Genomic DNA, 123,046 nt, shown 5'->3' with positions numbered 1-123,046 from the left:
CTGCAGCCAGGGCTAATGCTGTCATGATGCTGCAATCACACAGAGTCAGCTGTGCATGTGCAAAGATGGATGTGTTGCTCCATACTCAGATACTAAATGCAGAGCTGCTTTTAGATGTGTTTTACACATCTTTACAACAGAGATCTTTACAAACAGAACAGTTTGGATGCTTCAGTGATATTAGTTTAATATAAAATAACACCAAAGAAGTACTTACAGCAGTTTGGTTTATTTTGGCTGATGCTGTCTTGTGTTCTATAATAAATTGATTTTAACTAATCCGTCTTCTGATTTATGAAAAAGCAGCTATTACAGCTTAGGGAAGCAAATTAAATGGCACCAACCCTATTGGATGGTATAAAGCTGAGCTTCTTTACAAAGAAATATAATCGGTGCCCAGTGACTGTGGTAATAATACCTAATATCCATCTGGTGTTGTCCATAAACATCTATTTTTAGGGCTGCTACCCAAAATGCGAGAAGCTTGCTGCATTTTAAGTACAGTAGAGTGTGACTCCTTGCTGTGCTTAGCATCAGAAATCATGTTTATGGAGGCAAGCTCTGTGTTTACGGTGGTGGCGTGTGGGAGTCCCACTTTAGAGGAAAAAGGAAACGAAGATTGCTCAGCTATCTGGTGCACAGCTTTGGCAAGAACATCCTCTATTCATGGAATAGCCTTCATTAAAAAGTCCCAGGGTGGTTTTTGGCATTCAAAACCAGTTAAAAGCAGAATCAACCATTAACCGCTACGTTTTTAGTTTAAAGTACTTCCAGATTTTGACGAGAAGCTGCAGACTAATTATTTATCAAATAAAATGGCACCAGTCAGTGCAGAAAGCTGGTGACACTCTCTGTCGGCTGCACTTTGTAAAGGACTGATGCAAAATAGGGTGAAGAGAGCGGAAAGACTCCCCTCAGCTTTAGTGGGTTTTGGGCCAGGCCTCAGGAGCGCAAGATGAAGGAAATGAGAAATGTACGTTACAAACAGAGCTATAAATGACAAGGCACTAATCTGCTTCTCCATCTGTGTCTTGCTCAGCTGAGGATTAGAAACCTTTGAATTTGACAGTTTGCCTTTTCAAGGTGCTTTCGGTCTGGTATATAACTTAAACTCAGCAACTGCCTACAGTAGTGGATACTACTGTATTTTAAGACTTTTACACAGAAATTGAATCCAAATTCAAGAACGAAGATTATGGTTGTCTCTCAACAGGGAGCTTTAGGGCTGGAGGGAGGTTAGAGAGGCAGTTTTGCCTTGCACCAGTGTTAATTGGTACTTCAGCTCACAGTTTTTGCTAACTATATTGCGTGTGTAGAAATTTGCTGCTGATGCCAAGAGCGGCATCATTAACGCAGGGCAGAAAATGGGATTTGTCTGAATCAGAATATTAGAAGTCGGGGCTGAAACGCAGCAGGAGACGGACAGTGAAAAGGGCCTGGAGAACTTCTGAGTTGTTGCACGCACATCCGTGGGGGCTCGCGGGAGACGCTGATAGCCACTTCCAGCTCCCAGGTCAGCGCGGCCACGGAAAAGACCAGCGCGATGCTGTGACACACTAGGTCAAGTATTTCCTGTGCAGCGGCGGAGGGCCTGCCCGGCCCAGGGGACATCCCCGCGGGGCTGCGCCGCCCCCGTCCCGGCAAGGTGAACCGGGAGCGGCGCGGATGGAAACATGGGCCGTGGCTGCCGCGGCCGGGCGGAGCGGGACGAAGGAGCCGCGGTACTGCGAGGTACAGCGGGCAGGGCTGGGGGCTGCCCAAACCCGCGGCCGGCGCTGGCAAGGCAGCCGACGGCTGCGAGCTGGCGCGGACCCAGGCTTTGGCACGGCTGGAGAGGCGAGGCGAGGCCAGGGCGGCGGCGGGGCGGCAGCTGCAGCTCGGAACGCAGGGCCCCGCAGCCGGGGCCGTCCCGTCGCATCCCATCCCGTCCCGTCCCGTCCCGTCCCGCTGTAGCGGCTCGGGGCAGCGCCCGCCACGGCCAAGGAAAACTAACGGAAACTCTTTCAGTGAGCCCTGCGCCTGCGCCGCCCGCGCGCTGAGCCCCCCGCCCGCGCGGGGCACGTCGGGGCTCGTGGTTCGCACGGGCCGGGCGGCTCGCGGCAGAACGCGGTCGCGGGACTACAGCTCCCGGCAGCCCCCGCGGCGCAGCCCCGTCCCGTCCCGGGCGGCTCTGATGTGTGTGCGGGGAGCCGCGGGGCTGGAGATGCGCGAGCGGCCGCTCCGGCCCGGGGCAGCGGGGCTGCAGGTGAGCGCGGCGGGACCGGGGGCACCGCCGCCGCCGCTGTGGGCGGGAGCCGCCGTGGGGTCGCGGTGTGTGGGTGTGGGTGTGTACGGGGGTCGGGGCCGCCGCCGCCGCGCCGGGGAAGGGCGGGGGCGGACTCGAAAAGTTCCTGCCGCGGCGGCGGGAGCGGCCGCCGAGCCCGGCACGGGCCGTGCCCCGGGGGAGCGCGCACCGGCCCCCGCGGGGGGAAAGCGCCGCGGCGGCAGCTCCGCCCTGGGTGCCCCGGGGTGGGGGTGACGGGCCGAGGCCACATCATCTCCGGAGATGGTGCCGCGGGGGCGGGTCGCGCAGCGGGGATTTAAACCTGGGAGGGACGGGCGGGTGCCAGCGCCAGCCCGGACGGGGCTGCGTGACCCGCGGCAGGCAGGACGCGTCCCGCCGGTCCCGCCCGGCATCCGTGGCGGGGAGCTGCCGTGCCTCCCGGTGGGAACGGCCCATGCGGGGGTAAGAGCTGCGAGTGGGGCCGCCTGGACCGGGGCTCGACGTCCGCGGCTCGCCTCGCAGCGGGACGGAAGGGCGGGTTAAGGGCCAGGTGCTGGAGAAGCTGCCCGAGAGACGCTTGGTTTGGGGGCAGCAGGAACGGGAGGGACAGCGCTCCTGGGAGAGCGCAGGCTGCGAGCTGGGCAGCAGGGGAAGGAGATGGGGAGGGCCTTCATAGCCCCTGTTCCTCTCTGCTTTTTGAGGTGTAGGTTTTTCTTTGCATAAATAAAAACGCAGAATTGTAGACTGCATGTCAGTTTCAACATACACTTATTTGATTTGATGTTTGGAAGAACTCTATACTCACTACAAACGGAGCAGTTTCTATGGCTTTCCTTCTATAGAAAGATTCATTCTTTCCTACCGAGTAACAAAAATAAACTTCTTCAAAGGCATGTATGCAAATACACATGGTATCAAAAGGCTTTGTCAATGCAAATGCATCGTGCTTTTGATAAATATAATTAACGTTCTAATTAGGCAGTTGTAGGTGAGCTTTCACAGGGTATTTTCACTGTCTGAATTAAAGTTGCCTGGCAGACTCATTAATTCTTTCACATCATAAGGCTTTTCTGTTTTCTATTATGTTGGGTTTTTTTTTGTAATTCAAATCCACCCCTAAGGCTTCATATTTGTTGTCTCTGGTATCTGTGAAAGGTGAGGGTGAGGAAAGCAGTCTGTAGAAAATAAGAACAAGTCATCTTCAAGCAAACTTGAAGGCACTGTGAAGGTGCTTTCTTGAGAAAGGTCCTTAAATATTGCTGTTGCTTACTCTTCCTATTTATTACTTTCATCTGTATCGTGTTTAGAGTATTCTTTAAGGCAGAGCTTTCTTTTCAGGTGTCCTTGCTAAATGTCCAACAAGTCTTCTGTATTTGAAATCAAAAGTTTCTAGATACCTGTGCTGAAAATCCAGAAGTATCAATCTGTTCTCTCTTCCAGAGCCCCTGTTACAAATTTTTATCATAGTACCAAGAGCTTATTTTCCTTCCAGTATTGCAAATTGTGTACCTCTCTTTCCTTATCTACCTTTCAGAATGCAGTGGCAGTGGAGTTTTAAGCTATTACACTGGTAAATACCAGGAGTGCGTAGTGTATTAAGTGGGCTGTTTTAGCAATTCCCAGCCTTATTTCTGAGAAGGACAGCTTCTACTGTGTGCAATAAGATGTGGCATTTCTCTTCCGGAATTTCACTGTAAGAGTGATTCACTTTCTGAAATATTTTTTTTTTTTTTTTAATGTAAGAGGAAGAAAAAATACATGAACCTACTGATTTTGGTATCCTGTATGGATCAATGCTCCTTAAAAACTGTTAGCAATATGTAGTATTTAGACTACTTTTGTGTCCATGGAAAACTTTTCCTGTGGAAGGTGTTGCATGGGGAATATTGAAATTATTATTTTCAAACATTTCAGCTGCTCATGAAATGCTTGAAATATTTAATCAGGTAGCGTACCATCTTGTAACAAGTATCTCAAGCCCATGCGCATGAAATTACTTATTTTCAAAGGTTGTAGCAGACTTGCTTTTCTAATCAGATGTGTGAGTATTATTAAATGATTTAATTTTTTTAAAAAAAAGCTCAGTTGTATGCTCTACATATCTTCCTATAGTTGGAGTTTGTGCAAGTCATTCTTCAGTTTTCTTGAATAACAGTATTAAAATGATACCCTGAATACATGCTGCTGCATAGAGTTTGGGTTTCTATCTTGTATTTTTTTTTTTGACATTTCTATGCATTTAATGAATTCCCTTCCCTATCCACCAGCTTCTCAATATTGATGTACAGAGCAGAGCTGTGTTCTACTGCTCCCTTCCCCTACCTTTTTTTGTTGTTTTCCTTGTAAGTGCTAAGTGCTTTGCTCTGCTGAACTATCATTAATTAGAAGTTGTGGTAATATATATTGGTCAGTGCTAGATCTGATTTTTCTTCTGTATCGTACAGGGGGAAAACAGTTAAACTTAACTCAAAAGTACGAAGTGCTTCCAATGCAACACACTTGAATAAAAGAAGCTGGTATCCTGCTGTGTAAAAGTAGACTGGTTATGACATGGGTATGTGACTTCATGCATTTCATGTGAAATAACAACTTTATCTTTTCCCATACAGGCAGAGTACAACGTTTCAAAATGCTGGAGATTATCTGGGCGATGCTAGAGATTACATTTAATGTGATTGTGTCTTCAGACATTCTGCTCCTCCATTTCATGAGCTAAAATATTTTATAAAAATGAAATTAGATATCTTCATTGATCTTCAAGTTCACCGTGTCCTGTGAATTCAGAGAAGACTTTCTGAACGAGGAATAGATTCATCACATACGTGGACTTCTGTTGTTGCTCACGGATACACTTTTTTTTTCGTTGTAAAATGCTATCTGCATGAAGATGAGTCTTCATTTAAGATGTCATCTGTGTAATTAGGTGAACAAGGATACTTTTAATGAATTATCAACTTCTATTTCCATCTGTTTCTCCAGCTTTTTTAATAAAAATGAAGTACAAGTATAAAACAGCAGAGCTGATGTGTTTCTGCGAGGCCTTTATGTAAGCCTCTGTGTCTGGATGTGGTGCTAAAGGACGGGCAATCTGCTTTTGATCAGCTGATTGTAACTGCAGAAAAGAACCTTTAATTTAAAGTAACTTGCAGCTGTAATTATTTTACTTTTTGGCTTGCACCGAATGAAAGGGAAATTTAAGTTTTACTGGTCAGGAGCGTTTTACTGAAGTAAGAAAGGGAAACTTACATTATCCTTGTTTTCATTTCAAACCAAGGACTGATAACATATTTTACTTAAGAGTTTGACTACTAGGGAGATCTTGGCAGAGCAAAGCAAGTCAGATGTCAGCAAACGACTCTTCTCCCCCATCCTTTCAGAAGTTTTCCCCACCTACGTGTCATGCTGCTGCACCACAGACCCCAACTTTGTCTTCAAGTCCCCAGTCGGGGCTGTCCAGTCGACTCTCCAATGGCAGTTTCAGTACCCAGAGCCTCACCAACTCCCGAGGCTCTATGCATGGGATCTCCTTCCTTCTGCAGATTGGTCTCACTCGAGAGACTGTCACCATTGAAGCTCAGGACCTGTCCCTCTCTGCTGTTAAGGACCTCGTGTGCTCAATAGTTTACCAGAAGGTATGGTATGATGCTACCATGTTCTGCTGATGGCAACAGTTGTTTGCTAACAGGTTGTTTAGTAATAGCAGGTGAGATATGCCAAGAGTTTGGTACAGTGACAAAGATCTATATTAGGTATTTGCAATTACACCGAAGCTTTTCCCTTGAGAGTTACCAAAATTTCTAATTCAAATGGAGTAAACTGTCCTCTTGCTTTTTTGCTTGTGAAATCTAGTCAAAGAAGATGTAGTTCTAAATTTTTTTTCTGCAATAATGACTTTTTCACAATATGGACAGTTTTTTCCTTTCAGCAATTGTCACTGACAGTTTACTAGCTTATGCTTACTACTGTTGAGGAATATTCTTGGACTTGTATAGCCAGCCACAATGACAGGACCAGTTGTGTCTACAGACATGTGTTGCAGGCCACAGACTTGATACTAGCTGTTCTTTTTGTTTCTAGTTGATAATTAAAGGTCCCACCAAACAGCTAATAATGTCCTAGTATTGTTTTTCTGTATGCTGAATACATGTGTTACTTTTATATATCAATATAATTTCTGTTAGGGGAGGGTTGACCAAGAAATGAAGGAACCTTAGCACACTTTTCCCTTGTGTCTTGGCTACCCTGTTGCAAAATCTGTCTCTCTAGGAAGGAGGTAACACTGATCATGCTGGCTTCACATCCAAGTTTTACCTTTAGGTTAGGAAGGTTACATCCCAGGAAGCAGCCTGAGAAGAAGTTAACGCTATTTCATAAAATAAGAAATAATTGCTATTTTCCATGAAGGTGAGGGAATTATCTCTATGTCTTTCATTGTTGTGACAATTACGATATTTATTGTCAATTTGTTTTATTATATAATTCTTTTTCACCTTATAGCCTGGAAAAACATAAGCACATTATATATTATTTGCATATGCTTGTGTATTTTTCTCCCATCTCATAACTTACTGCATCTTTCATATTTTTATGAACTAGTTGTCAAACAAGTCAGTTTCATAATAGTTTCCAAAATATAATTCAACATGTTAGCTCCTTTCTGAAGAGATGAGTCATTTGGGTGAACTTTTTTTTTCATGTACTGTGTATGTTAGGTGTACCTTTTTGCAGCCATTTTAGGGGCTGCTTTTTCTTTCTATATCAGCTTCTTCTCTTTACAGCTGCATATTTCCTGTCTTCTGTCTTAAAGAAAGATGAAAACAAGTGCATTCACACTTACTTTTCTTTTTTCCTGTCTGTTTTTTTGGCAGGCTCAGCTAAAAGTTTAACCTGAGATCTTGTTATAGCTCAAACTTTTTACATGCTAAGCCTAATCTACTGCAAAACTGATGAGGATTTCATGATCAGTTTTCCTTTTTGTCTGGCTTCGCTGCAGTTTCTGCTCTTCTGCAGCTGACGCTACCAGAAAGTGACTGCCCAGTGAAAACATGTTGCAGGCAGCAAACTGATCAGGAAACAACCTCATGTGTGGTGGATTCATCTTTCATAAGTTGTTTTGCAGCTAGTGCACAAGTGGCAATATTCTCTCTGTACTCTATTTGACAGCAATATGTCCTGCCTTGGCTTTTTTTCTCTTCGATCTGGTGACTGTTGGAAGACTGTTCAATGTTCTAGGGTTAGTATATACCTAATGTGAAAATTGCAAACTGTGTTCTTATCGGTAGTCATGTGAATGGTTGCTGTTTTTTTCCAGTTAAAAGCTTTGAAGCTGCTGAGTATGGTGTTGAGATTCATCAGTGTTAAAGCTTCCCTTTCCTCTGGTATTCCGCATTTCTTTAATGAATAAGGAGAAATACCTTTATTTTACTTGGAATAATAATAGATAACTTTTCTTCTTGAGTGTTATCTATACTAGGGTTACATGGACATTTCCTTACTTCGCAGTCACATTTCAGGCTTGTATTCCTCTATGTAATCTGGAACAAAATAAAACTGAGGAGTCCTCCTTCACTTACTTGGGAACTTGAACCACCTGCCTAGCTGTATTTGAAGCTACAATTACAGTATCAGAAATGTTGATTAGGACACTGCTTTTCTGTGTTTCCTGGTTCAGACACTGGTGTTCAGGGTAGCTTGTTCAGGTTTTGCAGAAGGCTAATTAGAAGCAGCATCAGCAGAACTGAAACTAAGGAGGCATGTGTCTGCAAGGAGAGTGAGATGAGTAATGCAAATATTTGGTGTGTCTCTTAGTTCTATTACAGATGTTCTAAACATCAGGAGATGTTTTTTCTTTTTTCTGCAATTTTTTTCAAGTTCAAAGTTAAGTTTGTGGGGCGCTGTGTTGGGGTTGTTGTATACTGGAATGGTTAATAGAAGTCCTCAGAAAATCCAAACTTTAGACTTTATAGAGATGCTTCAAAAAAATTCTTGGTTATGGTCTCCAGTACGTTCATGGTCTTCTCTGTTCATTCCTTATGTAGGTTGCTGTGTATTAAAGTATCAGACAGTTCTCAGGGGCAATCTGAAGAGGAACCTAAGCTGGACACATATGGCTGCTGGGACAGAGGGATAGTGTTTAGAAGCAGAAAAACTTGTAGCAGGTAGACACTGTGTGTCCTTGCACAATGATCAGATATTACAGAGGCAAGTTCTTAATCCTGTTCTGTGTTGGAATACTGTTTCTTCTTTCCTCACATGAAGTAGAACAAAGGGATTACTGACTTAAAACTAGAAACTTGCATGTGGTGATGTTGCACTGCCTGCAAACTGAGAATTATGTTGGACAGCATGCTCTAAGTGCTGTATTGTAGCTTTCCTAATTTTATTCTGATTAGAGCTATAAATGAAAAACATTTTATTACCATAGTACTACTTGTGCTATTACTTGTGTAGTATCAGAACCTACAAGATTTGTTGTAACTTTTTCATTAAACTTATGAATCTTTACTTTCATATTTCTGCAATTTCTCTCTTTTGGTCCACAGACGTGTCCATCATTTTCACTTTCAGTCATACTCAGCATTTTCCTTCTCTGTATATATTTCCTTTGATGGCTTTGTTATATTTTGCTCCAAAACAGACCAATTTCTCCCCTACCTTAGAATGTTTCTCAGAAATTCTCATGATCCTTGCATTCTTTTTGTTTGAGTTGATACTTTTTTGTTGATACTTCACCTGTGCAATCTGTTTCTTACTCTTCCCGCCTAGTTTTTCTAGAACAGTTTTTTTGACTGAACCCACCCAAAGTCATCATTTAGCTAAGTCAAAGGGACATTTCTTATGTCTTGCTAATTAGATTCTGCTCTTGTATTCTCATAGGATTAGAAGAATCATACTGCAATCCGTCCATATTACAAATGGATCTCTACAACTCTTGCAGTAACAACTTGAGTCTAGTAAATAAATAACAATACTGCAACCAGTGTTCTGGATTTTTCTCCAGGTTAAGCTTGTAATAGTTCCTAGTGTTTGTTTTTGAAAGGCTCTAAAATGAATGCAAATCATCTCTTCTGTTCAGATGTGCTCAGATCTATTTTCCTCCTATTGCTCTGCCTTCTTGACTTGTCAACTATTTTCTTCATATGAGCTAAGTAATGCAGAGACTTAGCAAGAGTTGAGGCATGAGAAGCAAGCACACTTGCGAGAAGATGGGAGCTGGGGAGCTACTGGGGGTACAAAGGTGTTACATGGGGGGCAAATAAGCATTTCCAGCACGGTAATAGGTTTGTATGCTGGAAAACCTAGCCAAGCAGTAGTCCAAGTATGTCTTTACTGAGGCATCTGGTGAGGGAAAGATCTTCTGCAACATGTTTGAAGCTCATTGTCTGTGTGATAATGTGATTTGGCACATGATTCTAAAGAGTGGGAGTGAATAGCTGGGTAGGGATGCAGGATAATAGAAGGGATGACTTCAGTGAACGAAGAGACTTTCCAATGGTGTTTTGGACCATTAGACTTTGGAATTAACTTTCAGTGGTTTGAAGCATTTGTTTTGAGTTATGACGGGTCATGAGATATTGGACCTTGAAACAATATCCGCCTACACTTTTCCCTAGTGTGAATTTTTGGCGACTAGTCCAGAACTTTGTAAAGTAACTCCTGGAACTTGAAGTAAAGGGATTTTTCAGTTACTGCCAAGATAGAAAGAAGCCTCAGTTGTGTTTTGCTCAGCAATACTGACTGCTGTATGTTGGTTGAGTTCTTCTGGATAAAAAAGACAATGTAATGCACTCTCAACTAAAGCTAGATATGCGTAATACTTACAGTATGAGCATGCTATCTAACACCAATGATTTTTCCTCAGTGTAACTGCAGTCATGCACTAGTTGTATTATTTGTGCTAGTACCACCCAAGTATTAAGAATTACATATATTCTTGATATAAATTGGTGATACTGGTGTACCAGAGATTAATTTTGGTACAGTCTAGTGCATACATAGACTTCCCACAAGTGATTTCCTGTAATTAGATGCTCTTTTGGAACTGTTAAGACTGGGAACAGTCATGTTTTTGCTTTTAGGAAACTTAGTAATACTGGGATTAGCAGTTTATATGTTCTGAGTAACCGTGCAGATACATTAGGCTTTTATGCAGGAAAGTAATAGCTGTATAATCCTGTAAGATAAAACAGGCTTAAAAAATTCTGCTTTGAGTTTTGTTTTCAAGTTTACATTATGAGCTCTTAACACTTCAAAGAAACTGGATAATGTTCTTCCTTAACAGCTTCATGTAACTGAACATAAGGAAAGCTATAAAAGCTGTACTTTGCTGCAGTACAAGGGAGAAGAATTTGGTAGTGTACAACTTGAATATAGTTCAACTATTGAACATAGTTTAAGCTTTGCGTAAAAATTCAGTTAAAATATACCACTTGAAATAAACCCCCTGTTAATCGATGAGGTTATTCTTGGCCAGCATTCTGCACATAGCCTTCTGGCCAAGGTGCTAGCAAGGAATGCTATATTCCCGAATGGACTGGGGAGCGGAAGGGAGAGCAGGGCGCTGCATGCCTGTAAGGAGCCAAGCTGCTTGGTTGGAACTGATTGCTCCCTGCATCGAGGCCCAGTCAAGTGCCTTAGACAGGGCCGTGCTGGGCCACCTGCTGCTCATCAGAGCTGGCCGTGGGGAGGGCAGCCAGCCAGCGCTTCCATGGCTTGGGTGCACAGGGCTGGAGTTGGGGCAGAGGAGAGGAATCTGAGCCAGAGTGTGTGGAAAGGAGTTGGGAGGCAGACACCTTCCCAGTAGGATCTGTTCTTTTGCAACTGGGAAATGTTTTTTTGGTGAGGGTTGGGGATTATGCAAGGGAAGAGCAGGATTAGTTCATATAACTTGAAAAATTTTATTAGGTATGATTGAATTTGGAGGCTGCTGCAGCTCTGTCCCTATGTGCAGCCACAAACAGCAAGACTGACCACATATACCTGATAGACACTAGCATTTGGCTACAGGTGTGCAACATGTGCATGTATACACATAGATCCAAACAGATCAACAGTATGTCTGTCTGCGAGCACTTTGTGAACACAAACAGCACCAGTGGTCCCATGCTGTATCATTATCTGGTGGTTCAGGATGGAGGTCTGGTACTGGGGAAAGAACTGTACAGATGCATACCCACACACCCACCAGTAAAAAAATAGCAACAAAAAGAAAGTGGGTGTCTCCAGCAGCCAGCTTCAAGCACTCTCTGCCCAGTAGCAGTTGCTGGATCTTGGTCTTTCCAGTTTCTGACACCTGGATATTCAAGCTCTTGATTTCACTTGCTCTGACCTTTCCAGTCACTGACATTACAGGGCCCTCTTGCTCTGATTGCTGGCAATCAGACCCCGCCATACACACACATGGGCTCAGAATGAGAGAAAATCATTCAGGAAAATAGCTAGAAATTGAATTTAATGATAATAGACAATGGGTGGTGCTGCTGATGCACAGGGCAGGATCAGACAATTGTTCTGACCAACCCCTGTTTACAGGTGACCAGCCTCTTTTATCTTCTTATCCCTCATTTTTTTCCCACGTTTATTCCTCCCTGAATCACCTCTTTCCTTGCCTTTGTTTCCTTCTGTAAGCATTCCATAGGTATTGTACAACTTACAATCTGTACCATACCGTTGGACTGCGACCACTCTCAGGCCAGAAGGTGTTCTAGCGTTGACTTACCTGCTCAGTGTATGTGTGGAAACTAGGTCTGAGGATGTCCTGTGAAGGCCAGAATATCTTTTCCCTGGAGTTCTTAATTCAGGTTCCTGCCTGCCCTTCATTCTCTGTGCTCCCCTGGCTTGTGGAGATGGGCCTTTGGTGACCTGATGGCTCCTGTGAAGGGCCTGGGAGGTCCTGGGCAGGGTGTTGGTGGGCTGCCCCCTCTGCTGCTTTGTGGATGTGCAGAGAAGCACCTCACAGGCAGGATAGGTAAAGGAACTACTGCGAGGTCCCTCAGCTACTGCCTGTCCCTCATAATAGATTCAGGAAAACCTCCTAGCAGCTGGAGCTCTCCATACTAATGAGCAGGCTATCTCTTTTCTCATCCTTTTAGTTTTTGTAATTATTATTTCAGAAATGGAGATCAGGCATGCACAATGCCTAGAAAAATATGTCCTGGTACAGTTTTGTCACATACTATAGAAACTGTATACAGAGTCTGTGTTCAGTGAGAGAACTCTTGGACTTCATACTGGTATAGATTATTCCCTTGTTAGTTGTGAGCTTGTGATTCTGCATCTTAGTCTAGAAGTCACTGATGAAGCTCAAGTTTGTAAATAGAAGAAACACCATTTAAGGAGGTTAAATGTTAGAGTTACAAAACCAGACAATCTTTCACAGTCACTTCTTTTATGTGTATGTATATTTGTTTTGGAAGAGCAGGGTGGGAAATCATATTATGACAATATGAGAAGCATTCATGATACACAGCTTAAAAGGTCAATTTAATTAATGGAGAACCAAATGTGATGTTGATATCAACAGTTCTAACAATTTGTATTAGACGATTTTACTTTTTTCAGAATATTTCTACTCCATAGAAATTAATTTTGCCTTTGTCTGGAATTTATTTGAAACACAAAATCTTAATTATAGGTACTGTAATGATATTTACAAACTTTGGATTAATGTTGATGCTTCTTTCTAAGGAATGTGATGTCTCATTTTTAATGATTGCACTTGCTATCACAAAGAGGACTTGAGTGATCATCTGTAACTTTGTCAGCTAATGCTTCTTAGTAATAAAATTAATGTAGTATGTTTAAAACATTTTAATAAATCCAAAATTTGTACATGAGAATGGGTAAATGGTGCATAGGCAGAATATATTTTGTCATAGCAATTAAGATAAGTGCTGCTTGGCAGGTGATTATGTGACCTCTGGTTACTGAGGTGGGGGATTATGTGTAGGGATGTTCTGGCAGCTGCATAACAGGGTTATGGTCTTAAAGAGTGAAAAGAAAAGTAAAAGAGAAAGACATATCTTTCTCAAAAGAAGGAGACTCAAACCTGTGAAATATCTTAGAGGCTTCCTTAGAATCTGCAGTTCATAGGTGCTTCTGTGAACTTAATACAAACAGACAATAGTTCATGTGATGCCCTGAGTGAAGAGTTGTCCCTCCTAGCACCTGAAATTAATATTGGTGTTATTAAAAAGTGTCATGTGTATCTGCAGGCAGATATATACTGTTGTAATGTTGATTTTATATCCCTTTTGTTAGCATTAAGTTCTTTACCAGTATAATGCAATTAACAGAAGTTAACAGTGTATCAAGGAATAACACCTCACAGCACTTATTTTAATAATGTAAATATATCTTGTTTTTTTGTCAATCAAGGCACAGTGGGATTTTGGGTTAGAGCTTAAAGTAAGTTTATGACATGGTTTCATGAAAAAAATTTCAGTTCCCTTGGAAGAATTACTTGTGGCTGTATCTTTGTGTGCTCTGAATATAAAGTTAAGTCCTGTACATACTTGCGGAGATACTGAGACACATATTTAGGCAGCACAGCTAATTCTTAAGCTTTATATTTTCTTTCTATTACAGATGATCTTTGGGCAGTTGGAAAAATTTAATTTTCATAATATTCTTGGCTATTTGCTATTTCATGTAGGAAACCTGGGAGTGAGTTGAGAGACAGAGGAGGCAGCCGGCTGCTTTGGCATTGGCCGAGTAAATCAGTTTCTTGCTGTTAACTAAATATCTGTGTAAGAATAAATTTGTCAGCTCTGTCTTTTGCTTTTGCAAGGGTTAAATTGTACAAATTCTGCCTCTCTTTATGACTGTCCAAGGTAGATAGCATGCTTTCTGGAGCATGGACACAGTATTATGTGTCATGTAATTACATAGTGTGTACACACCAAAACAGAGAAGAGCAGCTTGATATCTCAGATAAAATTGCTGTTGTAAACAGAACATTATTTGTTCTCTGAATTGGAAGAAAGTGTAAAAACAATGGGCATGAGGGATGAGATACCTTTATTATGTTTTTGATTTTGTAGAACAAATCTTTGATGATTTTAGTTAAGAACAATTAATGTACCGCAAGCTTCATGCAGTTTAGATACTTACTGTGTAAAATGTAATTTACTAACTTGTTAACTCTTTAATTAAAAGTTTCTTTTGAGCTTTTCCATATTTTTTCCCCACATTTTCCCCGTTTTGTTCTGCATGTGTGTTCCCACCTCAAGTTTAAATTCTGGTTTAAACCAAAAGGTCAAAGGAGCTGCTTGAGTGCTGCTCATTTCTCTCTGGGATCTGTTCCTGCTCGTTTTCCCCATGAACTGTTTACTTTTAAGCTTTTCATTTTAAGAAGTTTTACTCATACTTGACAGTATTTTGAAGAGTGGGGAAAATGCAGAATGAGAAAGCTTTTTTTTTTTCAGTGAGGTGTCATGGAAAAGTGGCATGTTATGTAGTGTATCTGTTTCCTGAATGGATTTTTTTTCTGTCCATGTGGAGATTTTTTCTTTTCACAGAATCATAGAAAATAGGTAATGTTGGAAGGGATCACTGGAGGTCATAGAGTCTAACTTGCCTGCTGAAGCAGCATCCTTTGGAGCTTGTTACTCAGGATTTCTCATATCTGTAGATCTAAACTGTTGCAGAACAATGGTACGGAGCCTCTTAACTGGCTTGCTTCTCAAGAAAAGTGTGGCAGGTGCTGCTGGAGTGTCTTGAGCTAAATACCTGCCTGACTAGAGTACCCATGAAATAAGGGTTATAGTGGTGGTATCCAAGTTGGAGGCCTGCATTGTCTTTTAGTTGCCAGACTGATTATGCAGGTCTGAGAGATTAAAAGCCCAAAGAAACAAAAACCTTAACACTTCTTTTTTCAGGTTAAAAAAAAAAAAAAAAAATTTCAGAAAATGAATTGTTTCCTCAAAATAAGCAGTTTCATTTTCCTACCATGAAGCATTTGCAGCTCTTGACGTTTTGTAGCCGTTATTAAAAACATTGATGGCATTGATGTATGGGATTATCAAAGAACATGTATTAATTTAGAATTTGATTTCTGTTGCAGTTCCCAGAGTGTGGTTTCTTTGGCATGTATGACAAAATTCTCCTGTTCCGCCATGACCTAAACTCGGATAATATTTTGCAACGAATTACATCAGCAGAAGAGATACATGAGGGAGATCTTGTTGAGGTTGTACTCTCTGGTAGGTATTATTGTAACAGTGGAACAACTCTTTATTCAGTAGCTTAAAAGAAAATAGGACTTCATGGAGCATTATTTGCATGCTTGCCTTGAGCTTTTTCATTTAAATCTCGCATACTTTGGGGTAGAGGTTTCCAAGAAAGTCCAAGTGTCACGCTTCAGTACTCAGTTTTGTTATTTTTTTGATTGTTATTCAGGTTTATTTTTATATCTGAATTATACAAATGGGGAATTCATAAGTATAATAATATTAGTTTGTATTTTTTATAATTGTTTAAGATGAAATGCAGGTAGGGTTCAGAATTTGTTCTTCTAACTGTTGTGGGTTTTCTTTTGCTTATATCTCTTTTTGTTCTGTAGCTTTTGCTATTGATGGCTTATGCTGTCATAATGCTTCATATAATTGTTGTTGCTGAATCATACCTATAAAAACAGACGCTTACGGGTTATTGTAGTTCTTAAAAACAGTTTCTTTGAACAATATAGTTCTCAGAGTGGTGGTTATTAACCAATAACAAGGACAAAATAATCCCAACCCTGATTGTCATTGTATGTGTTTGATCAATAATTCAATCAAAAGTCATCTGTAGTTAAACTGCAAATAAAAGCTGGATTAGTATTGAGCACTTTTTAAAGTCTTTGAGGATAAAGTGACAAACTGAGACTACACATTAGGAAAAGAGACCTCTTAACTGTCATGAGCTTAGATTTGTAAACTTGGTCAATAAAGTATGAATTTGATAGCTATAAGGCTGAATCCTTGGCTGCATTTCAGGGCATGTCTAAGATGTTCAGTAATTGATCATCTTATTTTGAGCTTTTCATTGCTTCTGGTGAATAGCATATTTGGAAAATTTGTTGTGTGTCTCTTGGCAGTCTTTGACAGTTTCCTTACAGACAGACCACCCGAAACTGAGGCATTTTGAAGACATGTAAATGTCTTTCAGTAGAATTTTTAAAATAACAATCTGAATAGGAAGTGTTAGTACATATCTGATAAAAAAATTACATAGCCATCAGGGCAAGGTAATGTTGCTGTAAAATACCTTTTTTTTTCTCTTTTCCTCAAAGAAACAGGACAAAAATAATTTAAATATATCTATGCTTGTTTAAGGAAAAGAATATTTTAATGTTCTGTAGAAACTTTATCCACAGTTCTATTTTGATACACCAAGTTTAGTCTAATAAGCTTTTACTACAAAAGTCCTTTAGAAGATAAAAATCTGTCTTGTAGAACTGTCTTTTTTTGAAAATTTTGTAGGTTACAAAACAGCTTGAAAATTAAGTTGTTCTTTCAAACGTTTACTGTTGCTTTTAGCAAAGCTTGTTTACCTGCCTTCAGCTTAGTGAGGTCTTCAACAGAATGATTCATACTGTTGATTAGCTGGGGCCATTAGCCTACAGAGTTCAATGGATATTTTTTCTCAATAAAAATGTTTACTGAAAACTGTGTAGTCTCCTAAATGCATATTTAAATGGCATACAGTAAAATGCTGATTTCTAAATAGCTTGTTAGCATTCTTTAAATTAGCCATTTTTAAAACATGTTCTTTCCATAAATCCTTGTTGATCCTGTGGCAAGAGCCATAACTTACTGCAATTTTTTAAAAGCTTTGGCTACAGTTGAAGATTTCCAGATTCGACCTCATGCACTTTATGTGCATTCCTACAAGGCTCCTACTTTTTGTGACTACTGCGGAGAGATGCTTTGGGGTTTGGTACGACAAGGATTAAAATGTGAAGGTAAGTCTATGATATTTAGTGTATTTGTGTGTGGGGGTACATAAGATGAGGAAGAAGTTGTACTGTGTTTGGTATGTTAGCAAGTGATAAATATATTATTTCATAGCTGGAAGGGTTTGTATATTGGAAAACCCAAGTTCTGATCTTGGCATTTATGCAAACTGTGCGTAACCTTGGGCTAATGACTTAAGAAGTGTTGTTGTTCCCCACTTTGAAAAAAATAGCTAGCTTACAGCCTTGTGTTCTTTGCACAAGGAGCACATAGTTTGGAGAGACTCCCAAAGGGGAATCCCTTTCCTTACGGCTTTCTTCCAGCTGGCTGTGGATCACTGCAGCCTGCTGTCAGGTACTGATGCTGCGTTCTTACTGAATTCTTCTTGGTTCTTGTGCTCCAAGGTGAGGGAGTGATGAAAACCTCCTGGTAGTGGGAGATCAGTTGCTTACAAGTCGTAGACCTTGTTACTAGAACCGGGTTTACTGGAGAAAAAGCTGTTTCTGTGAATTGTATTAAGAAGACTGAAACAAGAGAATTTGATACAACAGTCTGTTTCTGCCTTTAACATTTTCCTGGGCCATCTTTTTAAAACTGCTTTATCAAAATATTAGTACTGATTTTGTTACTTTGAACGTTGGGAGGTTTTTTGAATAAAAAAACTCCTCTTCCAGGTTGTGGATTAAACTACCATAAACGATGTGCCTTCAAGATTCCAAACAACTGCAGTGGAGTGAGAAAGAGGCGCCTGTCCAACGTGTCTTTACCAGGAGCAGGGCTTTCAGTTCCAAGACCAGCACAAGCTGAACACACATCCTCTGCCTCTGAAGAAGTATGTAATGTGAAAGAAGGAACAATTTTTGTTTTAAATTCTTTAACCTCTGGACAACTAGATAGTGTTTTAAGTGGCTCATGATGAGTATGAGGGATTCAAGCTTAACCATTATGATTGGTATTACTGAATTTTAAAAATGGTGATTCTTAGACTGTGACACTTATTGCTTATTATTACTGTGAGAGATGAAAAAGGAAATAAATTATAAGTTTTATATATAATTTTGTTATTAGCATTCCACTCATGGTTATATGAAATCTTGAGAACCTTGGCTTCAGAATGAAGCCAAAGAACATCTTGCCTTCTTAGTAATACAGATTCATTCTGTAATTATTGTATCAGCATAGATTAGTTACTTGGCCAAAGCAGTACAAATTGTAAGCTTTAAAACTGGGGAAGAGTGTTCCTGATCTGCTGTTAAGTTTTTTACAGAGTTAATCCAAAAAACCCCAAACCCTGTCAAGGAGGGCGTAGGGAATGAAAGGCTTACAGTAAATACAGATATCCATAGTAGTTCCTTTTTATGATGATTGCTGAGAGGTTATCAATTACATAACAAATATCAATTATCAGTGTATAGCCCAATATTGGGATCATAAGAAAGGTTGGGCGTTGATTAGATCCAGTTGTTTATGCCTTAGTCTTTTCTAATCATGTTACTTTACACTATAACTATTCTTATCACAGTTTAAAATACAAATCATATAGTCTAGTTCAAGAGCATAATTTTTTTAACTAGACTCTATAAAAGCCTAGTCTTGAGTAGTGAAAAATATTTATTTTGATATTTATGCCTACTGGTAAGATTTATTCAGTTGTTGCAATCCTCTCTCGGGGGGACCCCTCTGTCCCACCCCCTGCGGTGGGAGCCCCGCTCTTCACGGAGCACGGGCGTGGGGGAGGTCCTGGAGTGGATACAACACGGACTCAAAGTATCTAGACACAGGAGGCCCAAACTTGCTTGGAATAATCCCGGTTTTATTGTATGTCGTCCATCCCGGGCAAGAAAGAGACTGAAATGCCCTGGGTCTTATCTCTTATACCAGGGGGCGGAGGTGATCGGGGGACACGGGGGAGTTACAGCCAATGGGACTGGGGGAAGGGAAAAAGGTTCTCAGATAGGAACTAACATTACACAGACTGAGGGTGAGTTTTACCCTTGGGATATACCAAGATTTTTTGATGAGCTACAACATTCAGTGAACACAGAATTGTAACCATTTATCACAGAATTTAGCTTTATGATTTGTATGTGCATTTTTGATACCTCTTTGTTTTACTGAATCCCTTTTCTGTTTTAATTGCTGATGTTTTTCTTGTAATTTCATTTCAAAGATTTTTTTCGAGGGAATTTAATTTTCAAAGTAATTTTTGAATTTTCAAAATATTTTTGCCTAATTTAGTAAGGTATCCAGCATGCTATACCTTGCTTTTAAAAACTGATAGTTTGAGGTGGTGTTTGGAATTTTGTTTGTCTGCCTCCGGTGTTTTCCGTTTTATCCTCTCTATGGAGGTTTGCATGTGATGTCTGAACCTTGTCAGGTTGATTAAAGAATAAATGTCATGAATGAATTTCTATCTTCTGTGGAAATAAAGGTTCATACATAACTTCCTGCTTTCTGTCAGGCTTTTCCATCTGGTGCTTTCATGGTTAGGTTTTATAATACCAGAATGTCCTCTTAAAGTTTCTTGGCCAGGTTGCTTTCTTGTCTGGTCACTTTAAGAGCCCTTACAGCCCCACTGACATTTTTTTTCATCCACCAGGATGCCCAAACCCTTTCCAGCAGGGCTCACACCAATCCCCAGCCTGTGTTCATACAGGGAGGTGCCCCAACCCAGGTGCAGTGCCAGCGCTTGGCCTCGTTGAGCTGCATAAGTTTCACATGGACCCACTTCTCAAGCTTATCCAGGTCCCTCTGGGTGGCATCATGTCTCTCCAGTGTGACAGCTGCACCACTCAGCTGGGTGACATCCATAAACTTGCTGAGGGTGCACTCTCTCCCACTGTCTGTCATTAGTAGAGACATTTAATAGCTCTAGTCCCGGTATCAACCCTGAGGGACACCACTTGTCACTGATGTCTATCAGGGCACTGAGCCATTGATCACTACCTTCTGGATGTGACCAGCCAGTTCCTTATCCTCCTAAAAGTCTGCCCATTGAATCCACCTCTCCACTTTGGAGTGAAGGATGTTATAGCAACCATGTCAAAGGCTTTACAGAATTCCAGATAAATGACATCCATAGCCCTTTTCTTGTCCACTGATGGAGTCACTCCATCACGGAAGGCTACTAGCTGTCCTGCATCACCTCCCTGTCCTTCATGTGCTTTAGCAGAGCTTCCAGTAGGATCTCTGTGGTCTTCCCAGGGACAGAGGGGGAGGCTTGGAAGGTCAGTGGTTCCCAGGGTTGTCCATTCTGTCCTTTTTAAAAATGGGTGCAGTTTTTGCCTTTTTCCAGTTCACCTGAATGCTGTGACTTTTCAAAGCAGTCATGGCAGCAGAACTGTTCTGGTGCAAATTATGTATTCCTTCTTTATTCCAGCGTTGCTGCCCAGAACCTAGTAAGAGGATTCCCTCTTGGAGTGGCCGCCCCATCTGGATGGATAAGATGGTGCTTTGCAGAGTGAAGGTCCCACACACCTTTGCTGTTCACTCTTACACTCGACCCACCATCTGCCAGTATTGCAAACGGCTGCTTAAGGGCCTTTTTCGCCAAGGAATGCAGTGTAAAGGTAAACATTAAATTTTTGCTGTAGCAGTAAATTTCAGCAAAGGTCTTGTACTTAAAACTGATTGCAACTGAGGTGGCTGTATGCTGCAAAATAGGGAACTGTAATTTTTGAAAAATTGAATAATTTTCAGAAGATCACAGCAGCCCTCATTTTCCTTGTGGTAAGCTGTGCATTGTACATTTTTCTGAAAAATAATATTTAATTGTGTAGATTGAAAACATTGTCATTCTAGAAGGATAATTATGAATTAATAAAAATGGGAAATACTTCCTTTTGTTCAGTATCTGTATTCTAGACTTACCACTAAAAAATATGTGAATTTTCGTTGTATTATTCTGGTATAGGATACTGATTATTACCTTTTGGTGCCTATGCTGAACTTGCATGGTTTTTATGTAGCTTACATTAACATGCATGGCTTCAGTTCTCAGGCCTTTCCATGTGGTTCCTAGGGCATAACTAGTGTGATCTCCTTCTGGCTTTTTTAATTAATTTATTAGTGCAGATCTGTCAGCTTTGTTGCAGGAAACAAAAGTCTAGTGATGAACCATAAACATTAATATGGAAGCGAGTTTACATTTCTCATGTGAGTTTGTCAAACAGGAGTATCAAAGGTCAGCTTTGTGAGAGAGGTCACAATACATTTTCAGTTTTCTTTATTATGGGGGAGAAAAGATGGTAAGCTTACAGCTGTGTTATCTTTTTTTTTGACTAGTAATAACTGCTGTCTCATGTAAGCAAGGAAGTAGTTTTATCTTTCATTTCTGTTGTTATTTGCAGTCTTTGTAGTCCGTTTGAAGTCTGCAACCTCAACTGGTTTTGATACTATTTCCAGTCAGTGCGTATCTTGGATACATATGATACAAAAATAATGAAACCTGAAAAAGATGCCTTGCGGTTTTAATATATAGATGTTGCTGGCCATATACAGTCGCTGTGTCTGTATCCAGTTGAACAAATGGGGCTACCACATCAGTTTCAGGGAACTGAATGACGCTGGATAAAAATATTATTTGTATGCATATTGTAAGCTTTTATGCATAGAAAACAAGCCTAGAGAAATGCTATGTCTATGTGCAGGACAGAAATAAGTGTCTTAATAGGCTTCCATTTATGCAGTAAAATCCTATACTTATTTTTAATATATCAGGAATTGATATCAAGCAGTTCAAATATTTTCATACTTCCTTCTCCTACAGATTCTTAAGGTTCCCCACTGACTTCCTTGAGCACATTCACAAATCTTGGGGTCTTTTAGTAGTTTTATGTTTCTGATTACCCATAAGAACCCTTGATTTCTTGATTTAATTCAGATTGCTGTTCAGGCTCTGAGGATGATGCTTGAGATGCTAAGGCTATATTTGTGGTAATAAATTAAATGTGCCTAGAAACATTCCTGGACACTGAGGTCAGCAGGGACAGAATGACCCGTGTTCATGAACAGATTTTCTTAGCATTCCGGCCTGGGTGGCTCTATGCAGACTGCCTGTTTGGAGCAATTTCATAGGATGCTCTGGTTTATGAGCTAGACCTTGGAACTGTTTGGGATTATACTAGTGCTGTGGGCCAAAAGCATGCTAAGGGATGTTTAGCTATTTACTAGACTAGAGAATTGCATTTCAGTATCCAGGAATGTTTCTTAATGTAGTTTATTAGGATAGACTCAGCCTTCTAGTTTCCTGACAGGATTTGAAATGTCTCTGTTTCTTCCAGCCTCCTTTAAAGGAGTGAAGTAATTGTATTCCATAATATGGACTGAAGCCAGAGCTGTAAAAAAGACTGTTCATGAGTCTCCTAGGATGCATCCTTTTAGGCGCTCAGAAGCTGAGCAGTGTTGTATTCAGATCCAGAATTTGGCTCTTCTGCTACTAAGAATGGAGAGATAATGGTTTTTCTCTTGTCTGATCTTAAAAGAAAAACACATCGAGCTTGCTTTGGACAGCAAAAAGAGGCTAAATTATCAATATGAGAACAGTTGTGGTGGCAGTAGGAAGTTTTGAAATTCATGGTGGTGATGGAGAAAATTACGGGAATGCTACTAATAAAGGAAATTCCTGTTAATACCAGTAATGTTGTATGCTGGACTTTATTCAGTAGGCTGCATCTGATTCCTCGGGTGCTGAAATGGCACACATCCAGGTGAGATTCCATCCCTACATCAGGCCAAATCTGGACATAATGTTCTGTCTGCCCTGTGTCAGCAGGAAATGGAGCTTGAGTAGTCAGGCAAATCTGTAATCTGAATGAGAGGGGAACTGGACTTTGGGATTTACTGCAGAACACATTTGCTCTGATGTAGCTGTGTGATCGTAGAGGCCTCTGATGTCTGCAAGTCTTAGTTGGCAGGTGGAGAAAAATGTTAGAGATGAGACAGTTAAATCATATAGCAATTGAAAAAAGGACGTGGAACAAATGAAAGAATGGGAGAAATTGCATCATGAGGGGAAAAAATAGCTGCAGAAAAAGCTACAGAAGTAGCAAACCATTTTGTACTGGAAGGGGAAGTACTGACATAATAAATAGTGGTGGGACAAATCAACATGTGACATAAGGACAAGATTGTTAATTTCCTCCTGGAGGTGACCTCATTGGTGCTGTCTTCAGTTACATGCAAATGTATGATTCTGAAGTCTGTGTTGGAAGAAGTGAGTAATAAATGTTAGTGTCTGGGTGGGAGTGAGGTTCTGGTATCATGGGCTTATTTATCTGCTGTTTTAGATTGCAGATTCAACTGTCACAAACGCTGTGCACCTAAAGTACCTCGAGACTGTCTTGGAGAGGTTATTTTCAATGGAGGTAAGATGAGAAACATCCTTTCAAATGATGAGAGATCTTCGGAGGCTGAATGAGATGCATTAGTGTTTAGTTCCCTCATCTCTGAATATATGACATCTTTTCATTTATCTTGAAGTTTTTTCACTGAGGTCAGTGAAAACGAAAAAGATTCACTGTAAAACTTACACTCTGGTGACTTAAATTTTACTTAATCAGTCCTGACAAGTTCACTATGCTTTGCTTGGGATTGCTCAATGGAAATGAAAAATCTAGAAGTCACCCCACTGTACAAAATCTGAAGATCTGTTGTGATCAGACTGCTTATTGTTCACCATGAAATATATACTTTAAAACGTTAGTATCTGAAGACGTGTACCATTTTTTACGACTTTGTCATATTCACGATTTTTACTGGCCAGAGTTAGCTAAGGTGATTGAGATAAAAGAGAAAGGAGAAAAACTCCAAGGCAAACCAAAATGAAGAACTCTACTTTAACTTCTGGAAACCTCAATGAAGTGGGGCTGCTTTCTGAATAGACCTTGCAGAATTGAAAGAGTGTGGAACACTATGTTGAAGAATATTTTTAGAGTATTTTTATAAGTTTTAGACCAGTTTTAAGCTGATGAAATAGGAGATAAATGAGCAGATAGGGATTAAAAACTGATTGAATAGGTGAGCGTAGAGAATGGTTATCAATGGCAAGTAACTCGTGGGTACCCCAGGGGCCAGCAAAGGGTCCAGTCCCACTCAACATCTTCATTAATGTTTTGTGGGGCAAAGTGTACCCTCAACAGGATTGCAGGTGACTGGGAGGACTGGCTGATACGACAGAGGGTTTGTGCTGCTATCCAGAGGGACTTCAACAGACTGAAGAAATGAACTCAGGGGTTTATTGGACCAGGTGACCTTCAAAAATCTCCAACTTCAGCCATTCTGTGTCTGTGTTGCCTTGTCACACATTTTTAGTGAAACAAAATTGGTGACATGAAGCAGATCTCATCAAACTGTACAACTTAATTCAGAGGCTTGGGCAACAGCTGTGTTAGCTAGCGGGTCTGTTGCCATTGCATAATACTGTTCATGCCAACCTTCTCCAGCTCCCAGGCTCTTTCCTAGACTTGAGTTTGGTGGCTGTGAACAGCAATGTGCAACATGATGTTACTGCAACCTGGTTTTACTGCCCTTGTGATGCTAAGGTGCTTTGACGTAATTTTTCTGAAGATGTAGGGAACAATTTATTTTTGTTCTTTCTCCTACTCTTAATTGAACTCACCCCAGGTAAAAAAAAAAAAAACGTACAAACAACCCCCCACAAACAAAAACACAACCATAAAAAGGCTACAGATGAAGATATTTTTATGTCTTAATTCTTAGTTTTTCACAGTACCAGTTGTACTGCTTTTGAAAACACTAAATTTCTGCCTGCAGAAAATCAGAGGTAAATAAGATCTGTTCTGCTTTTCTCTTTTCCTGCAATTCCACAGCCCCTCTTTTCTTTCTTACTATTCTTATTATGGACTACAAGAGCAGGGAGAGCAGAGTTAGTTTTCTGTTAATGGAGAATTTCATTTTCACAAGAATAATTCTCTGGGTCATCTCTAGCGATGGAAAGGTTACTTTGTCCTGATTACTTGTGGAACAGAATTACTTAATGAGATTTAGGTTTAGACTTTAAGCTTTTCACTCTGTTTCTTTCAGTATGGTTCATGTTTTAGTTGAGTCTGTCTTGCCTTGGCATCTAGCAAAATGAAATTGATAATGTTCATTACCATACTCTCTGTCTTACAGCAAAAATGTGAAGATTTTGTGTATTGTGATTGTAGTTTTATGTTTTTTTCTGTAAGTCTGAACTGAAAAAAAGGTGGGTCTTGGAGGATTTAATTTTATTTTTCTTTAAGTTGTGTGTTTGAAATAATGTCTGACTTGTGTTGTTTCCAGAACCTGCTAGCCCAGGCCAGGACTTGGATATGCCAATGGAAGTTGATAGCAGTGAAATGAACAGTGATGGTAGTCGAGTTCTAGATGATGCTGAAGAGCCCTCTCCTCCAGAGGACAAAATCTTTTTTATGGATCCATCTGACCTTGATGCAGACAAAGATGAGGAAGCTGTCAAAACAATCAGGTAAGTTATAGCATGGATTTCTTTGCTCAGGATGAGCATTGCTCAATATTGTGAGCAAAATGTTTCCAAGCAGCCCAGTTTTATTGCTGAAAGTGTTTTTTCCCTTTGTGTGGGATTTCTTTTTACTTTTAGCTTGAAAATGCTTTGTAAAATTCTCCTGTCTCGAGAAAATCTGGAACAGACTAAGAGTCTAGTCTCTTCTGGAAATTGGAAAAAGTGTTATGCTATGACAGTTATTGATGAAATACACCAGATTATCAAATCAGGATAAAATTTACAGCTTTACAAGGCTAATGTGTGGTTAAGGTCTCTGTGACTTGAGCCTAATTTAGCTACTATTTTATATGTGTGGATTTAAAAGGCATTAGTTGGGGTATTTTAATATTGGCATCATAGTCTATGCATGTTACACAGTAGTTTGCTTTATGTATCTTGTTTTTTCTGAAGTCTTTTATCCAGTAACTGTTAACATAGTTCATTAAATCAAATTTGATCTTTTTATTTCTCTATTGTTCTGAGTAGTGTCATCCTGATTTTCTTAGTCATTCTTAATAAGATGAGCCCAGTTGTATTTGGTCTAACTAAACATCACTGTAGCTCAGGGCTGAGCAGTAAATTTGTGAGGGATAGCATATAATGATACCTCTCAGCTTTCAATGATTTATAGCTCAAGGATCTCCTGAGTGGGAAGCAACATCTACCTCTAAGTAGGACTTTTCTATTTATTTCTAATCGGATTTGAAGCAATTTTTTGGCATGACAGCATCCTGTAACCAATTCTGTAGTGTAACAGCATGCTGTGTTAAAGCATCCTTACATTTTTTGATTTGAACCTACCTCACAAGGAGTATTTACAGATGTATCTGTTAATACCACACGTAGAGCTCTGATGTTAGTCAGGCACCTTGGTGGTTGGCTTAATTTTCAGTGCTGTTAAAACCTGTATGTTTAGTTAATGGCTGTCTCAGAATATTAGAGATTATCAAACCCTTGTTTGTTAATATACCTTAGTATTGACAGAATTTTCTAGTGCAGTTGTGATTTGACCCTGGTTTATGTTTTGTAAGTTGAAAGTTTGCTTTGACAGGGACCTTCATTAACAACAATATTATGAAGCAGCACAATTAACTTACATAGACAAGAAGAACTGATAGTTATGCTGATGTTAATTATATTTCTGTGGTGTAAAATAGCATAAAAGACCAGCAGATTTTGAGGGAAAATTATATCTGTAGGTGTCTTCACTCCAGTGTGTTTCTTCTCTGTTCCTTAAGTACTACAATACTTGTCCTAGAAGAGCTAGTAGGAGCTCAGATGCCTTATCAAATTCATCCTTCAAACTGAATTTGTATGGGAAGAAAAGGTGTCTGTTCCTGAACATTATGGACTAAATGTGTAAAATGAGTATAACTGCAGTACTGTTGTATTTTAATTTGTTACGTATTAAACTGTTGTATCTTCTTTTTAGTCCTTCAACAAGCAATAATATTCCTCTCATGCGAGTTGTACAGTCAATCAAACACACAAAGAGGAAGAGCAGTACAATGGTGAAAGAAGGATGGATGGTCCACTATACTAGTAGAGACAACCTGGTCAGTTACTTTAGTTTCTTCCTAAATGAAGTTATTTCTCAAGTTATTTCACTAAACTAGTGTATTTTATTTCTGATTTAGAGCATCATTTGAAAGAACTTAATTGTGATGTTCATTATAAAGAAATCTGGTTCAAGGGAGGAACTGTAATTTATTCTAAATTCTTCATGTGGTGATTGAACAGTACTTTTCCTTCTCCCCTTTAAGAAGGAAAAGCATCTCTACATTGTCTCAAATGAATTGCATGTGTAGTATTTCAGCTTTCCTGAGAAGGTAACTTGGAATAATTTGCTTGTGTCTTTGCTCTCTTTAGTAGTTGAACTAAATGCTTATGTCTTTTTTTCTATTCTACTATGTGAAAAGGTGGAAGTCATAAGAATATTATGTGTACTGAAATGGTTGAGAGTATTATCCTAATGATCTAGGTGTTTGTAAATAGTTATGTGTAGGTATGGGGTCCCTTAATTCCTCTAGCAATTGACCCTAAGAGTTGTGGCTTGACTGTGTGTCCTTGGGTATGCAAGCACCCTCCAAAAAGACTCTGCTGTTTGGTGCCGGTGCTACCAGTAATGAGCTCTTAACTGAATAGGCAGACTGCTTGGTTTTTTTGTATTGAGGAGGAAGACAAGGCAAAATAATAGGGTTCCTTAGTATTGTCTGATGGGAGGAAGTGAATCCTTTTGTTCTTTGGTAGATGAATGAAAAGGATGAATTTAAGAAGTTCCCAGATCTCACTGAGAACATTATGGCATATTGAGACTGTCCATGAAAGGCAGCACAAATACCTTTGCATTCTTTATCTCCGTGGCATCTGACTGAAGGAGACTAATTAAGTTGAAGGAGACTCAGCGAATTTAGAGAAGCAAAGTTAATTAAGTTCTGATGAAATCAAGTTGAGTGGTGATAATAGGCAGCTCAGGTTACTGTAATGTTTTCACTTTTTGTGACTGTCAGCTAAATTGACTTCTATAAATGGTCTTTGTGAAATTACCTTAAAAACCATTTCTTTAAGGTACAGTTTTTTAATACCTAGATGTATTTATCACAATTCAAAGTAAGTATCTAGTGTATTTTAGATATGGTTACAGCCAAGACTACATAAAAGTCATAATTATCATCAGCTGGCTCTGAAAAAAATAAGGCCAGATAGCAGACAAAGGTGAATAGCTCTAGCAGAACTGTTCAGGACAGACCTGGTATTCAGCTCTGATTTAAACTTTCAGTACAACCAGTATGTTTTTCCATGGACTTTTTTTTTTAACCTCCCCTTAGAACAGTGATCTGATGAAACACCTTAGCTTAGTTTGGTTTTCTTCATCTGTTAGTCTGGCTGCTACCTCGATGACATCAACTGAAAAAAGCCAGTCACATGGAGTATCCTGACCCAAAGCAGGGTACCTCCAGCCAAACAAGATCTCACAGAGCTTCCTAATGGGAGGAGGCTTCCGTATTGGCCATTACAACATCGCTATTTCCCTTGATGGTTCCATTCTCATCAATGTCAATGTTTCCTATTCCTGAAACAACTGAGCTTCCTATCAGTTCTAGACAGGTTGATTTTAACAGCAGGATCTACGTGCTTCTTGTGCTCTCTGGATAACAAGATGTTTCACTCTCTAAAATGAGAAGTTTCTATGTCATCATCTTTACTCTGTTTCTGACCCTGGTCCTGTCCTTTCTCAGAGTAGAGTCTCGGGCAGATTTTTAATCCCTGAGTAAGTTACCAGCCTTTTCCTTAATTCCTCTGCTCCGAAGTCTTTCCTGCTCTATGATTTAATAAAGAGCATATATGTTGCAAGGAGGGGTTTACCCTTTTGGTTTCACCCACTGTCCTGGTGCTGTCTGGGAATTTGTTTTAGTTAAATCCATTTTTGATAAAGTTTTCTTTGTCTAATTCCCATAGGTAGACTTCTCTCTGACTGAAGTGATTTATGCTCTGCTTAAATATGGCCAAAAAAAAACAACCCAAAAACTTTGCTTTTAATATGACAAACTTTATACAATATAAATATAATAGAATAGCATTTCAAACTTTGTCATCCTTAGTTAGAGTTAAGGGTGTTGGATTTTTATCCCAGATAAATGGAAGTGTTTTTTTCACTATATAAGTGTGGTGCAAGCAAAGTATCTTAGATTCATACAGCCATATTAGCTTTCTAAAAGCTTCTTTGTTTTGAGGAATATTCTTCTGCTTAAATTACAAGTTGTATACAGCAGTTAATCTATGTTACTTTTTGGTGGGGGAGATTTCTTGTTGATGGATACTTCCAGCAAATGGCTATTTAGTCTGTTTTGGTGGTTTTCCCCCTCCCCCCCCCCAGGTTATTTTTTCATTTGAATCTCATAGTGTCTCTGTTTTGTCACTGTATTGACAAAATAATTAAGAACTTCTTAGGCTTGCTCAGTGCTTGAACCCTTGCAATGTTCATATTAGGGCATAGAGGGAGAAAGCAGGACTCCCACAGTTGTCACTAAATTTATATGATTCAGATTTTATGAGAATATGCACCTGGAGTAAAACCTGTCCAGTAATTGTTTTTTCTTATATGATGTAACTCCTGTTGCCATTGCTTTTGTTGTAAGGTAAGTGATGTTTTTTTCTAGTTTGTGGAAATAATTTTTGAGCTGCTTCTTCAATTTAAACGAAGTTTTATTCCCAAAGTTTATCTTTTTCATTTCTGTAGTCTAAGATTAAACTGTAGATTAATTTTGAATAATTATTACAGTAATTTAAAGCATTTAGAAAATTTAAAAAATGAGATAGCAAAAGCCATATGAGAGGTTTATTTCTTATGTAATTGTACTGTGCATTTTGTAGAGAAAAAGACATTACTGGAGACTGGACAGCAAATGCCTCACACTATTTCAAAATGAATCTGGAACAAAATATTACAAGGTAATTAATGATGAGTAATAATTATGTTTCACTTGATTTATTCAGTGATTTATAGATATGAAATCTACTTGTAAGCAGTTTACGTATTATCTCCATTTTCCCATCTCTTTTTGAATCAAAACTGTGACCAGGTTAATTGTTGCCCAAAGCCTGTAAGTGAGAAGGACCAAGACTAACTCTGAGAAGTTGCTTGCAGCTCCTGCTCTAATTCCCTTGAGTATGTCTCTCCTTACATTTTTGCATGTACTGTTCTCCTGAATTACCTGGCGTATTAAGTTTTCCTCACAATTGCCAGAGAATTTCTTTGGCCAGCAGTTGAATGAAGGCTTGGATTTTTGTGTTCTCTGAGTAGTGACTGAAATTTTGCATGCTTATGTGTTTTATTTCAACATTCCTCAAATTCAGTTACTCCCTACTGTACAACTGAAAGTTTCAAGCAGGATTTACAGGAAAATTTACTGTATAGCATTATGTTTATATAAATGAAGCCTAGTGTATTGTCAATGTAGGATTGTGTTTGGTGGTGGAATATTCAGAAAATGCATTTGAATGTGTAAACAGGACTTTTCCCTTTCTTGTCTTATACCTTTAGGTGGGGGTCCAAATCTTGCAGCTTCTTCCTTTATAACACCTCTAAGATCAAGCCTTTTCTCTGTACACCCAGCTAAACTTGCCCAGATCCTTTTCATCCTTATCTTGACCAATGCAGTCTCTTCTCAGACCTCTCTGATACTTGTATTGCCCTGTGCATTCAAAACACAGCTGGTAAAATATGTTCCTTGCTTGTTGCTCCGTTATGTGACTGCTTTTAGTCCTTTCACTCGCCCCTTTGCATCCCTTGTTTAACTGCTAAGATCTGATTGTTTGTCTTTGCTGTTAGAGTAATTCACTTTACATTCACTTGCTCTTCATCTCAACCAGCTGCTGTCTCTTATCCTCCTAATGTCTGCCTAGTGTTCACCTGCTTGTTCACTCCTCTTGCAAGTGACATGCACCTGTACCTTCCCTGGATGCGGAATGTCCTCCTCCAGCTAGTGTGAACTTGAAACCATTTCTTCCTTCAGATCTGTTCTATAATACTCTTGTTCCATGATCTTAAACTGACCAGGTAGAGGATAATATCTGTATGCAGATAATATCTGCTAATATCTGTATGAAAGAGAATCTTTACCCAGAACGATTCTGACGCGCAAAGCCGTGCTTATTAATTAGCAAGTATAACTGCATCTTCTCCTTAATGTCTCACTTTTCCCCCATCATGCCTAAGCTGTATAAACTGCAAGGGGAAAGTGGTCATTCTCTAGTTGTGCATCACTTACCCGTGCAATGGGAGTGTGTTTCATGATGAATATAAATGTAGTTTGAGTAGAAAATAGTAGTTGTGTGGTGGGTCTGAAAATCTGTCTAGGCTTGTATATAGGAATTCAGAAAGCTGGGTGGGCAATGGTCATGCTCAGTTTGAATTTATTTATGAAGCTTGGTGTTTCAGTTTTGGATTTTAGATATATTTGTTTTGGTTTCTTTGCAACGCTTGAAGTTATGAGTGTTAGTATATTAAAATATTATGTACATTTTCATTTTTTAATTTTTAATATCTTTCTTCAGGAGATTCCACTTTCAGAAATTCTCCAGGTGACTCAGCCTCGAGATTTTTCACACGTGGTGCAGGGCAGCAACCCCTACTGTTTTGAGATCATCACTGACACGATGGTGTACTTTGTTGGCGAGAACAATGGCAGCACTCATCACAGTCCAGTTCTTGCTGCCTCCGGAGTTGGACTTGACGTAGCTCAGGGCTGGGAGAAAGCCATTCGCCAGGCCTTGATGCCAGTCACTCCTCAACCTAGCGTTTGCACTACTGCAGGACAAGGAAAAGATCACAGTAAGCAGGCAGACAAGGCGCTGTTGTTCGTACGCTGAAGCTGCTGATGCTAGTGATTCCTTTGGGGAAAGTGCTTATTTAGAGTGAAGTATTGTCTGTTGATTATATACTGAATTTGGTCCATCACTTTCCATGAGTCTCTAAAAAGTGACCCTCAGGTTTGAGGAGGGTGGGCAAATCCTTTAATATGTTGTAGCAGAAAGTAGTAAAGAATCAGATTTACAATGTGGATTGAGGATGCAGAGTTTTATTGTGGGACCACTAAGAATACACACACAGATGTAAAAAGGGAGCACAGATTAGATACTTTTAGTATAAATAACTAAATAAATATATTCAGATTATATGCATACACTTTGAAAGAAGTAAATTTGGATGTTTTTTGATGTAAGCACCTACATATATGTGTATTTTTAAAATACTGTGAGATGTCAGTAGCTAAGAAGAAGAAAAGGAGTTAGTATTGCAATGTAAATACCATCAGTGATGTAAAAACTTTTTCTGAGCTGTGAGTAGTTATAAAAAGTACCCTGATTTCTTTTTATGCACCTTCCCTCCCTTTTTCCTCTGGTATAGGATTATATTCATTATCAAGGCTCCACTAAACTTATATATTGTTTTCTTTCTTTTAAGACATCTCCTTATTCCATGCAACAGCATTCATTCTCATTCTGTACTGAGATTTATGCTTTCCCATTTTAGTTTCCTTTTGAATTCCAGCTACTTTTAATCTCCTTGCAGTAAAATTTTCTTTTGCAGGAGATTCTGAGATCAGTTTCTCTGTCTCTGATATCTGGCTACTCTGCATCAGCAGCAGTTAAGAACATGTAAATGCTAGTCTGAGGTAAAGGCACTTTCTGTAAATGCAGCAGTGGTCTAAAATACTAAACTATGAAATGCCAGTACTGGCACTAGTATTTAATTACAGTGAAGAAACATACTTGTGAAATGGTACCTTGTACCTGGCTTTATGCAAACATAAAATGCCACTTTTGATATGGAATTTTTAGTTTCAAATATATGTATATCTCTCTATATATACACCAAAACGCTTTTTGTTTTCTAGCACCTAAGGCTTACTGTTGCTGTCAGATTTGCAAAGACACTTGATTTTTCCAAAACAAATAAGTTTTCAGATAATGATAATAGTAACATTTAATTGACATTGGTAGGGAATAGAACTACAGTGGTATTTGCTGAGAGGAGATATTTTAGTATGTGTAGGATTGTAGGAGTATAAGAAACTACCGTGAGTCCGGGAGTGGCATTGACATATTTTTAGATGACTCAGGTTGGTTTTTTAAACTCTCAGAAGGCCACAAAATTTCTGTTCTTCCGTCTTCTTCCTACGCTTTGTGAATCATGAAATGTGTCTCAAGAGCCTTTAAGGTAATTATATTTTAGTTAAAAAAAGAGTCTCAAATACATGCTTTGAAATTAAAAGACCAGATGGTCTTTTAAAAGGAGGGAGACATTGCTAGTGCCTGAAATGTGCCTTGCAGCAGCAGGGAATTTGTAGTGTCACAATGTCCACAAGGCACTATCTAGTTATTTTATACCACGTTGTGGCCAGAGGTAGTTTAGAAATGAGGATGTTCTTCCAGTCTGACCCATGGCAGAGAATCCTTTGTAACCATGTACCTGGTGTTTGGGCTGGGGTGTTTCTTTGTGAGGTGATTCTGAGCTAAAACAAGAGAGAAAGTAAGCTGTTTACCTGCTGTAGATTACATATTGAATTGTGGAATTACTAATTTCTTTACAAGTGACTACTTCTTAACCTTTACTCTTGCACATTTCAGACACTAGAAAGATGGATTTATTTGGAAGGAATAATTCATAATTTACCTCTGAGTTATTTTGTATTCTGTAGCCATCTGTGGACAAGTTCACTGTGTTCTATTAAACACTTTCAAAAACTGTATCTTTATTTTTTAGTTACTTTGCAGCAGATTTTTTGACCTTAGGAATTTTTTTGTCTGATCTCTTTATTGTTTTCCATAGTGTTCTGTATGGTTACTTCAGTACTGACTTGACTATAGTCAGTAATCAGTAGGCATTTGCAAGACTCAGAGTTCATATTTCAGAGCAGAATTCAGGGTGTCTTTGAGAATTAGTATTTGTTCCTGTCTTCTCTCTGTAAATTTCTTCTTTGAGATAAAGCACAGGTGGCAAAAGTCAGACATCTTTTTTTCTCTAAATTCTCTTCAGGGTGATAAAGGCTCTTTTCAAAGTGCTAGCAAGTCTGTAGTGTGTTTTCTATATACCTTGTAGATGAATTAATTGTTTTTTTTCTCCTTTAAGTTAACATAATATCACAGAATTGTTAGGGTTGCAAGGGACCTCTGGAGATCATCCAGTCCAGCCCCACTGACAAGGCAGGGTCCAGGTTACACAGGTACACATCCAGTTGGGTCTGGAATACCTTCAGAGGGACAAACTCCAAGTGATAGATGTCTTTTAGTCTGAAATGCTTTACTTAAGCCCTTGGAAGTCAAAAGAGTAGGGTATTTCCTTATATATATATATGATATATACCTTCTTTGGTATATATCTTCTTGCCTGTGCATCAGTGTTATTCCTGTAATGAAAAATTCATGTCAATGTCCGCTGCAGATTGAAGAATTCTTTATTTGATATGTTTACTTGGAAATTGTACTTCATGAATGTGCCCTTATATTCCAAGGATTGATGTGCTTCTGTAGTTTATCCATGAAACAAAGATTTATTTTTTTTTTTTAATTATAGGCTTTATTGCTTTTTTAATTATCGATTATTTTGTTACTTGGCTTCTTTGATTTGTTTCCTTTTCTTATGAATTAATTCTGTGTCTTGGTGCTACAGAAGATAAGAAGCCACATTCATTTGACTGAGGGAGCTACCTGCTTCTCTTGCCTGTATTTTTCTATATTGCTACCAGAAATTGTTAGTAGTTTAATGAACTATGATACAATTGCTATTGCTTTTGCTTCTCCAGTTGTCTGTTGTGTACACACTTGTATTGTTCTACTATCTTTGTAATCAGGAATAGGACAAAAAAAGACAATCCCAGCAAAACTTCCAGGGTTATTTATCTAATGAGTTCCAGAGTATGAAGTTTCTGTAGAACAACACTAAAAATCATTTCACCAATACTGGGTTAGAAGTCAGTAAAGGGCTTTTGTTGATTTTCATTTTCACTCTTTTTAGAAAAAGTCTTCCCTTTTTATTTACTTACTTGCTTTTATCTTCTTTATTGCAGAAGAGTTGTCTCTAAGCATCTCTGTTTCAAATTGCCAGGTCCAGGAGAATGTGGTGAGTCATGTGCATTGTATTATAGTGGTATTTATTTATCTGAGTATTACAAAGGATTTGGTAGTAGCAGTGTCTGGATGAGAAAGCACTGTAGGTAAAGAAGTCCAGGTTATAAGCAGGAAGTGACTGACTTACTTGCCATGGTTTTTATGAACGTATATCCCTGCTTTTGGTGCATCTCGGTGCATCCTCTTCAGGAAAAGTTTGTTGTGTTTTCCCACTCCATACAGTGTAATGATGGTACCTTTTACAGAGTTTGATTAATGACAAATATAATTACAGTCTAGCCAGTAATAACTAATATGGTCATGAACATTTTAATGACTCCTGATATTTGTGATTTCTTTTTTTCATGCATCAGGATATCAGCTCTGTGTACCAAATATTTGCTGATGAAGTGCTGGGTTCTGGTCAGTTTGGTATTGTATATGGAGGTAAATTGCATTACGTTCCATTATCCATTTATTAAGGTAGAATGTCTGCTTGATAAAATTATCCTTTTCATACTTAGCTGTATCTAGAATGTCTAGGTGAAGTTAATCTTGGTAAAAGTTGTGTTTGGATTACTTTGTTGCGTGTCTCTGCAGTTTCATGTACAGTATTTCTTACAATTAAATTTTTGCATTTACATTTTGTATTGGCATCCTAATCAGTTTAGAATATTTTGTCCACAGTTAAATACAAAGGAATCCAATTTGCCCACGTTTAATGATTTTTTTTTTAATTGCAAATTCTAACACTGTTGTTTGTGTTTTACAATATTAGAAGTCATATATCTGTTGTCAGTTATACAGTTTTGAATGACACCTGAGAGATGTGGCCAAAAGCAATTAGAAAAACACATAGTGTGTTTATGGTTTGACAGTATGGATGCAAACATGTTATTGACATACTTGATGTGAACAAATTTCTGTCATCAGGGTAAAGCAGAAAGAGGTATTCTTTGCCATGAGTGTTAGGCCTGGGTTTCAAGTCTAGTATTGTCACCTAGTTTTTAAAATCTTCTGTTGCAGCATATGACTTGTTTTTAGTATGTAATCACAAAGAAGAAATACTAGCCATGCATATGAACTCTGTTTCTGTCTCTCTCTTCTTTTTTTTAATCTCATTTTATATCTCAAGTATTGAGAAAACCACAGACCATAAATCTGGAAAGAGAGAACAAGTCATAAGTAATGATTTACAAGTGGTAATCTTTCTGCTTCTGTCACATTTTCTTTCTAATCAGGAAGTATTGTGGCTATGATTTTTCTGTGTGCCAATTGTGTAGTTAGATACCTTATTACTTCTAAACTGCTTGGTGGAAATACAGTTTGGTCTGGTTTTACATCACTCTTGAAAGAGGTCAAGTTTTTTGCCCCCTTTATATTTCTTATAGTGTAGTATGGATCAAAATGTCCTCCCTCTCTTATGAATAGAAATTAACAAAAGCAGACACTTACTTTAATGATTGGATTGTATTTTTCCTAAATTGCCTTGTAGATAAATCTCAGCTTGGTATTTTTCATGATTCAATGCTTACAAGTTCTTTTAAGTATAATAAACTTATAATAAGCTTATAAAATATAATAACTTATAAAAGCTTATAATAACTTAAAAAAAGCTTTCATTAAATTCTTTCTTTTACTGAATGAGAACTTAAAATATATAGGATATGCTTACTTCTTAATATAAAATCAGAAGCTGAAAGAGTATGAAAAGTCTTTTATATATAAAAGACTATGGTTTTGCTGGCTCTATACACTGCTTAATTGTTACTGATATTTGGGGAGGCTAGATCTGGTAACTTCTGATACTGGCTTATCTGCATCTGTGTAGTCATACTGAAATAATGGTAACAATGGAAAAATTAAGTTGCTTTCACTGTTGTGGGGCTTGGATTGGGTTTTTCTTCTTTGTTGTATTTTTTGTGTCTTATATTCTTGACAAATATTTCCAAAATTGTAAATCAAAAGCTACAGGATATAGATACCCAACTCCTGCATCAGTGAGAAGACTTTCCCTCTGCTTTTCCTATTTTGATTAGTTTGAAAGATCTGAAAAAGGGAGATAGAAAAAAACTACTCTTGACATTTTCTTACTGATGTAAAACTTGCACTGAAAACTGGCTGGTTGTGTTTTGTTTAACAAAAGGAACTTTCAAGCTGCTTTTCTGTTATGCTTCATGGGCAATTTCTAGCTGCAGTCTAGCTTGTGTAGTTAGGTGTTTTGTTAGATGGATTGGTTTGCTTTACATTCCTTAGTGATCTAGCATTTACATTCTGTATTTTGCATCTAGTTTGGAATTGATTGTATTTGTGCTACATTTCAATATAATTTCCTTCATCTGGTGGAGATAGCCTCTTTATTCATGATGATATTAAAGGCAGGTGCAGTAGTTGCTTGGCAGAGCAGCCTGTGGAGCAGTTCCTGTGCCCTGCCTAAGCCCTGGCCACCAGTGCTGACCAGGGAGCATCAGGGGAGGCTGGCTGGTGGCTGCTGAGGTGTAGCTGGGCTCCCCACAGCAGTGCTGGTAGAACCTTCTGTGCCACTTGCACTGCAGCTGTGTGTCATCCCTTCTCCTAAAATGGCTTCCAAACCCTTCACTGAGCGGATAGTGACACCTTTCTTTGGTGCAGGCTTACAGTTCTGTCATCGTTTAGCGTTAAATGTCTCGGATTTCCAAGCTCTTGCAGTGTGTGATCCCATTAACCTCTCTCATGTGTCTGAAAGAAACCAGTTCAGTAGCTGTGAAGAAGCTGGGGGAAGCATTAACAGCTCTTCACTTAGCCCTGGACACAGCCTCCCTGGTATTGCAGAATGCTTCTCATGTAGCTGATGCAGTTTGCAGCAAGGAATGATACGTGGTGTTGTCAGCATGGTGTTTTTATTACCACCTTTTCTTACCACAACCTTTAAGAGCTTTTTGATCACAGCAGACTGCCCCGGGTATTAAATGCATTGCTGTTCTTTGGGGCACCTAGTTAATATCACGTTTCTGTAGAGTATTAGGTGTGTAATTTCCTGTGCATGTAGAGCCCATGAAAGTATGAAACCACTGGAGCGGGTTTGTAGATGTGTCTTCACTTTGGCCTTGAATTGTTGTTGTTGTTTTTACAGGAGAGGCAATATTTTGTGGAGCAGTTATTACTTACTCATGTGCAAGTCCCTTGCACAAGCAAAAACTTCACCCAATATATCCAGTGTCAGTCTGTGTGCACCTGACAACAGAGTGGTAACTGGTTTAAGTTTGAACTACAGAATTCCTATGGAGGCTAATCACTGCTATTACTCTTGCACCATTTGCAATTCTAAATATAAATATGGTAATATTGTGCACTTGACAGAATATACTGATTTCCCCAAAAAGGAATTTCTGCTGTAAGTTTTTATAGCTGTGAATTGCTTCTGCCTCTTGACGGCTGACACTGACTTTCTGTTTAGGAAAACATAGGAAGACTGGAAGAGATGTGGCTATCAAAGTCATTGACAAGATGAGATTTCCAACTAAACAGGAAAGTCAGCTTCGTAATGAAGTAGCCATTCTCCAGGTATGGAAGTGTTTTGGGATCATGTTGGAGTTTTGTCTGAAATAGACCATTAATGAGATTTTGTATTGTGTGTAAGTGTTCTGAATTGATTTTTAAATTTACATCTGTGAGTACTTTTGGAAGAGGGAATCCTATAAAAGCAGAAACTCCTGAGTACTTGGTAGAGTTGATAACTTGGGGATGATATCTGCCCCACTGTAGGGGATCCCACTAAAGGTATGTACTTTGGCTTCATGTTTTCTCCCTCAGTATTATTTTCTGTATTGTTTTCCACTACTGGCTTCTCAATCTTTGAGTATTATTCTTATACTCAGTAACTTGAGTGCAGAACATGCATCAATGGTAAAATTAATTGTTGCAGCTAATTTGTGTTAAACAAGTTATCCTTAGTAGTTGACATGTATGGATGCTGGTTTCAAGCTAGTTTCTTTCCTCAGATTTTTTTTTCACCTCTGCCTATTTAACTGTTTTTTTGATTTGTGGTCAGCATTTCTGTGTAATTCAGGATATTTCGTACTGTTCTATTTTAGTGATGTGCCTATACTGCTTTGTTTTAGAATTTGCACCACCCTGGGATTGTGAACCTGGAATGTATGTTTGAAACCCCAGAACGTGTTTTTGTTGTGATGGAAAAACTGCATGGGGATATGCTAGAGATGATTCTTTCCAGCGAGAAAAGTCGTCTTCCAGAACGAATAACTAAGTTCATGGTCACTCAGGTGCGCAGTCAGTTCCTCTGCTTTGAGAGGAAAGGCTAGGTTTGGGTTTTGTAATTACAAAACGAGATTTTGGAGAAGGGGTTTTCTGTATTGCTATTTGAAAGAGACAGCATAGAGAGCTCCACATCTAATAAAAATTGAATAAACAAGAAAAGAAGTTTGAATGTTAATTATGTTAACTTTTTTGGCCCTTCTTTCCCAAGACATAATATTATAGACATGTAAAGATGAATGTCAGAACAGTAAGCATTCAAAAAGACAGAGGAGGAGGGGGAAAAAAGGTTGGGGAGAAGAAACCCCCTTGTTTTCAAGTCTTGGTAGGCTTGGTAGACTTGAAAAAACAGTACTTGCACAGTATATATGGTTAGTTCTTGAGGAGTCTGTTGATAAAAATTGCTGTATTGGTTAGAGTGTGTGTTTTTTGACACTTCTCATCTGCTTGATTGTTCTGAAAGTGTTCATTCATTTTGTAGATCCTTGTTGCTTTGAGGAATTTACACTTCAAGAATATTGTGCACTGTGATTTAAAACCAGAAAATGTACTACTAGCATCAGCAGAACCATTCCCTCAAGTAAGTGAAGATTAAACAATACTTTTCATTACTATTCATTGGGTTTTTTTAAAGCAGTATCGACACTGCTGCTTAAAAAGCAACCTCTTGGGGGATTTTCAAGTGACTTCTAGAATTACTTGAACTGCATTATTGTATTGTAGTTGTCTCTTTTTTTTTTTCTCATCTCACTAAGTGCTTTTAGTGCATTGTTCTTTCTTATTCTCTGAGGAGGGCTTATTGACTTGGGGTTACATGATGGACTTGATCTGGATCCTTTTATCTCCACAAGTGCCTGCTGTGTTCAAGTTAAGGAACTGTTGCATGATCATGAGGATTTGAGCATTGGTGCATATGCCAGCTGTTAATGCATTTTACTGGGATGTTATGTCAAGAGCTGGCTGGGTCTGAGTTCAAGCTAAAACTCATTGTTTGATTTCAATGTAGCCGAAGCCTCCAGCTTCTGGAATAAGATTAAGAGGAATATGATTTGGTTGGGATTCATTTGTGTTTTAAACTTTGGTTCTGTGCTTTTCGAAAGGGAGGATTCACCTCTGAAAATGAGCTGGATGAGATGGAATCAACATATTTTTTCCTTATTCGCACACTTGCGGCCATGTAATACACCAACAACCTCAGACACGAGTCTATGCAGGGCCAGTTCAGATCTTGATCTGAAGTGTGGCTGATCTGCATGCTGCAAACCCAGCAACCTAAAACCTTAATGGACTGGTTTACATGGGGTTTTGTGTCTGTTTGCCTAACATACCATGTTTAAGTGATGGCAGAAAGGGAGTGAAGTCAAGCAGAGATTTCTCAGTTTAAAATGTGCTGCTTTTGCAGGTGAAGCTGTGTGATTTTGGCTTTGCACGCATCATTGGTGAGAAGTCTTTCCGGCGCTCTGTGGTGGGCACTCCTGCGTACCTTGCCCCTGAAGTGCTCAGGAGCAAAGGCTACAACCGCTCCCTAGACATGTGGTCAGTAGGAGTTATTGTCTATGTGAGCCTCAGTGGTACATTCCCATTTAATGAAGATGAGGATATCAATGATCAGATTCAAAATGCAGCATTTATGTACCCACCAAATCCTTGGAAGGAAATTTCTAGTGAAGGTAAAGAATGAATTTTCTCTATTAGAATGTTTGTGTGTGTAGGTAACACATTCAAATGCTTAAACATCAAGGATCATTTAGGAAGGAGTGTGAAAATTGTCGATAGTTGGAGTTCAGTAGACTATGCCAAAGTGGATAAATATGAGGTAAATGCATTTTTGAAAGATAAATCGTGAAATATAATGCTTTAGATCATCTTCGGGGCAGGGGAGTCAGGAGAATTAGCAAGAAAAATTAATTTCATGCATGATGAGTGGGATGAGTAGTCTGACACTTCCCAGAAGTCCCAAAGGAAAGTTAATTCATTTGTGGGTATTTGCTGAATGCTGGCATATTTTATCTGAACTACAATCACAGAAATGGTTCAAAGTTGAATCTGGAATTCTGGTTTGTACATTAGGAAGTACAGATTTAAGGGTCAGGTCTGAGCAACCTAGAGGTTTACAAGGCTGGTCTCTAGAGCTCTCCAGTGCCAGCTTTGGTTATATGTTGTTACCATATTTGATTAATACACAGGTAGATGTGGAAGGATATATACAAAAGTACACAATAGTGGAAGTACTTGTTTCGTTGTGGAACATGAGATTATGTTCTTATTGGAAAATCACTAAAATTAGTAGGGGAAAAAGATTAACCAATAACATAGTAAAGCTTTTAGTATTTCCATCAAAAGTAGAGGGAACTTATTCCATCCCTATTTTTTAGCCTTATTTAACATAAAGCTGAACATGAAATTCAAGAGCTTGGTTAAATTTAAAGGAGTTCACTGGAGGATACACTCACACATAAAAAATTAATTTCTACTGCAGCATGTGAAAGATGAGAGAAGTGATTAGTATTTAAATGTTGTAATTTTTGTTGTTGTCAGCCATCGATTTAATAAACAATTTGCTTCAAGTGAAGATGAGAAAACGTTTCAGTGTCGACAAGTCCCTTAGTCACCCGTGGTTACAGGTAAGCTCACCTGCCTTTTTTGCTGTGTTTATAATGGGTGAATAATTTTTTGTCTGAAATCCTTCAGAGGCTTATGAAAACTGCAGCTGTCACATGCTGCTAACAAGCATTCATGAAGGCTGGAGTATTTCTGGTTTTAGCTTTGCATTTGATGTGCCTCCAGGGTTCTGTCCATCTGTGAATGGCTCTTTCCTCAAGGAAAATTTGTCTTACTGTCCCTCCCACCTTTTCCTTTCTGTCTGACAACAACATGGGTTTACTCTTCTGGCTTCCCCCCAACTGTGGGCAGTGCTGAGTGCATGGAGCCCTGTGAAATCAGCATGGAGGCAAACACTGTTCAGTGCTGAAGTGGACACACAGCCTGGTGTGTGCCATAACTTGTAGTCTGTTTATAACAGGTTTGTTTGGAATGGATTTTATCTGGTGCTTTGACAACCACAGATACTAGCCTGTTTAGTTTTGAACTATACTTTGTGGACAGTGTTGGGGGATCTTGTGGGAGGGTGTTTGGTTTTGGTTTTATTTTATTTATTTTTTTTTAGCAGATCTTGTTGTTATATCTTGCGGCTATTTACCCTAGAGACGAACTGCAGAATTTATCTGTGGGAATGTAGTGCAGGTGTTTCTTAAAACTGCTTCCTTAAATCTCCTTTACTCCTTAGGATTATCAGACTTGGCTTGACCTCAGAGAATTTGAAACACGCATTGGAGAGCGTTACATTACCCACGAGAGCGATGATGCACGCTGGAAAGAACACGCTTACGAACACAACCTTGAGTACCCCCAGCACTTCATTATGGCTCCTAATCCAGATGACATGGAAGAAGACCCTTGAACTGTTCATTATGCTAAATTGCAGTAAAGAAGGATACTCCAGGCAGAAACTGAAGCTAAGTTTTGGAACAGCTATTGCTCTTTCCAAATGCTGTACACACAGTTTGCTGTGTAAAGCCCCAGAGGATCCTGCATTGCCATGGGAATAGACTGTCATCTGCTTTTCTCCATCCCTGACTTGAACTCTGAGTGGTTACTGGACAGTGGGATAAAAAGCCCTGTTGGGTAACGTTTCATTGAGCTGGGTGACTACAAAGCCATTACTGAGGAGCAGCGTGTACAGACTGAATGGTTTGTTTTTTTCATAGCCTATGCAGTAAGAGTTTTGTAATAGTTTTCTAATCCCTATTTACTAGGCCATAGAGGACTGTTTTCTGTTGCTTAGATACATCTCCTGTTTCTCAAATTGTGGATGGTGAAGAGACTCCATAAAGAAATCAGTACAGAATACCTTGGCTAAAGCAAAACTGGGTGGTTTAGTTAAATACAGGTTCATAGATGAAGGAATGATTTGCTGCTGTTTAGACAGTTAAATATGTGTGTCTTGGCCCTAATTGAACTTTTTACAGATAGCAACAAAAAACACAAAAAAAAGCCAAAAAAACCCCCTGTAACTTCTTACATTCCTCTTGAAATGCTGGCTGGCAGTCTGAGATGACAATCAAAGCCGTGCTAGGCTTTTATTTTGTCTGTTAAAAAAAGCAATAAGCCACAATAGTGTGCTGCTGGGCAAGGCTGGCACGTCATTGATACACACCTAAGGCATTTTGCCTTAAAACTACACAAGTAATGCAGAGAGAGCACACAAGACTTGATGTAGCATATTCTTTCACTCTGGAAGATCAGCTTCTAGCAGAAGGATGTGGAAAAATAGGGAAAAATACATGCAGCTTTCTTCTGTTGTTTTGAGTAATAAGATTTTAAAATTTTTCTAATTTTTTAAGGTCCCCTGGACTTACATCAGGAGTAGTTTGTAGCCTGCTAGCTTGTTATGTTAACTCTGCTCAAAACCTGGAAGGAACAGTGGATACCACATTGCCTGTTGCTTCTGCCAGGGCAGCTGGATTGTAGGAGAAAGGACTTTGCCTTCCCACCTTAACCTGCAGCCCCTCCCATCCTCTTTACTGTGCTCAGAACTGTTTGAGCTGAATGAACAGTCCAAAAGCAACTTCTCAGTTTTTTCTGTGCACATGCCTCAATTGAAGGATTCCCAAACACTGACTGGACTTGTGGCACAATAGAGGGGTAACAGCAGTGTTCTTTGGAAATTATTCCCTTGGAAAGTTCAAGTTAATGGTATTTCAAAGAAGTTTGAGGCAAATTTAAATTGTTTAAATGCAAATGGAAGAGAGTTTTTTGTTTTAAAAACCAAAAAGGGTGAAATCCTTTTTTTGTGGGATAACAGTGTTGAGGTGCTGGATGGCTGTATTGCATCCCTGATGTGCCAAGCTGCTTAACTAGAGCTTAGTTGGAAGTATTTCCAAAATACTGATGCAGGCTTGAACTGCAAAGGCAGTGAGAGGCTTTTGGGTAGCTCCTCTCTCCTACAAAGATTTTTCTTTTTTTGTTTGTGTATAGATAAGTAATTTTTTTTTCTACTGTTGTTATTCAGGTAAGGAAACAGGCGAGATTTTTAAGTTGTTAGATATACCTAAAATGTTACATGGTTAGTTCACAGCTGGCAGCTACTTGAAGTAGCAGTGGTCAGTGGCAGCTGCAGAAGGATGTGCCCACAGGTAGGTTTGGGTCTCTAACTCACTCTTCATTTTTCTATTGCCCTTTTTCTATCTGCCACTGCATTTTGTAGGTGTCTGTGTTGGCAAAGGCTGAGATCTGGATTCTTAACCCTGTTTAGAGAGGGTTTCAGGACTGATTGTTCAAAGAGGCACTGCTTTTCACATCTGTAACCAGAGCAATCACCTCTGACATTGGTAGTTTGGTATTTGCCTGCTCTTGGCAAGGAAAGCAGTGCTATTTTTCAACTTCTAGTGCTCAAGTGACCAAATTTCAGTGAAGTCATTGCTATATTCCATCCTAACTGTAATAACGTAGATACAGTTTGGTTTTAAACTTCAGGGTTTTTTTGCTTGAGCTGTTACTGTGTTATTTTAAGGGAGGAAATAAAGCAGCTCAGTCACTTGAAAAAGCACAACAGGAATAGAGGAAGGAGGGGAAAATACTGAAGTAGAAGGACTGGCTTTTGTCTCTCCCCATTAAGTCTGCTCTGCTTCAAAATATTATATGAGCTATTTATTCTTCAGGTTGTATTAAAAATAATGCTATTGGCCTTTGGAGGAGATTGCCTGATCATATGCAGACTTATGGGGCCAGACAATAGAAGCCACAAGCAGCTAGTAGTCAAGAAACCAAAAAAATCAGACTTACATTATGAGTAAAATTCCTAGAGTAGTAGAAATAGCTGAGTTTTTTATTCCCTTTTTTCTACCTTTACTGCAGACTTTGACAGCAGTAGGTTACAGTGTTTAATACCCTTACCCCTAGAAGAATTAAGTTGCATTCATTCAAGCAATAGTGCTATGGTGATGCTAGAAAAAGCTCATGTAAAATTTATAGCCTCAAAATGACACTGTCAAGTACTTTTATATTTTTATACACCCCATTGTTTGTAAATATCCTCTGGTAAGCTTGAAAATAAAATTTATTTCCCTATCAGACTCCTTCTTTTTATTGATGTGAATTATCTCTCCTATCAAATGTTCTTGGGAGTAAATGGTTCTATACTTTCTTGTTTGTGGATTAGTTATTAGATATGTCCTGCTGCGGAAATTCTGCTGGCAGGAACTCCTTTTATGTGCATCCTGTCACTATTTTCTTTATAAAAATATCTTCAAAGGTGTCAAGGCATCTTGATTTTATTTAAGTACCAAAGCTTGAACATATTTAAAGACTCCTTATGGTATTGACAAGTTTTGATTCCACTAGTAAATATTTCACTCAGTTCTATCATAAGACCCCCAAAGCATTGTTCATTCTCTGCTCTGTTGTGTGCTGGTTTCTTTATCTGCAGTGTTTTATTTCCACTCATACTGCTTTGAGTAGGTCAGTCAAGAGGTTTGGTGTGCTGAAACAGCCATCACACATTTTGCAGCAATATTTGAAATTACTTTAGTAACAGTTCATTAAATCCAGCAACAGGTGGTAGGGGAGACTTTGATTCTGGCTTATCTTTCTTGTCAGGATGTACAAGTCTGTGGTGAGGCAGCAGGGCAAAAAAATTAAAACAGTCCCCCATCTTCTCGGGATTCATCAGCATATCATAGCTGTGAAGTAACTGCTCACGAGTTGCTGTGTCACCTGAATTCTGCAAGAGCACCTGGAAAAAAAAAAAAAGCAGGTTAGAGCCCTTCCTGTATACCTGCAATCGCTTCTTGCATCCTTTTCACTTAACAGTGCTGTGATGGTTGGCAGAACTGGTGAGATCAGAGGTGGTGGTCCACAGCCCATACACTGATGCAAGTTTTGCATTAACTGCTCCCAAATATAAAAAGATCATTTTACTTTCAGGGAGCTGGAGTAACTAACATGTAGCAGAAGCAACTTTCTGATCTCATACCTACATGTTATTTTGAACAACTTCATTTTAAACCCAAAGATTTTTACTAAAGCTCTCATGCCTGCTCAAGAGTATTGGCTGTGGACTGGGAGAGTTCTGTAGCTGTGAGCAGTCTCGTACCTGCAGTCGGAGGTCAATGCCCATGTTCTTTAGAAACTCCCGCTGCTTTATGGGGCCTAACGTGGCCGTTTTTCCCTGTGCCATCTTTCGAAGGTAGCTGAAATCAACATCTGCTGTCAGGTCTGCTGTGCCTGGAGCACTCAGCACATCATGAAGTTTGTGATTCCTGAAACCCTGAAAATGAAATTGGAACATTACACTCAGCTGTAGTCCAATCATCATAGCCAGCAAAAATTAAGCTGTGCCTTTGAGGGGTGACAACAGCAAATTATACATGGAAAATTTGAGATAAATGGAGCAAGAGCTCAGATTACCCTTTCCATCTGACAGAAACCCTTCTGGGTGCTGATTAAATAGGAATTACTCAGTTTTAAGCAGTTTTTGCTATTATGCTCACCTACAAACTGTATCTTACAAGAACCTAACGACAAAAGATAACAAGAGTCTTTTGGCTTATTGCTGCAGGGCAAATGCCTTACCCTGAAAGTGTCTGTTTTGGTTCCATCGTGGCCATAATCTGCAACCAGAGCAGCCCCCCCATCCTTCTCTATCCGGCAGGCAAGCCTCTGCACAATGGCACCAGCCTCAGGACACACTTCCACGTGGTCTCTTGTTTCTTCTGGCTAGTGCAGAGTTCAAAGACCAGAACACCTGTATTAGCAGACAAGCACAAACCAAGTATCCCTCACACTTGGTGCCTTGGGGCTGCTGCTTTGCTGGGACACGCAGGTACAGGAGGTGATTTGTAGGCTACCTATACTAGCTTGAGCTAGTTTTTGCTATCACTCATTCTTAATTAGTATTTTCTGAGTGCTGGATTTCAGTCACCTCTTTAATAACCTATAGTCAAATGAAAATTTTTCTACCAAGAGTATCTGTATCGGGTGAAACTTCCTTACTGTGGTACTTCAGGAAGATCATGCTGTGTGAGACTTAGTAGCTCATTAAATTTCTGGTACTTAATTACTCAGCTTTGAGTATCCAGTGCACTTCAGGAAGAAACCACAGCCACTTCCTCTTAAAGGTCAGCTTGGCACAGAAACAGGCAGCTGCCCTGAGTACCCTGCTGAGAGCCTGGCTGGGGCAGGGCCACTCTTGAGATGGTGATGCCACACACACAATGCAGAACTCTGCCTGTCACTTGCTGCCTTGGTTTGCTCTCTGATACATTTTGTGTGTTCAAGCTCCTATTTTGCAAAGTTTGATACTCTTGGTAATTTCTGTGCTGTAGTTTCCCAGCACACAAAGCTAAATGCTTGTGGAAATTTTAAGCTCTATTTATAGACTGAGAGCCTCTTGCTGTCAGAGTAACTGAGAAGCACTAAATGTACTTGAAAGAGTCAATAAAGGTGTAAGGATGAGCTCTGGTAGGCAGAACCTCACCTGAATAAAGTTTTGTGTTGCAGGGGTCCTGGATGGTGACAGAACAAACCGCAGCTGGTCAGGAACCTCTGGATCAATATCCACCAACACCTCACGCCAGCCTTTCTCTGTTCGCTGTTCAATGAGCCCAAAGTACTCATTTTACACTCCAACAGGTACCACAGTATCCTGTTCATTTGATTGAACTAATATGTCAAGCCTTTTCACAAAGGGTTTAGGAAGAATACATTATTAACAACTATTACTCATTCCTATTTAATTCCAATAACTGCCTTAGAAAAAGCTTGTGGTGGAGTCTCATTTGCAGAGCCAACAAATACAGGTTTAATTATACTTAAAAGGAGTGAATGATGCTCCAAAAAAAGAGGCTGCTTCTCCTATTGACAGTGCAACATTTAACTTATCAAAATAAATTATTTCATTCTACTGGTGATTTCCATAAAGTATCTACTTCTGAATCATAACTAGGCTCTATTTTGCTGCTCTCATTACTATTCAAATGAAAGCCCTTCAGTTTTTTGTTAGTAGTATTACATAAAATCATGTAGAAATTAAAAGCTGCATTAATGTAGCATAAGAAATAAAAAAAAAACCCCAAACCCTAAAGAGTTATCTCAGCAGAAAGAAATCCTATCTTTCTTCAAGTTATATTCAATTCTATTCTGTTTTTAATATATATATGCTCAATTCAGTTATATTTCTTCAAGTTATACTCAATAATAATTACTAATTTTACTGTTATCAGCTGAATTAAGCATTATTTGTCCAAATTCACTTAGAATTATTTCATCATCAGCGACAGGGCATGTGTCTGGTCTGGTACCTTAATTCTGTTCTTCCTCAAAGAGAAAAGGTGGTCACAATTGTGGTCACAATTACAATAATAATCTTGCTATACCTGAAACTTATGTATTGGCAGGGCATCAAAGAACTCATGTGCTAGGTAAAAGCTGTAACCTGTGGGAAGGTAAAAAAAGAATGCATTAAATTATTAATGCTTCCAGAGCAGCTTCCAGTTTAAAGAATTTTTGATTTTTAATGAATTAAGCTAGTTAATGTGGTTATGAAATAATTATAATTACTTCCACTTGCACACATTAAAGATACCATTTCTACAGCTAGCTCTAGCATCCAGTCCATGAATTTTAGATCACTATCTTGTGAAAGGAGATTCAGGCAAAGACAGTAAAGGTTTGGGGCTTTTTTTTTTCCCATTAAAAGTCAGAATATAGGAAATTGGGTAGCTATCCCCAAATGAAGGTAGACAGAACAGATAGCAGTGATGAAAATGAACCAAGATCCTGCCTCAGACTCATACAAGTGAGAACAAATATGTATATAACTACTTTTCTGTCCAATGTGAAGGCTAGCAGAGATGCCCTCTGCTATCAAAAGCTGTCAATGGAGGACAGGCACCATCCCTTCAACAAGGCATTCAAGCTCCTTACCTGGTGGCACATCTTGAATGTCTCTGTACCAAAAAATGGGAATTCCAGTCTTGCTAATGCCTTTCATGTAAGCAGACTCATCCTCAGGGTTTGGCTGCACCATCCCTCCTGTCAGCATCACTGCTTGGATCTCACTGAGTTTGGGGCTCACTTCTACCAGATGAACAGAGACATCACATTTACTAAGAACAGAGGCAAGTTGCTTGAAGACCTATAAAGGCAGATGAATTCTATTAGCCACAGTCTTCTGCTGAGTACATTAAAGGTTTAAGTATTAACCTTTCTTCTCACTATTTACTATTCACTATTAATTATTCAAGATAAAAGATTTTAGTTGGCTTTCACTAACAAAACAATCTCAGTGAGAGAGACCGTATTTTTCTCCTTCAGTGGGAAGTGTTTCTTCATAAGTCTTAATAAAAGCTGCTACAATTAAAAAAAAATGGCTACACATTACAGGGCTGTAAGGTCAGCAACATGAACTGATAATTAGGAAGAGTTGTAGCAGCTCCTCTAAGACCTATAGAAGGTCTAGCATTAGGAGAGAAATGGTTCTGTTTTCCCTGCCGCCTTAAACAAGTGTTTGATATCCCACATTTCACTGTTTTCATTAACATATGTAAATAGAATAGAAGTTCTTATGTGGTGCTAAATTCTATTGGCAATCTGTTTATTAATCAGCAGCATTTTAATTATGACAGCCATGCTTTGAACACAAAGCATTAATTCAAAAGAAATAAGGCCCTGAAATGCCCAAACACAATTTCATTCTGTGTTACTGTACTCCCCTATTCTGCTCCCTGCACTAAGGTTTCCATCCCAGTTACACATAGCAACACCTTCCTAGATGGTTTTCAGTTCGGATAATGTTTCTCTACGCAAAAATAATTTCCAATGTAATATTCCTGCCTTCCCCTTTTGTCCAGTTGTGTTTGGAAGGTCACAGGTGTGTCTGTGCAGAGTAAACACGCTGGCCCCTGTTCTGCTTCCACCTGAGAGTCCTGAGTCCCAGAAACTCATCTATTCTAATTAGAATCTGAGCTGCCAACCTGACTGATCTGGCTACTAGGGCAAAACAGGCTACTACTGACAGCAAAACATCTTCCCTTCAGATTTCTTAGCTATGGAACAGAGCCAGAAACAAACAACATGAACAGTTTTCACCTACCCGCAATATATCCTCAGTGAGAGTGCCCCTCCCTGGGCCCAGCTCCACCAGCTGGAAGGTGCTCGGTTTGCCCATGGCCATCCATTCACTAATGTACCATATTCCTATTAACTGTCAGTGAGAAACAACACACAGGTTACAGTAATAACTTCAGCACTTGTGGGAAATCATGCCTGATAATAATTAAGACATGGCAACATTCTGTCTTTTAAAGTGAAAAATAATTTTTAAGTTAGGAGGAATTATGATACATAACTTCACATTCTTGTCTTTAAGTATTAAAATTGGTCATGGACTGCTATCAGCCCAGCAGAAGCAACTCTCCATCAGTAAATGTGGAGTTTGTTCTGGCTGGAGCAAGAACTTGGTTCAAATGCAAGTCACTGCCCAGGTGCCTTTGTACAACTCTTCTTCCTGACAATGCATTTACCAAAGCGTCACTGAGAACAGGATTTAGCTCCTCTTCACCTCTGGAAACAAAGTGTGAGCTAGACCAAACTCTGGAGATTATTTTTGAAGGGAGTTTCACACTGGAAAATCACCATAACCCTTTTTAAGCAAGTTCTGTATTAAAGTGTTACTAAGCACAGATGGTGTTTCAGACAAAGGACTTTCTGAAAAACAAAACCCCCCTTCCTCCCTTAAAACAGATTTTTTCTCTTGGGAAATAACCTGAACCTTGTCATTGCTACTCCAGTATTTTGACACTGGTAAGACATTTGAACACTGTCTTAGAAATCAGTTGGGATGGAAATTGGAAGGGACCACAGTGGGCCATCTGGACCATCCCCCCTGCTCAAGCAGGGTCATCCTGGAGCACACAGCACAGGACTGTGTCCAGATGGCTCCTGAATGTCTACAGTGAGGGAAACTCCACAACCTCTCTGAGCAATCTGAGTGCCAATGCACAGTAAAGGTCTTTGAGTTCAGGTGGAGCTTTCTGTGCATCACTTTCTGCACGTTGCCTCCTGTCCTACTGCTCAGGCTCAGTGAGCAGAGCCTGGCTGCATCCTCCTGGCACCTCCCTTCACACACTCACAGCCATTGATGAGGTCCCCTCTCAGTGCCTCTTCTCGGGGCTGAACAGGCCCAGCTCCCTCTGCCTTTCCTCCTAAGAGATGCTCCAGTGCCTCAATCCCCTTTGTTACCCTCCACTGGAGCCACTCCAGGAGCTCCATGTCTCTCTTGTCCTGAGGGGCCCAGGACTGGACACAGCAGTCCAGATGTGCCTCAGCAGGGCTGGGCAGAGGGGCAGGATCACCTCCCCTGGCCTGCTGGCAATGCCCTTCCTAATGCACCCCAGGATTCCATGGCCTTCTTGGCCACAAGGACACTGCTGGCTCATGGCTTGTTGTCTACCAGGATTCCAGCCAGGCCCGCGTGGGTAAAGTAAAACAAACAAGACACAAGGAACCGCGTTACCTCTCCGAACACCTGACTGATTTCAGGCGAGGTGATGAAGTCCCCGCTCTCGCCGACGCCGCCGCGGCGCGTGTAGTAACCCTGCGAGGGGGAAGCGGCACAGGGATCGGGGCCGCGGTGAGCGGGGGCCGAGCCACGGCCCCCCCGGCCCGGCCCGGCCCCGCCGCACCTGGCCGGGGTTGGTGAGCGCCTCCCGCATGTACTCGGCCACCGTGACCGGCCCGCTGGCCCGCAGCTTGCGCGCCAGGTGCCGCAGCAGCGCCCCGTCCCCGCCGGCCGCCTCCGCCGCGCCCCCCGCGCCCGAGCAGAGCCGCGCAGCCGCCGCCGGAGCTGCGGGGAGAGCAGGGGAGAGGCGGCGGTCACCGTGCGGAGCGGCGGCGGCACCGGGGAGCCACCGGCGGCCCGCCAGGAGCGCGCGGCACACGAGCGGCAGCACCATGGCAGCTCCTGCTCCTCCCGCTCCTCCTCCTCCTCGGCCGTCTTCTTCCTCCTCCCGCTCCTCCTCCTCCTCCTGCTGCTCTCCGCGCGGTCCCGGCCGCCGGCGAGAGCCCGCGGCACGGCCCGGACGCGCGTCACGCGTGTGCGCGGCAGCTTTTCCGGCGGGCGGCGATGGCGGCGGCGCTCTGGGACTTCGGCGTGGGGGACCGGAGGAAGGCGGGCGGCGACAGCGGCGAGGAGGAGAGCGACGATGACGGTGATGAAGAAGCAGAAGGCGGAGATGCGGGAGAGTTCACGCTGGACGAGGTGCTGCGCCTCGGCGGCACCAAGGTAAGGGAGCGGGCGGGGGGGAGCGGAGCACGTGGCGGCCGGGACCCCCATCCCGGGACGGGCCCTTACGGGGCGCCCGGTACGCGGGGTCCCACGCTGATGGTGGGAACAAGTTCTTTGCTCGGGGATGGTGAGGCACTGGGACAGGTTGCCCAGAGAACTTGTGGATGTCGCACCCCTGGAGGTGCCTAAGGCCAGGCTGCGTGGGGCTCTGAGCAATCTGGTCTAGGGCAAGGTGTCCCTGAACACGTCAGGGGGGTTGGAGCTAGATGGTCTTTAAGGTCCCTCCCCACCCAAACCATTCAGGGATTCTGTGGAGAACCCTTGGGAGTTTTGGCAAACTTCGCACCAGATCTGCTCGTGACAGCTGTGCCCTGTCTCCGCAGCAAGATTATCTCATGCTGTGTGCCCTGGACGCGGAGGCCGAGATGGTGGACGGCGGCAAGAAGGACACGATCGATGACCTGAAGGAAGGGGAGCTGGAGGCGTTCATCAGCTCCCTGGGGCTCAACAAGTATGCAAAGAGTTGCCTGGTGGTGGAGGGGGATGAGGATGATGATGGCAGCAAGGAGAAGGAGAAGCCTCCAAAGAAAGAGAAAAGCAAGAAGGAAACAAATCGTACTTCACTAGAGGGGAAAACAGAAAAAAAAGGAAAGGAAAAGGCGAGCAGTGTGAAAGACGGCAAGAAGAAGCAGGCGGGCAGTGATCAGGGCCAACAGCCTTCCGCAAAGAAAGAAAGGCTGGAAGAAGATTTTGAATTTCATGCGAGGCAAGCAATCCTGATCAAACCGGGGGGCAAGTGGTATGATCTAGAATACACCAGTGAATTCTCTCCAGAGCCACAGAATCAGAAGCTTTTGTCCAAGTATAAGGCCCTGGCGCAAAAGCTGTATGAACATGAGACAGACCTGTTTAAGAATAAGACAGACTATCAGAAGGGGGCCTCTTCAGCATGGATTAAAACTGTTGTGTCCTCGGGTACCTTGGCCGACAGGATGGCAGCCATGACCCTTCTCATCCAGGACAGTGCTGTCCACAGTCTCCAATTCGTTGAGAACTTGATAAACCTCATAAAGAAAAAGGGCAGCAGGCAGCAGAGCCTTATGGCTTTAGATACTTTCAAGGAGCTTCTCATTACAGATATCTTACCAGACAATCGGAAATTGTGGTCTTTCTCGCAGCGACCACTTAACAACATAGTGCAGATGTCGAGCGGCAACAAGGATTCAAGAGACAGGCGGTTGATACTTTGGTACTTTGAGCATCACCTGAAGCTGCAGATAGCAGAGTTTGTGCAGGCCTTGGAAACACTGAGCCATGATTGTCTGACAGCCACGAAATCCCGAGCGCTGGCGGTTTCCCATGAGCTGCTCTGTAACAAGCCTGAGCAGGAGAAAGCTCTGCTGGTTCTGCTGGTGAATAAACTGGGTGACCCTCAGAACAAGATCGCCACCAAAGCCTCTTATCTTTTAGAGACGTTGCTTCACAAGCATCCAAATATGAAGGGAGTAGTGTGCAGTGAGGTGGAGAGGCTTTTGTACCGCTCAAACATCAATGTGAAAACTCAATATTATGCTATCTGCTTTCTAAATCAGATAGTCCTCAGTCATGAGGAAAGTGCATTGGCTAACAAGCTGATAACTTTGTACTTTTGCTTTTTCCGGAACTGTATTAAGAAAAAAGATGTTGAATCCAAAATGCTCAGTGCTCTTCTTTGTGGGGTAAACAGAGCTTACCCTTACGCTGAGACTGGTGATGAGAAAGTGAAAGAGCAAATGAACACCTTGTTCAAAGTTCTGCATCTTGCGAACTTCAGTACCAGTGTCCAGGCCCTGATGTTGCTGTTTCAGGTGATGGACTCTCAGCAGACTGTATCAGACAGGTACTATGCAGCGCTGTACAAGTAAGTGGCAGGTTTGCATTTTTATATAAATGTCATTTTAAGAGGTAGTCACCATTAATTTAAAGGTGTAGAAATGCTTTGCTTTTAAGATCTTGTTAGTTTTGTTTTTTGTTGCCTAAAATTTCTGATGTTTTGTAGGAGCTGGAAGAAAATGCATGTGATTTCTTTGGCTTAATATGGGGATAAAAACAAAAGGTAGTGATAGGCCCTGAGAACACAGATGCATTTCATCCTTTGCCTCTCTTCTGGTGGCTTGCTTTACTTCCAGATGTTATTTGAAACTAATTGATAGCTATTTCTTCTGAAATCACTTTTACAGGTAAAAGTAATTGTAAATTAGGCCTGTAAATAGCCTAAAATCTTGTTTCCTTTTTTTTTCCCCTTATTTCGAGGAGGAGGAATATTATCTTAAATTTTTTAGATGATTTAATTTGTGTAGCTGGAAAGTCTTGTGTTATAAAAATACTGCTTTTTTCTTGTCCCAGCTGATTTAGACTCTTCATAGGATGCTTACAGGTTTCTGTTTCGATGACCAAAGGGAAGTTACTGAATTTTTAAAAAGGGAATTCAGGTTCTTGGAGAATGTGCAGTGTATTCAAGGGCCTTACTGTGCCTGGCAGCCTGGAGAAAAACTGGAGCAGAAAATCAACTTGCCTGTACAAATGTCTGATCTGATTGTGAAGTGTGCTGATTTTTAACCATTTGCTGTCTATTTTTTTAAACATATGAACAAATCAGGTTAACATTGAATAACTCAAATTTCGTGACTGTTTTCAGTTGAGCTCAGTTTCTTGTTATTTTCTTGCAATATTTTGTTTACTGAGGCCAGTTTTTTTTTTGGTTTGTTTTTGAATCTTCAGTGTCTCATGACAGCTCTTGACAGCTCAGGATTGATCTTAATCGTTTTGAGTACTGAGCAGCAAACTGTCACTAGTGTTTTAGATGGCACTCTGAAAAATGTAGATAATTGTTGTTAATAGCAGTTGTTCTCTTGTGTCCATTGTGACAATCTGCAAAATTTCTCCTGTGTGTCCTACAGGAAGCTTCTAGATCCTGCTTTAGCAACCTGCTCCAAGCCATCCATGTTTCTAAATCTTGTCTATAAGTCTCTGAAGGCAGATGTCGTGTTGCGGCGTGTGAAGGCCTTTGTGAAGAGGCTACTTCAAGTCACTTGTGGACAAATGCCACCCTTCATTTGTGGAACCCTCTACCTTCTGTCTGAGCTTCTGAAAGTGAAGCCAGAATTAAGGGTCCAGTTACAGGATCATGTGGTATAAGATGATTTCTTTATCTCATTGCTTTTTCATTAAGAGCTGTTTCCATAAGCACCTTTTCCTAACCTGTTTATTAGTAACCATTTGCTAAGATGTTTCTTGAGGTGGGGAGGGACCATTGTAGTTGTGTGTTCTAAGGAGTAAAGTTCAATTTTAAGTGCTCTGTCAAGGACAAAAATCTGTATTTCTTAAACATCAACCATCATTTGTTTAGATTTTATAAGTAGCTCAAGAACTTTATGTGCATTTTTCTAAAAAATCAGTAAATTTGGGAAGGTAAAGCTGTTTGCTAACATTTTTTGTTTTTTAGGAGTCAGATGATGAAGAGTGCTTTAAGGATCAAGAAGAGGCTGAAGAGGATGAGGAAAAATTTGCAGATGCTGACAAAGAAGTAGAAGATGGAAAGAGAAGTACAATAGAAAGTTCTGCTAAAACAAGCAATTCAAATTCATCAGCCTCGTGGGTGCATCATCTGAATATGGGAGGTAAATCAGCAAGAAAATATATAATTTAGCAGCTAAGAGTCCATAACAGTGACATGTTGGTCAAGAGTTGTTGTATTAAATTAAGTGATTTAAACGTTATTTAAGTTTTTAAATTGAAGTTTGGTTGAAAGCAGCCAGTCAGAGCAATTTATCTGTTACCTCAGCAATGATGAAAAGACTCTATGACTAGTGTATTTCATTTGATGCAGTTTGTAATACACACATTATTTGTGCCTTAGCTGTTAATAGGCTTGGAATTCTTTGCTTCCATGTTCAAGCACCTTCCAAGCAGTGTAGCCAAGGTTAGGATGTGTAGCTCCCCCCTGGCTTGTGAAGCCTGCTAGAACAGTTTGTCCAGCTTTGAACTTGTGCCCAGTTTTACTCCTCCCAGAAGGCTTCTGGAACAGGCCAGGGCTTTTCAGGGCCTTCCTTGGAAGCAGGCAGGAATTCAGCCTGTGCACCTGATCTTACACTCTGAAGTGCAGCTGAATGCAGCCTTTTCCTGCTTCCAGATGAACCCCTGGCCTGTCCAGCTGGGAGTGATGGGCAGCATTACTCTTGTGGGGAAATGAGAATAGTATTCTTGTAAAGTTACCTGAGAAACTTTGTTTTGCTTCCCTCCACCCTTCAGGCAGGAAGAGTGGAGCTTCCTATGATCCTATGCACCGAAGTCCTTTATACTGTGGTGCTGAAAGTACAAGCCTATGGGAATTGAAGAAGGTAGGACATTCTTGCATTACTGTTTATGTGTTTATGAGTGTGGCCCTTGTACCGAGAGAGTAAAAAGAACTTGGTTATTCTTGAAGTAGCTACTTGAGTAACAACAGAAACGTTAGAGCTGACACACTGTTCAGCTCTTAGCTTGTGTATGTTCCATACTACTGATATTCTTGAGTAGGGAATAGGAATTTTTTAAGTGGAGATTTGGACAACAATAAAATTTTTTGACTACTGGATCTTAGCTTTGATAATTAAAGCTTTTTAGTGTTGACTTAAATAAAATTGTAGGTGAAAATTTATTTAATGCAGATAAAAGATCAGAACTTAAAGTTCTTCAGTAGCTAAAGTGCTTCATCAACCTTGCACTACTACGTGTATGTTAGTTATTTGGTAAATCAGAGTGGTCTTACAACATATTTTGTAATTAGAAATAAATGACTGACTCATGTTTTTCAGCTTTCTGAACATTTTCATCCATCTGTGGCCCTGTTTGCAAAAACAATTCTAGAAGTAAGTGCTTTTGCTAGCTTGTTGCTTTGAAGTTTGATACTTTATGTTAGGTGTTTTTTTTGTGTCTTATTTGAAAAAATATGTTATAAAGTCTCCTTTGCACTTTGTGGGTAGCTGGAAGCTCTGTGGAACTCTATCATACTCTCAAATGCCAAGCTTTTAATGGAATTACAATGTTATATGTGAAGGAGATTGCTCACAAAAGTTGTAATTTAACTTAATTTAATTTAATTTCATGTAGGTATTATATGATTCTTAAAACTCGATTCGAGTTTTTTTGTGCCTTTTTATTTAATTTTTTTTAAATATGAGGAACCCTACTACAGTAACAAATTCTTTTTTAAATACTGTTGTGGTGCCATGCCAAAACCACTCAAACTTTCACAAATATGTATTTAAAATATTTCTTTTTCATTTGACTATATGGTATTGAAATGATGTTGAGTATTAACTGCTGTTAGCACAGTACATTGCAAGGCAGTTTATCACTGAAACAAAGCAAAGGAGGTGTGATTTTGTTAAGAAAATAGTGAAATTGCACAAAGAAGAACCTGGTCAGGGTTATGTAGTATAGTATCCCCAAGTCTTTATCTTTTTAAAGTATGTTTTCATGTTGTTGAACTGATTGAGTCCTCTGTGTTTAGATGGTGTCTTTCTAAAATGAAGACTTCAATTTTTTTGGGGGGTTTTTCTTTCTTTCAGGGAAATCATATTCAATACTCCGGTGACCCTTTGCAGGATTTCACATTAATGAGATTCTTGGATCGCTTTGTGTACAGAAATCCCAAACTCAGCAAAGGCAAAGGTAGGCACTTCTCCGTGCCATATGATCTTAGTTATAGCTGCTGTCCAAATTCTCATTCTCTCAGATTGGCCTTGTCAAGTGTTTGAGGTGCATGTGGTGGAAGAGAGGAGTGGGATCAGCCTTCAGGGTTGTGAGAGAGATGTCTGCAACCCAGAACCAGCTGACAGTCACGTCCTGCTGCCCCTCACACCACAGTGCAGAACTGCTTATTGGCAGGAATAAGCAAGACACAGGGAGATGTAAACACTACAGAATGGTTGAGCCTAGAAGGGACCTCTGAATTCATGGGCTCAAGCGGAGACACTAGAGCAGACTTTCCCGGTGACTTCTGAATGTCTCCATGAGTGGAGACCACTCTGCCTCTCCATGCAACTTGTGCCAGTGCACAATTGACCTCACAGTGAAAAAGTGTTTCCAGGTTTTCAGGTGGAGTCTCCTTCATCAACTTAGGGATCCATCATATGATTCTCTCCAGTGTTCCCATGTCTGCCTTGAACTGGAGACCCCTGACCTGGGCATGGGGCTCCAAGTGTGGTCTGACAAGTGCCAGGAAAACCATCAGCCTTCTTTGCTGCAGGGACTCAGTGTTGGCTCATGGTCAAGTGTGTGTCCACCAGGACTACCAGGGTGTTCTTAGCCAAGGTGCTTTCCAGCTGGGCAGCTCCCAGTGTATACTGGTACCTGGGGTTGTTCCTCCTTCAGTGAGGAAGGTTGTTAAATTCTTCCCCTTGTTAAATTGCAGGAGGTTTCTGTCAGCCCATTTCTCCATCCTCTTGAGGTCATTATGGATGGCAGCACAGCCCACTGGTCTGTCAGCTGCTCAGTTCTGTATCAGTAGAATAATAAAATAACAATAAAATAAACATTCCTTTCTGATTTATATTCTGATGCAGAAAACACCAGCAGCGTGGTAATGCAGCCGAAGAAGAAGCAGTTTATGAAGGATATGCAAAATCTTGCAGGTAAGTCAGCCCCTTAAGTTAGTTAAGATTATGATGACTAAAAAATCCTTGGTTGGTTGATGTAGATGTGTCATCTGCACTGTCTGTGCTGTTTGTCTTTGCAATAAAAGAAGGTGCCGTCCATCAGGAGTGCAGTGGTCATGCCTGATGTTCAGGATCAGACCTCGTCTTCTTGTAAAGATGTATAGAATCTTCACAGATGGAACATTGGATCTGTTGAATCATTTGAAGAAAAAATGATGTAGAGAAAGCCAATTATTTTATAGCCATTTTTATTCTGTTTATTATGATAGAAAAATGGTTAAAATACCAGAAAAATGGATCTATATAATTAGTTAAATCACATTAAGTTCTTTCATTAAATGATACAGATATTACTTCATACAATGCCACAGCTGCAGCTGTTAGGATGAGTGTAAGGTATCTTTGGCACTGTTATTTTGCTAAGAGTCTTCCTGCCTCCAGAAATAAACTGCCTTTTATCCAATCCCACTGTTTCCAACAATCAAGAGTAGGATTTGGTGTAAGAGCCAGCAGTTAAAAAGACAGAGCAAACTATCAGTAAAACATGATGCTTGAGGAAGAAGAGGTACCATCTTCTGTGGTAGAGTCTCTGTAGCATTCCCAGGGATGTGCTTTTCCACCAGCTTTGGGTCCGTTGCGTTGCAAAGAGGTTGTAGTTATGGAGATTAGTAAGCACTTTTATGGCTGGTTTTATGGCTGGTAAAGCTTAGTAGAAATTTTAGCCTATGCACTCTATCACATTCTTTAGTTTATTCTGAGTTGAAGGAGCAGACTAAGGATTTAGGACAGAATTTGGGGAATTTAAGTGTTTTACAAATGAAACATGATACAAAAATAGGGATATATTAATATGGCTACAGAAGTCTGCAGTTGTTGCATATAGCTGACCTCTGCTGAGGTGTAGGGAGCTGAGATTGAAAATCCTCTGGTACCTTGTACTGTTAATTTGAAGAGTCCTTCTGTGAGCGTGCTGATCTGGCTTCAGAAACTTGGACCCGTGTCACTTAGAAATTATTGTAATCTGTGCCCACTGAGATAATCCATAGCCTTTCTTCTTTTGATTTACTTTTGAGCAGGTGGGAAGGGGAATGTGAGAGGGTAAAAAGCTCCTCCACAGGATTCCTGGTCATTACCCTAGTTGATCTGGCTTTGCATTGTCATATTTTGCCTCAGTTCCTCAGAAATGGAGGCAAGTTGAGGCTTGATCCCTTCCTCAGTGTGTTCAGCTGGTGCATGCTCTGCAGCTCCTGACAAGCACTTCTGCTGCCAGGGAACTGTAATTCAGTGTTCTAGGGCATGGCAGCAAGTTCATCTTACTCCCCACTTTATTTCCCGTTATTGTTTTAAATGTATTCCTGCTGTAGGTGATTGTGTCCCCCTGCCTTGCTGATACATAACTGAGAACCTGGTTAGGGCTGTGCCACTGGAGTTTTTCCAGAGGGTCTTTTCCATACTTCACAGTGCAGTGCAGTACAGGCACTGTGTTAGTTGGAAGAGGTTTTCAGAAAAGCTCCCCATTATTGAATGAATGACACTGTGTGTCTGCTTCTGTCTGTGTGTGCTGCTTAGCCTCTGGAAAGAATAACCAGCATTTCAACTTGGGGTAAAATCAGTTATTTTGTTTTTGCAGTCAACAGTAAGGAATTCCGGGCCAAAGACGAAAGCAAAATCCCAGTAGATGAAGTGTTCTTTCACAGGTAATGGAATACTTGTGAATGTTCATTTTAAGTGTTGTTTTTTTGATGCAATGCCATTAAAGCCCACTGCATTTTGTAAGTATTCTCTGGTATTTAAAGTATTTGCAAGTTTTGGTTGATTTGAGTGACTTAAGATGATAGTGCTTTTCTTAGACATAATTTAAACATTTGTCAAAAGTGCTTAGGAAAGAATATCACCTACGAACAAGGGCAATTTGGGCTTGTAGTTTAAGTAAATTAAGTAAGCTGACATTATAATAGAGAAGCCTTAAGTAATGGGTAATAATGAATATTTTGTGGGTTGTAATTCTTATGCATTAGAGCTATATATAATGAAAGCTGGAATATAGCTTATGTTATTAGCATCAAAGCTTATTAGAATGGAACAAAGCAAAAGAAAGTCAGAGGAGCTACTTTTCAGAGTATTTAGTTTTTTATTACTTACAGTTCTTTCTGTTTCTTTGAATTTCCTTTGAGATTATGACATTAAAATGCACTTGTAGTACTAAAATCGAAGTGATATGCGTTTGGCAAAGATCTGTTTTTATTAGATGAAAATACTGATTACCTGTGTCTCCTTAGGAAATTATTATTTGAATTAACTTCATTTATTATAAATTATTGATACTATAATTGAGGAATATACTACTAATAAATAAATAAATAAAATAGTGGTGTTAGTTTTGAGATTAAAGAGATTAAAAACATGCCCCTGTCTGAAAAGTTAACAGTATTGCTACATTGAAGATGGCTGAAACTGAGATGGTACATTTAAAGTCTTACGTCAAAAATACTCTTTTGTATATGGTCAAAATTGCCTTCTGTGTTTGGTGGTTCTTTAACATGAAATGACGGTGAATAAAGCTGACAGAAGATAAAACTAAGACCCAAAAGAAGTGGGCTATGTGAGAAAAATTAATAAAACTTGATTGGTGAATGTCTTCTTTATTTTTCCCAATTATAATCAAATTTAATTTGATCCTTTCTTCCTTCTCAGTCTAAGGTGGATTTTTACATCTTTGTGGTGCACTTTTATAAATTCATTATGTTAAAAATAACTTCTGCCACCTTTGGCCAGTGAAATTTCATTGCTTTAAATATTACAGTAGTGAATGATTTTTTGAAAAACAATGGAAGTATAAATCTCTTGATTTTAGATGTGTTTGAAACCATCACAGTTTTCAACTGGCAACATACATGGAAAACGATTTGCAGGTTTTTTTAATTAAAAAAGTCATAAAGATCATCTGTAGTTTTGTATCTGAGATCAATATATTATTTTAGATTTTATTCAAAGTTCGATACGAAGAGAGAGAAACAGAAGCGTCTGGATGATGAAGAAAGTGTGGAAGATGTGGATGATGATGAATTTGAAAGAGCATTGGGTAAGGCTGTGTTCTTCCTTGCAGTAACTACCCCAGCGTTCCCAGATTTTTCAAATTATTAGTTTATCCTTTTTATAGTTCATGTTGTGTAAAAGAACCAGGTAGAGGAATGTGGGAGTGGGAGAAAATTTGCTCTCCAGTTGCTCTTTGTGCTACTGCAGACAGCAGTTCCTGTTATCTGCTGTGTGAGCCAGCTGGGTGGTCATTTGTAAAAGTGGCCTTGCTCCCACCACTGCAATAGTCAGCTTGTTTGAGGGGCTGGAAATTGTCTGATTTTGAACTTACACTTACGAGTAGCAGTTCATGCCCTTTTGTTCTTTTCCTAATGTAGTCTGAGTAACCTCTTCTAACAGCATGTAACATTTACCTCTAATTTTTCTTTACTGCTTGGCCTTTTTCAGTCTTGATTACAGTTTCTCTCATCATTTCTAATGTCTTTGATGAGGTTATAAGTTCACTAAGGTCACTGGCAAACTTCTGCAGTAGCCTTAGCTATTCCTGTAGTACATACTTTGCTTTGGAATTAGTGTATGATTTCTTCCAGAATGTAAATTTCTTAGTGTACCAGAAAATGTCCATTATTTTAAATTTTACTTATATGTATTTAAAAAAACAATACGGTTAACTCTCTGTAACTGTTTTATACATATTTTGAGAGAAAGCTACATTATTTTATCAGGGTTCTTAGTGACTCACTTAATGTGGTCTTATTTGTGACAAGAATCTGTTACTAATTTCATTTGTCTTCTATTAGTACTTCTAATGATAATTTGCTTCATAAATTCAGAAGCTTAAAATAATGACCCTATATCTGAAAACTGGATATTTTGCAATGCTAGAATCATAGAATAGTTTGGGTTGGAAGGACCTTAAAGATAATCTCATTCTATTCCTCCTGTCATGGGCAGAGACACCTCCCACAAGACCAGGTTGCTCAGAGCTCCGTCCAACCTGACCTTAAACACTTTCAGGGATGGGGCATCCACAGCTTCTCTGGTCAACTGTTCTACTGCCTTACTACCCTCACAGTAAAGAATTTTTTCCTGATACCTAATCTAAACTCTGTTCAGTTTGAAGCCATTCCCCCTTGTCCTGTCACTACATGCCCTTGGAAGAAGGCCCTCCATCTCCCTTGTAGCATCCTTTAGGTACTGGAAGGCCTCAATAAGATCACCCTGAAGTCTCCTCTTCTCCAGGCTGGACAACTTCTGTGCTAGGAGAAGTGCTCCAGCTCTCTGGCTGTCTTTGTGGCCCTCCTCTGGACTTGGTCCCAACAGGTCTATGTACTTGCTGGATGCAATGACTTGCATATTTCTTTGTCGTAATAACATTTTTCTTTCTCCCCAGATACTTTTGAAGCTGCTGATAATGCTGTTGTTGGCCAGGATGACCTTGATTTCGCTGGGTAAGACTTCAGATTAGTTCTTACTCCTCTTGTCTAATACCTACATCGAGTTTTACTCTGTGAAACTACATAGACCTTTTTCAGAACGACTCAGACTATTACCTTGGAAAAAAGGCAGTATCAATTTTACACTGAGTAATGCAGATTTTCTGCATGTCCCATAATAGTTCATGATGACCTTGGGATGCCTATAGTCCTTAAATGAGACCTGTAGTATTTGATTATCTTAATTAATTAATTAATTATTTTGTACAATGGAGTGACCCAGTAAGCAGTGTAAAATTTTATTTTTCATTGTCTCAGGTCTCAATCTATTTTGTACCGAGTACAAAAGGAAGTAGAATGAGGCATAGTGGCACTGCTGCCATGAGGACTGGTTGTAACTGGACCTAACAATTAATAAGCTTTGTGAGATCCACAGTCACAGAGTTCAATTCTCCTGAAGTCAGCACTTTGATTAATCATAGCATCATCTAGGTGGGAAAGGACCTTTAGGTTCATCAAGTCCAGTTGTAAATGATTAAGTAGCTTCTATTTTACTCAAAGTATATATAACGCAGTGTTTGAATTTGTACAGAGACTTTTTTCCCTTGAGGTGACAGCAGAATTCAAGTCTAAACTACTTGTGAAACCTGAAACATTTTTGTGATCTTGACTGGTGTTCAGTAGAGCAGTCTATGTGTTTGGCAGAAAAGACTTTCTGAAAAGGAGCAAACACACAGAGGAGATAAAACACTGAAGCTGTCATTTCTACTTATTTCAGAACAGGATTCTCTCCAGAACGTCTTCAAATGGTTGACTTTTATAATACAACTGCCTATACTAATGTTGAAAACATACCTGAGTGTATAATATGTATATTTTAGGTCGCAGCCTACATTTGCAGTAGTTTGCAATGATGTTGAACTTTCCCAACATAGTGTTTCCCAGTAGATAGATGTGATCTAGATGCAAACAGTATTTTTCCAGATGAAACGCTAAGCTTGTTACATCTTCTTTTAGTAATATAAAAAAAAATCCCAAAGGAGGCAAGAAAGGCCAAGGTGGTAAGGGGTCTGATGCTGACTGGGAGGATTCTGATGATGAAGATGACTTCAGTGATCTGGATGATGAGGAAGTCTCCTTAGGAAGTATGGAGGAAGACTTTGATGAGGATATGGATGAAGAGGGAGGTGTATTTATGGATGTGTCTGAAGATGATAACGACCTAGGTAAAGTGCAATTTGTTACCAAAAAACAAGAAGAAAAAGCTTTAAAAATAGGTTATCTAATATGCAACTAGATATGCAAATTCCAGTTTAGTTACCTAGGTGGGAAGTTTGGCTTTTAAGCAAAGAAATGGCAAGTCTTTCTCTGTACAGTGAAGTCTTAAGAGAAGCATTTCCTGGCACAATCTCCTAGGCGAGAGTGGGAATTAGGCATCTGCGTATAAAAACTTCCAAATGAGATATGTTTCCTTCGTTTTGAAAATTGGCATAACAGCAGTAGCTTTATACACAAATAACTGGCTTCAGTAGGCAGAAATGTTAGAAGAGCTCAAGAAGAAAAATAGAAACTCTGGTAATTGGTAATTTTTGTATTTCTTTAGACATAGTTAATGCTGATTTTCTTTTTAGATGAACTTTTATAGAAATGTCTGTCTTACAAATAACAGCTTACTCTTGTAATACAGCTGTGCACTCAAGTTTTTACTACCACTGTAGTAGTAACTGATTCTTGTACCTGCATGCTTTTATTTTTTCACCTGAAAAGCACAGTTAACACAGAATAGAGTGCATGTGCCTGGAGAAGCATAGATTAATGGAGTATTTCAATGAATAACTAAAGGTCACAGGAAGATGACTGAGGGTAGAGGAGGTAAACTGTTTGTACAGTTGTTAATGCAGTCTTTAATGAGATTATTATTTCACCAAACTTACCATGCAGACATTTGAGGTTAACTTAATGCCTGCTTTTAGCTTTTCTGTTTTATGTATCATAATGTCATTCCCTTCTAGTGCTGTGGAAAAGACATAAAGAACAGCACACCACAGACCAATTTTTAATTGTCCAGCTTGAGGAAATACTAAATTGGCTTGTGTACACTGCCTTTTAAAGATTTGAACCATTATGACCAATATGCCTAAAAAGGAATTTTAGTCTCTGCTGCACTTTATATACATGTACATGGTGTGAAAATTGGAGACTGATGTATTTGGATTTTTTTCCTATCAGACTCAAACAATGACGTGCAACTGAAATCCATTAGTAAAAAGGGCAAGAAAAAGAAAGATACGAATTTTTCAGGATCACTAGAAGGTAAGAAAACACTGACATGAAACCTTAACACAAATAAAATAGTCCAAAACTTTTGGAATGGAGGGATTTACTACAGTGGATTGTCACATTTTGGATCTAGGTGCAGATTTGAATAAACCATAAATGAAAAGGAGGTTGTCCCCCAACCAGCATAATTCAGAGTAACAATCTTCTGTTGAAGACTTGAGAATTGAAGGAGGAATTGTGAAGAAGGATGGAGTTGTACTCATGATTTGTGCATCTCTTACTCCTGATGCACAGATTTGTGCTATTTAATTCTTGTTTGGAAACTTTTTTCCCTTTTCTTTTAAGGGAGGTGGGGAACAAAGATTTCCAGCATTGCTAATTCAGATGATCTCATTAAAAATTCTAAAAATTTGAAATGTGGTAGAACTTTATTTTAGTGTCTTTGGGAACTTGAAGTTGTGTCTCATAAGAATAATACCTTTTGTTTGAAGGACCAAGACGAGGAAAGAAGAGAAAACTCCAAGATGCTGGTATACTGGCATCTGCAGAAGAGGTGAGTTTGATCAGTGCTTAACAGAAAGTGATCAAGCATTTTACCTGTTGCTTTGTAACAGAATACTAAAATTTCTCTCTTTAAAGTTTGGCTATCTGCTGGATGAAAATGCTGGGTCTAAGTTTGACAATATCGGAATGAACGCCATGGCCAACAGAGATAATGCGAGTAAGTACACGCTGCAAGTAGCAGGCAGCTGTAATGCTGAGACCCACTTCTTTCCCTTCAGGTCCTGTATGTGAAAAGATGAACCACCTTTAACTGGAATACAGGGTCAGGAACCACACAGCAGGGACAGTAGCTCAACATCAGTAAGATGTGATATTCTTCTCCAGTGATGAGATTCCCAGCACTAAATATTAACTGGGAGTAGTGGAGTGAATAAAGCTTCAGAAAAGAGGGAGAGGCTGTCATTGGCCCTTTCACACCGTAAATAGGGACAGTCAGGACGCTCTTTTGTCAAGCATCTGTGTGAATTCTGCTCAGGTAAAGCGTCCTTGATTCCTTGGGAAGGGAAGGCATAAGGTCTTGCTGTCTTTCCCTACCTCTTGGACTGTCTCCTTGCAGTATCAGTGAAGCAGAAAGTAGTTTTCCCAAAATAATTCTAATGAATTACATGTGTACATGTTGGTTGAATAAAGCTTTGTAAAGCTTTTACAGGTCTTGCTGGTGTCACCTGAAAAACGTTAGGAGCACTCAAATACTACTCCTGACGCAAATGTGTCTAGCATTAGTAAAATACAAAGCAATGTCTAAAACTCTAAGATGGTAGGGTTTGTTTTGTGAAATGAAAAAACCCACAGCTTTCTCAAAAAAAAAAGAGGCAGTCTGGACTTTATTAACTTTTATAAATACAGTAGTCAAGTTTTAACTTTTACATGATTCATCTGTATGCCGTATCATGGTCAGAGGTATCCATTGGCTCCTTATTTCTCACCTTGCCTCCTACAGATGTCAAACAGATCCAGTGGGAAATAGAGCGTGACAAGTGGCTTCACAACAGGGATGTGAAAAGCATCATCAAAAAGAAGAAACAGTTCAGGCACAGAGGGCTGAAAAACAAGTACAAAGGCAAGAAATCAAGACGATGAACTGGATGTCTTGATGTGGACATTTTAAAAATAATTATTCTTAAATATTTTTTTTTTATTTAATCACACATCTTTCTTACTTCAGTTCTTGCTGCTTAACCATGTCATCTGGTCATTCTCCCTTATGCCATGAATTCCAGACCACTCATTGGATTTGTAATAAACTGAAAAACAGGAAAATCCATGTCAGCTCTAAGTTAGACATATCTGACAAGCAGCCTCTTTGTGGCTAGTTTTATTCAGTGTATAACCCTCCAGCTCTGAGATCTCCATCCAACAGTCTGACACTCCAGCCATGCCGTAACAATAAAAACTTCAGCAGTGTCTCCTGGGCAAAGTTTTAAGCCAGTTTTATATATTAAGATGCAACATAAGCTTCAGCCATCCTTCTGAAGCCAACAACTACAAACTCACCTTCCAGAATTGATGGAAACCTCTTCTGCATTGTGTATCTGAAATCTGACAAGAAAGATAAATTACTCTCTCAGCATATATTAACATGAATAATTAAACACACTATTTTTCGTACTTGATTTGTTTTATCAAAATTTGTTTGAGCTCTTTAGTTACAGCCACCATTAAATAATGTGGTAGGAATTTATTTATTTAAAATAATTCTAGAGACTTTATTCAGGTTACTCATACGTGCAGCCCCATCATCACAGCGTTTTCTGAGCTTCCTCACAGGTGCGATAGCCCAGTCCAAGCTACAGATTCTCAGGAAGCTGCATGCCTCTCATAGACTGACATGCACATAAAACCAGGGAAAATTGCTTTGTTTCCTTGTGTAGATTTAGATGTTCACCGACTCATTCCGTGGGCCGCTCTGGCAACTCAGTAGAAAATCACAACAGGTTTATGCAATTTTAATTATTTACAGCAGCTCATAAAAGGATGTTATTCTAGTACTAACATAAAGCAAGAAGAGCCTCACTCTGAGTTCACTGAGCTGTTTGATTAGCTCACTGCACCATACAGAACTGCAGTTGAAGAAAATATGCAAATACATTTAAGAACTAGGACTTAGAACTGAAAAAGATGAGAAAAAAACCCCAAAGATGGACGCCAAGCACCAAGTTGCAACAGGCTGAAAACATCTCCATGTTTTTGTTATATGTATTTTCTAACAAAAATGCAAAGATGGCTGAAATTTAACAGCCTGACATTATCTGGGTCTTGGAAAACAAATGCAAACTGATGTGTAGGTGAAGCTCAGCTTGCACTTGGCATGAAGACCACACCACTGCTGAAATTAGTGTATTCCTGCCCTCCCAGCCAAAGCAGCAGCTGCGTTGTGGCTCGCCCTGACCCTGCAGGTTGCAGGACAGGCTCTTTTCCTGCAGGGACACGGATCTGTCTAACCAGTGCTGCACCCTGCAGAGCCCTGCATGCAAAGTAAGGCCGCTGCTCTGCAGGGCAAACCTTGTAGTAACCAAACCGGTGCTTTGCTTATTTTCTCTCTGTTAGCTGGGCAAGGAGTCCGAAGTCTAAGAGACCGGAGGGACTGAAGCTAAATAATCCGGGAGACGAGGCTGGCCACCTCTTGCCAGCCGGGTCTGTCCTCAGCCTGGCAAATGTCAAATCGCAGAGGCTGCGAGACCCAGACACAGCCGGGGCATTCCTCCAAGGGCTCAACACCAGATGCCTGAAACAGGACTGACCAATTCCTGCCTCATTTGCAGACAGCCTCTCTCCCTTTTAAATCCTTATCTGGCCCGGTGCCGTCACTGTAAAACCGCGCAGGATTCCTCATTTTTCCTGGTGTGGTCGCGTGCTGCCTCCCAAAGGATTGCTCGCGGGCTCGGGTTTGTAAAACTACAACAGCAGCTCGTTCTCCGGAGGTAAATCCTAGAGGGTCCGCCCAACGAGCCACCCCCGTGTGCCTGCACTCACCCAAGCCGAACTCCTGACCCCACGCGGCAGCATTTCCTTACAGAGCCCGGCCTTATGCGGTGCTCCCCACACGGAGGAGCCTCCCCTGCCTGCCCACCCCCCGTCCCCGTCGGGGCGCGGCCCCCGCCCGCCCCGCCGCACCTTGGCTGCGGTCCATGGCGCGGTAGAGTAAGAGGGCGCCGAGCAGCCCCGCCGCCTCCAGCAGCAGCAGCCCCCTCAGGGCGCGCCGCGCCATGGCCGGGGCTCGGCGCCTTCCGCCGCCCGCAGCGCTGCGCAGGCGCCGCCGCCCCTCGGCCTCACGGCCCCGTCATGGCCGCCCGGCAGCGAGTGTTGCAGAACAGGAGCTGTGTGAAAATCTTCTCTAGAAAGGGTGGGCTTCGTTGAGTATCCGGCCGAATCAAAGAGAAAAGAGATTGATCCGTGAGGCAGATAGCGGGTGACAGGCGAGCGCTAAGCCATGGCCAGGTGTTCGAAATACAAATCACTTGTCGGTAGAATTGCCTTGTTAAAGTCTTGGGCCCGATAGGCTTCAGTAATCTCAGGCCTAAGGAAAGGTTAATAATGCCGGGTGAGAAGGATAGACAACTGATAGTGGACACAGAGACATCCAGCAGAACCCCCAAGATACGGAAGAAGCTGATAAAGCAAACTCTGCTTCGACTGGGTAATTTATGGCAGGGGCAGATTGTTACCACTGACTCATGGCCACGGACCCTAGAAAACCACCTACCCAAAAGAAGAGAAAGACTGAGCGTGTTGACTGATTGGCATGAGAAGGAAGGCAAGCATTAACTAATTAACTAATAGAAGGTGGAAGACTGATTAATAAGGGAACTATGTCACTTGCAGCCAATGAACACTAAGCCTGCTAAATTGTTTAAATAGTAAAAGCTTTTGATAGTTGGTGTGCTTGATCTGTGGAATACATTGGAGCACTCAGGTTTGTGCAATTCTGAAATAAATAATCAGTGTGTCTCCCAAGTGTAAGGAAAATTAATCCACAATGCCAGAGGTTTATGTCCAAAAAGGAGACAATGGACTCCTGTAACGTTATTAGAATAAAGACCATGGGCATTTCCCATGAGGTCTCTCAAACTGTTGGGGGATGCAGCCCCCTTTTTATTGTAATTTTCTGACTGCATCTCCCTCTTCCTTTTTCCTATTGGCTGAGGTACTTGGAAGATACAGACTTCCCCAAATCGCTTTATGCTCCCTTCTAATATACATCCCCCCTTTGGTTATATAAATGAAAGAAAATCCTATTAATTATTCTATTAAGTCTTTGTTCTTTTTCTCTAGGATCAGGAATTTAACGTGGCCTTGGCTGAGCAACAGTCTGTGTTGATAGTAACATTTTTCTAGAATAAGGGTTTCTTCTGTTACTTCCATATCTGTAAGTTCCTAGTCCTATCTACAAGCAGATCTACATGGTCTATTTGTAAAGACACATTCAGCTTACTATTTTCATTTTAATTGTCTTCTATTATTCATATTGCTCTTAACTCATATTATGGGACTGACTATTGCCAAAATAAAAGCTCTTCAGATTTTCCTTAATAAGGACCTTTTTCTTTGTAAGATGCTTTTTTTGCCCCTCTGCTAGTGTTTTGTAAGATTAGGTACAGTATTTTTGCTGCTCATTCTTACGGGGTGATTAATTTTCCAATTCTCTTTTCCCTGGTGGCTGCCTTTGCATGTATTGCTCGTACTCAGTGCGATTTCTTAGTAAAGTAATTCCTGCTTTGAGGATTTTAAGTGAACAGGATCAGTCCAAGGTGCAGAAGCTTAGGGTTGTTGGAGAAAACATGGAAGAAAAGGAATTCACTACATTGTCATTGTAGCAGTTGCGGCTCTAACCAGAGAGGGTCCTAGGTCAGGGTCTCATTTAGCATATAGAATTTGCATTGGTTGGCAAGTTCTGAGCTGGAAAGAAGTAGTATTAGTAGTGTATTTAGGGGCTTAGAAAGTATGCCTGTATTGTTTAGGGTGAATTTATAGCAGCTGTGAGACAGATCACTGAACTGTAAGAGGCCAAATAAAAATAGGAAGGACCAGGTACAAAATGTGAAATACGCATTTTTGTTTTAAGGAGCCCATAATCCCTTTGGGTCCAGAGTTCTGCTGGACCCTACACAGAGGTTGTTTGTCATATCTTGGCACTGGCTTTTATTTCTCACAGAGTTGGGAAGAGTTCAGGTGTGGAGACATAATATGGGTTGTCACTGAGGTTTAGTAAGTCAGTAATCCTCTCCTGCTCAGGGCAGAGGATGAGTAGAGAGAGAGAGAAAAAAAAAAAAAAGATCTCACATTGTTAAGGTTGGACAGTTGGTGATAGCTCAGCAGGGGAATATTTTACTCAAGACCACTGCCAGTTGTTCAGTAGGAAAGGAGGTACACAGCTCCCCATGGTTTGCTGAGGAATGCAGCACCTTGTCACCTGGTAGGCACTCTGGTGGAAAAGCCTGTATGGAAGATTTCACAGAAGAAATGGGAGAGAAGAAATGGGAAAGCAGGGGGGAGAGAAGATGATGCTTTGTGCAGTGCAGCATGGTTTCAATCTTCAGGTAAATATTTTGTCTTTTTTCGCATTTGGATATTCACTTCTACAGTTTAAAACCGTGTTAAATAGATTTTGTGCCCTAATGTCCTATAGCTTGCAAACCATGTTGAAAAAAGGCAAGACTAGAGTAAAAAGAATGAAAAGGAAAGATTACCTGCCCCAGTTTGAAACTAGAAATTGCTGGGCTCTCTCTTGCCCCTTGATGAGACACTGGGACCCACCAAATCATAGTGTCACCAGGCAGAAATAAAAATGTCCTTACAGGTCTCTTTCCTTCTTGAGCCAAGGGGCCCTGATGTCTGGCTTCCTCTTCCAGCTTCTTCAGTGTTTTCCATGCTGGGCTCAAACTCTTTGGCATTTGCCATACTTAGATGGTCATGAACATGTGAAGGAATTTGCATTGAGGCCATTCAAAAGCTTTGCTTCTTAAAGCAGTAATATTACAGCTTTCATTCCTTTTACTTGTTAAGTATTATGAAGGTTAAATTACAGCAAATTCTCGCTGTACTAAAGGTTTTCCCCAGCTCAGGTGTATGTAGTAGAGAGAGAAACTGATGCAAAGGACTTGATGAAGTAGGGATTAAAGACAGTGGATCTTCAGGAATCAGTAGTTCCTAGGGATGGCTCATATGGTTGAGAAACCAGTAAGGAATTTAGAGATTGGGAATTTTAGGCTTATCAATTGCAGCTTTTTGTTAAAATAAAATTTGCTTTTGTGCTTATCTTGGCAGATGTGGGCATGGATTTGTACGTAAATGGGAGAGTGATATAAATGATATCCATCATACAATGTCTTATATAAAAGCATGATGTTAGGTGGTATATAAATTACAAATGTATTATAAGACATTGTGTAATGTGTGTTACATATACATTACTGTATAAATGAAATGTATCAGCTGCTTTCACTCAAGCATCTGATGCCCTTTATGTAAGGGTGGGATTTATTCCTTTCTGGGAATAACTTTCTGCAAAGCATGAGCTGTTTGCGCTGTGTTTTCCATGTTAGTGCATCTGGCAGCTGGATTCACTTGGGACTCACCGCAGGAGGCAGTGATAACTCCACAGCTCCATTGCGGGGGGCCCGTGGGAAGCCTTCCAAGCACTTCCCCACAGGGACACGGGGAGGGTGCTGTGGGTCGAGGTGAGTGCACTCTTCCCTTGCTCTGTCCTGCCAGCAATTGGCAGAGCAGCACTGGGGCAAACGGGAGTCGTGGCAGCCTTGGGGAAGCTGACTCTGCGGCACAGGTCCAGGAACTGGCCACAGGCTCATGCTGGAATGGAATGCAGTATGGGGGAGGCTTTACTGCAAGATGACTTCCAAAGGGTAAGGGATAGGGAGGGATGCAGGTGTCTGGGGGAACAGCTCTTCTAGCACTTGTTCTGGCACGTGCATTACTGACACAGCTACAGGCACAGCTGAGGACTTGCACTGGCAGTGACTTTGAATAGGTGACTCCCCTTCACCTTTGACCTAGGACAGCAGTGAGAGGCAGACGCTTCCCTCAGCAGAATGAGCGGAGCTTCTTGCTAATTCCTTCCTTCTCCTACTCAGAATCTTCCCATGTGTCTCTCTGTAAAAGACAGGAAAGCTCCCATAATTTCCTATCACTTGACTATGTTATGAATATATGAAAAAAATATTAAGTGCATTGTTGAGTCAGTTCTGCCTCCAGTTATTAGTGAGTCAGGAAGGTCACAGTTACAACAACACAGTTGTTGAGGATCTCATTAGTGGAAAACATTACTTTGTCAATAATTATTTGAGTGCATTGGTGTTATTATTTGATGACTATTATGCTGAATTAAGCTTTGTAATGAGAAGGCTCTGACGTCTTATTTAATCCTCTGACATGTTTTATTTTGTTCTCTGGGTTTCTTGGTGCAGGTATGAAATGGCTTATCTAGATTTTAAACAATTTGATATTTACACCTGTCCAGGGTATACATGTAAGCACAGAATGAATTTTATTAAATGTGGAGATCCAGGTAAATATCAGGTTAGTGAAAGCAAATTGCCAAGCCATTTAAAACTCTTTTTTTCTCTCTCCTGCACTCCTGCACAAAAGTTATTAAAATGAAGTAATGAAGCAAGTAAAGCTATTTCTCCTGAGATAGGAAAGAAGATAATTTTTGATGACTAATGCCTTCTAATTAAGGGCTCTTTCACACAGGCAACTCTTACAAATCATTGCTGCACCTGTGTAAAAAAACATGTTCTCTCTTCTGGTTCTGTTTAATTCTGAAGAGGATAAAATAGATTCCATTTCTAAGCATTTTGATAACACATCTGAATTATAATTGCCTCCCCAATTCTATTTTCAAGGAAGAAGGTACAGTTGGTTTTTTTATTTTTCCAAGAACAAGCGTCATCTCTCTGACAGTATCAGTGTGCAAGACTAACTCTGGGGCCATATCCTGTTTTTGTACCCAAGCAAGTGGCACTGAGGGAAAACAACTTGGAGACAGTGGGAGTCTCATGATACTTTGGCTCTCTTAGCACCCCCTAAAATTTACAGTAGCCTCAGGGGTGTTGGAGTTGACACAAGCAAGGACATATGTAGAGCTGTTGCAGTGGTCTGAAATTGCTGGAGTGTCACGATTTCCTTTTTTATGCAACTCTTTTCTATGCACAGTCACGACGGGAATGAATGTGGCAGCAGTGTCTCTGGGATATTGGCTGTCTCCTTGCAAAGAGTCATGGGGTTCAAACACCAGTGTTTCTGGTACTTGGTCACTGAACAGTGGCAGATACTTAGCACTTCCAAGATGCACTACAGAGGAAACAAATAATTGGTTAAGGGATAGAAATTTTTTCAAGGTATTATTGTTATTTTTTCCTGCATAAGGCAGGAAAAAATAAAACGTATCTGGCAAAAATATTTAATGTGTCTAATGGGTTTCAGAAGTGTTTGTGCTTCTCTTAAGGTTATAGTCTCTTAAGGATTTCAAGAAAATTATTGAGAAATGGGAGATGATTTTAACAGCTGTGGTTTTCTAAAGGAGTTTTTCCTGACAGGAGGTTGGCAAATGGTTCTTTGCTATTTCCCAGGTCCCAGGTAGTTATGGGATAGTATTCATGACAGTATTATAGTCTTTCCAGTTACTTCTTTCTACACTTTCTTCATGACATAAACAAATCTTAGAAGTAGTGATAAGGTCCTTATTATGATTATGTTATAATTTTGTTCTGCATGTCTTTAATAATAAAATATTTTATAGCTCCCAGTATGTCGCTGGTTGCAAAATGTTTGGTTATACTCTAACATTGGTTGCCAGGGTAAATGAGCGATCTAAAGTTGTTGACCTCTTTCTCCCACTCCAGATAGTGTTGTTTTGAAACCCTAAAGATACAGCTGTTTCATTTTGCCATTTCCATAACAATATGCCAAGTGTCCCCAGTTACAGCTCCAGGGATGAGTTCTTTTCAGGATTCATGATAGATCTGCACTTTTACAGATACTGATTGTATCTGAAAAAGCAACAGAAAAAAATATTTTACAAACAACTCAGTGGGGCCAGTGGGAAAACAGCTCTGCCATAATTAATTTCCTGATGGCCTTATGTCATGATAAAGGAGGCAGCTGAATGCCAGAAGGGGAGAATGTCCAAAAGATGCTTTGCTTCTGGGTGTTTGCTCTTCCAGCAAAGGTTGAGGGAATTGCATGGCAGCTGGACAATGGCATTGGGTCAACATTTTGCCACTTAGTGTTGGAGGAAATCCTGCAGGTTCAAAGTATTAATGAAATGGAAGTTTGTTTCTTTACTGTTTCTCCACGTTAGGCCAAATCCCTCATTAACAACCCATATTTTAGATTTAGGCTGATGTCAGGCTTTGTCCGTTAAAAGATGTTTACGTGACAGTATAGTCACAGAAGGGAAGCACACAGTGAGATTCATGTTTATGTGCGGAGACTTTTTACCTATAAAAGTTCAGAGGAAGCCTCTGTCATTGTCTTGTACATACAGTACCACAGAAAGGACAGGCTGTTCTTTTTGTCTGTATTCAGGTAACCAACAGGCAACAGAAGGCAATTCTTCAGTTGTACAGAACAAAGTACCCAGTTAGAAAGAAAGGTCACACCAATGCTTTCTTCTCTTCTTTAGTCAGCTGGGATCCTGTTTTGATCCTGCAGTCACCTGGAACAAACATGTTGGAGATAAGAGTTCTGTGATCATAGTATATGAAGACGTGAAAGGGGTAAAGCAGATGCTGTTTACTGACAGCCAAGCCACATCTGAGCCCATTCCTTGGAATCTGCTGAAATTAAGAGGAAATGGTACAGGTTTCTGAAAGAGCAAAATCAAGTTGATTTTAGCAACGGGTTGAGTCTGGCTCGACAGAAGCAGAGCTCTAGAAAACAGAAATGCAACGCAAGAAAACAGTGAATGAAGTTAGTAGATGATGGTGATGCACATCCCAAGTGGGTAACTCCCTTTTTTAGAGGAGCATATTGCGCATCTCGCTTTTGCTGTACTGCTTTCAGAACCTGCCGGTGTAAAGCAGATAGCTGCATCCTTTGGATTCTCACCAACAGCTGAGCAGATCCAGGCCATTGCAGGAAGGCACACTTTTCAGCCAGTGAGTGTTAAAGCTCAGGAGACTTGTGGTGCTGTTGGCTTGATTCTTTTCCATAAAGGTAAATTCGTTTGTGTTTTGCCAGAGCAGTGAATGGTAGCTCTTTGTCTCGGGCAGACAGGAATTTGGATCAATAGATGGTTAATATTTATGTATCATTTTCAAGGCTGGCTGTTGTTTAAGAAACAGCAGTTGCACTTCAGAAATCTCAATTGATTTTACCCCAAGAGCCAGTACCATTCAGTAAAGCCCAGTATAATATGATTAGCCGAAGTGCCCTACAAGTAGTGCACCTGCTATTGTGGTGTGTACTAAGCATCAACTAAAATAAACAAGAGTTTTATCTTGGCTTCTGTGACTACTGGGGATGGCCAGTAGATGGAGTGCCTCCACAGATCTTTCTTGGGTTTTCTAAATAACTCTCAGGATTGTGTATGGATCACAGTCAACTCACAGAATCCAGATGCTCTACAGACTGATCGACGTTTTTTAGCCATGGATCAGGCTAGAATCTCAGACAACCCCCTGCTGTGGGCTCTCCAAAATCTAGATTAAAAGTGGACTGCAGCTTAGAGCAGTGCCTGGTTGCAACAAAGCTCTTGCAGTTAAAAGCCACACTTTTTTGTTTTCTGGGCTGGTGTCACAGCTGCTGGTCACCTTTTCTAGTCTTCTACAGCTGTACAAAGTGTATGCCAGCGCTATGAGGGCAGACCAGTAACTTCCCGTGGTTGCTTTATGTTCACATTCTATTGAAGACATCAAGCATAATGTAAATGTGTGTATTCTTCTGTCAGATATTTTTGACATATGATAAGAGAGAAAAATTAGTCTTTTGTTTTAAATTATACTCTTTGGTTGTTAGTCAAGGGTAATAATTTCCTTTGTATTCAAGGTGTTTTTGGAGACTGGAAGAATGTTTTCACTGAAGCTCAGAACCAGAAATTGGTTACCAAATTCACAGTGCCTAGAAGTAGCTAAGTTGGGAGTGAGGTTGAATATGATGTGTATTGCAAGGCCTGAACATCCTTTGCAGAAAAAACCCAGTAATGTTCAGGCTGTTTTTCATTCACTTTTATGAAATAAAACAGAAACCAGGACAACATCCAGTTTAAAAATTTTGAATATCTGTGCAATTTGCAAAACTGTTTCTGCTGTTATTAATTATTAATTAACTGTTATTTATACCAGCAGTCCTTGCTTATGCAGTTAGTATCACTGAAGGGCACTGGGCACTCTTGAACAACCTGTAGAGCTGTGGCCTCCTGTGGTTTTAACACTGATTTTCAGCTTTGATTTCTTGTTTCTGGTAGAATCCTGTATGGAATATATATGCTGTAATTCAACCTGCTGAAATCATTGGAAATATATTCAGTAGGTTGGAAGTGATTTCCCAAGAGGTGTTTTAAAGCAATCACGAAATGTCATTTTGATTCTTAGTTTCTAAGTTTGTGGGATTAATATATAATTTTAATTTCTATGTTCATAGAAGTTTCAGAAAGTCTTGTAGCTGCATTTTGCTCCTTTATGTGTGCTGATCAATGTAAAAAAAAAAGTAAAGGAACTCAGTGGTGAAAACTTTCTCTCCCTTTCAGCAACTTTGGTTTTCTTTCCTTTGATAGTTTGAGATCACTGGAAATGGAGCCTTGCCTAGGTTGTCTGTGTTTACCTGGTTTTGCTTGGGTTGCTGTATGATTAAGAGACAAACATAATGATCTTAGAGCCAGGATGTGGACTTTTCCTGGATGTCTGTCTGAGAGCTTTGAGCTGGTGCTGTCCAGAGCAGAATGACTGTACTTTGGTGGAGCCAGAAGACCAATGTGCACAAGATGGTATAACACTGAATGGCCTTATAAGAGGGTCTCAGTTTTCCCTTAAGAGACTGGTTAAGCACCAGTCTTTGGCAGCTGCTGTCTGTTTTTCTCACCAGAGACATTTCTTTATCTCTGAAGAAAAGGATTCCCAGGGAAAAAGTGCTCAGAGAAAGAATATGTGGATAATGGGCACACAGTTGCTAATTTAGCCAGTACAGAAGTTCTCATAGTTTTTCAGCTTCTGTCTGATAAATAATTGCTTGTGGTAGATGTACACAACAAACTCCCAGCCATTCAATGCCAAGGAGAATCCCCTTCTAAAAGTCTGCCAGTGACAGGGGAATGATTAAGACAGCTTAATGTCAGTGCACAGTTAGGAGCATCTTGTCATTTTGTAATCAGGTCTCCACAAAATTTTGTTTATCTGTCTTTCCTAACATATTACCCTTTATTTTTCTTCTCCTGTTCTAGCCATGTTTACTGCAGCAATGACACCTGTGCACTGCTCACTGATGGTGCAAAGCTCTCCAGCTGTTTGTCCTTTAGGCTGACTAGCTAAGATGCCAGTTTCCTGAAGACTGGTATTCACATGGTGGGAAGAGAGGACGAATGCAGGTGTGAATTTTCTTTCAAAATGAAATGCTGTAATAATGGTAATATAAAATAAGTAAACCAAAAGTGAGGTACCAGCGAGGACAGAATGCAAAATAGAAATCACAGAATCAAGCCATATCAGGATGAAATGGGTTAATACCAAACAAACGAAAGTTTCTGATCACTAAAATGATCTTAAACAAGTCTGAGGTTCCCTATAACCTTTAGGTAGGCACTGGAAAAAGCAGCAGCATTCAGTGGCTATTTGCTGCAGTTGTACCTGCTGCAGCAGTGGGTCAAGATCACCGCTAAGCAATTAATAAAAGTCAGTTCAAAAAGCTTTGGTCAAGGATGATGTTGAAGCAGGAGCACTACTTCCTGTTAAAATAGGTCGCCTGAATTACTCATAGATCAGTAGCAGCTAGCCTGTGCACTTGAAGTTCAGTGAAGTATTCCAAAACAGTTCAAGAGGAAATCCTGTCTCAAGATGCTAAATAGGCTGCTCTTTAACATATTCTTAAAAATAGACCTTTTGACCAGCAGTTTTATTTAAAATGAAGCTGTTTATCTGTCTGAGGGAATATTTTATAGGTGATGTTCTAGAATTCCTTCTGTCTGATCTGCACATTCTTGCCAGGGCATATTCACATACTTAGTAATTGCCAGCTAGTGATGGACATTAAAGAATGAATATAAGATTTGTGAGTGTGAGGGTCAACTGATTTTTTTAGCAGCTTTCCGTGTGCTACAGGTTCAGTTCTGTTAAGAATGATGTGGCGGGCAACAAAGAAGAAAGCTAGACCTAATATCACTGTAGAAAGGGAGAATTTGTACCTTCATCAAGCACTTTAGCACATTCAGGATGAAAAAGAACTGTGAGATGCTTTGAGATGGTGGCATTATCCACCCGGTCAAATCCAGTAGCTCACAAAGATTGCGGCTATTGACAGCAGCTAAACCAAACAGTAAAATGAAGTTCCTCATTGTGGAAACTCACCATATATGCTTTCCATCATAAATGCAGAAAGCAATATTGCATGTTTATTTTCCATTTCTATATGTTATACTCTATATATTTTAGCTTCTATGTTTTTTATTATGGTACTCAGCAGTAAAACTTTGAATGGTATTTTTGACACACAACATTTAAGGAATATGTTGGATAATTTACCTGCTAAATAAGAGAGTGTTTTCCAGTCTTTGACCACAGTTTTGATATCACCTTTTTTCTGTATTTGTAATCTGCTTCACACTTACCATTTTCCAGCAGTTGTAGGTATTTATGATGCCTACATTTATGGTAACTGGTAAATGATGTTCTATTAGTACTTCTGTTACCTCAATTTTCCTTATGAGCTATTCAGTAAAGATCATAAGGCAGGAAAGTATAACTCAATGCTATTGAAAAAGAAAAATTGGAGGTCTGGTCTTGGAAAAGAATAAATGTATCCTTTCTGTGCAGAAGATAATTCTCTTGTGTGTGTTCAAGGTGTCAATAATCCAGCCAAGAAGGAGAAGGATTCTGATGTTGAATTATAATAAAAGTAAAATGGGATCAAAGTAGACAGAGCTGAGCTTGATTTTCTCATTTGCAAAATGTGAGCATTTCATATTGCAGCATTATGCAGTACATAATAAATTGGAATTACATTAATTGGAAATACATTAATTGGAAAGATAATTAATGTTGAATTACAATAGAAGTGCTGTAAAAGCACAGGGCACATATGACATCTACAGGAACATCAAATAATTTTTCTGAGGCTGGGCTGTTATAAAGGGTGCCAAATGGATTTATAATGAAGAGGCACATGAAATACAGCAATCACAATCTTTTTGTGACAACAGATGCCTGGACTTCTAATATGTTGGTTTTTTGTTTTTTTTGTTAAAGTCCAAACATTGATCTGAATATTGGCTGAAGGACCTTTGGTGGGGATTAGCACCTTCTGTTTTACTTGTAACACCCTGCAGAGCTTGGCAGTGTACACTGGAAGTGTCAAAATGAGAGTGGTTAGTGATTGTTACAGATGTTAATATTGTCAGGATTGATGTAGAGGAGAGAAACAAAGAACAGCAACATTCTGAATGAGAGCACGCTGTATCAGTGCTGTGTCTGAGGGCATTGCTAGAGCACTCTGGTAAAATGTCATTTATGTTTGGTTGTTTATGGTCTTAGGTACAATTGTCCTGTATTGCTATTGCATTTTGCAATGCATGTCATTGGATATATGAAATATTATTATACTTCATATATTGGATATATGAAGTCTTATTAGCCAATAAGATACTCTGGTTTTATCTGATTTAAATGTTTTTCATATGATTATTTGGCTTCTGTAAAAACTTTATGGCTTGAGGAAGACAGAAAATTAGTCTTTGACTTTGTTCAAAATGTGAGGCAGTCAGGAACAGTCAGGAAATGAAAGGAAGCTGGTATCCTGGGAGGCTTGTGTACTTGTGAATAATTTAAGTTTATTGACATATGCTTGTGGGGTCTCCAGTGAGTTCCCTGCTGTTTTATATTTTACAAGCCAGTAAAGCCATTTTCATTGCTAGAATACTCATTAGCATTGCCCCAGCAGGTAAATAACTCATAGTTGCATTATTGTGTATTTCTGATATATCCGTAGGCAATGTATTTATAGTCAGGGGAAAAAAATGAAATACTAATCTTCGGCATTAGACATACATCCCAATGAATGTTTAAAAAGCCAAAAAAACCAACAAACAACCAAAAATAGAACACTTATAATCTTCTGTCTTTCTCATTTATTTCTCACAGACAGCTATTGGAACAACTTCTGCAGATGTGGTGAGACCTTATGGAGGTTGGGCTTCTGTGCACCTCGATCCCTGCAAAACCAGGTGGGTGTGCCTGGCGATGTCGTGCCAGGTGTGAGCCCAGGGCCCTCACCATGCTGACAGGAGGCTGCAGTGGGAAACCCCCACTCCCCTTGCCTTGGGAGCAGTGGGAAAACCTCATGGCTGCCACAGCCCAGTGCCTTGGGGCTCTCCTGCTGCCTGAAGCTTTTTCTCTTGGGCTGTCTGGTGCTACATAGCTGGATTTTAAAGGGGAGAGAAGTTGTTCTCCATGTTTGAAAAATGCAGCTTAGCTCTTGCAGCTAGGGCAAACACAGCTGGGAGTCTATTTCCCTCCTGGTGACCGAGGGTGCCAGCCTGCCTGGGGGGAGCAATGGTCACTTGGTGGTGAAAAGCACAGTAGGTTCCCTTTTTTGTCTGAATCCCAAACTCCTGGGGGTTTTTCTAGCAGTAAAACCTGACTGTGTTCTTGCCAGAGAGAGAAAAAACATGGCATGGGGGCATGTGGGGGAACAGGACAACATAAAAACAAGAGGGTACAGAGCGAGATCAGCTCTAAAGGGTGTAGGTGTTTGATGAGTGTGTTCCCCATATGGCTGGAGATCATAATTTGGAGCAGAAAGCCTCAGGAAAGCCACCTGCACAGTGGTGCCAGTGGGAAGTGGCTGTGCCCTCCGGAATCTCAGCAGAACAACAAATGTGTCAGAGTGCCGGGGTTTGCTCAGGTCCTTGTTGTACGCAAAGCACAGTATTCATGGTCAGGAGTAAACAGGGCTGTAAAGAATCTTCTGTTCTTAGCAAGTCCAAATGTCTCTGTGGCACTTAGTTGCTTTTGCAAGCCATTTTGTGCCTCTCCAGCCCTCATTTTAACTCAGCAGTCTGAAGCATAAGAGACAGATATTGTATTTTATACATGGGTGATTTCACAATTTCTGGACAGTTTCTGGTCAGGCCCTCCAGGTCCCTCTTGTGTTGCCTTTTTCACTGTCCATGTTTTGAATTGTTTATGATTTGAGGGCCATACAAGTGCTTTGTCCACAAATTAATTGTTTGCTGGAAGCCCAGGGGCACCGAAAGAGAAGAAAAATGCGTCAATATAGAAAGATGACTATGTAATGAGTAGAGTCATTATTAAATGCTGTAAATATAAAGCTGTTTGCTGGCATGGCAGACCCTCCAGAATAGCAATAACAGAAATAGCCCGAGTTTGCTTCAAAAGGAAAACTGTTCAAAGCATGAAATCATTGAGAATCAGAGGAAAAGACAATCCATAGCTCAGGTACAGCTATGCTGTAGTCTTTCAGAAGGTGTGGAGGCTTCCAGGACTGAATCTTGCTTGCTCCCTCTGTAACCCGCTTATGGTAGCATATCTCTCCCTGGCAGGTCCCACTGCACCCCACCTCTGCCCTGCTGCCCTCTGAAGCAGTGCCAGGCATAGTGTCTCGGGTACAGGAGCTACTGAGATGTTACAGTAGTTTTATGGTGACCCTAGAGAGACAAAAGGAGCTTGAAAAGAAGCACACTGAGTGTTTGCTGAGTGGTTTGCACATAGACATGAACAAGCTAGCCAGGTAGGAGTCAGCTCCATTCTGGGAGTCATGATTGCTGCAGTTCCGAGGACCCACATCAGCAAGGGCCAGCCTTTCTGAGCGACAATGATGCTCAGCAGTGTAACCCAGAGGAAAGCAGAGTCCCACAGCATGGATGCAATAGGTGTGAGTATCTAACTTGCCAGCTCTAAGCCGATTTGTGAAATGTCAGTGTCACCTGAGGTGAACAGGGTGAGTAAATGCATGGCATCATGGAGCTGCTCATGGGTGTGCATGGGACAGTGGCTGCAATATTGGTGCACTGGAAGAGTGAAGCAGTGAATGAGTTTATTTGGGAATGGTCTGGAAAACGGCACTTGTTATTTGCACATTAAATATTGATACCTGCACTCGCTAATCTTTTTAATGCCAAACTGAGTGTAATTTTATTGTGTTCTGGGCTGATTATATAAAAATCACTTTCTTTTAGAAATAGTTGTTTAGAATTAAATGCCATGTTATATTGTTGGGGTTCACAGACTTTTGCTAACTTATATGATCACAACAGTTAGTTGGCATTTAATTATATGTGTAGTTAATCCGAAGCAATGCAACGTTTTATAAGGATAATTGGTAAGTTGTCATGTAGGTGGTTTCTCTAAATGGCTTCATAGCATTTAGAAGGACAAAAGAAATTTCACATAAATAATAGGTTATTAGAAATAAATGGGTATGCAATTATTCATAGTATCAGAAGTGGACAATTAAGCTTACAATGGAATTTTCTGTATGCTACAGCTATGGTATTTACATCAAATAACCTCTGAAATTCGTAGTTGGCTTTGTTTCCCATGTTGAATGCCTTGTGTAATTATTAAACAGTTTCCTTTTGAAGAAATCCATTATGTTAATTATGTTAATTCTGATGCTGTGAATAATTTGCCATGTATTCAGTAAAATTGATTTGAGTTTTGGCCCCTTAAATATGAGTGAACCATCTTATGGGGATATGTGCTTGATGTTTCTGGGGCCATCTTTTTCTAATTTTTGCATAAGAGTGTCATACAATTAATGCTCTATTTAGGAGCTAATTTGAAGCTGGGGAGCAAGTTTGGAGATTTTTCTTTGGAGAGCATAGCTGGATGATGGGGATTGTTACAGCAAAAAAACCCTTATTTTTTCCTTCTGTGTACCATAAATGTTACCTGAAATTAAATAGAAGAAGAGAGCAATGCCACATTCTGTTCTCAGATAAATACTCTCCTTAGAATAGACTGCAGCTGTAACACTGGCATCAGTCTATTGGGGATGAGTTTGACCTCTAAAGTGCTCTCCCCTGGATACTGGAAAATGCTCCAAGTCTCTTTCTATTGAGGGGAACAGGAGGGAATTAACATTGTGCTGGTTGTTTTGTGCCATGTGAACACAGTTGGGTTGCTGAAGGGCTGGCACTGATTTAGTCAGTAAGTGCTCGTTTTGTTCCATCTGTTTGATTACCAGGTTCGGTCAAGAGTAGTACATGAAAAGACCTATCAAAATGCCCTTCAGCAAAACATGGCATGATCCTGCCCTGCGAATGTCAGATTACTATTTGTATTGTGACAACCCGTTTCTCTGTGCAGATGAAAAAGTTTATTATATTTTTGCAGCATTACAGGAGAGAGATGTTGAATTATGGGGAAAATCCTGAGGGACAGCAAAGTCTCTCTAGTTGTATGTAATTTCATCAGTTCTACTCTCAAGGCAATAATTCTGAGAATGAAGCCATCGACATCTAGGTACTGGCAGTGGTTACAGGATATGAGGAACATACTGAACTTTTTGTTTTGCACTTTACACTGCTTTCCTTAAAATACAATCTCAGCTTCCACCAGGTAGATCCCCAGGGGATTTCACTGTGACAAGGCCCTGAGGTCAGACATTGATGCGTACCCCTTTTTGCTCTTCCCCACCTCACAAAAAGAAAAAGCAGCAGAGACTGGTCCTTTCTCTTTGCTTAACCAAAGTGATGATGCCAGTGTCCCCTTCTTTTGTTTATAGACTGACCATATGGTGAGATCTTACTCCCGACTTTAATTTCTTCTGCAGATGGAGGAATTAAACCTGTGTCTCCCAAGGCAGAACAAAAGTGCCAAGTTGTGGACTCCTGTGATAAAAAGAGGCTACTCTCCCGTAGAAACTACTTCACAGTCAAAATTAGTTGGGCAAGACAGAGACTGTGACTGACTGGGCCACCATACATGCTATTGGCCAATGGGAGCTGAGGGGCTACACTTGAGAAGGAGGGAGGGAGCTCACTGCTCCCTTGCTGTCTTGCAGTGGTACATTCATTAATCACTGAACTCTGCATTGTGCTGTATTTTGAGTGGAAATTGCTGCTGCTGTGCCTTATATGGACAGTAATCCTATGGCTGCGTGTTAGGCAGGCATGTGAGATCAGAGGTCCTCAGGGAGGCTGGGAAATGTCCATCTGCTGATTCTGTCATGGGAGAATGAAAATACATGGACATATAGGCATGAAAACAATATGATTCTCAGGTCAAGTGGAAATTTCTGCTCGCAGAGTAACATTCATCTGGGCAGATTCCTTTGCCTGTCTTACACTTGCTGGATATGAGAGCAGTGGCTCATTTCCATAATTTCCATCATTTCCATGTATCTCAGTATAAGGAACAGGACTGCTGGGAAATAAATGTAAAGAAAGGAGTCTGGAGAAATTTGAAAAAAAGCAATTTCTGACAGATGAATGGTAAATTCATTAAATTGTAATGGTAAATTAGGATTGCTAAAAAATTCTGTACAACCCAGTTGAACAATTCTGGTAGGACCTCTTTGTCCCATCTGGTAGGACCTCTTTGTCCCATCTGTAGCTTTTAACCTCTGTTGTATCCTAATCCATGTCTGATGATATCCCTTCTGGCATGTGCAAGAAAGCACAGCATGGCTTTTGTGACTGCTTTGTGCCACCTGCTCTGTGCCTGTGTGGACACACCTAAAGCAGCAGCACAGAAAATATAGGAAAATCGTAGACTCTTAGAACCATGGAATTGTAGAATGTTTGGGTTGGAAGGGACCTTGAAGATATTTAGTTCCAGACCCCCCACCACGGGCAGAGGACACTTCCATCTAGACCAGGTTGTTCATAGCCCCATCCAGTCTGACCTTGAACAGTGCCAGGGTTGGTGCATCTACAACTTCACTGGGTGACCTGTTTCAGTGTCTCACCATCCTCACAGTAAATATTTTTTCCCTAATATCTAATTTAAACCTACTCTCCTTAAATTTCAACCCCTTCTGCCTTGTCCTGTCAGTTCATACCCCTGTAAATAGTCGTGCCCCATCTGTCCTGTAAGTTCCCTTCAGGGACTAGAAATCTGCAATTAGGTTACTCTGAAGCCACCTCTGCTCCAGCTGAACAATCCAAATGCTCTCAGCCTTTCCTCATAGGGAAACTGCTCTATCCTCCTATCTGAACTTGGTGACAGTCCTCCGGACTCATCTAACAGGTCAATGTCCTTCCTGTGTGGTGGACAGGAACTGGTTTGTTTGCTTTTGATGGCACTTTGCCACTGATGCCCAGACGGAGAATGGGTGGGGTAATCTCTAGTTTGCAGTGTCATTTCTAGCCTGTGCTGTCTCTGCAACTCTCTGGACAGAAGAGATAAAAGAACTCCAGGGTTTGCCAGCGTTAACGTATAAATCTGGGAACATCTGTAATTTCTCAGCTTCTGAAGTGTCATTTTTTGCCCCACTGTTTTTTTTCCAAGGAATGTATTCACCAGCACAAGCCCTGATCACCTGTGATCCTCTAGGGAAGGCCTGCTGAAGAGGTGACCCAAGTGCTGCAACCTGCAGATGTCAAAGATTTGTTAATCACCTCAGGCCATTTACTTCAGGAGGGATAACTGAAGGGATAAGCAAGATGGAGATCAGGAAAAAAAGACAGCAGACAAGATAAAAAAAATGAGAGGTATCAGTGAGTTAAAAATGTAGTAAAAAAAAGTCAGGGTTATCAGCATTGTTTCACCAGTCTGTTCACACTACAGAAGACTTCCTCTCACTGTAAGCTGCATGTTGTTCCAAGGCTGCGTGTGTATTCAAGGCGTATGCATGTACTAATGTAGTTACTATTATTTTTACACAAGGGTATCTCAAAAAACAATTTTTGTAGTCTTGTAAACTTCTCATTATCAGTTGTATTAGTCCCCAAACAAAGCTGAAACTGCTGTAGTTACTGTTTATTGACCAGCTAAATAACAGTTGTCTCCAGCACAGAATTTACTGATTTTTTTTTTTTTTGTGGTGTGTATGTAACTGCTAATAAAATTTGATAACATTTTACTTGTACAGAGATTTTGGGTTGATGTTGAAAAATGTGCTAAGAGTTAGCCAATTATATTACACAACTTTCCACTACAAATTCTAATTCTGCTTGAACAGAAGGATGCACTCTGAACCTAGTTTCCCCATGGTGTTCATTTTGAATCAAAACTGATTTTTTTCTTTCCTGATAAATGTTTCTATTGATTTTCTACTTCTTAAGCTTCTGTTTTAAGGAAAACACTTGTTTAAATCAATCCCTATTCTGAAAAACATGAGAGAACTTAGTTGCTTAGTTGCAGGTCCTCTGTAGGCCTGATGGGTGTTCTCCCTGCACCATAAAAATGTTTGTATTATGAGGCTGTCTGAGTTAGGTCCATTAGTCATGGTCCCCCTCACCCTTCATCCACCAAACTCCTTGATCTCAAATGGTGGTAGAATATTCTCTTCAGACAAATGACTGTTTTAAGGTGGGTAAGTCCCAGAGTCCTGCAGGACATTGTTGCACAGACTGCCCCTTGGGAGCTTGAGACTTTTCTCAAGCTTTTCTTTTTCTCACCTTTGCTCTGGGCTCCGTTGTCCTTGTGGGCTGCAGCTGTTCTGACAGGTTGAGGATGGAAGTGATCACTACATAATTTTACCTGAAGTACAATCCCCCAGATCCCTAATTAGGAAGAGTCCAAATGCTCAGTGCCTTAAAACACAGATATATACCCTTATATCTGGGATTGGTCTGTCTGGTTTTCAGTAATGTGACCAGCTGAGAAATGCAGATGCAGAGTTCTAACCATGCTCTCTTTATGAAAGCACATTTGTAGTTAGAATACAGATTCAGGCACCAGTTGATTGAGAGCTGCTCTGCCAGTGCTGAGAACTTCTCTTACCTGGTAACACAGAGTCCTTTAGTAAAATAACATGTATTTTAGTGCAACCATCTTTCATATGAAGCATTGCAGAATGTTAATGAGGGTGAATGGAGTGTAAGAGAACCCAGTTCCACAGGCTGAGACACATCCACAATGGCAGAGTGCTTGGCACAGCAGCTATGGGCTTCTTCTCAGACCTTTAGGTGAAACTAAAATGTTACTAAAAAGAAGGAAAGAGTTCATTCTCTCCTCCTTCCTCAAATGGATTACTTGAAAACATTTCCCTCCAGTCTGTACAAAATGCCTCACCTTCTATGAGGGTTTTTCATACTTCCATGAATAACCACAGAAGAAAGCAAAAATGTATGCCCTACATTCAATCATCCCTGCATTAGCTATTTGTCAAATAAGTTTGACTTATACAGGTCTTTTTACTGAAGACCTTGTATAGCTTTTTAAAAGTACTTATTTTTTTTCCCCTGTTCCTTGTAATCTAATAATGTATGAGACAATGTTTATGGTGACAGAAACTTCTGTTTCCGTGGTTTATCTTCAGAAGATATTTTTTGCTGTCTTTGAGAAATACAGGGGTAGCCCTGGTTGCATGGTGTTGCATGGTTATGCCTAGCATCAGGTTGCTCTAAGTTTTGGGGAATTTACAAGAGTCATGGGAGTGCATTCGTGACGCTGCCCCTGCCGCGGCTCTCCTGGCCCTGGCTAGCTCCTGCTCCCTAGCCGCTGGCAGCGCCGGGAGTGGAGAACGGTCTGGGAGCTATTTGTCCCAGACCGAACCTTCAGAGCCTGTTAGCCACCAAGCTCTGCAGTCTCAGGTGCGTCGTGGGTGCCTGATGAAGGCAAGGAGGAGGCTCAGAGTCCCAGGTTCTCTCCAGAAACTAGGCTTTATTCCAGGAACGGGAACAGTGGATGGGGGAAGGACTGGAAAGGTCGAGGGTAGGACAGACTGAGCGAGGAGCACCTCTGTGCACCCCAATTTAAGGTGGGGAGGGTACAAACACAGGAACCAATCAGGGCACCTCAGGGGAGGAGTTGGGGGGAGGGTTCACAATGCTGGGGACCAATGGGAATAACACGTGGGAGGGGCGGCAGCCGCAATACCAATGGGGCTTCGAATGAGGGATGAGTGACAGGGAACATGCTGGAACAGAAGGTTGGGTTCACATTGATTGATAGGATTCAGGGGCAGGAACAGGGTGATGGACAAGGTAGGTTCAGGAAAAAGGGGAGGGGTTTACAATGATAGGCAACTAGGGACAAACCATGTTGGGATAGCGGGGGAGTAACCGGGGTAGACCAACTTTAAACTTCATGAAAGTGAACAGACTTAATGAAAGTGAACAAACAGGCGGCAACATCTCCCCCTTTCTTTTTTAAGAACAGGAGGAAGATGTGGGGTCTGGGGGAGCAGAGGGTGTTTCAAACCATTCGGGAGCGGGCAAGGGAGGAGGAGGAAGGGGAATAAGGGGTTTTAACACAATTTGCTTGTGGTGGGGGAGATAACAAGGAGGTAATGGATCGAACTAAACATCTTCGTAAAATCGCGAACGCACATAAAATAATAAATATAACAAAAACAATCCATAAGACAGTTCTTATAATAGAAGAAAGCCATCCGGAGACCCCCCATCCTGAAAAGAGACTGGTGACCCAGTCATTAGTCTCTTGGTGTATTTGGTGGATCATGCCCTTCATCTCTGTGATGGTCTTCTTGATGTCTGTGCTTCTGGTGGTCAGATTCATGCAGCAAAGTCCCTCAAACTCCCTACAGTCATGATTATGTAGGAGCAGTAGGAAATCGATAGCTGCGCGATTTTGTAGCGTCGCTTGCCTGGTTATCTCCTCGTCTTCGAGGAGGTCGCTCAGCGCGGTTGACGTTAAGTTGGCTTGCTTGACCACCCAACATTCTAATTGGCCCAATTCTCCGAGAGCTTGTGCCACGGCCAGCCATGGCAAAAATACTGACACAGCAACTCATTTTGGTTTGTTCCAATGAAAAATTTCAGAGTCGCAGTCGGGGTCAAGATCTTCGAGACTGCGCTTCTTAATAGCCAAATTATTTTTAGTTCCCAATTTTCAATTTGTGATGTGTTGGGGGCAAACAAAGACAACCGGCCTAAGGTGCATGGCCCTCCGAGAAGGCGAGAGGGGATGCCAGCCCACGCTCGGTCCCCACAAACTAAAAACAAGCCCTTAGGCAACTTAAGAGGGTAGGAACTGAGGGTCGAAGGCATCTTCACATAGGCAATGTTTTTGCACCAGGAGGCTGCTTGAAATTGTCTGTTGTCTTGTATTACTTGAGAATAAAGAGTAGGATCGGAGGCGTAGTAACGAAAATGAATACAGTAGGGTGCGGGGGAGGAATTTAATAACTTCCTGGGGCTCAGCGGCTGCCTGCTCCAAGAAGGCTATCCAGTCCCTCCACAGGAGGAGGGGGTTCTGGACAGGCCTCTTTATCTTATAGGTGGGTGCGGAGCGGACTACTCGCTGAGCTGGCCTCCCTTTATTAGCTTCCTTAAATAACTCTAATAGGGAATCCGGGTACTCATCAGGCTTCAACGGGATCCCCACCAGGCAAGTGGTCATCGGATTTCCTGCTGCTCCTGTGGATAAGCATAGCTCATCCCGTTGGAGGGACTTTGCTAACATGACCCAAACATTCTGCTTGGGTTGGGGCACGATCCACATGTTGATTTGGGTCACCAGCATCATCAGGAGTACGATGGTTGGTGCACTGTTTGGGGTGGTCATCCTTTTGATGGCTCTTTCTGAAAACAAAGAAAACAAATACTTTATTTAACATAAAGGGATATTAAAAATTCAATAGAGGGAAAGGGGGGCTCGAGGTTTTCCTCCTCCTCGTCACTCCCAGGGGTTACAGAGGTGGCCTGTACAGACGCAATGACATCCTCCCGCTCATCTGGTGGCCTGGTAGGATGTTTCGGGACATAAGGTTTCACCCACTTTTGCGGGATCCACCTTAGTCCCTGGGGCGAGGAAACGCATGCGTACCCTCGCCCCCAGGTCACTAGATCGAACGGGCCCAGGACTTTTTGGGTCTCTGGGTCCCGAACCAGCACTGGAGGGCGATGTTGTAGCCGGTAGTTGCTGGTGGAGGCAAAGTGCTGTGTCACTGGAGGGTTGGGATTGCCATCACTGCAGTTTAGAAAATTGATGGTGAACAGCGCTTTTGATAGTCTGTCTTGAGGGGCGCAACCCTTCATGGAATCCCACTGACGTTTGAGGACGCGCTTGAGCGATTGGTGAACTCGCTCCACGATCGCTTGGCCGGTGGGGGAGTGTGGGATGCCTCTCTTGTGTGTCACTCCCCAACTCTGCAGGAATTCCTCCAGTTTCCTGGAAGTATATGCTGGGCCGTTACCCGTTTTTATCTCCTTGGGGACCCCCAGCACAGAGAAAGCTTGCATGAGGTGTTTACAGATGTGCTCGGCTTTCTCCCCTGCGTGGGCAGAAGCAAAGACTGCTCCCGAGAAAGTGTCTACAGAAACATGTACAAACTTTAACCTGCCGAATTCAGGGATGTGAGTCACATCCATTTGCCACACCTCACAGCTCCCTAGGCCTTGAGGGTTCACTCCTGACTCCAGAGAGGGCATAGCAGTGGTCTGGCAATGTGGGCATGTGGCCACAATGGCTCCGGCCTGATCTCGCCGCAGGTGGAATTGGCGGACCAGACCAGGCACATTTTGATCGAACATCTGGTGACTCAGCTTAGCTTGTTGGAAAAGATCGGGGAGCTGAGCCATGGAAACAGGGGCAGCGAGGGAATCAGCCATCTGATTTCCCTCGGCTACCGGGCCAGGGAGATCCGTATGCGACCTCACATGCATTACAAAAAATGGTTGCTTTCTGTGGGAAACAGCATATATTAGTTTAGAAAGCAACTCGAATAACTTTGGGTTTGAGACCTCCTTCAGAGCAGCACGTTCTGCTCTGGCAACTATCCCTGCAACATAGGCCGAATCGGTGACTAAATTGAAAGGTTCAGAGAACCTCTCAAAGGCCCTGACGACTGCATCCAGCTCAGCAACCTGTGGAGATCCCTCCACATATTTAATGTCTGCTTCCCACTGCTGAGTTTCGGGATCTCGCCAAGTCACTACAGACTTGTGAGATGCCCCGGATGCATCTGTGAACATGGTCAGTGCTTTGAGGGGCTTTCTGCTCCGCATTTCTTTTGGAATTGGTTCAAATTTGGAATTGAAAAATTTGTGGGCAGGGGCATGGACCGAAACTTGGCCCTCAAAACTGTCTAGAGCAATCTGGAGTGTCTCATTTTCCCGAAGTAGCTGATCAAACATTTCCTTTGTCAGCTTATCTGGAGACGCTTTGTCCCTAGACAAGCTGACGGGTACTCGAACGCATGCAAAGTCACACCCAGACATTTCCCGAAGCCGGGCTCGGGCTCTCCCGATGAGCTGAGCCATCAGCTCCTGTGGCCTGGTGATACTTTTGGACCTTTGATGGCTCAAGAAAACCCACTCTATAATCAAGAGGGGATCCTTGGAGCCCTGGTCCCACTGAAAAATCAGCCCACTGAGGTGTGGCATTCTCCTGAGTATAATGAATTCAAAAGGCAGGGTCGGTTCGTACCGATGCGCCTGTCTTTCGACAAGCGCATCCTCCACTTTCTCTAGGGCTTTCCTCGCCTCTGGAGTCAGGGTCCTGGGAGAACTTAGCTCCTTCTCCCCCTTCAAAAGTGTGAAGAGGGGGGCTAGGTCTTCAGTAGAGAGGCCTAGCCAAGGCCTGACCCAGTTTAATGTCCCACACAGTGAGTGAAGGTCTGCCAAGGTTTTCGGATTGCTGTTTATTGCCAATTTTTGAGGCACAACGGTCCTCTCAGCAATCCGTAGACCCAGATACTTCCAGGGTGGCATCCGTTGAACTTTGTCCTCCTGGAGTTGAAAGCCTGCAGATGTTAAAGCCTTTACCACTCAGTCAAGTGATCGGGTAAGTAGATCGTCATGGGGGGCGCACACTAGGACATCATCCATATAATGATGGATGATGACCTCCCCCATCTCTTTGCGCACGGGAGACAGCAACAAGGAAACATACCACTGGCAGATGGTGGGTGAATTCTTCATGCCCTGAGGCAACACCCGCCAGTGGAACCTCCTCACTGGGGCTTCTCGGTTGAGGGTGGGCACCGAGAAAGCAAACCGTGGGCCATCATCAGGATGTAGGGGAATTTGGAAGAAACAGTCCTTGATGTCAACTATGGCCAGATTCCAATTTCGGGGGAGCATAGTTGGGGTAGGCATCCCTGGTTGAAGGGGCCCCATGTCTACATTGATTTTGTTGATGGCACGAAGGTCGTGGAGAAGTCGCCACTTGTCCTTCCCCGGCTTTCGGATAACAAACACTGGGGAATTCCAAGGGCTGGTAATCTCTACTATGTTACCTTTTAACAACTGCTCCTCCACGAGCTTGTTGAGTGCCCTTAATTTGTCTCTTCGAAGCGGCCACTGATCAATCCAGATTGCTTCATCAGTGGTCCAATCGAGCTTCTGGAAGGAGCGCTCCACAGTGGCCGCCATTAAAAATCCCGAGGGGTTTTCGGGATCTCGATCTTTACCCCCCATTGTGACCTAAGGTCCCTCCCCCACAAGGGAACCTGAAAATCCGCAACAAATGGGCGCAGGTTTGCCAATTGCCCATCTGGTCCCGTAATTTGTACTACGCTCTTTGATACCTGTGCCAATTGTGTGCCCCCTATACCCTGAACTTTCCCCGCCACGGGTTGCAACGCCCAATGTGACGGCCATCTCCTTTGGGGGATGATCGTCACATCTGCCCCCGTATCAAGCAGACCCCTCAAGTGTACAGAATCGGCACCCTGCTTGATGCTGCAGTCGATGATGGGTTTGTCCTCACCCACCACTTCTGCCCACTAGACGCCTGGTGCATGGTCGTCCACCGGGACTTCCTCCGGGACAGGAATGTATTGGGCTATGATTTGCCCCTTCGGGAGAAAATATGGTGGGTGAATGCAGCGCGCTAAGAGGATGAGATCTTCCGGACCACCTGGGAAGGTGATCGGGGAGATCTCAATCTCTGGGGGTGTGTATTTGGTGTCCCCGATGGCGATGTACTTGGTCACGTCCAGTGTTCGTCCTCTCCCTCTCCAGTGGATCCACAGCAACCACTGTCCAGTGCTGGGTCCGAAAGAGGATGTCCCTAGTATTTGTTAAACGTCGCGTCCGGTTTATTGGCCAAGTCCGATTGATGCTTCCCCCCCCTCTGCGATACCTGCCCCATTTGTTGTTTCGCGCGGGGCAGGTTCGCGCCGCGCTCTTAGTTTTTTTTATTGAAAACTCTCTCTCCCCCTTTTCCCCCCATGTTGCCCCTCGCAGGTTCGGGGCAGGGATATGCAGCGGGACAATCTCGGGCCATGTGCCCCAGCCGCCCGCAACGGTAGCACTGCAGAGGCCTTCTAGCTGGTGGTGGTAGTTGGCCTGGTGGGTGCTGGGTCACTGCAGCCATGGGTGTCTCTTGGCAGCTTGTGGTGGTGGTACCCTGGACGCCCCCATTAATGGGACCTTCTTTTCGCAGGCGTCAATAAGGTCGTCCAAGGTTGGCGGCGGATATAGAGGCAGGCTGAAAATAACCTGCTTGCAAACATCGTTACAGTTAGCCTTAGCCATTTCTAGAATAAGCTGCTCCTGCAGCTCCGGTCTGTCAACCTGCCTCTCTATTTGTTCCTGCAGTCGGTTGACAAAGATGTTAAAGGGTTCATTGGGGGACTGCTTGATATTGGAAAAGTTTGTGAGGGGTTCACCGCCCGGCAAGATGTTAAAAGTTTTCTCAGCGGCCTCTGTTATTTTGATTAAGATAGACCGGGCTAAGACCCTGGCCTGTTCTTCTGGCTTTCTCCACTTCCCTTCACCGCACAGGTGATCTATTGAGAGGGGGTTCTCATCCGCGTCAACCGCGGAATCCTCGCTGCGCAGCAGCTCAGGAAGGATGGTCTCCAACGACTTCTTCCACCTCTGTTTCCACAGCCTATAGTCAGCTGGGGAAAGGAGGCAGGCAAACAACTCTTTCAAATTGTGGGGGACCATCTCGTTCGCGGAGAAAGTGGCTTTTAATAAGCCCTTAAAATATTCACTTCTCCTGCCGAACTCCTTCTGAGCCTTGCACAGCTCCCTCTTTGTCTGGAAGGAGAAGGATTCCCATTCTCGGTACCTTCCCCCCTTTCCTCTAAAACTGACCGGTGCGGCAAAGGAAATCACAATCTGTTCCGGGTTCTGGCTCTCAGGCTTGTTACTTCCGGTTCCCGAAGTGTGGGAACCGAATGGAGAGGCGTGGGAACTGGGAGGAGGGGCGTGGGAACTGGGAGGAGGGGCGTGGGAACTGGGAGGAGGGGCGTGGGAACTGGGAGGAGGGGCGTGGGAACCGGGAGGAGGGGCGTGGGAACCAGAAGGGGAGGCATGGGAACCAGAAGCCGGAAGAGGCGGGGCTGGAGGACCAACTGAGGGGGAGGGTTGGAGGGAGGAGCAGCGGCCAGAAGGGGTGGGGTTTTGGGGTGTAACACTTTGGGGACACACCCCCGAGGAGGAGGAATCACCTGAGGGAAAATGGGAGGGGTCAGGGCAGGAAGGGAAGGAGGGGCTAGGGAGGAAGGGGTTGGACTTTGAGGGAAGGAAGGGATTGTGGGAAGAAGGAGCACAAGGGAGGGGTCCGACCATGCGGTCCCCGCCATTTTGTGTCCCTTGGGGGCCATTTTGGGAATCAGGCGAGGTATGGGGAGATTTAGGGGAAGATTTAGGGGAACACCGGGAATCAGGGGATATAGGGGAACCAGGGTTCTGGGAGAGAAACTGGGGGTCAATAGCTTTATCGAACTGGGGATTTGGAACTTGGAAAGGGGAAAACTGGGAGTTATTAACTGGGGAAGTAGGGGAATGGGTAAGGGCTCCGGCAGCTTGGCCAGGGCTACCGGTGCAAGGGTTCTGAGGGAGGCGTGGGGAGCCAGGGAGACTGCTGCCGACTTCAGAGCCCTGCGTTTTACGGGTTGCTCCGCAGGCCTCCCCCAACTTAGGGACAAGGGACGAGGAGCAGGGGTTTGGAGAAACCGGGGAAACTGGAGAAACTGGGGAAGGCTGCGTTGGCTGTTTCTGCATTTCCCCTTTTTCAACTAAGGCTGTCCGAATTAGAACAAAAGGCGGGATTAATTTAGCGGCTGTTTTGTCCCCCTGAACCACTAAAGCCGTTAATTTAGACCTGACAGAGTTCCAAAATGACACTGAAAGAACATTTTCGGAGGACACATGGGGAAAATGCAGGAATAGCCAACGTACCAGCCTCTTAATCAACCCACGTGAATATCTATGCCTCCTACCCTCAAGGATACCCGCAACTTGGAGATAAATCCCCCTCTGCGGAGCCGACAAACGTGCGCCCATCTTCTATCCCCCGGCTCCGCAGTTCCACCGCCTCCCGACAGCAAACGTGAACTCAACAAACAAAAGAATAAGGGTCAAGACTCAGTGCACACAACACTCACAGCACGGGGCTACACACACACCCCCTTTTCCCCCACTGGGGAATACTCACCGGGTCCTGACTCGGGCTGTGGGAGACATCCGAGCACCCCAGAAGCGGTCTCCTGCGCGCGGGGAGATTATCGCCTCTTCCCCTGGGAGCGCTGCCGGACAAAAACCGGCCTGCTGCAACCAGGGTAGCCGCCGCCCAAAAAGCCTTTATAAATCCACACGGACTCCTCCGGGGGTCTCCACGGACTGTAGAGGCCCCACGTTGGGCGCCAGCTGACGCTGCCCCTGCCGCGGCTCTCCTGGCCCTGGCTAGCTCCTGCTCCCTAGCCGCTGGCAGCGCCGGGAGTGGGGAACGGTCTGGGAGCTATTTGTCCCAGACCGAACCTTCAGAGCCTGTTAGCCACCAAGCTCTGCAGTCTCAGGTGCGTCGTGGGTGTCCGATAAAGGCAAGGAGGAGGCTCAGAGTCCCATGTTCTCTCCAGAAACCAGGCTTTATTCCAGGAACGGGAACAGTGGATGGGGGAAGGACTGGAAAGGTCAAGGGTAAGACAGACTGAGCGAGGAGCACCTCTGTGCACCCCAATTTAAGGTGGGGAGGGTACAAACACAGGAACCAATCAGGGCACCTCAGGGGAGGAGTTGGGGGGAGGGTTCACAATGCTGGGGACCAATGGGAATAACACGTGGGAGGGGCGGCAGCCGCAACACCAATGGGGCTTCGAATGAGGGATGAGTGACAGGGAACATGCTGGAACAGAAGGTTGGGTTCACATTGATTGATAGGATTCAGGGGCAGGAACAGGGTGATGGACAAGGAAGGTTCAGGAAAAAGGGGAGGGGTTTACAATGATAGGCAACTAGGGACAAACCATGTTGGGATAGCGGGGGAGTAACCGGGGTAGACCAACTTTAAACTTCATGAAAGTGAACAGACTTAATGAAAGTGAACAAACAGGCGGCAATACATTCGTCCTGATAAAAGTTTCACCCCTGACAGTTTATTGAGCTAAAGATCAGATGTATGGTATTGAAAAAATTCTGATATTTCTTTCTATAGTTGATATAATTCTAATTATTCTTCCTTGAGTCAGTTATGGGTGGTTCTTCCCTTCAGATTGCTTATGCAATTGCTTTGTAAGCTTGTAAAAGTATTTGCTGTTCCTGTGGCTTAAAGGGTCAGCTGTTTCCTGGAGTTCAAATGTAGTTTTGATGTAGCTTTCACGTGTACTGCTAAATGTCAAGGATTGCTAAAACCTTGTTTTGTCACAAGCCTGGAGTGAGGCACATTTTTTTCAAGCAAGATAAAGATCCTAAGAACAGTTGATTTTCTGGAAAAAGGTAAAAGGCTTGCTGACCTTTTGAAATTAAGTGTAACTGAACTCCAGTGTTTATTGATCTGCACAGAAAAACCCTCCAAAATACCACAAATTGCTTTGTGAAATACTCCTGCCTTCTGGCATGAGGTGAAGTATTGTGCACTAGAATGTGTTTTGATTATGAATTTAAAAATGCAAAATGTGTGAATATACGTTTATATGGATTCTGCGGGTTATGATGAACTCTTAGTGTGCTGATGCCCAGCTGCACATCTTGAGAATATGTTTACTTTCTGGCAGCCTTCTGTGGACAAGCCACCTTACTGGATGCTGCCAGAGGTCTTAAAGCCAGTGACTGCCCTTCTCAGTTGTGCCTACATCCGTGCCATGTGACTTCTCCAAAGAAGAGCGGATCACAGCTTATGGGTCCACGGCAGAGGAAGTAGGCAGTGTGTTTCATGCTAACACAGAATATTCTTGGGTAGCACTGAAGAGTTGCACACCCAGGCAGCCTCTGGGCATTTCTCAGTGTGGAGTCATTCCCTGCTGTGCTGTGTTTGCAGCACTCCTCAAAGGCTTTGTGTGGTGTGCAAAATGTACTGCATGGGTAGCTGTAACTTATGCCCAGTCAGTTCTTGAAGGAGTCTTCTTTGTGTCAGCACAGTTTTATTGTGACTTTGAAGTTGCCTGTTATGGAATGTGATCTCTATCTTTAATGTTCCTGAAAACATTCAAATGGGTCTGAGCTTCAATAATAACATTGTAAGATGCCTTCAACAGAAAAAGCAGTGCAGACCTTCTCTCCTTTTCCCTTATCTATTTATTTTTATAGCGACATGATTTTATTTAGAAACCTTTAATAACACTGGTATTGGAAACACTTTGAGAACACACCAGGTTTTTGGCAATACTTTCTGGCACTGGAACTTCAGGAGGCCACTGGGATGCAGCTCAGCAGATAGAGGGCCAGTTCCATAGTCCTACACCACATAACCCCAGATAACATCAGGCTGCACAGAGATCCTAATCAATATATTTCGTGAATAAAAATCATATACCTGTGTTGCAGACATCTTAGAATAGACTATTTCAGTTGTCACGTACCTGTAGAGATCATCTAGTCCAACTGCCTGAGCAGTTCAGGGCTGGCCAAGTTAAACCATGTTATAAAGGGCATTTTCCAAATGCCTTGTAAACACTGACAGGTTTGGGGCATTGGCTATCTCTCTGGCAAACCTGTTATGGTGTTCGACCATGCTGTTGCTAAAGAAGTGCTTTCTAAGTCCAGTCTAAACCTCCCCTGGCACAGCTTTGAACCACTTCCATACCTCCTATCGGTGGATACCAGGGAGAAGAGCTCAGGACCTCCCTCTCGCCTTCCCCTCCTCAGAAAGCTGTGGAGAGCAGTGAGGTCACCCCTCAGCCTCCTTTGCTCCAAACAACACAAGCCCAGAGCCCTCAGCTGCTCCTCACGGGACATTCCCTTCTGGTTCTTTCACTGGTTTTGTTGCTGTCCTCTGGATGCAAACAAGGACCTTCACATCCTTCTTAAATTGTGGAGCCCGGAACTGCCCAAGTACTCAAGGTGAGGCTGCACCAATGCTGAATTCAGTGGGACAACCACCTTTCTCGACAGGCTGATGATGCTGCTTGAGGCACCCCAGGGTGCAGTTTGCCCTCCTGGCTGCCAGGGCACGCCCTGCTGACTCAGACTGAGCTGCTGCCAACCAGCAGCCCCAGGTGACCAGTGGCCAGCCAGGTGTAGCCCAAATCAGTACAGTCCTCTCAGCTCTGCCCTTCAGCCAGTTCTTCACCCAGTGCACCCTGAACCCACTCATCTCACAGCTGGACAGCTTTTCCAGAAAGATGCTGTGAGGGGCAGTATCAAAAGCCTCCCTAGAATCCAGAAAAATTGCATCCACCATCTTCCCTTCATCCACTGGGCAGGTGACCTTATCAGAGTAGGGTGTCTAATGAACTAATAAATATCTATATAAATCAGATTTTCTAATGAACTAATAAATGTCTAATTAAATCAGATTTTCCTTTGTGAACTCATGTTAACTGTGTCTGATGAGTGTATTATTCTTCAAATGCCTTTCAATAGTACCCAGTAGAATCTGGTACTCCATAATGGTTGCAGGTTAGACTGATAAGTCTGTAGTTCTTTGGGTCTTCCTTCACACTCTTTTTTTGTAGGAGGATGTGGTGTAACATTGGCCTGCTTCAGTCAGCAGGCACCTCCCCACACTCCCAAGACCTTTGGTACCTGATCAAGAGAGGTCCTGCTGTAACTTCACTAACTCCTCAAAATTCTGAGATGAATTCCATCAGGCCTCATGGACCTGAGAACATTCAGCTGATACAGCTGGTCCCTTACAGTTTCAGTGTCCACAAATCAAAACTCACTATTCCCACATTTGTGGTCCTCTGCCTCAGGGGTCCAGGCAGCCCAAGGCTTATCTCAACTTTCCAAATGTGTGTATCTGTAATTGCAGTGGAATATTCTAACCATATTCTTGCTAGAAAGCAAAATCTTCATATATACATGCATATATCTGTATCTTTTTTTTTTAAAGTACCTTGAAAACCCCTCTGTGTGGAATCTTTTACACATGAAAATCAGGATTGTACAAAGACTGGTGTGGTGTTATAGAATACTCCCTCACCATCTGCTTGATAGAATTGAATTGCAGAATCTTATCTTGTAATTTGGAGAGTGAAAAATTATTGGATACAACTAGACCAGTCTCCTACTCTTATCTAATGAAAAGTTTAAAAATCCATTATTTTCAGATAAATAGAATCACTCCTGTGAGTAATAAGCTAGAATGGTGGGCAAGAGGCTATACTTCATCTGCACTAATCTCAGTGACTAATACGGAACATGATGGATAGTAGCAAAAATATCTGCTTTGAGTTGTTTTTAAAATTGAATCGGCTAAACAACCCTTCATCTCTTTCCAGTCATTATTCCTTTCTAAGAAAGAAATTTTAGAATTGTGTCATGGCTACAGCCTTGGACTCTGTGCTGAGCGTCATTTAATAAAATCTAGGTAAATTGAGAAAATGTGGTATCATTAGCTAAAGTTACTGCAAGAAGAGCTAAGGGCTGCTGCAGACTTGAAACGTGGAATCTGTCTTCCAAATCTGTCTTCTGTCAATGAGAGATTTATTTTCCTGTTTGTTTGAATTAATAGTAAAATATGGACAACTCTGAAAACTGTTTTTTAATAGTATTTCCTTTTTGTACATACCAAAGTCTGTCCAAAATACTAGGATCCAAGTCTCACTTTAATCAACTGTATTTCCTTGTTGTTGTAAGTCATACTTGTTTTGTCCTTAGCTATCATGTGATTCTTGAAGTCACCTTTTTTAGTGTTTGGGTTTGTTTTTTTGGTTTTTTTTATTTTTTATTTTTTATTTTTTTTTTATTTTTTTTGTATTTTACAGTGTCTGGTAGCTGTTATGCCTAATTTTCCATGGGGAAGATTTATGAGTAAGTCGAGGAGAAAGAGGTCCTAGGGAAAATAGTATATGCTCAGAACCAATGTTAGAAAAGTTTGTTTCCTTTTGGAAGTGGAATTTAGGTGGGTTTTTTTGGTGGTGGTTTTTTGTTTGTTTGTTTGTTTTTGTTTTTTTTAATTACTGATGTGCCAGCACTTGTTCTGTGATTGAGAAAATCAGTGGATTCTTAACTGACCAATGTAAGCAGGCTTCATCCTTTTAGATTAGCATGGATGAACCATAAATGCCACTTTTTTGATTTCCACACGAGGTTTTTTCTTGGACAGTCAAGCAATCCAGTAAATTGGAAAGAAATGCCCATTGAGATACGAGTGGTCCTGCCCTTTGAGCACTTTTTGATACACGTGGGTAACCTTTCTTCTGAGATCCACTTGCTCAGAAGAGCTATCGGGATAACCTTTTCTTCCACAGATTTGTCTGCTCAGAACTATCAGCATAACCTTTTCTTCCATGCAGAGAGTGAGTTTGATGTCTGTTTAACTCGGGAAGACCTGCTTTTCCCAGCACCAATAGTGATATCCAGGGAGGCTGGTTAAAGTGCAGCCTTCCAGTGCAGCAGGCAGAGCACAGAGTGAGGAGATGAGCTGCAAGAATGGGATTCAGGTGATGTATATGGAGATTCTGATTCTCCTGTGTGACCTTAAGCAAATTGTTTCTTCTTTTGCACTTCAATTATCTCTGAGCTGCAGGCAGATTGTTTCTTGTTCAGAGGCATTTAGCACCACAGGTCCAGCTTTAGTTGTGCTTTCGTCCTTTATGCAAAGCCTCTGCATGGGCCTTGCCAAGCTCATATAACTCATTGGGTGAGCTAACCTGCAGCTCCTGAGCTGTGGTCTGTCAAGCCAGGGTAGCTCTATCTGGTTAAACACTCTATGCCTGCAGAGTTCAGGTGTGATCCAAACCCCTATGGGTCTCTTTTCACTAATTCCAGTGAGCTTTGGAGCAGAAATTTAATGCTTCATGGGATGTTTTCAGTGTGGGAAGCATACACTCATTCCTGTTGCTTCAGTACAGTTTTAAGCTCCTGACTAATTCCTATTTACAGGTTTTGCATTCTAATGATTTATAAATGTGTGAAATGAAAGTAGAATTATTTAGGCTTCCTGGGGAATGCAGTTCTAGGCACACCTGGTCTAATTAGAGGTTTAATTTCTCTCCTGAGTGAAAGTCTAAATCCTTTTAACTCTCCAGAGGGACAGAGAATAAAAATGGTTGTGAAGTATTGAGCAGAGCCAATTACAGAAAGAAAAGGGTGTTGTTAGATGACCATAAAACCTGCAAAGCACAGCAACACATACACGATAAGATTGCTCACAAGTTTTTTGCCAATCTGTCTCCATAGCAGGCTTGTTGGTACAAGAGAAGCAATTTTGAGGCATGCATTTTTGCAGATGTGGCCACAGATGAATACCTTTTGCATGTGAGTGGTTTTCTTTTCCTCTTGCTACAGGGTTGTCCCAGTTTAATTTCTCTCTCTGTGTTCTTTCTGAAACTTCTGTCTGTGGTTACTGTATTAGTGGTCTCACAGAGTTTAGGAACCTGTCTTGCAGCTCAAGGCTCATTTCATGGAAATATGCGAGGAACAAGACCAAGTGCAAGTTGGAATTTATATGCTTGACATTTGATTTAGGATAAATTCCTGTCTTTGATTCTTAAACTATGACCCAAAGACTTTTGTTTAGATAGTGTTTAGACCCTAGAAATTTCTAATTTATGGGGGGGGCATCTTTGCTTGATTGAAGTTCCCTGAGGGTCTTCTCTCTGCACATGTTAGGGATTACCATTCTCTTGTTAAGTGAAGCACCTCAGGTATTAAATGATGTCTGAACTCTGCAGGCACAGGAAACCAGAAAGTCCTCTTCTGCCTCTGGCTTGTGGGCTGCTTGATTCTGCAAGTGCTCATGGAGTTGGTCTATCATAGGAGATACCTTACAAAATAGTTCTGTGTGATTGATTTCTTTTTAATTACACTTAGAGAAGGGGTAATTTTGCTGCTTAATGTGGTATGTAAACTTTAAAGTTCTGTCTGGAGTGTCTGTGTTTGTGGTTTAGTTGTTAAGATGTGTAGCTGGGAGGAGGCAGGCTTCAGTTCCAGTCTTTATTTTCTGGTTGTGCTTTAGTGAGTGTTAAATCCAAAATATAGACTTTGTTTGTCTGAAAAATCAGCTGGAGAGGAAGAACCCACTCAGCTGTAGGAATAAAAATGGGAGTAAATAATGATTAAAATGCAGTTGAAAAACAGTTTTACTAAGTTCTGTGCTCAGGAGCAGAAAGCTGTAAGAAACATAGTAGTGAATCTTTGTTGTACATTTGAATTAGGCCCTCAGCCAATAGCACGTACTAGTTTTCTGAATTTTTCTCTTACAACATCAAAGTTGAACTAAAAATCCTATCAACAGAACAGCACTTAGGGAAGCATCCAAATGTGTGAAGGGAGGATAATTCATGAAGTCTGTTCTAAATAAACATCTTTCCCTAGCTCAAGAAAGTGGACAATCATCAGCTCATTAGCTCATGATCCCTGTGTGGATGAATTTTTTCCTGGCAAATATATACTTAAAATGGAGAGAAAAACACATAGGTATCTGCAGCTGTTGCTGTGCTGTCTTCTTCAGCATACTTGGCTTTTGTGGGCAGTGTGCATTTTCTCAGGTGATAATTACAGATCTCTTCAGTACAACTTTGTTAAAAAGGCAGATAGGTTATTTTGCTCTTGATTTGTATTGATTTATTTCTTAAGAATACTTGTGCACTTGTGCACTGTAAGTGCTCAAATTATGAGAGGGGAGGATGGCGAATTAGGAGCTTCATAGAAGGACCTGTATGTACACACAACTGGCCTTATAAATGGATTTTCTGCCGAGTGTTTACAGAAAGCTCATTAGTTATTCATGACGTTTTGGTGTGAGGCTTCCTCAAAAGGATGAAAAATTAGACCTCGTCTTCTGAGATACACAGGAAAGTGCTAAATGTGACAGTAATTGCCTTGTCAAATAGTCGAGAAGAACCAGAAATCAGGTGAACAGCTTTTCATTGTTTTATCTATATCATTGTGCTGTTGTGTACACTTAATGCTTTTCTGTCTTGAGTAATTTTATTTTGATGATTTGGACTTGCAACTAATTGGGTTTTTTTGAGAATTTGATCTCTCTAATTCTGACTCCTTCCGGCATATTTTGAACCATGTTTTAAGAACAAAAGTAAAACCTTGCTACTTTCTTGCACTTCAGTTTTTGAATTACTTTCATTATTTTTTTCCTGATTTTTATTAGTATTACTTTTATTGAAAGAAAGTGCAATGTTGCCAGCAACCCAGGGTTTGGCATTGGGCAGTGCCTGGGAATGGTAAGTCAGTAATTCCTTTTGTTTTCGCCCTCTGAAGCTATTTAGATCTGCTGTTTGCACAGGCGCAGCAGAGTTTTAGATTAACAGCAAATTTTTTGAGTGGCCTGTCTTGAGTCTCAAACTCCATTGATCTTTGCTGTTGACCACCACCTGAGCCAGACGTAGAAAGACCTGAGGGTAAAAATCATTGTGAGAATCTGCCTTTAAAATTATCCTGTGATGCTGGTACACAGCCAGTACACACAAATATTGCCTTTCAAACTGCCTGCTGCCAGATACTTCAAAACTCTCCATGTTGAATAGATTTGGGTGTGCTTTCTTCCTTAAAGGTTTTTCCTGGGTTGTATTTCTTCACTTGGTGTTTGTTTTTATTGTTGCCCACTGCTGTCCCCTATCCCCCTTTTTAATCTCTTGGGTATCTGTATTATTCCTGTTGTGGGAAAACTGCTCCCTAGCCAAGGTTAATCATAGTGAATGACTAACTGCTGAGTTTTCAAATCTGAATATGGAATAAACATTGGTGCAAGTTTTCTCTTTTCCAGTAGTTATCCTCACTGTTGACTTCTGGGCAATTTCTTCTATTATCTCTCTCTATATAGATCACCATTAACTTAGAGCCTTAAGTAGGGTAAACAAAATCTTTTTGGTCAACGGATTAGGAGGCAACATTTAGTTTGTATCTATTTACCCTGAAGGTACATATATATACACACACACACACGCACACACACGCACACGTATGCAGTGAATATATATGGGGACAAACCTTTTCTTGGGGATAAAGTTTTTGCAGGGTCTGTTGCAACAGGGGAAGGGGTAACTGTTTTAAACAAAAAGAAGGTTGGTTTATTTAGATTAAAGGAATTTTTTATGATGAGTGGGGTGGTGAAACACTGGAACAGGTTGCCCAGAGAGGTGGTAAATGCCTTAACCATGCCTGGAAACGTTCAAGGTCAAGTTACATGGGGTTCTGAGAAATCTGATCTAGTTGAAGATACTCTTCATTGCAGGGGTGTTGGACCTAATGCCCTTTAATGATCTTTCCAGCCCAAACTATTATATAATTTATATATATATATATAATATATATAATTATATTATATTATATATATAATATATATATAATATAATATATATAATATATATAATATTTATATGTGTATGTGTATTTATACATACACATATATATGATATATATATATGATGATAATCATATGTATATATGTGTGTGTGTATATATATGTATATATTTGTATATATATGTATGTATGTGTATGTATGTATGTATATATATAAAAGATGGCTCTAGAACACTGTTACAAATCAGTTTGACGGACTTTTTCCGGCCAGGACAGAGTGTCTGATATGAGATTCCCTGGTGATTCAGGATCAGGCCAGGCGATTTAAGCATCACCGGGTGGGATGTCTGGTGTGTAACACCTGGAGACGATCACTAGATGGCAACATTACACAGCCGAAGGGCCGTCTCGCCTTCCTGTCGCAAGCTTTTTATTTGTTTCTTATCATCACTAGATGAAACGGTCTTTTTCGTTCAGATTATAAAGCCAAGGTAGAGAGTCTCATGAGCCTGCAGGATGAAGGAATAAGTTATCATTGCAGATTACACAGCCATCTCAGAAAATAAATAACTATAGAGCTCTTGTTAATCCTTGTCAGGTTGTCTAAGGACATATGCTACTATACTGACGGTTCCTTAAGGTAGTGGCTTGAATTTTGGATAAAGATCCTTAAGGCATAAAAGGCCAAACTGAAGGATTGTTACTGCCTTGTTTCTCCATGAAAATATGCTTTTGAAGTTGTAGTGATCTCTGACAACACTAATATTAGGCTGAGATATTGACCTTTTCCACTGCTACAGTTTTGCCTTTTCTGTGCTTGATGGCTGATTTTCACGTGACTGTTTTAGAGACAAGTGTGGGCTGGATTCTGTACAGGTAAACTGATAAAGCATGAGCAGCATGGACATCAGGCTGATACTCAAACTCTGATAATGTGATACACTGCATGTGCCAGAATGAGTAAACATTGTCTTACAGTGCAGCTCTTGTCCTGAGAGCAGGCAGAGCAAAGGGTTTCCTGAAAGTTGTGAGGTGGAGTGCTGAGAGGCCAGGCACACACTGACATCTCTTTGTTGTGAAGTTCTGGGTGCTTTTGGTCAGAGGTACTGGTGAACATCATAGGTTGCACAAAAAGGGCCAAAAGTCCGTAAAATTTCTTCAGCTCCTACCAAAACAGTTTTCAGAGATGAAGATATAGAATATCTTTGGAGTGCACAGATATACTACTAGAGAGGTGGAGTTCAGAAATCATTAGTGAAGTCAGGAAGTACTATTTCTTAATTAAAACAGATCAGAATGATATTAATCACTTGTGGGTTAAGGAAATATATTTCTTTAAATACCGTATAAACACTGAAGGTTAACCAGAGTAACAAACTTCACTTATGGCAGAAGAGAAACAGTTTTCTGCTGATGCAGTAGCAGGTGAATATTATAAAATATAAGCTTTCTTGGGGATGGAGATTCCAGATTCACCATTTCATGCAAGGATTTCTTTTGCTTATTGGAGATTGCATAATGGGGAAAGACCACATGGATATGTCAGTGTGTATGTAGCCATAGCATCCTAGTATCGAAAGTAAGCATAGGATGTTACTGTTAAGGTATTCACACTGAAGCCAGGGAAGAATTAGTGCTCTGGAGAAGTTTATCTCTGATCCTGAGATATATCTTTTCCCCCTCTCTCTCTCTCTCTCTCTCTCTCTCTCTCTATATATAATCTATATCTGATAGTTCCGTTCACACTATGTTCAAGGAAAATAAAGTTGGAGTAGGATAGGTATTAGCACAGTCCTGGGTCTATTCAGCCATAAAGTACAAGAAGAGACTTCAACAACTTTTCTTATTTGACCAGTAAAATGAAGGTTGAGAAGCTGTTTAGGGCTGAAAATACAAGGGAAGAAGGGGAGGGAAAATCTAAAAAGCCATGGTAGCAAAAGAGCAAGTGTATGTACATTAGGTATCCATTCTAAATGGAAAATATGCCTTACCGTCAGAACAGGGATGTCTAGTGTGGGCAAGATAAACCCAACTGGTGCTTTTCTTGAGTGAATTATGTGGCTTGGTTGATTGTGGGAGGACTCACCTCCTCAGCTCTTTTCATTCCTTGAACACACACACAACTAAAATATTCGATGGCCCAGTGAATAATCATGCAACAGTGTACTATACTGTGGGTCTAAGCCATCTGCTTTGGGAAGGGCTGTGTGCTGAATAGCTCAAGGATGTGCTTGAAGAGTGAAAAACCCACTCTTTTCAGGGCTACTGTGGGAATATTTACTTGTAGCAGTAATCCGAGTCTTGATATAGGGATTTCAAAAGCTGAACTGCTCCTCTGCTGGTACTGGAATGGACTTAATTTGTCCTCTTATCTCTGACAAGCTGAAGATCTTTTGTCAGCAGTAGAAGTCTCGTTTTTTTTTTTTTTTGGCATTAAGATGAAAAAGGGAAGATTTTAAATCTTCATTCACTATTGTTCTGTTTCCTTGCTGCTCCTGGGGCAGATAGAAACTGATCTGAAATGTATAGGAGGGAATGTGGAACACCAAGAAGTTATATCTCCCTCAGGTCTTCAGGTATGTGTGTTACCATGTGTTTTCTCACCTGTACACATGCAGTGATAATGTCTGGTCTTGTTCACAGTCTGTATAGCACAAGATGATAATCACAGAATCATAGAATTGGTAGGGTTGGAAGGGGTCTGTCAAATGGCTGCTGTGATGAACCTTTCCAATGCTCTGATCCTGAACACCACAGAAAGAAGAGATTCCAAGGTGGACAGCCAGCTGATCTGCCCCTCCTTGTACCATCAGGATGAAGGGTGGAAGGAGAAGGGGACACATTCTAACATAGTCACATATTTTTAATATAACTCACATAAGCACTGGAAATTCCAAACATGTAGAAACATGAATTGGGCTGCTTTCTTCCTTCCTTTCACAGGAATATGTGCAAAGCATGCAGTTTTGCAAAGACATCCACAAGGAGGAGCCCGGAGCTTGCCAAGGCTGGATCTATCCCTGTCCCTTTTTTTTGCTGCTGCATCCACTGAAGGTAGCCTTGTCTTGAAGCATAATTAGTTCTGAGGCAGAATTTTATCAGCATAGTCTTTGGGGAGTGGTAGCATGTAAACACTTATTAAAATGTTATTTTGGGGTCATAATTCTGTCATGAGCCAAACTTGACAGATGCAAATGGAAGAAGGGGTTATGTCTCCACAGGGATCATTTGTGTTTCCTTCTGATGATTTACATAAAATGGTGCATTTCCCTTCAGTCTGTGGGATCATACAAGGGTAGAGAACATTTTCATATTTAGAGCAAGAAAGCACATAGTCTTTTACACTGGGAAGGATATGGACAGTATAGATTCTTATAAGCAAGATTTTCCTTCTGGTAGCTTCAGAAACAAGACTAATGGGCATTAATTGACAGGGACATCAGGTCTGTTTTTTTTTTTTCTCTTTATCCCTTCCTTCCTGAAAACTGCCATTCAGCTTCTTTTAAGATATCAGGAGGGGCAAAAGAATTGTGTTTTCAGCTCTGCAATCTTCCATAGGCTTGTCGTGTGACTGCATGGATTTCTTCATCTTTCTTTGTTTTCTTCTGGGAGAACCAAAGAGTGGTTTGTGTTGGAAGGGACCTTAAAGATTATCTAGTTCCAACCCTCCTGCCAAGGGCAGTAACATCTTCTGCTAGACCAGGCTGCTTAAAGCCCCATCCATCCTGGCCATGAACACTTCCAGAGATGGGGTATCCTTTCCTCTGGGCTCCCTGTTCCAGTCCTTCACCACCCTCACAGTAAAGAATCTTTTCCTAATATCTAATCTAAACCTGCCCTCTTTCACTTTAACGCAATTCCCCCTTGTTCCATCACTACATGCCATTTTAAAATTTCTATCACCACTTTTTTGTAGGGTCCCTTTAGGAACTAGAAGATGCTGTAAGGTCTTCCCAGAGCCTTCTCTTCTCCAAGGTGAACAGCCCCACTCTCTCAGCTTGTCTTCAGGAGAGGTGTTCCAGCCCTCTGAACATCTTCATGGCCTTTGGACTCACTCCAGCAGGTCCAGTCCTTCTTGTGTTGAGGGCCCCGGAACTGGATGCAGTACTCCAGGTGTCACCAGAGTGGAGTAGAAGGGTAGAATCACTCCCCTGGACCTGCTGGCCACACTGCTTTGGATGCAGCCCAGGATTCCATCGGCTTTCTGGGCTGCAAGTGCACATTGCTGGCTCATGTCAAGCTTCTTGTCCAACAGCAACCCTGAGTCCTTCCCCTCATGGCTGCACTCAGTCCACTCTCCACCCAGCCTGTGTTTGTGCTTGGGATTATCTTGAACCAGGTGCAGGACCTTGCACTTGCTGTTGTTGAATTTCATGAGGTTTTCACAGGTCCACTTCTCAAGCCTGTCAAGGTCTCTCTGGAAGGAGCACAGTTCTTGCTTTCTGTTGATGACTCCTTTTTCTGGTAAGGTCTCAGATACTGTCTTACATGGGAGGGTGTGGTTACATAGGGGCTGTCTAAGAGAAATTTTCAGGATGCCTTAACCTTTTTTCAGTTTTCTAGTTGGAGAGTGATTAAGTTTAATTTATAGCCACAAAACTACTAATGAAGGCATATCAGTGATGGCTTTGGAGCTCTCTGCCACTGACTGATGGATGCAGCTCTCTTCCCAGTGAGGGGAATATTGTGGCATGGTGTCCCGTTGTCTTGTGCAGTGTATGCTTCCTTGGGCACTAATGTATGGGAAGGTGGCAGGACTACAGACATCTAACTTTGTGCCTTCTCCTCTCCAGTCCATCTTTTCTTGTGACATGGTTGGCAAAATTTCCCCAGATTTCAACAGGTCTAGGAACAAGCATTTAGAGCATGTTAATTTTTTTTAGGTTTTTTTTTTTTTTTTTTTTTTTTTGAGTGAATTGCATTTGAAACGTGAGTAGGAATTTAAGTGCAACCTTCCAAAATCACCCACCATTACCTTTGCTAGCTGAATGCACAAATACACTTCAAAAGCAGAATACCGACATGTTCTTAAATTCTTACTTTTATCTTGCTGTTGCACATTGCTGAATCAAATGCCCCAAGGTGGTTAACTTCACTTAGAAACCTAATTTTCATCTCACCTCACAGAATTTTTATTCTGGGGCAGCCCCCATACCCATATTTGGATCTTGCCCATGCCAGTGTGCCTACCCTGCTAATGGTGGTACTTCTCCTAGTTTAGAGGGACAGCCAAATTAGCTCCAGGAAATCATAACATTCAGAAGACCTGCTGATACCTGTTGTCATTTCTGGACACAGGTACCTGCCTCTGAGGGAAGGATGTGCAACTGTTCTCTGTTAAGTGTGTGCAAACAACACCTAACACTTTTATTTGTACTTACTGAAGACTGTTCTGTTCCTTTGAGCTCATTAGCAGTGAAATTGATAACATCATCTGACTGTCCCAGCATGATCTGGGCCTTCAGTGATTGATTAAATGCAGAGGCAAATTTGAGGCATTAAATTAGTTGCAGAAGTGGTTTCTTGCAAGTGGACTGTGGAAAGTGGTACTGATTGCTGTTTCATAGTGAGCCACAGGGGTCTTTGTCCTTTTCCTCTCTGGAGGATTAAATATATTGTGACATTTTGTTTCCTCCATGGCTCTGTAATGAAGAGGGATTAGGTTGTGGTCATGGAAAGGAGCAGTGTGAGGCTACGTGTCAAGAGATTTGTGTTGTGGCTTGGCTGTTTCAGCTGGGACTCCATGTCAGGGTATGGATCTTTGCCTCTGCTCTCTATCTACAGAATTAAGGTAATGTGCCTCTGCAGCTGCCTGGGGACATCAAGAGGCTCGATGTTAAAAGCTCATAATGACCACCAGCAAGTGAGCCTCTGTGGGGGGTCTTATACTAAACAGAGTTTTCAGTTTAGTGGAAAAAAACACATCCCCTTCTGTTCTTCAAGAGAGATGGGACTTGGGAGCTGGTGGCTCAGGGTTATGGACACTTTTGGGTGTCTTAAGAAATGCAGAGCTGGGTTGGAAGGCTCTCCACCTTTGCACACCCAGAAATGAAGAGAGCTTGGAAGTCCAAGAACAGAGTGCAGGCACATCTGTAAGGCTTTGAGAGGAAGGAAGGTGGCTGATTTTTGCATCAAAAGTTTACAGAAATGGCTGGCCTCAGAGTTCTCTGCGTGAGAGAGTAGCCTACTTTGTGTTTCTCAAATTTAAGGAAATGGACATTTCTGCTTCCTCTTAGCACAGCCTTGCTAGAGGTTACAAAATCTAATTATATCTCAAGTTGATCAAGACCTGCTGAAGCAGGTCTCAACTTGCAAACTTTCCTTTGACAAAAAGCCATGCTGGTATTTGTTAAGTGCATCTTGGGTCCTCGATCTGACAGTGCTGTATAAAACCAGAGACTGTTCCTGTGCAGAAAGTGGAGGAATGGTTGACATCAATAATTGAAGCATTTAAAATTAACTGCTAAGATTAAGTGTTGAATTAGTGATTCAGAGATCCCTGTTTAGTAACTAAATGAAACAGAAAACAAATTACTCAGAGACTACTCTAGCTCTTTTAAGGGTGAATAAAGGACTTTTGTTGTGGAGTTCTTCACTGGTGTCAGTTTTTGCTGGGGCACTGTTACCTTGTGAGAGTAGGGATCCCCCCCATCCTCTTCCATTGTGTGCAACCAGCTGTGTAGTGATGATAGCATAGTATTTGCGCCGTGCTTTAATATCTGGAAGCCTAATGTGGCAATGAATTTAGTTTCCCTCTTCACTGTCCCTTCCCCTGATCTCTCACTTTCACCAGTGCTGATATTACTTGGAAGGCTTGATTCTGCTTTGCCATACCATGTGTAGCACCTGCCAGCCATGTGCAGAGAGAGCAGGGGACCAGCTCCTCCGGATCCGAGGCTTTTTGAGAAATTTGAAGGGCTTGTGCTCTTTGCAAGTGCGATTCATTTTGTTTCCCTTTGGAAAAACACAACAGGCTAAGATAGCATCTTGTAGTGTTCTTGTAATGTTTCCTTAGCGACGTCCCTGCCATCTTGTCCACATGAATAACAAAGCCAGATCTGCAGTTTTGTCTTGAGAGGTAATAAAAATGAACTCCAGCTGCCTTTGTTCTGGTGTACATAAATTGTTAGCCCTACCGTACACTCCAAACCCAGAATTTGTTGTTTGTTTTCTGGCTATTGGTGGTGCTGATGTACAGGGGAAATGCTGTAGTCTGCATTTTGCAAGCAATGTTGACAATGTGCAGCAGAAACAAATACAAATATGGCTATTAAAGTATACAATAAATTAGGCAATGCTGACATGGATGTGATAAGATACAAATAGGTAACATCGAGTTGTTGTGCTTACTAGGGCAGTTTCTCTAGAGACATAATCAAGTAGTGATTCTAATGTTTTTTCTCTTGTCTCCCCTCCCTCCTGCATATTTTTCTATCTTTTCTCCTATGTAATATTTTGCATGCATCTTCTTGCCACATCAGCCTTGAAATCTAAAGAACCAGCTTTTTGGGGGAGGGTTATTTCTTTAGAGAGAAGGACTAACAGTAGAAATTGGACATAACTTATTGTTTACTGAAGCAAATCGCACAGACCCAAAGGAACCTTACTGACTTATACATGCCAAGGGCATATTGGTCAAAGTCCCACCTCCAGTTTTTGAGAGTACAGACTACTTCTGCAGACACTTCTGCCTTGGGGGGCATTTGACAAGAACCCTATTAGTGTTATGTGAGATTTTGGCAACTGAAGTACACTTGGGAGAGGTTTGTTTGAAACCTCTGTGTTTATTTTGATGGAATTTTTGAAGACTTGCTTTTTTCCCATTTTGAAAGGGAGATGGGACAGAGGGCTAGGGTCAGGCTGTCCTAGAGCCAACTCACCCCTGCCAACCTTCTGCTGCTGTGTGCTGTAACCCTTGGTGCTATGAGATAAAAGTGGTGTTGTATTTCAGTTTGATTACCCTTTCATGAGTTCATAAGGCCCCTATCATTTATTGTTTGGTGTGAGTGTTAGGGTTTTAGTGTAGTGAAGGTCACCCATCTGTGACTTTGGCTTTGCTACCTAATTGTAAGTGACACCCCCTTTCCCCAGCTCGCTTTTAAATTAAAAAAGGAAAGGTTACAATTTGGAGCCTGAGAATTTTCTTTTAATGAAGAGAAGTCATGTCTTTCCTCTAAGGAAACACCTGGAAAATTAACATTTTATGGTGTGCCAAATTAGTTCCTTTGAAACTGCAAGGTGAGAAAGGTTGTTAAGTCAGACACTCACAGAGGATTTCTTCAGCTCAGTGAAATGCCTACATGGCCAGCAACAACCTGTTCCTTCTAAATGTAGCTCTGAAGACAAGATCAACATTTTGCTTGTATTGATCACTTCTCCCCACTCACAGGACTTATTCAGGACTGATTTTAAAACCATGAACACCAATAGTAAAGTAAAGCCTTGGAATGTTTGAATGAAATACTAATGAAAGAAAGATTCATCTCTGCATGTGAAGGCTCTGAGGCTAAATTTAGCCTTGATGTTACCATTCTGGAATTTTATTCCCAGTTAGGATGATCTTGTGTATATCTGTATTATCTCTGTATGTTTTTTTTGTATGTAGTTTGCTCTAAGTAGGAGATACACATGAACTAAATGTTTACACCAGCTTGGTTGTAAGGATGGGCTGGCACCAGGATATAATTTAAAACCCTGGATCTTTTATGTTGGTAAAATCCATCCAGGAGGTCAACAGTTCATATGTTTGTTATTGATAGCTCTTACCCAGGAACCACAAGCAGAAATAAGTAAAAAAGAGGTAACTTTTTCAGTTGTGTTGTGTCAAGCTCCCTGAACATCCTCTTGACTGATTACAGTTGATAGGTAAGAAAAACATAAGCTACTTCTTGGAGTTTTTGTATTCTAAGGAGGGAGATGGGAGAGAAGCTAGAGAAAGATGCCAAAACATTTTCTACTGAGATACCATCACCTCAGTCACTCTTTGTCTGATTAATGATTTAAATATGTAAACAAAATAGAACATTCTTGAAAAGAACTGTAGTTTGTATTAAACAGATCAGTAGGCAAGGCTGCCTAGGACCAAAGTTCAATTTGCATGAGGATTTGCTACACCCTGGTCTTCAAGTACTATTATAATTTCACATATTTCAGAAGACAAGATGCTATGCTGATTAAGTTCATTCTGCTTCATTTTTACCTGTTAAGAGAAGCCTTGCATGCTGAGTAAGAAAATAGATTGTTCAATAAGCATGCCAGCTTTCAGTGCCCTTATACTCCAGCAAGGAACTGGAGCTACTAAATGCTTGTCAGTGATGGGGCCCATCAGCTTTTCTGTTGCCTGGTTTGGGAGATTTATGTTCAATCATTTGAAATCCCACAGTGATGAAGCTTAATATTCAGCTTGTCAGGCTAAATGCATGACCTTTTTTTAATATAAAGTGTTTCCTATCTGTTAAGCTGCTTCTGGAGTTATAAAGTGACAGAGGACTGCTAATTTTTTAAACCTTAATTTATTTAAATGCTGAGCCTAAGCCTGGAATCAGCTTAATGCTTAAAGTTAACATGCACATAGGTACCATGCCAGATGATTTGGCCAGGTAAGGCTCCTAGTCTCATAATAAAGCTGTTGAATGAAGTGACCTGGCTCTCCACATCTGTGGAGTATCACAGACTTGAGCAAGAGATGGCTGGGTGTCTGAAGCAAAACAAGCCTGGTGTGGTGGTGGGGGCAAGGCTGGAGGGCACAGAGCTGTGGGATGGCTGCAAGCAGAGCACAGACCCTGCTAGGGTACCTGGGGCTATCTTGCAGTGTGGCAGCAATTCCAACTTCCCATTCCCATCCTTGGCAGTGGGCACTGCAAGGGAAAAACAGCCTCCCTGGGGAGATATTTGAACAGCTGTCTGGCTTACCCAGGAACCTAATCAGTGTATTCTAAATGTCAGCCGAGGCATGTAGTACAGTGTTGCTGGGAAGAGTGCTTTTTAGGCCCTCATCCTCCAAATTCAGCCTGGTACTAATGAAACATTTGTAAGTGCTGTATATAAGTGTGCTGCTTGGTTTTTGCAATTAGTCCCAGCTGTCTCAGAAGTGCTGGAGAAACACCAAGGGTAGTCACTGTTTAGGGTAGTAACTGGGTTTTCTCAGAGTTCCAGGGGTATGGTATGTTTCTCAGAGAGCAGACAGCACCTAAATTCACAGGGACTTCCCTGAACAGTTTGTTGTCACTTTTGGTCACTCAGCAGGGTCCTCAGCCCTGAGTTTTGAACCTGGCCTTGCCATGGTATACAGTGCACCTGCATGGTTTAACACTGCAGAAGAACATGTGCGTAAATCATTCCTTTTTTTCATTAAAGGCAATCTAGTAATCTAAAATTGCTATGGGGACAAGAAGTTCTATAGTCATATTATAGAATTTCAGGAGATTCTTCTTATTTTCATTGTGATGGGGGGAGGGGGGGGGGAAGCCGTGTAACATTTGTGATGTGACTTAAGTATCAGCTTTTCTCTAATGAAAGTCCTGCAGGTTGATTGCTTTCCACTTTTGAAATCATGACAGAAATAAGCCTGAGGAAAAAGAATAGGGTGTTTTGTCTCTATTCCATACTGTCTCAGAGACACCCACAGAGAAAATGGTAGAAAGTATCCATCATGAAAGATGGATGGGCCCATGGCAAGAGCTTAGCTACCAGATTCCAAGTTTAGTACGAATTTTTGCCTCTGGGCTTGAACTGTTTACAACAGGTTTTAGCTTGAAGTGCAAAACTGTGGTTGTAGGGAAATACGGCATTTTTGCTCCTGAAAGTGTATAACAGGGTGTATGAAATAGATGTGCTCTTTTCAATGCCTAAGCAAGTCAATGGAAAAATCCAGTTGCTGGGTATCCAAACATCTTTGGACTTTTAGTACAGCCTGAATGCCAACAGATTTCAAGGGGAAGCTGTGTTATGTGGTATTTTATCTTCAGCAGAAGATAAGCAAGCTCTAAGCCTTGATACCCTATCCTGTGAATTTAAGTGCAAACTGGAGAAGCTAATCTGTTTGAGTCTAAATACCTTCCTCTCAGCTCTGCTAATTGAGTAGTTTGTATGCATCCTCTAAAAGTGAAAGTATACACTTGGTGGAGGGAAATTTTTTTGGTGTTTCTAAATATTTTCATTTTAAAAAATGTACTTATCTTGCTTTGTTGCCATAGAAAATACCTACAGCACCATAATCTGTGCGAAGTGCTTTACTATCATACCAATAAGCTGAAAATTTTAATTTTTAAGGTTAAATCTTGTTCCTAACTCCAAATTGATCACTACCCAGTGTTTGACAGCATTCTACCCTCTGTTTTCTGAATGTTATTTTAGGAATGGCAGAAATGTGGTCACTGATCTTGCTAGTTTAAAATAAAGTTGTACAAGAAAAAGTTAAAACAGAAATAAGTCTTCTCTGCAGTCTGCAAGGAGACTGCTACTCTTATCAGGCTGAAAATTGTATGAGATGTGGCCTTATTACTTTCATGTTACATTAGTGTGAAATCTGGACTCTTGATTCCACTCTTGGGGTGCTTCAGCTCCATCTGTAATGAGTAAAGGAGTCCTCAAGAGGAATCTAGTGGTTCATCCCATGAAGTCCAGTTTCTGATGCTGACCAGTATTTTGTGATCCAGAGAAAGTTTCATGCTACTTTGAGTGATGATTGGTGTGATGGGGAGGACACTGGTTTTCAATTCCCATGTGGTTGGTGGTTAACTCATCCTCTGGGTTTGACTTCAGTAAGTAGGGATGTTGGGATTTCAAATCTTCCTATGAACAGCTGACTTTGTTAATGCAGTGTTTCTAGAAATTAATATTCTATAGGAGCATAAGTAAACATAGTAAAGAGAGGACTGGAAAGTGACTGTCTCTATGGAGCCACATTTCATCCAGAAACCTGTAGCATCTGTGAAGTCTAAACTTTATAAGAAGAAGCTAAGTCAGCTTCTTTGTAGTGTACTCCCTTCCCTGTATTTTCCATCTCAGTTTTAACAAATCATGTCACAGTTGTGTGCTTTAGTCCCTACTGTAAGCACTCTGTATGTTTTCCTGAGTGCCCGAGTCCTGTGTGAATGACCAAGCAGCACATTCTGTCTCCGTGGGGTATATTTTTAGTGTGGTGTTGAGAGAAAGAAGGTGCAATTAGAGCTAACCCATTAACTGTAATAGCTCTTTATGTACTGCACTGACTGCAGACCTCTGTGAGGGTCAAGGCATTGCCAATTAGCCTACATCTGTCCAGAAACAAGGTTCTCTTTGATCTTTCTAAGTCTAATCTAATTTTATTTGTAAGTAAAATTGGACAGTGCAGTCTAAAAGAGATAAATGGAAACTCTGCAAAATGCCCCTGAATTTGGTATTGTAATTGTTGGAGGATATGTTTTTGTTAATACTGCATTTTCTGCTGTAAGGTGACTTAAGCCTGGGCAGCCAAGCTGGCATAACTCAAGACCGGTTGGGTACTAACACTTCTTTTGGGTAATAAAAGAAACGTGTTCTGAAACAGTGTATGTGCTTTGACTTGGGGACAGGCATTTTTATAGGGTAATATCAGAGTCTTTTATTCATGTCTGTTCTGGTAAGAATGTTGATGGAGTAGAATGAAGGCTGCTTTAGACTGAGCTGGAAAAACTTCCATGGATTCTTGTGAAGATAGTGGGGAAATGCAGCATGCCTTAGTCTTGGTCACTTGGCAGTCGGGTATTTTTTTCATCTTCTAGAGGAAGTTTTGCATTATCAAGATCATAGGGCATCTAAGGAATATTTAAAAATTACTTGCAGAGATAGTTTTTCTTTCCTTCTGTTTTTTCTCTGAGCACAGGGCTATCTGAAGTTATTGTAGTGTGTCTGTTAAGGGTGTTATACTTCTTGGATACATGGAGGGTGAACTGCTCAATAGGGCTCAAAAAGCAGTAAAACAAAGCAAATACATCAAAACTTGTCATCAACAGGAACTTAGATAAAACGAAATTAACTTTTTCTGCAGCTCTCTTGACTAGATGAACTGTCAAGAACCACATGAAGAAATAGATCAAAAATAATTTTTTTAAATCTTTACAGTGTGAATGCATGCACGGCTCTATTAAGTCACAACCTTTCTGAACTGATTTCTGTTGATGAAAACCATACCTCTCTAATCAGACAAAATTTTGAAGTGTATCATAAAGAACTGGGTGGCATAGTTTGCTTTTAAGACATCAAAAGTGCAAGGCATTCCTTATCCCATATTTGCCTACTGTGAAGCTTACATTGCCCTGAAGAATTTGATACAGCGTGGTTGAACCAGGCGTCATCAGATGTGTTTATTTCTACAATCCATCCTAAGTGCAGTTTTCCCACTTGAAAGTAGTTCTTGCTTTTCGGGTACAAAGGGAAAAACTTTTATACGACACTTTCCAGTGCATCAGGAAAAAGAATTAGTATTTTGTTTCACTGTATTATTGAATACAAGAACTTGGTGTTTTCCATTGGTGTTGCTAAAAAGTATGAATATTAGAGACAGTCCTACTCCCACTGACTTGAAGCTGAATTTTGTTCCATTTGATAAGTGAAGTTGCACTACTACAGCTGTGGAAGAGCAAGCAGCAGGTTCAAACAGCCTGGGACCACACAAGCCAGAAATTATATGGAAATTACGCAGTGCATGGAACAACCTTACCGTATCTTCTTTATATATTCCAGGCAGGTCTATTTTTCATGGTATGGTAATATCCTAATGGAGCTTTCTCTAAAGCTCTGATCCTTCAAAAGAAAAAGCTAGGAATGTCTTAAGAGAGAGGGAGAGCAACCCTGCTGAGCTGAAACTTACTGGTGTCCCATTGCATCAGATCTTCGTGGTGTGTGGTCTTTTTCCTATCAGTAAGCCTGTGTGGTTTTTTGTTGTTGTTCTGTACAACAGAATGGACTGTAGGGAGTGGTTTCTCGCTGACCTTTATTCAGAACTATGCATATGAATTCCTGTGTTTTTCTGCCTAATGCTATTATCGAACCTCCACTGACTGGAATTGTGAGCACAGTGAGACTATATGAAGCAATAGGGTAATTGGACAAATCTAGTCCTAGATTAGTTTCACCCACTTTATTCTTTTTCCATATCCTCTTTACTCATTTATCCAGTTTGGCTGGTATTATAGTCATGTCTCCCACTCCAAAGCCTTTATTTTGGTTAACAGCCTTTTCACTGTTACCATAGAGTCCCATTACCTTTGTTTCTGTTTACAGTGTGAATAGATGTCCATCACTACATTGTCCATTATGACATGCATCAGTAACACAATAAATTGTCTAGGGAACTAGCCAGCTTCTAAGAAGAAATGTGCTGTGGCTGCTAATGCCTCCAAGGAAAAAAAAATTTATCTAGTGTGGAAACTTTAGTGAAGGATGTAGCAGCCAGCACAGTGCATTTGGAAAATATAAAGCATGTGAGGGACAAGGAAAATGAGAGTAATGGGAATCTCTGATTTCCTTCTTGTTGGGCAGGTGAAGGTGGTAAAATGTGATGAAGAACTCAAGTGTTGATGGACTTGCTGATGTCTGGCTCATGAGCAGCTGAGCAGCAGGCCTGCAAGGGCTGTGGGTGGCTTTGTGCCACGTCATGTGTAGGCCCTGTGTCGTGGTTTTGAACCAGTAATTAACAAAAAAGGGGAAAAAAGGATTATTTATGTCTTGCTGTGAGATATGGATTAAAATAAGAGCAAACCAGGCATAAAACTTAAAAGGAATAAAGAAAAGTTTATTGACAAACTACAAGAATAAGAACACCAGAATAAACTTTTAGAAAAACCTTTTTATTTCTCACTGCTCACTATTTTTTCATTCATATGACAACAGAGACAAAAACTTTATAATTTTGATGGTTTAAACAGTTTTAATTCTTTCTATAGTCTTTTCCTCAGTTTCTGTAGAGAAACAGAAGTTCCTTTCTGTTAATTTATGGAGTTTCTTACAAGAAAGCTATTTTGTTATAGTTTTCTGTCTCTCTGATATCAGCTGCTCAGAGCTACTGTTATTAAAGCCCACCCCTCCCATTCCACATCACTCTGAAATGTGTTATGGGTCATGAGTTTAAAGATAGCATTTTTAAGGATAAGTTAGTCAAAGGCAAAAAAGTATTCTTCATCTGCTTCTGTGAGCTTCACTAAGAAACAGTTTTCTCATTGCCTCTCAAGGCTTCAAATCTCTCAGCACTTCACTATACCACAATTACTTCACTTTTTACTCAAATTTACACTTTGAACACCTTATTCCTCTCTATACTCTATTATAAATTAAAAGGGTTTTTTTCAGGACTTCATTGTCTATCTCCATAGTTTTAACAGAAAAATATTTCAGCTTAATTAAAACATCTCCTTAATTCTCTACCTTTCTTGAAGTCTCTTTTCTTTCTTGCCACTAGTAGTTTATAAAGTCTCTTTTCATGTTGATTACTCTCCTTTTCTCTCTCTAGATGAAAAGATTAATCCGCAAGTTTCATCTGGATAAGAAAGAGTTAAAATCTTGCCCAGGCTTTTGTAGATGGTTCTGTAATTTCTGCCGGAGCAGCAGCTGAAGCTGTCTTCGATAAAAGATTCTTCATGGCTGCTCTGCAGTGTGGTTACTGTTTCAGCCTGCCGCAAGTCCAGAGCTTTTCTTCTTTACTCGGCAGTTTTCTGGTAAATTCTATCACAGCAAAACCTGCAGCTAAGCCAGGAACCGGCCTGGCCCGGCTCAGCCCGGGGCAAGCCCCTGCCGGCCCCCATCTCCCGGCCGGGAGAACGGCAGGCCCAGCCCGGCTCCCCACCCAGGCCGCCTGGCTTGGGCAGGGAACGGGAAGCCAGCCGGAGCTCCGCCACTCTTCACAGCCAGGAAACAAAAAAAAAAGTACCACAAACTTCTGGGTGTACACTTTAAGGTGGGGTTCACAAGTTGATTCTACTTTTCAATGGCTAAAACTGCTGTCAATTCTCAGCAATGACTGATAATTGGTCAGGAGAAAAGACTCCCAAAAGCCCCCAGCAACTTTAACTTCCTTAAAGGTAAACTAACCTCATGACACCCTGAATCCTACAAATTCTCTTACGAGGACTACGGTATACCTGACTTCAGCATTTTTGTTAGAGCAAGGGAAGCCAAAAAATTTATCACAGCTGCTCCCAACAGGGAGAAGGGCAATTGTGTAAGATTGAGGAAGTGTTATCAATTAGCTGGCATGAATACTATTTAAGAACACTGCACCTATATTAGAAGAGTTTGCAAGTAGTCATGATGATTTCTTTTGC

At 41.3% G+C, this 123,046-nt stretch overlaps 4 protein-coding genes and 2 long non-coding RNA genes across 9 annotated transcripts; 4 read left to right on the top strand and 2 right to left on the bottom strand.

Moving 5' to 3' along the window:
- The first annotated feature begins 1,604 nt into the window (after nucleotides 1-1,604).
- On the top strand, nucleotides 1,605-45,700 carry PRKD3 (protein kinase D3). Of its 2 annotated transcripts, none has more exons than XM_058836982.1 (19): nucleotides 1,605-1,731; nucleotides 4,873-5,895; nucleotides 15,327-15,465; nucleotides 17,076-17,207; nucleotides 17,874-18,031; nucleotides 20,579-20,768; nucleotides 23,487-23,564; nucleotides 25,483-25,666; nucleotides 27,135-27,258; nucleotides 30,077-30,154; nucleotides 31,760-32,036; nucleotides 35,275-35,327; nucleotides 35,689-35,761; nucleotides 38,751-38,857; nucleotides 39,415-39,576; nucleotides 40,050-40,148; nucleotides 40,971-41,238; nucleotides 42,107-42,192; nucleotides 42,855-45,700. In XM_058836982.1, the coding sequence occupies exons 2-19, from the start codon at nucleotides 5,605-5,607 to the stop codon at nucleotides 43,026-43,028; spliced, it is 2,673 nt and encodes an 890-aa protein (XP_058692965.1). In that variant the 5' UTR covers nucleotides 1,605-1,731; nucleotides 4,873-5,604; the 3' UTR covers nucleotides 43,029-45,700. The 2 variants fall into 2 exon arrangements, with proteins under 2 accessions (XP_058692965.1, XP_058692964.1); XM_058836981.1 differs by lacking the exon at nucleotides 1,605-1,731 and adding an exon at nucleotides 2,141-2,245.
- Nucleotides 45,701-45,884: 184 nt separating this feature from the next.
- On the bottom strand, nucleotides 45,885-52,631 carry NDUFAF7 (NADH:ubiquinone oxidoreductase complex assembly factor 7). Its single transcript, XM_058836983.1, has 10 exons — nucleotides 52,506-52,631; nucleotides 52,312-52,472; nucleotides 52,143-52,223; nucleotides 50,721-50,831; nucleotides 49,553-49,763; nucleotides 49,003-49,061; nucleotides 48,105-48,218; nucleotides 47,201-47,344; nucleotides 46,722-46,895; nucleotides 45,885-46,361 (listed from the first exon to the last, which is right to left on the bottom strand). Exons 1-10 carry the CDS (start codon nucleotides 52,579-52,581, stop codon nucleotides 46,149-46,151), a joined length of 1,344 nt encoding a protein of 447 aa, XP_058692966.1. The 5' UTR covers nucleotides 52,582-52,631; the 3' UTR covers nucleotides 45,885-46,148.
- A 76-nt stretch (nucleotides 52,632-52,707) lies between these two features.
- Nucleotides 52,708-68,071, top strand: CEBPZ (CCAAT enhancer binding protein zeta). Its single transcript, XM_058836980.1, has 16 exons — nucleotides 52,708-52,910; nucleotides 53,297-54,813; nucleotides 55,853-56,084; nucleotides 56,398-56,572; nucleotides 57,204-57,292; nucleotides 57,749-57,802; nucleotides 58,505-58,607; nucleotides 59,501-59,569; nucleotides 61,224-61,290; nucleotides 62,575-62,675; nucleotides 64,023-64,080; nucleotides 65,083-65,291; nucleotides 66,295-66,378; nucleotides 66,837-66,898; nucleotides 66,985-67,066; nucleotides 67,850-68,071. Exons 1-16 carry the CDS (start codon nucleotides 52,752-52,754, stop codon nucleotides 67,987-67,989), a joined length of 3,201 nt encoding a protein of 1,066 aa, XP_058692963.1. The 5' UTR covers nucleotides 52,708-52,751; the 3' UTR covers nucleotides 67,990-68,071.
- On the bottom strand, nucleotides 59,768-70,182 carry LOC131578346 (uncharacterized). 3 transcript variants are annotated; one of them, XR_009277450.1, is made up of 6 exons: nucleotides 70,024-70,182; nucleotides 68,404-68,448; nucleotides 68,070-68,153; nucleotides 67,836-67,950; nucleotides 66,824-66,887; nucleotides 59,768-59,782 (listed from the first exon to the last, which is right to left on the bottom strand). It is a non-coding gene; the product is annotated as an uncharacterized LOC131578346 (long non-coding RNA). The 3 variants fall into 3 exon arrangements; XR_009277449.1 differs by lacking the exon at nucleotides 59,768-59,782 and having other exon boundaries at nucleotides 66,755-66,887; XR_009277448.1 differs by lacking the exons at nucleotides 59,768-59,782; nucleotides 66,824-66,887 and having other exon boundaries at nucleotides 67,716-67,950; nucleotides 70,024-70,181.
- Nucleotides 70,183-70,443: 261 nt separating this feature from the next.
- On the top strand, nucleotides 70,444-77,999 carry SULT6B1 (sulfotransferase family 6B member 1). Its single transcript, XM_058835721.1, is given in 9 exon segments — nucleotides 70,444-70,546; nucleotides 73,452-73,586; nucleotides 74,331-74,402; nucleotides 74,405-74,442; nucleotides 74,691-74,780; nucleotides 75,768-75,889; nucleotides 76,550-76,643; nucleotides 76,893-77,082; nucleotides 77,914-77,999. Coding segments are annotated over 9 exon segments (930 nt in total).
- Nucleotides 78,000-79,395: 1,396 nt separating this feature from the next.
- LOC131578347 (uncharacterized) lies at nucleotides 79,396-86,456 on the top strand. The gene is made up of 3 exons (XR_009277451.1): nucleotides 79,396-79,447; nucleotides 82,212-82,294; nucleotides 85,867-86,456. It is a non-coding gene; the product is annotated as an uncharacterized LOC131578347 (long non-coding RNA).
- Nucleotides 86,457-123,046: the final 36,590 nt, after the last annotated feature.

Source organism: Poecile atricapillus, chromosome 3 (assembly GCF_030490865.1).
Source record: "Poecile atricapillus isolate bPoeAtr1 chromosome 3, bPoeAtr1.hap1, whole genome shotgun sequence".
Classification (NCBI taxonomy): Eukaryota; Metazoa; Chordata; class Aves; order Passeriformes; family Paridae; genus Poecile; species Poecile atricapillus.
The sequence above is the reverse complement of the archived record's forward strand: the minus strand, read 5'-3'. Positions and strand labels throughout refer to the sequence as shown.

Bases quoted from the DNA above. Each gene is read 5' to 3' on its own strand.
- NDUFAF7 (XM_058836983.1), bottom strand. From the start codon at position 52,581: ATGGTGCTGCCGCTCGTGTGCCGCGCGCTCCTGGCGGGCCGCCGGTGG. The intron at 52,224-52,311 runs GTGCGGCGGGGC...TCCCCCTCGCAG, and splicing joins CGCTCACCAACCCCGGCCAG to GGTTACTACACGCGCCGCGG. The intron at 46,362-46,721 runs GTACGAGACTGC...TTTTTTTTCCAG, and splicing joins GCATTGACCTCCGACTGCAG to GTGCTCTTGCAGAATTCAGG.
- CEBPZ (XM_058836980.1), top strand. From the start codon at position 52,752: ATGGCGGCGGCGCTCTGGGACTTCGGCGTGGGGGACCGGAGGAAGGCG. The intron at 52,911-53,296 runs GTAAGGGAGCGG...CTGTCTCCGCAG, and splicing joins TGCGCCTCGGCGGCACCAAG to CAAGATTATCTCATGCTGTG. The intron at 67,067-67,849 runs GTAAGTACACGC...TGCCTCCTACAG, and splicing joins GGCCAACAGAGATAATGCGA to ATGTCAAACAGATCCAGTGG.
- PRKD3 (XM_058836982.1), top strand. From the start codon at position 5,605: ATGTCAGCAAACGACTCTTCTCCCCCATCCTTTCAGAAGTTTTCCCCA. The intron at 17,208-17,873 runs GTAAGTCTATGA...CTCCTCTTCCAG, and splicing joins ACAAGGATTAAAATGTGAAG to GTTGTGGATTAAACTACCAT. The intron at 40,149-40,970 runs GTAAGTGAAGAT...CTGCTTTTGCAG, and splicing joins CAGCAGAACCATTCCCTCAA to GTGAAGCTGTGTGATTTTGG.